Raw genomic sequence first — 144,179 nt, 5'->3', positions numbered from 1 at the left:
ACAACACCCACTGAAAATGTGTTTGACTTTGTGCAGAGAATGTGGACATAGGTCTCTCTTTGATTATAATGGGACCGGATGGCTCATCACAACAGCCTTGGTACCCAATACTTCCACAGGGATATGGGTGAGTCTACCCCTGTGCCTCCAAACTCCTCCATGATGCTTAGGTTCAGGAGTTCAGACTGTTCTTTCCACTGCTCGACAATATCCCCAGTTCTCCTTCCCTTCTGAACATAGCATGAAATGACATTCAGGCCTTTAGCACTGTCATGACAAAACTGACTAAACTGATGAAGTAAATGTTATCCCTAAGCAGCACCATCCCATCCAGAGAAAGGTACAGGTTTTTTTCACTTCTTTAATATAAAAAGCATTTCGGACTCTGTGTGTAATTGGTTGGTGATTAAGATTTAGTTGGTAGGTGACATCATTTTAAAATTTAATATCTGGCTGCAGACAAGGTATTACGCACAATATAATGTTTGTCCTCACCAAGGCAAACCTAAAGTTACAGCTATTGTAAGCCAGTTGTAACACAAGTTGTATTATCATTAGTATTTACAAACCAATGCTGGTTTGGAATGTACTGACGACCCGTTTGTCAGTACCCACAAGGACTTGTTGGTCAAAAAGGCACTATGCCAGCCTTGTGGTGTTAATCCCAAGGGTCACCTGAGACCAGCCAACAACAACAAACAGCAATAGACAGCTTTTTGGTGGATCTAAACTGCATTGAACATTCAGTTCCAATGTTTGTGCTTGCTGCTGCAAAAGGTATGAGTAACATTCATTTCCCTCTCTTATATTTCTTCACTTTTTGACTGTTTTTTTGGTTCAGTGTCTGTCTGTGTTTGTGCATTTGGCATGAAACAGCCATGACTCACAAGACCCAAGATGTGAAGTCCTGAGGTACCCACTGTGGTAGCTGTCAAACTTCAGTCTCTCTCTTTCACTCATACACACTTTCACACCATTGGGGACTTCTTGCTGTGGGGTAGTGGAGTGTAGACTTGTAAAATATTCAACAGGTTTTGATAACTCCCCTCCCTCCATCCATCCATCCCTGTGCATGGAAAAAGACATCTCACATACTATTTGATTGACTTCACTCTGTCTTCACTGGGAAAAAACTATGTTGCTTGGATTGGGCCTTGCAGCACACACACACAAACACATACACACAAATACACACAAACACACACACACGCAAACATTTATATGGAATGAGGCATGCAGCCTGGAAGACATGAAGTATTGTTGTCGAAGCTTTCAACATACAGTGTTATAGATGTGCATTTCACACTCTGGTTTGTGAGCTCCATTTACATGGTTGAGGTGTTATGTGATGTTCATGGTCTCTGTAGCACATGGGGGGGGGGGGGGGTTGTGTGAGAGAGTGTGTATGTGTGTCTACAGAGATATTAAACCCTCTTCTTAAATACCCCCAAAAGGACTGTGTCATTGATTTTATGTATGAAACCATCACTGCAGATGAAAAGCCATTTAGTGTGACAACAGTGTGTGTGATGGCAAGACAGAGACACAGAGTAAAAGAGGGAACAGAGTGAGTGAGAGAGAGAGAGACAAAGAATGAGAATAAGAGAGAGAGGGAGAGAGACCTTTGCTAGGTGTTCAGATGATCCCTCAGGGGAACATCATAATGAGTCCCCTGTTTAACACAGACTACATGTCTAGCATATGCCTCGTGTGGTGGTATAAACATGGCCTGGCTTCTACGCTTACACTTACATACTTTGCACTGTCTGTGTTGTTACTGTTGTTGTGCAGTGCATGCCTACATATTCATATGTATGCATGCACTGCACTGTACTGCACTGTGATGTATTATCTTTGTGTACTTAATTTGTGAATGGGATTTGAATGAATGAATAAATAAAATAAATAGCCAAACAACTTTTCATTTATTAGTGGCTCCAAAACATATCTGTACAATCACTATCTGATTTGCCATCTTTATTATTAAAGTTCTGTAATGGTAGGGTTAGGGAAAAGATTGTGGTCATGGGTTCTAAGGTTCGGATTTCTAACAATTCTTCCAGAATGTTGCTGATTTTCCTATTGTTCACATCATTGTCCTGGCGACATAAAGCAGGACAGCTCTTGGTTTTTTGCTTGTCTACAGATTAACAGTTTGTGGCAGTTGTGCACCAATAAAATTAGAGATGCACTAGCAAAAAGCGAGGAAGAAGACAACTGCTAACCGATGTAAATAGATGCACACAATGCAGATTTCAAAGTGAAAGCTGACTCTGCAAATGCTTCATTAGGAAGGAAATGCATTCAACATGTTTATTAGGCCAGACAAATACATAAACCAGTATCCACTGGTGAGAAACAAAGCGTGTTAACACACTTTGTTTGTTTACAAGAAAACTCCATAGAGTAACTTTAATTGAGATCTAATGACACAGCAAAATTACTGAGTGCAGTAGGGCAATAGAATGAGTGGTCAAACGTTCTCAAGGGTTGTAAACCAAACCCCACTTCAACCATATTATCTAAACCATTTACAATATATGGACATGAAAGCCAAAGTGAACCCATCCAGCATGTGACCATCACTACAGTAAGTTGAGTAGGTCAGAGTGGAAACAGGAAGAGGTTCTACAAAATGTAGTTTGGTTAGTAATGTAAATATTGAATGTTTTCTTCTTTTTTTTTAGTGCTGGCAGTTTACATCACCACAGTGGTCTGTGGTGACAACAAGAATTACAATGAGTTCATTAGATGGAAGATATAAACGGATACACCACTTTGGTACAGTAGCTATTATAATATCTGCTACACTGTTTGGAGGAACTGAGCGTATGTGAGTCTGTTTGTCTCAGCTCTGCTTGTGTCATCTGAACTCGAGTGCAGTATGGATCCAAACCTTATTTTATTAAAACCTGGCAATACAGCCATTCAAGGATGCATATAGATTATAATATCCGCTGTGGAAACCTTCAGGTTTCTGGGATCCATTATCTCCCAGGACCTAAGGTAGACTTTAGACATAGTCTCAGACATCACGAAGGGGTAACGGAGGATGTACCTCCTTTTTTAAGCTCAGGAAGTTCAAGCTGTCTCAACAGCTGCTAGTCCAGTTCTACACAGGAATAATCCAGTCTGCTCTCTGTGTGAAAGAAAATGTTGCATTTGGTCTACTCTTGCCCACCTAAGAAAGGCTGTCTGGAGACTTCCATGTCTTAATGCAGGAGGCTTTATTGATGCTCTGCCACGGAGAACCAAGAAATTCTCAACTCAGTGTGCCACCTCGATTCTGCGGGATGCTTGCTATGATCAGTCCTAGCTGTGAGCGCTAGATCTGGTTCATGCCTAATTATGGTCATTCTTTCGGCACTAAGATTATGTGCGATCAATTGGTTGGCTCTCCATACCTAAAGCATGGAACAACGCTCGTCCACGTTCTCCAGCTCACGTTACAAGCATTTTCAGGTCACCATCAACACATTCCTCTAACAGGAAACAGTCTGCCCCACAATGTCTAGAGGACAGTACATACCCTATGCCTATGCCCTTGGTCGCCTCAGCAACAGAGCTTCTCTCCCAATCCAAAGGGCGCCAGTCTCCCTTGATCGTGTCACACGAGTGGCAGCTTGTTACAACAGCTCCGACCACTTTTCTTTGTTTTTGTATTTTCCTGTGTTTTTCTCGTGTTTCTTACCATCAATAGTCTCGGTTGATTGTGCGTACTTACAGATGTACAACTGGTAAGACTGGTGATTTGCTTTTTACTCTTTTCTAGAGGTTTGAAAACAACTTCAGAAGATTCATTCAGCCACGACTCCATTGTTTACACCCAGGATCAGCTGTTAGCGATGTGCAACATGGGTGTACTTCCAGCAGAAAGACCGGAGATCCCAGCGGAGATAAGGAGACAGAGAAGGGGATGCAGAGCACCAGAGACATAGAGCTGCTAGCTGTTAGCATTCGGCCAACCTCTCGAGGGAGTTCTTGCATGTCATCCCAATAATAGGACACTGTAGTCTCACAGTTGCACACATCATATCCCCAGGCCCTCCTCCTCATCTTTGAAGAGATGGGCTGATCTGACCACAACCTGGTTCATAAATAACAGCCAACCAGGAGAGCTGGCTCTGTCCTGGACTGTCCTCCGGACAACATTGAGGACGTAGGTGAAAGGAGGATGTTAGTCAAGCATCTATCATTGACAACCCCTCTCACCCTTCATGCAGGGGATGAGAGGGGTTGCCAATGATAGATGTGTGGTGGCCCTCAGGAGCTCCTTAAGCAACAGACTGCTGCATCCACTCCATAAGAAGGAACGCTATCGCAGGTCCTTCATTCCAACAGTTGTCAGGTTATTCAACTCAGGCATTGTATAATGTAGCACACTGTCCACACACATACTGTTTTTTCTCTGCACTATTGTAAAACATCCATACATATAACCATCCATTATCTCGTACACGTTATAACCTGTGCAATATTACATTTCTTTTTCCTTAAATACTACACTTATGCATAATTACTTTTATTTTATTTCCACTGTGACACGTATTTATATTTATCTACTGTACAATAGAGCAAATACTGCAACTAACTTAACTTATCCATAACAACCATGTGCAATTTTCTATATTTCTCAGTACTTTCCATTTGCAATATAGTTTTTAAATTCTTTTGAATAAAATGTACAAATATATAGTTAACTTCTTATTTTGTATTTTCCATTGCCTTTGCTGTTGCTATTTCTACTGATGCTGCCTATAACACCAAATTTCCCCAGCTGGGGATTAATAAAGATAATCTTATCTCATCTTATCTTAAACAACCCAACAGCTTCATTGTACTCCAGCAGAGCAAAACAGACCTCTCCATTCACCTGGATCCTGAGAAAATCATTGATACCACACCTCCAGACTGAGGAAATGGCCATGAAGCATCACTACAGATATCCTGGACATAACCTGTTCAAACTTCTCCCCTCTGCTAGGTACTACAGTTCATTCAATGCCAAAACAACCAGACACAAAAACAGTTTCTTCCTACAAGCTGTCAACCTGACATACAGTGTTACTAACCCTGACTGGCCATTCGTCATCCAATAATGCATTTTTACATGTACATTCATAATACGAATAAATCCCTGCACATCATTTAATTGTATACATTATTATTATTATTATTATTATTATTATTATTATTATTATTATTATTATTTTATTTTATATTTTTGCGGTACTTAACTTATTGGGCAGTCTTTTGTGTGTTTGTTTTTTGTCTTTTTCATCCTTGTTGAGCTGTATGTATTTTTTCCTGTGTAAGTACATTGAGTGCAATGTTTAAACCAGAGTCAAATTGCAAACACATTTGGCCAATAAAGCAAATTCTGATTCTGATTTGCAAACAAACTGTGTTTACCTGCAATGGTTTAGTGAAGGGTCTCTAAGCCCATGCAGTAATATCCTTTATACAATCATGTTTCCTATCTAACAACTGAGTCTTTTGAGGACGCTCCTTCCATCATGAGCTCCTGTTACCAATTAACACAAGTGTTTTTCACAAGTCTTTTGTTGCCCCTGTCCTCAATTGTTTAAAATGTGTTTCTCACATCAAATTTAGAACAAGCATATGTTCACAAAAATCAATGAACCTGAGAAAGTAAGATGAAAAAAATATAGTTTTTGTTCTGTTTTCAATTGAGTACATGTCAAATAGGATTGGCAAATTATTACATTGTGTTTTATTTATGTTTTGCAGAGCATCACAACCTTTTTGGGATTCTAATTGTAACCCAGTTGTTGAGCTTGAATGATAGCTTTATCTCACGATGAGTCTCATTTTGTAATCACTAGCAATCTTGTCATAGCTTTTAATATTAAAAGTCTAATTTTAACTGCTACGTAAAATGGAATGTGCAGATGTAAGTGGTTCTCTAATGTTTTAAAATGAAAAGTTTAATTTGTTAAACAGTTTTTGCTGTCCTTCAAGCTAACGAAAATGTCAGCTAGACTCCCTTTAACCCTCATAGTGTCTAGTAGGAGAGTGGATGACTTCCCTGGGCCCCCTCTCCCTCCTCTTTGCTATGTGCAAGCAGGGCTGGCAGAAAAGAGAAAATCAATGCTTGGCGTCTCAATGAATGTGGTGAGTGCTGGATTGATCGCAAGTCTAAATCGGGTCAACAGGATTGTCTATTTAAAGGGCAAGACCCCTTAATCATCGTTTTAGCTGAGATAGACTCTCAGGCACGCACTGTTCCATCACTAACACACCGTTATCTCCACTGCAACATATTAAGACCCACAAAGCACACCTGACATGCAGGACTGTGTGCTTGCCTGCAGGATATTTACAGTTACTAGGTGTTCACACTCTGATAACACATTCCAACATTTATACAACACCTACAGCATTCTTGACATTTAGAGATCATCGGCAATGGGAAAACATTAACTTAGTGTCTTTGAAGTGACACATGCAGTATGTTTCTGATATGGTATTGTGCTAACTTCCCACAGCCATCATGTCAGTTATTTGCTTGGTCAGCACAGTGCAGTGCCAGATGACGTTGTACTGCCTTAAATCAAAAATTGAGCCAGGTTCAGCTTCTATGTCTAGAGCCCTGCTGTGCCAGCCTAGTGGTTTCATGGAAATTGTCAGGAAGCAGCATTTTTTGATGCACTGATTAGTGCAGTGGTTAGGAAAGGCCTTTCCACATAGGCTTCCAGTTAGTAACATTACCACTGCAACATATACACTACCGTTCAAAAGTTTGGGGTCACCCAGATAATTTTGTGTTTTCCATGAAAAGTCACACTTATTTACCACCATGAGTTGTAAAATGAATAGAAAATATAGTTAAGACATTGACAAAGTTAGAAATAATGATTTGTATTTGAAATAATATTTTTTTCCCTCAAACTTTGCTTTCGTCAAAGAATCCTCCATGTGCAGCAATTACAGCATTGCAGACCTTTGGCATTCTAGCTGTTAATTTGTTGAGGTAATCTGGAGAAATTTCACCCTAGGCTTCTAGAAGCCCCTCCAACAAGTTGGATTGGCTGGATGGGCACTTCTTGCATACCATACGGTCAAGCTGCTCCCACAACAGCTCAATGGGGTTTAGATCTGGTGACTGCGCTGGCCACTCCATTCCAGATAGAATACCAGCTGCCTGCTTCTTCTCTAAATAGTTCTTGCACAATTTGGAGGTGTGCTTTGGGTCATTGTCCTGTTGTAGGATGAAATTACCTCCAATCAAGCATTGTCCACAGGGTATGGCATGGCGTTGCAAAATGCAGTGATAGCCTTCCTTCCTTCCTTCCTTCAAAATGCCTTTTACCCTGAACAAATCCCCCACCTTACCAGCACCAAAGCAACCCCAGACCATCGCGTTACCCCCACCATGCTTGACAGATGGCGTCAGGCACTCTTCCAGCATCTTTTCAGTTGTTCTGCGTCTCACAAATGTTCTTCTGTGTGATCCAAACAACTCAAAATTCGATTTGTCCGTCAATAACACTTTTTCTTCTTCCTCTGTCCAATGTCTGTGTTCTTTTGCCCATATTAATCTTTTTCTTTTATTGGCCAGTCTCAGATATGGCTTTTTCTTTGCCACTCTGCCCTGAAGGCCGGCATCCTGGAGTTGCCTCTTCACTGTAGATGTTGACACTGGCGTTTTGCAGGTACTATTTAATGATGCTGCCAGTTGAGGATCTGCGAGGCGTCTATTTCTCAAACTAGAGACTCTAATGTACTTGTCTTCTTGCTCAGTTGTGCAGTGGGGCCTCCCACTTCTCTTTCTACTCTGGTTAAAGCCTGTTTGTGTTGTTCTCTGAAGGGAGTAGTACACGCCGTTGTAGGAAATCTTCAGTTTCTTGGCAATTTCTCGCATGGAATAGCCTTCATTTCTAAGAACAAGAATAGACTGTCGAGTTTCCAGCTACTCAACCTGCTCAAAGGAAGGTCAGTTTTATAGCTTCTCTAACCAGCTAAATTGTTTTCAGCTGTGCTAACATGATTGCACAAGGGTTTTCTAATCATCCATTAGCCTTCTGGCGCAATGAGCAAACACATTGTACCATTAGAACATTGGAGTGATAGTTGCTGGAAATGGGCCTCTATACACCTGCGTAGATATTGCACCAAAAACCAGACATTTGCAGCTAGAATAGTCATTTACCACATTAGCAATGTGTAGAGTGTATTTCTGATTAGTTTAAAGTTATCTTCATTGACAAAAACAGTGCTTTTCTTTCGAAAATAAGGAAATTTCTAAGTGACCCCAAACTTTTGAACGGTAGTGTAAGTAACCTAAGTACTGTTGTTAGTAGTACTTGCAGTAGTTAAGGTTTACAAGACTGCTTATACAACACATTCAATCTGGTACCTCACTTGATTCTGGGTTTCAATTTTGAATTTGGTGTCCTTATTCCTAACTGACAATATTGACACAAAGCATTTGCAGTGAATACATTTTGTATATAATTATCAGTCTTCTTCTTCAAAACCCAGCATATTCATTGATCAATTTCACGACAGTAATTATGGTTGTGTTTTGATGATCACTTGATAAACTGATCCGCCCGTACTTCCTTTTCCCAGGTGATACAGAGATGTGTAGTAACCTTTCCATCATGAAATCATATTGTAATGAAAACATAATGTGTAGTAGTAAAATACAGCATCATAATACCCAGATGTTTGAGTAATAATTTTTTGAAACTAGGGTTTCTCTAAGGGCCCTTCAAGTGTTCAGAGAATATTGGGGGGGGCAATGGAGTTGATATTTTTGAAAGGGCAGCATTACAGTACGGTGCTGTGCTGCCTTCACACGAATTGTACGTCATCTATACAATTTCACCAGCACTGTGGCTACTCAGGAAAATGGATGCTCCCTTCCTTGGTTTTTCCTATGGAGGAAATTAAGAGTTTCTGCCTCTTGAAAGCATTCATTTCTCCTGAGCATACACTGTGAATGCTGTGTTACTGCTTCGGTAACAAATTTACAAGAGGGATATTCCACTGTCTTCTGTCTTCCACTGTGTAGACTTCCCAGTGAAAGCAACTTAGCCTGTTGAATCCAGACACACACAATAACACAATATAAGTCTGTGAATGAAAGGAAATGTAAAACGCCAAAATATTTGATATATAGATTGATAAATAGATGTACTTTATTAATCCCTTATTGGGAAATTCTTATGATACAGCAGCAGGTTATTTATGCATTGCATGCGAACAGTAAATATATAGTAAATATACATATCAACACTAGAAGAAAAAAAAAAATAAACACATATAACAAAATAGAATACAACCTTGTTTCTGAAAAAGTCTGGACCCAATGTGATGATTTGCAAAACACTAAAATCCCATATTTAATTAAAAAAAGCCCACAGACGCACGCAGTGACGTCCACGACAGACTCATGTCTGTTTTCAATGTGGTGCGTTTGAGGGCCCAGAGATCATGGCATTCAATATTGGTTTCCGGCATTACAGAGATTGTATATAGATGAGTACAGAGATTTCTTTCTATAGAGATTCTCAATTTTATTTTTTTTTAAGATATTTTACGCTGTAGACAATGAAATCCCGAAAAATCTTTGTAATTTTATTTTGAGGAACATTATTCTTAGATTGTTACACTATTTGCCAGTGCAGTGTGTCCTTCCCAATCTTTACTTCAGAAAAACTCAGCCTCCCTTAGATGCTCTCTTTATACCTAGCCATGTTGCTAACCAGCTAGTAAACCTGATTGATTGTGAGATGTTCCACTAGGTGTTTTCTTTTAGCATTTCACTTTTGTTGCCACTGTCCCAACTTTTCTGAAGTGCGTTACTGGTATCAAATTCTAAATGAGGGCATGATTTTCAAAAAACAATGAAATTTCTCAGTTTCAGCATTCAATACGTTTATTCTATTATTCTATTCTATTTAGTCTATTTTCAATTAAATCTGTGATTTCAATGTTTTGCAAATCATCACATTCTGTTTCTACATTTGACACAGCATCCCAACTTTTTTGGAAGCAGGGTTGTAGAATAATATAATAACGATATAATATACTAGGATACACTGTAAATATATATAAAAAAGAATAATAGGCTACTGTAGTATTTACATTAGACTAGATTTTGTTTTTGTTGTTTTTGTTTCTTTAATGCAGTGAGGTAGAATACAAGGTTTAATTTGCATTAAAATAGCAGAATGTCAGACCAAGCTCCCTTAAAAAAATCTGCTAAATTAATTCTGCCCTATTCAATGCCAAAAGCTACATGCTGTATAGCATCTCCCTGCTGATAGCCAAATGTGGATAGCCATTCATAATCAGAGAGAAGTCAGTGCTCCCCGCCATTAAAGACGTTAATTCAACCATGATAGAGTACAATCCCACACAGGTGCTGAAATCCATCCCACTCAGCAAAGACACCATGCCATGCAGGATAAATGAAATGGATGCCGATATAGGGGAGCAGGTAAGTGCCATGGTGTGGAATTCTTCATTCAGCCTTCAACTGGATGAAAGGAAACCCATCTCTGACAACAACACTCCTCCAACAGTGCCAGCAATTACCAACATCCTTGCATGGCCCCTCCATGGTCGACTAGTACCGTGGTCTGATGTAGGAGCAGGTCCCACACATCCTCACAGTCAACCGTGTCTTGCACTGCTACAACCTTGTGGCCAAATCTGTCCACCTCTGCATGAGTCTGTCAATGTTGCAGTCAACGCAATAAATAAAATAACAGCCCGGGCCCTGAATGGCTATTCCAACAGCTGTGTTAGGAAAACACTGGGACCTTTAAGCATCTTAGAGTCACTGGAGGAGCTTGTTGCAACTCTCTGGGAGAAGGTGTCTTCCAGCTGCTGCACCATTATGTACTCTTCAGATTTTTTTTTTTTTACAAAAGATAAAGGAAGTCACGGTAAAGCTCCAGGGAAATGGGGTTATTTACGTCCAGTGCAAGGCTGTCCTTAGCCTCACCTCTATGGCTGAATCTGCATATACAGAGGTTGGGTGTGAGGCAGTTTGCTCTTTTGGTGATCTAGTATTGCTCAGACACAATTCTAAATAGATACAATAGTCCTGCGTTATTTAAATTAGTATAGTTTAACCCTATGAATACATTATGTTGTAAAGTTTATTATATTGATCTTATCTGAAAATATAAGGGCCAATATATGTATTATACTTATAAAGAAACATTTTTTGTAGACTAAATAACAATAAAATGACCAGTTCAAAACCAGATTGAGTCAACATCTGCACAGATAATAATTTGCAGGTTATACTCATTCCAGATGTCCTCCTTCTCATTTACACCAACCACATGAGGATGGTTCAGGCCGCTAAAGGGACCTCCTGAAGTTTGATGTTCCGATCAGGGTGGTACAACCCTTTCAGGTGGATGTGACTGAAGGCAAGCCTGCTGTCCAGGGGCATCTTGCTCACCCAACAACATATCTCGAGCAGGAATTCGGGTCCTCCTTATGTAGTCTAAATACTGCAAATGCTTGGACTTCAGACGAAATGTACTGCTCTCTGACCTGCAGTGAAGAAATTGGCAAAGAACCACCAAGTGCAGGTCTCACACTAGCTTTCAAAGGAATTTTATTTCCCTCGTAAGCTACTTTTTTATTCTTGGTATCGTTGCAACAATTAATAAGAATGCTTCTTGTTTGCTGAATGGCTGCTGTTTGTAAATGGATTGTATTTAAATAGCACTTTTCCAGTCTGACAACCACTCAAAGCGCTTTTACAACACAAGCCTGCATTCACACAATGGTAGCTACATGTACTCTGCTGAGGCCAGGGATTGAACCACCAATAGTCTGATAAGTGTATTCTTGTTTAACATCTAACGTCTATTTTACAAGGGTTTTTTTTGTTCCAGCTGTCCAGTTCACATCAGTTATTTGGCATACTTTTTCATTACATAACACATAATAATGATAATAATAACAACTACAAAATTCCCTCTGGGAAATTTTGAAAGGGACACGGGGGGCTACTGCCGGGGGAACCATCTCTGTCAATATACAAATGATCATCTTTCACTGAGCAATGATTGAGGAGCTGTAATCACATTAAGTCTTCTGTGTGTGTGTATCTCTGTAATGGCCCCTCCACTGGCCCCTACTGCTATGAAATAGCTGCAGGGTCCAGTGACTCTGATTTTTTTGAGAAACTTTATGGTCTTGAGATGGTCATAGCTCGAAAACCGTAAGAGATATCAAAAAATGTGCCGAGGTTCATTTTGTGTGTATCTCTGTAATCAAGTTACCTGTACATGCATGCATGTGATGTGTGTGTGTGTATTGTGTGTGTGTCTATGTATGTTCCAGTTCCTACATGGAGATGTGTCTGGTATATGTGTGTCTGAATGTGTGTGTGTATCTCTGTAATCAAGTTAGCTGTATGTGCGTGCATGTGTGTGTGTGTGTTTGAGCCGACAAAATTATCTACGTTTTAAAGTTTGAATGAAGTCTCTAGGAGAAAGTATGGCGAAGCAGCGGACAATTGAAAGAGGCTGAAATTTGAGGAAACAGCAGATAATTACCTCTCTACCTCTCCCACTTTTTTCCCCCATTTTCAACCCTCTCAGTGCCAGTGTTTCTGTGGCTTTCTCCTTGTCTGTCTCTGTTGATCACATCAGCTGTCTGTGTCTGCTTCTCTCCTCTGCTTCATGTCTCTGATAACATGAATTAATGAACTGAATCAATAAACATGAATGGAGCTAATGCTAACGGAGCTAACAGAGCTAACACTAACGGAGCTAACAGCTAACAGCACTAATACAGCTAACAGCACTAACGCTAAAAGAGCTAACGGTGCTAACAGAGCTAACAGAGCTAATAGAGCTAACGGCGTTAACAAGGGGGCAGGGGGATGGGGTTTTCATTATGCATTTGTCTGTGTGTGTGTGTTTATGTATCTGCTGTTGTGTGTGACTGCGTATGTGTGTGTCTTCGTCTGTTTGTGTGTGTGTTTCTGCTTGAACTACACATTTATCAAATTGTCCAAAGTATTTGGGACAAGCAGCCCAACCAGCTCCTACATGGAGATGTGTCTGGTATATGTGTGTCTGAATGTGTATGTGTGTGTGCGTGTGTAACTTCTGCCCCACCTGCTGATAATTACCTCTCTACCTCTCCCACTTTTTATCTGTTCCTGTTCAGTTTTGACGTGCTTGTTTTTAATCACTTTTTAGCTGTTGGTTAGCCCTGTTTGTGTGTGCGTTTGTGTGACTACTGTCTCAACCTTTTTGGCAAAGCGCTTTCTGAAGCTGAGTTTAACTGCTTGTTGGACGGATATTGTTTTCAAACAATGCCCTTGTTTTGACTGAGCTCGTTAAGATAGTCATTCTCAGGCTGGTTGTCCAGCAGATGTGTGTGTGTGGGTTATTGGCCGGTATGTGTGTAAATGACAGTTGCACCTGTTCAACTCTTCCCTTGAAAAGCAGCTTTTTCGCTGTTGGTTCGTTACGAACAACTTGCGATTGTGTCAAAACCGTAGCTGCTATCAAAAAACCGATTACACTGTGAGATGCGAACAAGTCTGGGCCAGATGTACGTGTGTTTTATGTCCTGATATGCTTTGGAAAAATGACTAAATGGTCAATTTAAAAAGACACTGTCCGGCAGGCTGCAACTCAGAGAACAGGAGTTTGTATTGTGTGCAGTGAGATTTGGGTTCGGCGAACCTCCTGAACTAAATCCTCTCGTGAGAGAACCGTACCTCCTATCAGAGTGTACTATAGATCATCGGACTCCCGAGAACTTCCTGAGTCCGACTATCTCCTCATTTTATTCCTGAGACAACAACTTTTCTTTTTATGCCGATCTAAAGACAGGAGGCATTTCTGCTTTTCTTCCAAAACAGCTCTGAATTTTTACATTGGAGTCAATGGAGAGCAGGAGGGAGCTGGCTGCACAAAAAGCCTCACTATTTAAATTCAGTAAGTCTCTCTGCTTTTTTGAGGACATCACATGAAAGAGGACAAGTTTGTCTACAAAAAGATCCAAAAATTATGTGTCTCCTATTCACCGTTTGGATTTTACGGCAATTTTAGAAACACATTTCAGGCGATTTCTCACTGGCTGTGTCACTCTAACTTATGACATCACCCACTCTAGGGGGAGAAAATCCGAGCATTTTTGTGAGAAACTTTATGGTCTTCAGATGGTCATAGCTCGAAAACCGTAAGAGATATCAAAAAATGTGCCGAGATTCATTTTGAGCCGACAAAATTATCTACGTTTTAAAGTTTGAATGAAGTCTCTAGGAGAAAGTATGGCGAAGCAGCGGACAATTGAAAAAGGCTGAAATTTGAGGAAATTCCCCAATCATTTCTTATGGGAAATTTATAAATTAGAGAAAAGTAATAGCACACCGATCCCGATCAAACCGCACGTTTTTATAGATAATTTGCGAGGGTTTTCTCAAAGCTGCGGGACGAGTTAAGGGACGAAAACTTGGAGGAAGATGAAAAATAAGAGGAAGAAACGCACAGGATAGTAATAAGTGACTCGGTGCGTGCCCCGTGTCCCTAATAATTAAGCCTACACCAGCTTACATGTTATTTGATGGGGCTGTAAGGGATCTGGATAATGGATAGGTGGCACTGGCCCAGTTGAGAATCACTGTCTTTAACCAAGTTTGAAGTTGTCGTAAGAGAAACCACACAAACATACTCTTCCCTCTGCTGTATTTGGAGCTGCCCCATGACCTTTCCCCTGTGATACACTGAAGGCCATTGACTGTAGAAATATGATTAGGCAGCAGAGGCCATTAACAGACCTGTTTGTTAAGTTTCCAAAATGGCTTTCCTTAACAGACCCCTGAGGGAGCAGAGAAGCAACTGTTTCAGCAACTTTTCCCCATTGCCCTCAGGTTCCACGTTTGTATGTGTATAAAGGGTTGCACTAAATGCGCGTGTGTGTGTGTGTTCAGAGGCTGTGGTAATGGGGTAAGCACCACATAGTAAGCAGAGCCACTAGTTTGCCTCTTCACACACACCTAACCCAGTGCTGACATCTTTTCTGCCACATCACAACTTCTGTCTTTTTCTTTTCCTCTATTTCCCCTCTATCCCTTTGCTGCATTAAAAAGGGGGGTTAAAAAAGGGAGTGTCATTCATCCCTGACTAATCTTAAACCACAGGAGCCAAATCTGTGTTATGGCAAATCATTTAATTGCAACATTCATTAACTGATAAGTCGATTAATGGGTGTGTTTTTCATGGGCAAGCTGACATATAATCAGAAGCTGGTTTTAACAAGAAACCACTACGGCTGCTGATTACTGCCTGATTCACTACACTATCTGCAAGAGGTCCAAGTGTGTGTGTGTGTGTGTGTGTGTGTGTATAGTAGTAGTCACGATGATAGTAGGATTCCTTGCTATATATTTTTAAATAGCACACAGGGTAGCACCACTTTGGTCCAGAATGAATATCCCAACAGACAGACATCAAAGACGGTACAGATATTCATGGTCCACAGAATACTACTGACATTGACTATGTTTAAATGCACACTAAAATACCACTATTAATTCGACCATGACAGTAATCCAAATTTCATATGGACCATCATCAGCACATTCGAAAAGATGTCTCAGTTTGGAATTTTACTGCAGACTGCAACACACAGCCTTTACGTTCAGCTCTGTACGTTGCGGGGTAGAGATGCCTGCACAAAAGACAAGCTCACATTACATGTTGGAAATCGAAACACACCCTAAAGCCTTAGATATTGGCAAGTTTTGGATACATGCGATTTTTGATTATAACGCCTTCCTTTTCAAGAAGGTGGTTAAATTAATGAAAGAGGAAAGATGTGTTTGTTAAGCCGGGTATGCATGGCTACATATGAACAGGCATATTAACAGAATTGTCTTTTTTAGAAAAGACAAAGGGACAAGGGACAGGACAGGAAGGAGAACACGGATAATACAGAGAATTGTACAAACTATTAGTGGGGAATTAAGATTGAGAGATTGTTTATATTTACCTCAGACTTGTTTGGACTGATTGAGTTGGATGCTGACCAGACTGCACAGGCCATAACAGATAGACTTGTGAATCTCTTCCATGATGTAGGCTTAGGTGACTAGACTATGTCATGGCGACCATGTGCACAGACAGGGCTGCTGTCAATGTCAGTATGTACACTGGTATTTTGTTCTGTGCTCTGCACACACCTTCAAGGACAATGCGAAATCATGCCACAAGGTTTCTTACTGTGAAACATTAAATAACTGTGATGTCAAGCTACTGCAATTTTATTTACAAAAATGTAAAGTAGAAAATGCTGCCATGCCAAACAAATTGTGTGAAGAGAATGGAATCTCTTTTGTGGAAATGGATGGGTTTCACAACCTCAGTGCTTTCTGGCCTACTTCCTTGACACTGGTAACATTTTGAAAAACCACACCCCACAGGTGTCAGAGGGAAAAGTTGACCATTAGAGAAGGTAAAAAGAAACTGACTGTAGTCATTGGACAGCTTACATTTCTGCTTGTTGGTGGGGGTCAAACCAGACTTGACTCCCTCAGGTCATGATTATTTTTAGTTTTTTAACCTTAAAGGAAACGCAAGAGCACCATTTTGGCAACACAATGATGTGCACCATTTTTTAAGAAAAATGAAGCCATCCTTCAACTTGAAAGATACTCCCCTCAGAGAAAATGTATCCATTTAAAGCAAGCAGGCGAATGCTTGGTAGCATCCCCTGTGTATGACTTGGTCCAAATAATACAAGCAATCCAGATTGCTATTCCAACATCAACAAGGTTGTTCAATTGTCTCTTACACTGGCTTTGAGCAATGCCGCATGTGTGAAGGGATTCTCACACCTCAACATGAACAAAGTACAGATCTCATCCTGGTCTCACAGCCAAGTCACCTGTTAAAGACAAACACAGAGACATTTGACCCAAACCCAGCTGTTGACCTGCAGATGAAGACAGCTAATCAGAGGCTCAACAAAGAAGTGAATATTCATCATATACCATGCAGGAGTTGAAAGCAGAGGACAGTGAAGGAGAGACCAAGTCGGACAGCAAAGAGGATTGTGTTTATTAAGACAACACTGTGTATGTAGTGAGTAGCAAACACCATCTCCTGGTACTCACCTGAGTACCTCACAGGATGCCCTAGCATATAGGGCAGCCTATATGGCACACCATCACATTTTAATCACTATAAGGGCACCCTAGAGGGCATTTTATCAAGTTTTCTTGCACATTGGGTCACTGTAGGGACAATTTATCATGTATCATCATTGGCATTGTTCATTAAAGCTTTGTGTAAGATGTCTATACTTCGAACTCTAAGCTGTGAGGATGCAAACTAATAAACTCTATCCTCTTTGCCCCATAAATCAGAGAGAGTTGTCAGCAATTGCAGTGAGGCTCCATAATACAACCTAAGACAAGGAGCACAGCACAGAGGCTGTGGGATGTGGAGGTTTGTTGTCTGATGATTGAATGACGCTGGTGTGCACACGCAAACACAAACACAAACACAAACACACACACACACACACACACACAGCTTTGAAGTGTGTGTGAGTCCAGAGCAGCAGGGCTAACAGTAGCTTGATTAGAGACAGATGAAGCCAATCACAGAGCTATCAGAGGGGAATAATGTGATGTATAGCAACACACACACACACACACACAGGCACATTAAAACTCCAAGGCACACAAGCAGCCCCAAGCAAATGCTGTAAAGCCTTCCAGTAAGAACACAGAGAAAACAAACATAAAAAACAAAACAAACATGACACGTGTTGAATGACATCCATTTGTGTGTGTGCACCCTGAAGGAATGGAAAAAGGAAAAACAACTGTTGATGGCCAATAATGTGTGACAACATTTATGGTAAAAAAAAAAAATCATGCATGAAGTTGTCTCAGTAAACTTGGTGGCTCTCTTCTATAGTCTTCTTGATGTCAACAAATCCCACGAAAAGATGAAAACTTTAATTTCCTAAAACAGATTGAGTTTTTGTAAGTATTTCTAGTAGCAGGACAGTGTATTTGGGATTTAGTCAAAACTGTAGCCATGGCCCAGATTGTTGCACGGATTTCATCAGCTGAATGAGATTTCTATATCTTTTTAAGCAGCTATGGAGAACAGATATTTAAAAAAAAAAAAAAACACTCATATCAATTCAAAGATAAATACAGACTTACAGAATACAGCTTTACAAACTGGGTGTGCCTTGCAATTACCGAACCGGGTCTCCAAGCATTTAAGCAAGGACTTTCTATGACTCTGTAGTTCATCTGCAGTCTTTTACGCAGTGGTCTGCTGGGGCTGTGGAAGCTCTGAGAGGGACAGAGAGAGACTCAATAAACTGGTCAGGAGAGCTGGCTCTGTCCCGGACTGCCCTCTGGACACCACTGAGGATGTAGGTGAGAGGAGGATGTTAGCTAAGCTGACATCAATCATGGACAACCCCTCCCACCCCCTGCATGACACAGTGGGGGACCTCAGCAGCTCCTTCAGCAACAGACTGCTGCATCCAGTGTGTAAGAAGGAACGCTACCACAGGTCCCTGATTCCATCAGATGTCAGATTATTCAACTCATCACTGAACATAAGACTGTGATGATGTTGTTTACCAAATAATCTGTTGTTTTTTTCTCCTCATTTATGCCAACATGCGCTCAGATGCCCAAATTTCCCCGGCTGGGGAAAAATAAAGTTTGATCTTATCTTATCGTATGAGACTGGCAGCAGATTGACACTGAAACAGAAACAGACATGGTTTTGAGATGTATTATCTCAACGCAAAGTCTGAGACCCAATTTGCAACAAAATACCAAAAACTTGCTTTGTGCTACCTGATCTGCATTAGCCGGTTTGTATCTTTCCTTCCACCTCTGCACCCTGCATTTTGCACTTGGTATCAATATACCAAACCATTGGAGGCTGCTTGCTGTGGCTGTCCTTGCATGTTCATGATACAGAAAGGATATGCCACCCAGTTCTCCTGGCTATTATTTGATTATTAGTGGAGAACCATTGATTGTGAGAGAAAAAATTTACCCTGAAAATATTAAAATAACAACTTCTCAATGTAAGTATATTCTGCATTTGAAATTAAATCTATATGCCACATTGAACACAAATTAATTTACAGAAATTACAGTTTACACATTTGACACATTTATACACACTGATCCCATACCTCATCAGAATAGGCAACAATTGAAAGTAGTGTCATCACCAGTAGTAGTGATGAGTATAATACTCATCAGCTTGACAACATTGATGGGGCAATATCAGATTTTTAATGAAATGCCTATAGTGGGAGACTTGTGTATTGAACACTACTTTGCAGACAAAGTAAACAAAGGGAATGTTAAGAGAACAGCTTCTTTGTGCAAATCTGCAGCCCAGTCTTCACTCTTCACACTGCCTGACACAGAGATGAATAGAACAAGATGCTGAAAGACAGATAGACAGATAGAAAGTCCTAAATCAAACTACACACACACATGAATGCAGGCACAACTCCACACACACACACACACACACATGCACACACACACCTACACACACACGCACACACACACATACCCATACACACACACGTTGACAGCTTGGCTGCTTGATAAAGAAAGTCCTTAACGCCCAGCGCATGGTGAAGCAATCAGAAACAAGTGACCATCACCATTGAGGCACAGAGAATATATTGAAAGGATTCAATTAAGGATGCGGAGTAGCGGCATGAAGATGGGGGGGCAGGTGGGTGGGTGAATGAATGGATGGATGGGTCGAGGTAGACTGCCAGTCAGACCAGCTCCAAAGCACACAGATGGAGAGATGGGTGTCAACTATTGGGACAGGTGAGCTGGTGGAACCAAGAGTTAAAAAGAAAAGGTGAACAACAGGGAGGAGGGTGAGGGGCACTATCAATCAGCCAATCAATCACTGAATCAAATGACCCTCATGGTGACATGGCACAGTCAGCTTTTGGAGACAAGGCAAAACTACCCCAGAGATGTCTGTGATAACACAACATGTAGCTCACCACAAAGATAATGGATGCTCTTCTATAATCTGTCAATAAAAATCGGGAAATTCAAACTGTATCATCTTACATATGAAAAAATATTAACTGTTATAGGACTGCAGTTCATGTCCACTGCCAATTCCAAGAAACTTGTGGAAGCAGTTCCATGTATCTACATTTTCTGCCACTTGAAAATAAACAGAAGCGCATTACCTCATGTCCTCTCTTGACATCCCACACACATTTTGATAATGTACACAATACTCTGAAAGTGTTCATCTTCAGTTCTGACAACCACCATGCTTGTAAAAGGAGCATTATTCTCTTTAGATTCAGCTATTATACAATATATTACACAACTCATCTGCTACTACAATATCAATTTACTTCAGTTATTCATATTTTGCAGCATTTCAGATAAGATAAGACAGACTTTATAAAGCCCAGCTGGGGAAATTTGGGTATTACAGGCAGCAGGTATTAGCAGTTGGAAAAAAAAATAGCAACAGCAATAGAGAAATTCAAAAAACTAAATGAATCACTCAGATGGTGGTGTCAAAACAGCCCCTCAGTGCCAAACTGGACTCCTCTGACCATGTCTTCACATACCTAATTGTTGGCTGTTGTTTAATCACCAAGGGTATGTAGGTAGATAGCAGATGAGGGGTGAAGAGCTGTTAGCATCCTTGGTGTTTGCATACAGTAAGTCCAGTGTTTTATTGTCTCTGGTGTGGCATCTGACATACATGGTTAAGCATGGTTAAACTTTCCAGAAATGAGGAGGAGGGCCTGGGTGCAATGTCTGCAGCTGTGAGACCACGGTGTGCAGCTATGACAAGCAGCTATGAGGTGGTGAATGACTAGGAGGTCATAGAAGCACAAGCCTTGCCACATGGAACTTCTGCACAGATGGTAGAAGTATATGCTCTAATCAGAGCCTGTGTTCTTGCTCGAGATAAAATCTACACTGACTCACACTATGCTTTTGGAGCTGCACACGATTTCAGGCAGCTGTGGAAGTCAAGAGGTTTTCTTACCTCATCAGACAAACCGTTAAAACATCATGTGCTGATCGCTGGTTTACAGGATGCCATTTTGCTACTAAACCAGGAAAAGGGGGGGATGAGTGAGGTGGTACGTTCACGGTGGTTTGCACTGAGTTTAACACAGGTGTCACGAACACTGGTTGAAGGATGCCTGACAGGCCAAAGAACCAGGAGAAAGAACAGTCCAAGAAAACATGATGATTTGGAGCCCCCGTGAGGGCCCTTTGTAAATCTCCAGATAGATTTTGAACACATGGCAAGGTCAGGGCTTCAAATACCTGTTAGGTTAGTAGACAGGTTCTCAACATGGGTAGAAGAGTACCCTACCAGGAAACATGATGCAAGAACTGTTGTAAAATGTTTGTTGAAGGTTTGGGGTACCACAAGGGATAGATAACATAGGTCCTGCTTTTGCGTCCAAAATAACCCAGAGTCTCTCTGAAATTTTAGGATTTCAATTACAGCTACATGTCCCTCATCATCCACAGAGCTCAGGTCAGGTTGAGAGGATGAACTTCACAATCTATGCTACAGACCAGAAATGTCCAGACGCATCGCCCATTGTGTTGTATTCTCTGAACTTAATGAGGCCTTTCTCAGTCAATGACAAAGTAGCACTGAAACAGTCTTCAGTCCAAAGTCAATGAGTGTCTCTTGAGCAGAAACCAAATGGGTCCTTCCTTTGTCTTCAATTGAGAAATTAAATATTGGTAAACAAAACAAACAAACAAACAAACAAAAATGTATACAGAGATCTCCATAGAAAAAAAATGCGAATGTGTGTATTTTGGTTGCAATACTCAAGAAGGTCCATGAGGTTGTACAGCAACTCTCCAGTAGTCACAGGTCACCAGCAGCAGACATTGTTTGTCAGTAGGCAACTAGCGCAAAGCTACAACATCCAAACCCTGCATTTTAGCTGAACAATGAACAGTACTGTTCTCTAGGTTTAATACAAAATACAAACTTTAACTCACTGTTTATTAAATGCAAGACATACATAACTCACTAAAGCAATCTAAAGCATAAACATATGTGAACCTTGTGAGTTCACATTCTGAACAGAGGTGACACACAAAATCCAAATCTGCCTAGCGTGGTGGCTAATTAGTGTTTATTTGCGATTGGTGATTAGCATGCTAATAAATATTTATTTGGTAACCACGAAACAGGCAAAACATTAATTATAACAGACAACTATATACATGTTAAATATGGATGCTCACCTAGCAGGAGAATATCACATAAACAAGTGATTTGAGGAAACTGGCTCTCATAGGCTGCCACATCTACAACCTAGCCTGCATTCCCACCTACCATTGTGTTTGCGTACAAACTGAACTTCATAAAACGGTCATAAAGTAGTAGTTGGATAAAAGTGACAATATGATGACACAAGCTGGCTACAGCTTGGTTACAGCAACAAATGGTTACACCACAAGTGACATCTAGAGTGAGTGAATCCTGTCCATCAATGGCAGCTGACCCCAAGTGTCCAGTGAGTTTACTGGAGAGGTGAACAGAAGCTGGGACAACCTCCAGAGGCTGACAGAACCATGACAATACCCTGGACATTTGTTTAAATGTAAACTGTCATATGTACCTCGTAGTTAAGTACCTTGAAAATGTCCAATGTTTTTATTGTTCAGTAGGTCATGTACAGGGAAAAAAGTACGCCAAACTTCCTTTAAAAAATCACACACATTAACTCCACATTAATTCCTTATATGTCTGCAAATATACTTTACCCCGGAAACACAAGAACAAGGCTTAATTCTGTTGACAGTCTTCTTGTCAATTTGGCATCAATATAATCCATACAGATAAACTGTATTTCTGTCCAAACTTTAAATACCTTTAATTACAATTTTGTCTTGTTCCCTTTCCATTTCACACTTTCCTTCCTTCAGATCATCGTTGCCAGCTAACACTGTGCAGTAATATCCTGGTAAACTTTATTAGTACTTACACTAGTGTTCAATTGCTTGTGCTTATCACACAATGTTGATCATTAGCTAGAAGGTTAGCTGTTAATGCTCACGGAGTGGGAGAAATTTTTGATTTATTGATCTGATGATGGAGACACTGGGAAAGGTGATTTTGTTTATTTGCTGCATTGCATGCAGGTTTTAATGAGGAATTTCAGACCTTTTTTGTAAGGGCACAAAAGTCAACTCAAAACTGGGGATGCCAAACTGGTTGTGTGGCTGAACGGGCATTATGGCCACACTCCGGGGCATCCACAGCACTGGCCGTTTGGTTGTGGTACAATTCTTGCCTTGCTGGGATTTGTGCTTATGTTTGGCTGCAACTATCTGAGACTCGACTTGTTACATTGTTGTCTTGAGAAGAATGTTTTTCCTCCACTAGGACATAGGAATGCACTCTATATATTTGCAACTATGCCATACATTTGCATGTGTACACTTCATTTATTTTACAGTGTACCTATTTTTTTTTTTTTTCTTTTTCCCAAGAAGAGCAAGCTAGATACAGTATAAACTGTACAGGAAAGTTTGGACAGTCATGAGTTTCAGACAGGGACCAGACAAAAATGAGTTTCCTTCGCAGCGTATCTGGGTTCACCTTGGGTGACAGGGTGAGGAACACTGCTCTTCACAGGACACCTCCCTGTTTAGAGGCATTCCAGTTGAATCCAACTGGGAAAAGACCACAGGGCAGACCCAGAACAAACTGAAGTGGGTTAGATATCCCATTTGGCCTTGGAACAATTTGGGATCCTGCAGTTACAGGAATATGTTGTTGGGAGGAGGGAAGTCTGGGCCACCTCACTTAGCCTGCTACTATCTCATTACAACTCATGTATAACTCATTTATCACATTGATTATAATGCTTTTAGAATCAATTGCCAAATTCAAATGTGAACCCTCTTTGATGCAACAGCATTACAAAAGAAAAAACATATTATAAAGTAAAACCATAAAAAAAATCATTATTCTCCATAGACAACTGATGCTTCTTATTTGATGAAGAAATGTAACCAAAAGACTAGTGAGACTAAAGACTATTGCAGAACGATTGCAGTATATCTATGACACTGCAACAGTACATGTGTAATTCAATATACTACTACTGTGAAAATTCAATACCATGTCTTGTAATTCTTGAAGCAACACCTCTAGGTTGTTGTTGGCTGTTGACTGCAAGGGTTAGAATATTTAACATTTTCTAAGAATACACTTTCTTTAGTTAGGAAGCACAGCTCACTCTTTTGCTGTGACTATATGCTCCTGATCCCTGTGAATCCCTTTATGTACAGTGTCTGCCAGCCTGAGACAGAGATGGCACAAATCTGAAATAGTTCAGGAAAATGGAGGGCCTAATCTCTGAGCATAGACAACCATGTGGAGTGCGGCGCTCTGCCTGCTAAAAACCCACATCCTGCGGGTTACACATGTTTTGGAGTAATCATAAACGTTCATGAGAGCTATGCAGCCCATCTACTCATGCAGGCTATGATTGGATCGTAGGAGTCCACACGCACTCAGAATGAAATGCAAATTAAGTCAGAAAACATAAATGCTGCCAAGCTTGAGGAAAGGAGAGCAACAAAAGACAAAAGGAAGACTAATTAAAAAGAGAGAGTAGGATCAGAGTGAGCAGAATGATTTGAATATATCAAATATAAGAAGCACTGATTTATTCGCTCTGTGTCCAAATAAGCTGCTGTTTAAAATGGAATTCCTTCTAATTCAAGTTCCGTTTCCTCGCCTGGACTCAAATACAGAGCATTGCCACTCCAATCCCCCATGGGACTCCAAAAGGAATCTAATTAACTAAGATCAATATTAACACCATCCCTCTCTCCCACTCTGTTCTCCCCTATATTTTTCCATACCTGCATTTGAACAGGAGGGAGATTTCATTTCTCCAGTGCAGCGATAGCAGCACAAAGGAGAAGGAAAACAGGGTGATACGGATCACTAAACATAGGGAATGAGCAGGGTGAGATAGAAACAAAGGAAAATGGGGTAAGAAACGTGATGATCAAATAACAAATGAAAAGACAAATTACAAGAAATTATAAGAACAAACAACAGAGAACTGAAAGAGAAAGGCTGCAGACAGAAGCAGTGATAGGAATCAATAAGCATTAAGGGCTTGGTCTGTAAATGTCTCTTTTCTATTGTTTCACCAAATGCAGATGGCTTCAATATACAAAAGCAAATGCCGGTAACTGAATCAACAGATTGGTGGTGTTTGAGGGCAAACAGGCTGTAGGCATAATGCCAGACATGGAGTGATGGGCTATTCTGCAGCAGCGTGCCTATTCACATATTCACCACTGGAATTGGACTTGTCTTTTGATGGCTTGAGTTCATCTGAGTTCAAAATCTGCTTTGTGGAGATGAAGATGAAGTAGAATAGTGTCTTGATTTTAGTCATTCAGTGCCTAAAGAATGGCTGTGATGAATGTCTAAATGTGTATTATCGAAGCTTAGCACACTGCGATTAACACAATTCTGGGGAGAAAAGGAAAAAAAAAAACTTTTTTCATTTCAATTTATTGCATTGTTAGGATGTCAGCCAGCCCTCACTTTAGTCAACAGCAATACATTTTCACCAACTACAGCCCTGATGCCCATAAAATTTGGATATAGTTTAAATCAAAATTTTCCAATCTTTATCAAATGTGACCCCATAACACAAAGCCATGTCACCATGTCTGACTTCTGAGCAGTTCAGCATGATATTCCCTTCTCATAATTGTTCATGTCATTATTTCTTTTCAGGCCTGAATAGGTAAAACTATAGCTACAGTATTTCACAAGGGGTAAAAATCTGAACAATTAACAAAATTTTGTGTAGCACAAGATATATATAGCACTTCACTCTTTCCACACACCATAACTCCCCATTATGACAACATGAAAAAACTGTTTGTGAAATGTTAGCAAATATATTTAAAATAAAAATCTAAGAAATCACATGTACATACGTATTCACAGCCTTTGTCATGAAGCTCAAAATTGAGCTCAGGTACATCCTGTTTCCACTGATCATCCTTGAAATGTTCCTACAGCTTAATTAAAGTCCACTTGTAGTAAATTCAGTTGATGGGGCATGATTTGGAAAGACACACCTGTCTATATAAGGTCCCACACTTGATAGCACATGCCAGACAGGATTGTCTCGAGGCACAGATCTGGAGAAGGGTACAGAAAAATGTCTGCTGCTTAGAAGGTTCCAGTGAGCACAGTGGCCTCCATCATCTGTAAATGAAAGAAGTTCAGAACCACCAGGACTCTTTAGAGCTGGCTGGCCGTCTAAACTGAGCGATCGGGAGAGAAAGGCCCTTGTCAGGGAGGTGACCGCTAATTACCAGGTCAATACCATCCCTACAGTGAAGCATGGTGGTGGCAGCATGCTGTGGGGATGTTTTACAGTGTCAGGAACTGGGAGACTAGAGATGAATGCAGCGATGTACAGAATCATCCTGAATGAAAACCTGCTCCAGAGCACTCTTGACCTCAGACTGGAGCGATGGTTCATCCTTCATCAGGAGAACGACCCTAAGCACACAACCAGAATATCATAGGAGTGTCTTCAGGACAACTCTGAATGTCCTTGAGTGGCCCAGCCAGAGCCCAGACTTGAATATGACTGAACATCTCTGGAGAGATCTGAAAATGGCTGTACACCAACACGTCTCATCCAACCTGATGGAGCTTGAGAGGTGCTGCAAAGAGGAATGGGCGAAACTGCCCAAAGATAGGTGTGCCAAGCTCGTGGCATCGTATTCCAAAAGACTTGAGGCTGTAATTGCTGCCAAAGGTGCATCAACAATATTGAGCAAAGACTGTGAAAACTTATGTACATGTGATTTCTTAGTTTTTTTAATTATTTTTATTATAAATTTGGTAATGTTTCAAAAACACTTTTTTCACATTGTCATAATGAGGTGTTGGGTGTACAATTTTGAGAGGTAAAAAATGAAATTTTTCCATTTTGGAAAAATGCTGTAACATAACAAAATATGGAACAAGTGAAGCACTGTGAATACTTTCCAGATGTACTGTATCAATTTATAAAATTATGTACATAAAGTATAATGTACATACATTATGTGATACCCCAGTATTCATCTTGTGGATCCTCAGATTCATCTTCCGATGTACTAACCTGGGGTCAGGTTGGAAACTGCTAGTTTAGATATTCATGGTCCTCAGAGCATACATGAACAGATTTTGTCTCTCTATCCTTTCCTGTGGTACCACTGGCAGGTCAATATTTACTCCTAAACTACTTGTCAGTCCCTGACAAGGCACCTAAAAGTGTCCAGGACTGGCAAGTCAGACCTTGCATGGAAATGCTGTAAATTCTGTCAATATTTATGGCTCGCATAAGGTGTTTTTTGAATTGCTATCCACATGTTCAATACAAAATCTGCAATTCTTCACAAACCTATATCAGTTGAATTTGAAAGCATCTAAAAGGCAAAAAGTGAGAGAACAGTGACGAGTAGCTGAGAACAAGAAGAATGAAGATGCACGGAGAAAGTAGAATAGAGGTGGATGGAGAGGATGAAAGAAAGATGAGGGCGGCAGATATTCAGAGAGAGGAAGAGATAGAAAAGAGGAGTTGAGGGAATGGGTGATGGAGGAGTGGTGGAGGTAGAGAGGGTGGAGTGGGAGCTGCAGTATGCAAGCCCTGCAGTCCTCCTTCTCCCCTCATTAGCCACAATGGTGAGCTGGAAGAGTGATCAAAGGCGGGTATGATCAGGCCGGCACACAGCTGTCACAGTGTCCCCACCAAGAGGAGGCCAAGAGACACTGACACAGACAGAGTCACAGAAAGAGAAAGAGACCGAGAGAGAGAGATGAGGCTGATGGTTTTGTGGTAGGATTGAGTTTATAATAGAAAGGAAAGGGAAAGTACAATCAGAAATCAGAGAGGAGACAAGATGGAATGTTGCAAAAAGGAGAGGAAAGAAGGGCTCAGGGGAAAAGGGGTGACAAGATAGAATGAGAGGGGGAAAGACAGATGAAAGCAGAGACAAAAAAGGGTAAAAGAGATGTGAAAAGATAAGACAGAAGAAGAAGGAGATGAAATGAAAAGAAGAGGCAAGGAGAGACAAGGATAAAAAGATGCAGGTTTAGAAATAGAAGAGAGATGAAGAGAAATTGAAATAAAACATGGAAAAAGGGAAAAGAGGAGAGCAAAGGCAAAGGAAAAATGGTAAGGAAAAAATGAAAGAAAAGAAGAGAGTTCAATTCCCCTTCTCTCTCAATGTGTCTGTCTGCTCTCCACTGTTAATGCTGCTAATCACTCAACCAGAGACCAACAGAGCACATCTCCATTCTGAAACACATTGGTCTCTCTCTCTTGCCAATCTTTGTCCCACTTCTCCTCCTTTGTCCCTATCCTAATAACTTCATCCTCCACCTGGAGGAGAGTTGTGATAGGAGGAGGAGGTGTGGGCTACCCTTGTGCCTGCTTGCGATAGGGGAGGAAGCTCTGATGGAACAGAAGGAAGGGCAGGAGCTCATTCTCATTCAGTGACTCACTGGGAGAAGTAATCTGCTGAGCTCCATGGCAGGAAGGCTGTCAGTGGAACACAGCAGAACAGAAGGGAGACAAAGAGGAAGAGAGCAGGTTCCAGCTGTGATCTTATGAAACTGCATTCAAAATTTAATTTCACTCAAGACATTCTCTTTTGCAATGGTCTGAAGTTCTTTGCTGGATGTGGCCATCAGGATGTTGTAAGTTATCAATATTTTGACTATATTGTTCATCTTTGACAAAATCTTCTCGCTGTTGTACTAAGATAGGAAACTGAAACTGAAACCCAATCGATAACAAGATAAAAACAAGGATGAATGCGAATGGTGTGAGTCTGTAACTACATGTTACAAGTATCCTTGGGAAGATACTGAACCCCAAGTTGCTCCCAATGCAACCTACCATAAATTGAAGTTTGGTCTGTACCTGCTCTATATGTAAAGTGTCCTGAGACAACCTTGGTTGTGATTTGGCACGATATAAATAACATTGAATTGAAGTGAATTGGTTTAAAACATAGTCGGTAAGACCAACCAGGTCTTCAAGATGATTGATCTGTCGTATCAAACACTTTATTGCACAGAATTTAGTCTGAGGTCTCTGATTATTTCAAGAGTTGTTTCAGTGCTGTAGTCTGTTCTAAAGCCTGGTTGAAATTCTTCCAGGACATCATTTAAGAAACAAGTTAATTTGCACTGAAACTATCTTTCCAAGTATCATAGTGATGAATGAAAGTTGGATATCAGCCTGTAGTTGGTTGGCGCATTGCCATCCAGTTGGGTTTCTTTAGTAAGGGCTTTACAACAGCTGTTTTGAAAGCATCTGGGAAGATGTCTGTTTCTGGAGTGGTATTTATAGTCTTCAGGACATGAATTGAAAAACTGTGGAAAACATGCTTTATAAATGCTGTAAGTGCAGGGCACACATGAGGTGGAGGAGTTACACTCAGTGACAGTATTGCAGAGCTCAGTTAGTGCAATACAGGTGAATTTCCCAATGGTTATATCAGAGTTTGCTGAGGTCATCTGTGTTTACATCTTCAGTAATGCAGGCTGCAATTAAACTTATTTTGTTAGTGAAGAGCAACACTTGTTCTTCACAATTGCTGAGAACTGTGGACAGTTGGTGAAGATCACTAGTGGAGAAAAAAATTCTTGACTTTCCAGTGTTATTTGTAACTGTAACCGGCTGAATCTTGGAAAAGTAATCTTTTTTTGCCAGATACATAACCATGGGGAGATTCAGTTGACCTCCTTCAGGGGAACAAAAGTATTTCAAGCAGACAAGGGATTGTTAAAATTTGCAACCATGTCATTTAAAGAGCAGGCATAGCTGTGTATACGAGCAGTTGGGTTCCAGAACCCAACTCCTCTCTCTCCTCCCAAGAGTGCGGAGTGGCTGGGATGAGAATCAGCACCTCCAAGTCCGAGGCCATGGTTCTCAACTGGAAAAAAGTGGCTTGCACCCTCTGGGTTGGAGGAGAGCTCCTACCTCAAGTGGAGGATTTCAAGTATCTTGGGTGGAGGATGGGTGGAGCGTGAGATTGACAAGTGGATCGATGCGGCAGCTGCAGTAATGCGGTCATTGTACCAGTCTGTTGTGGTGAAGAAGGAGCTCAACAGAAAGGCAAAGCTCTCGATTTACCAGTCAATCTACGTTCCTACCCTCACCTATGGTCATGAACTTTGGGTCATGACCGAAAGAACGAGATCTCGGATACAAGCGGCTGAAATGAGTTTCCTCCGCAGGGTGGCGGGGCTCTCCCTTAGAGATAGGGTGAGGAGCTCTGTCACTCGGGAGGAGCTCAGAGTAGAGCCGCTGCTCCTTCACGTCGAGAGGAGCCAGCTGAGGTGGCTCAGCCATCTATATTGGATGCCTCCCGGACACCTTCCTGGGAGAGTGTTCCGGGCATGCCCCACCGGGAAGAGGCCCCGGGGAAGACCCAGGACACGCTGGAGAGTCGCTAGGCTGGCCTGGGGAGAGGGAAGTCTGGGCATCCCGTGACCCGTGACCCGGCCCCACAGATAAGCGGAAGAAGATGGTATGGTATGGTATGGTATGGTATGGCATAGTTGTGTGACTTAAATTATCTCATAATATTACAGAACGTTTCAGCTGTGGCATCTTGGAATCTCTTAATTAATGGAGTGATTTAAATATCATAGTCAGTTGCACAAGACCTTATTTTCCAACCAAAAATTCCCTTTTATTCTTTGTTAAGATTAGGTTGGCATCGAAAACACACAGTGATGGTCACAAATAGGTAATTCTAACACTAAAAAATATTTTAGAAAAGCTTTCTAAAATATTTTTTAGTGATGGTCACAAATAGGTAATTCTAACACTAAAAAATATTTTAGAAAAGCTTCCTTGGAACGCAGTCATGTGCACATATGGCTGCTTGTGTGTGTCAGCCAAATCGTCTGACTAGATGCTCCACTGTTTATGTAATCCTGTGAATAAAAGTATGTCTGTTTACAGCACCTTGTACAGTAGCTGCTACAGCATCAAATAATTGCTTATTCTCACATATTTGGCACAGTGTTCCAATCTTCTTTTCAAGTTGAAAGTTATAATAAATATGGTAGCCGTATGTGTCTTTCAGTCATACTCACAAAGTATCCAGGATCACTTTATATCAGACTGGTGAATCTTAGTGTTGAACTGAACTTTACAATCTTACACACGCGTGATCAAATTCATAACATCAGTGCCTTTGACACTCCAACTCACTTTGATCTTCTTTCAATATAAAAAAAAATGTGGATTTTCAGTTGACATCCAATATTTGCCAATTTGACCATTCTGGTTCCTGTGGATGAAGTAAGAAAAGAGCAGTGGACAGTGGAGAAACAAAGCAAAGAGAGAGAGTCTTTTGCTCTTTTCCCCTCACTATTAATTATGACTTAGAGGCCAATTACCATAAATCAAAGAATAATAAGCCCATCAAAGTCTCTCCTGTCCTATCACACAGCTTCATCATGCTTTATGTTCACTATTTCACATGGCAGAGTGGCAGCAAAGGGGTTGAAGACCTTACTTTCAGTTCAGCTTTCTTTTTTTCTTTCTTTCAGTATTTCTGTTGTTATTTCTTTCCCATGGGTATTGACTGGATATGACATTTTGGTAGACTCATGATGTTATAGCCTGAATACAAATTTGATCCTGTAGTTTTTATCATGACAACAATGAGCAAAATTGAATCAGAAAAAAATTCTAAAACACCCATTTAATATAAAAGAAGAAAACCATTCAGTGCTCATGTTTTTTCAAAGCTACAATAACAGTTTGGTGACCTACATTGAATAATTCAGCACAATGATACATAGACTATCCTGTTACTAGCTGTTAGGACCTCATCACATGCAAGAGACCCACATGTAAAAACAAAAGCCTGAACAATGAAATGGCACCAAAACTCTGTTAGGCCTTGCAAATCTAACCTGAGCGATGTTAGATTGATGTCAGTTGCTGCAGGAGGTGTCCTTTTGCTTATCAAATATTTGTACTTTAGCTAGGGTGGGCAACAACCCCCCAACTCGCTTGACAAGTAACAGACTGTGTTGGGTTGACTTAACAATTTTGTATCCTGAGAAAGACCACCTAGGCACCCACAGTCTCACTTTGCCTGCAGGAAGAAGATACAGATCACATGTTTTCTTCAAGAAAAAGAAAGGTAACTGGTAGGCCCTGCTCTCTTTCAATTAACTTGTCTTTTGCTGTCAAAGTGGGACAATGGCCTCATAATTGTCTGAAGGAAGAAACTCCACTGGACATACCAGACTGACTAAGCACACTTTTATCGCTCCCCAAAGCGATCTCTGTAGTCTGGGCAGAGACGAGTTCATAATAGTGAGTTACTTTTAGCTTTATTGTTGTAGCTGTACTACATTGTTGTGAAATTAACAGCCTGCTGAGTCCTCTTGTCGCTGTTAGAAATACATCTTTGTGCTTGCTGCTTTTTTCTGTGTTCCTGATATGTTACATTGATTGAGTTGTGCCAAGCCATTGGGCTTTGCTTCGCGTGTAAAGCCAGCAAGTTGCACTTACACTGGTTTAAAGACCAGTGGTGGCGGTTGTCAACCATCACAAATAAATGCCCAACCCTAACCTAAACCTAATTCTAACCCAACCTGTAAATAGCCCTTTGAAGTTGTGATGACTGGCCAAACTGTCCTCTCTTCCTAAAAATATCCCCACTCTGTTGGTTAAAAGCTTGGCTGATTAAAAACCTGGCTGCAGCCCTGACCATGACCTGGACAGGGCTACAGCCAGAAGGGACCATCCAGAAAGATGTGTTGTTTTATCTTATTTTCTTTACCTTAATTATCTTACGGTTTTTGAATTTGTTAATTGTCGTGCGGACTGGATACAATGGTCTCACAGGCTGCATATGGGCCAGAGGCCAGATGTTCACCCGCCCAACAGAAGCCAGGTTTTTCAAGAGACAGACATACATCACTGTGTGATAGCGCATTCAGTGTGATATCACTGTTCCCAACATCATATTTTTGTGAGCTGGCTTTTTCACCCTGGTGTAGAAGAAAAAAAGGATAAGAACCTGTCAGTTGCAACTAAACATATGGATTGCGCTCTGTCTATCTCCCCACATCAAGAGACAACGTGAGTAACAACAGGCTCTCACCCATTAAAATGCCTGCAACTTATTTTAGTTTAACTTATTTTGTTTTTCATTGAAGGGGTACCTTTGTCTAAAAACTTTATTACAATTCTGTTACTGTTACAGAGACATGCAGCAAGAGCATGAGGCAGAACAAAACACGGCTGTATATCCCAATGCTCAAATTCAATCAACAGGTGGAAATACTTTATCAGAGCAGACATAAATTTCTTTGAACAATAATTTTCCCATTATGCCATGGTAAATGAACAGAACTTAAGATATTAAGAGAGGATAGACTCCACTGTCCCTGCAAGAAAGCAGTTGCTTTGTTACTGCAGTCAAACAGTATCTCCTGCTCCTACAGGCTTGCTGAGGGTTTGCGAAATATGGTATCTCCTGCAATTGATCAACTACTTTTTGGGAGAACTTGATGAGGACTAAAATGCTGTCCTGAAAGCCCTAGTATATATATTTGGCATCAAAGCCTGGCCTGCCTTTGCTTCTTGCAACATGCTAGATCTGATGCTGGAATGATGGCATTTTTGGTAATTTTGAATATCTCTCTTTTGATACTTACACAACTGTAACACAACTGTAACATAAAGCAGAGCTCACTGTTCCCCACACTGTACTTTGAGTTGTTGTTCTTTCTGTCAGCCAGAGCCCGCCCCGCCTCAACACTCTTCAAACACTGCTGATTGTATTGGGCCATAGACTTTCTATTAAAACCTCTTGCATAACCATGAAAGTGTTGCATGGAAGACTAGATGTTGAGCAAATAGTCAATATGACCTTTTCCAAAGGCCTGTATACCAATAAATACTAATTTCCTGTTGATCTAATTAGTGCCTGGAGGAATTTGTCTTCATCAATTATTGAGTAAAAACAGGAGGCACTATGGTCTGCCATTAAGATGGATTTATTATGGTTTTGGGGGTGGGGTGTGAGTTTGTGCTTGTGCTGGTGCTGGTGGTGGTGGTGTGTGTGTGTGTGTGTGGGGGGGGGGGGTATTATTTATTAAACAGTTCTTTAAGTGTGTTGAAATCACCAGCTGACATGTGCAAGACCAAAGAAGTGGGATATAGCCATGTTACAGTGGCGTGGCACATTTTCCCCATAAGCTACAGAGAGCACCAGACTGAACATGCGTTGGCTCAGTGGAGACCCCAGAGAACACACCTGTTTAAGTGAACACAAACCATGTTCATCTGTGTTACTGCGTACTACATGCCCTATTTTCAGGCTATTTTTAACTCTGCACCTATTATGATATTTGACTTATTCCCATGGATATCTGACTGAATGGGGCTTTTGTGTTGTTCTAAAGGAGAACATAATCCACCAATCTAAAATATTAGCATTGATACATTTGGAATTTTATATATATTTTTTATATGAGATGATATGATGATTAAGATTTTTGTAGTTTATTTTTTCTCAAAAATCCATACAATCCATCCAACATCAACAGCAGTAGACACAACTGACATGTTGCATTAATGAAATACACTGAACATCACTGATCATAGCCTAATTGTAAAATCACTACAAAGAAACAGTTTGAAAAAACTGAAACTTTACATTTCCATGGATCTCTGTATCACTCTCTAAATCAAGTTTCCATGTTTCATGTTACACTTACTTCTAAAAAATGTCCTGCTTTGTTAAGATGACCTTTGCATGAAAGCAGAGTAAAGCATTGTACAGTAGAGTAATTTGCTGCTCTCTTAGTGATGCCTCATTCGTTAATAGAAGGGTAAATGTCCAGGGCCCTATAGGGAGGGGCCCTTCATTGTATTGTTTGCATTTAACATGTAAAACAAGCACATTGGCTGGTAGTTACCTTCAAGAAAAGACTAATACAATTTGCTTTGTTCAGGCATCACATTATGATCCTTCCACAAACCCCACTACCCAATGCCAGCTCTGCAGGTATGATTGCCTCTAGGCCAGTATACTGGTCTTAAAGGATAACTTTTGTTTTTACAACCTGGACCTTATTTGTAGCATTAAATACGACCATTTACTCACCAAGACAACTTTGGTGGCATTTGGAGTCGTTTTGGAGATATTAGCCCCAGAGGAGTGGCGCGTATATCCGTATAATGCGAGTACTCGGGGCATCCATGCGCAGCCTCTATATAACGCATAATCTGCGGCAAAACTCGTTCATATTCCAATATTTAGTTATGATATGCTGGTGCTATTCCCCTGCTATTATCCTTTAAGGCACTTAAAACAACAATTCTGATATCAGCTTGTTGTTATTGTCATAAGTATTATTAGATTTTTACAAACAATTGACACTGGGTTTAACACTGCCTGGTGGTTTTTCTCTTGTTAAAGCATAATCTCTGTGTCCTTTTGAATGCACAGAACAGCAACTAAGCCACAAGTAACCTGTGGAAGTTAGAAGATAAAAACAAACTCTCTGCACAGAGAAAGTACTGACAGATGTTCAGGATAGACATTTACAGAATCTGAAACATGATGCTTCACTAATGTTGAATAAAAAGCCACAAAGCGGGTAGTGATCAGCAATCATGTGTTGTGCCTGTGTGTTTAACATTTTTTCTTTTCAGTTTTACAGTTTTGATTGCGTCAGCAGCAGCTGAGCTTGTTGCCAGCTTAAATATCCTTGATCACAAGGATCATATCTTTCCTGCTGTACTAATATTTGTATTGAGGTCCCGCCACTGACAAAAGGTTCTCATGCAAAGGTGAAAATATGTCATCTTACTTGAATTAAATAACTAATGCCAATTAATGGCAATGGACATTTGTACCTACAGTGCGAGGCGAACAGAGCACAAAGTCACACAGAGGAAATGAAACAGTGCAAACTGTCACCTCCACACACACACGTGTACACACTAGCTTTGCACACATACACACACTACAGTAGAGTACAGTAGGGACTACTGTGTAAGTGATGAAGCAGCAGAAGCATGCTGTCGTCGATAAGGATCCAGCCTGACATTTATTAAAGCTCATTTCTTCTCATGCTGCAACATTTGGACTTCCAAATGGAGCCAGCGGATGAGGCATAATTAAAGAGATAATGGTGCTGCCAGTGGCCTGGCTGGCATGGCTCAAGGGCTGCCCACTGCTATCGGGGCAGCCAGAAATGAGAGGCAATCCATTTCAGCCCATCCACCCACAGTCCCTCTTTACTGGCCAAAAGCATAATAATACGCACAACTTTTCACAGCATTTGAGTGGACCAGAGATGAGCAAGAAGGTGGGAGTCACAGATAGGGCATTATCTTGCAATTTGAAATTTGTTGTCGTCCCTCTGCTAAGTTCCCCCAACTTTGCTTCAATCTTTAATGAAGATTAAGGAATCCCAACCCCCCAAGGGGTAGCCTTTACACACACATCACACAGACACACACACACACGCACACACACACACACACACACACAAACACACACACACACATATAATCCTATTACCAACCTGGACGATACACTATGGGCTGGTGCTATCCACCTACTGTAATATCATCATGCAGTTAAACAGAACGGTTCGTGGCTGTGGGTTTTGTAGTTCAATAAGACCAGCAGAGTGGTGAGCCTTTTTCTGCTAAATCAAGCTTGCAGTTCAGTTTCAGTAGACTACAATAAGACCTACACATCTCTGCATATCAATAATTAGAAAAAAAAAACAAGCTGCTATGTTTTCATGTGGCACATACAGACACACACAGAGTCATGTCTAAGAGGTCCTCCTAGAGAGGGAAAGAACGAGGAAGGGCACTATCAAAGGCTCATCACTTCAACAAACTCTGAGAAGAGCAAAGACATTGGCAGATACAACATGCAAGTTGGCTGAAGACCTTGTGGCTGTATGTAGAGTCAGATATTCTGTTGAAAAAAAACGTTACATCTGTTTCTGTCAGTCAAGCATTGTAAACAAGGAGGGCCGATGTCCAACCATGAGAGTAACCTCTGTCAGAGCATCTTACCCAGTCTGTTTTCATTGACAGAACATTGACGGTTTGACAACATGCATCACCGACTACATCAGCGTCTGTGTGGACAACACTGTGCCTACCAGGAATGTGCAGTGTTTCCAAAACAAATAACCCTGAACTGGAAACCCTATTGAATGACAAGAAGAGAGTTTTTAAGTCTGGGGGCAGGAGGAAGCTGGAGGGGAACAACGCCAGAGAGGTTTGGACGGGCCTGAAAACTCATGCCACAGCAGTGACAACGCAGGGGCCAGAATCTGGAGATTGGTAATGGGCAAATGAGCTGAACCTGTTTTTCAACAGGTTTGATTCTACCCCCGTTCCCTCCCCCATCCACCAGAGCCCAGACCAGACAGCGTTACTTCTCTGCTTCCCCTCCCTCCCCCCAGTGCATCCTTGACAACAGCAACTCCTTCCTCATACCACTTTACCGCCCTGCACTCCACATTATAGACCACTGACCCCTCCCACCACCTCACTAAACAGGAGCCACCACACAGTCCCCCATAACAGTGGATCAGATGAGGAAGGAGCTTGGGAAGATGAAGGCAAGGAAGGCTACTGGCTCTGATGGCATCAGCTCCAGACTGCTCAGGGACTGTGCAGATCAGCTCTGCAGGGTCGTTCTGCATATATTCAACATGAGCCTCAATCTGGAGAGAGTTCCTGACCTGTGGAAAACTTCCTGTGTGGTTCCAGTGCCAGAGACTGCATCCCAGGGAGCCCAACCACTTCTCACCTGATGAAGCCCCTGGAGAGGATTGTACTCAACCACCTCCGTCACCTGGGAAGCAGTGAACTGGACCCCCTACCGATAGCATATCGACTGGCCATTGGTGTGGAAGATGCTATCATCTACCTGCTGCACAGATCTCTGTCCCAACTGGAGAGCACTGGAACCACATGTTTTTTTGACTTCTCCAGTGCTTTCAACACAATCCAACCATCACTGTTGAGGGGGAAGCTAGAGGGAGCCCGAGTTGACTGCCACCTGGCTGCCTGGACCATTGACTACAGAACCGACAGACAACAGTATATGCGGCTTTGGGGTGTGTAGCTTCTGACACATCTGACTTCAGACATTACACTGACAGCTGCCCAGAAGTTCTCCAGTGATACAGCCAGTGTTTAGCGTGTATCACATGGGAACGAGCTGAAATACAGGGAAGTCATCACCAAGTTTGTCGACTGATGTGGACTGAACCACCTGCACATCAATGCCGGCAAGACCAAGGAGATGGTGATAGGCTTCCGCAGGAAGGGGTCACAGATCAAAGCAGTGAGTGTCCAGGGTTTGGACATTGACATTGTGGGGGAGTACAAATACCTGGACCACCAATACAGGTGACCTGTATAGAAAGGGCCAAAGTCATCTCCATCTGGTGAGGAGTATGTAGGACACTGTCCTACTTAATTTGTCCATAACCAGTGCAATTTTTCAATTTCTATAGTACCTTCCATGTACATGTACTGTATATAGTCAACTCCCTATTTTTTATTTTTTATTTTCCATTGCCTTTACTATTTGCTATTTTTATTTATGCTGCCTGTTACACCAAATTTCCCCAGCTGGGGATTAATAAAGTTCATCTTATCTAATCTTATCTTTTTGTATCTTATCTTCTAAAAGATTAGATCTCAGCAAATCGGAGGAGAGACGACCCAAATTGATATCCTGGATTCAGTCCTAATCCCATGACACAAACCTGCCTCCACTAAACTCAGGGAGACACTCCATCAGATATGAGGCACTGTCATTATTGCATACTATCACATACAAAGGCATGCATGTATGAGTATGCATATGCATGCAACCACACAATGAATAGGGAGCAAAGGCTTCCATATCAAAATTATAATGGAAGTTGTGTGTGGCTTATTGATATCAGAGGAGGCAAAGAGCAAAATGGGCATTTGTGTGTTTAAAAGTGTTTTTTTTTCTCTCTTTTAAACACACACACGTACGTACACACATATGTAAGTCTTCCCCTTAAGACAGGAGCAGCATTCACACCAAATTAGGCTTAAGTGCATGTGACATATGGGGAGATGGAAAAACATGCTTTTTTTATGTGTGTAACACTGTGTGCGTGTGTGTGTGTGTGTGTGTCTGTGTGTCTGTGTGTGTGCATGCAATGCGTGTGTGTGTTTTAACACTCCACCATCCTCTGCTTCTGTGTGATATGAGTTGTGGATGATAGTATACTCAAAATTGCTTCTGCACAAACAAAGCTACGTGTGTGTGTGTGTGTGTAACCATGTATTTCTAACGTTGTGGGGACATAAATCTGTTTACACAGTCACATTGTCGGGACTTGCCTTCCTTATGGGGACAAAACACAAGTCCCTGTAAAGTAAATCATTAAATTTTAAATTTTAGGGTAAGGACTTGGGTTAAGGTAAGGGTTAGAGTTAGGCATGTGGTGTTTATGGTTATGGTTAGGGTAAGTCTCCAGGAAATGAATGTCTATGGAATGTCCCCAAAAATGATAAAAACATGACTGTGTGTACCATCAATTGTTCTCTCTATATGTCAATGAATGAGAGTCCATTCACCAACTGGCGACTGCATCTGCAGCCAAATGCCATACAGGCTCTCATATGTAAAGCGCTTTCCTGTGGATATTTGCAGCCTCCCCTCCTTTCCTTTTCTTCTGTCTGTCTCTTCCTTGTCTCAATTCGCTTAATTGTTGTTTCCTCAAAGTTTTCCTGGTCCACCGTCTTGCAGGCTGTGAGGAGGAGATAGGATCAAGGAGGGATCGAGGAGGAGCCATGAGCAAGGATACATGAGTGCATCCTTCCCAGAAGTCTTTCAACTGAATGGTATAAAGACTCTGCCCCCGCATCTGGCACATTTGAACGAGATAGAGAAACTGTTTGAGTGCAAGTATCCTGCAATAAATGACTGTAATTCAGACATGCCTAAATTAAAGTTATGTTCTCCAAAGAGCAATAAGACAAGAATATGGGGATCTGTCATGTTTCAATTCAATTTATTTCATCCACAACCTGTTTTGTTATGTTGTAAATCTCACTAACAGCAGTCTCCGAGCAAGTGTGTAACATATTTGATCATATAGATGACAGCCCTCTGTTATTTATTAAACTTCACATGTCGGAAGCTTTTATGCAGCAGATCCAGCTGTGCCGCCATCATCAGAAACAAACGTCACTTCACGTGACACTTCAGAGAAAGTGTGGCTTCCTCCTCAGGAAAAGACATGCATCTCAGTTCTCTTAATTGTTGTTTCCTCGCTCCTCGCTCCTAGCTCGAACCGTACATACTTGTGGTCCGCCATCTTGCTGGCCGTCCCAAAGCTCTTCTTTCTGCTCTAAGGATCAAGGAGCAAAGAGGGATCTCAGAGGAGCCATGAGTGCTTCCTTCCCGGAAGTCTTTCAACTGAATGGTTTGAAGACTCCGCCCACACAGCTGGCACATTTGAATGAGGTGGAGAAACTGTTTAAATGTAAGTATCCTGTAGGAAATGGCTGTAATTCAGACATGCCTAACTTAAAGTTACATACTCCAAAGGACAATAATACAAAAACATTAAATATTAATTACATTGTTTTAATCCACAACCTGTTTAGTTATGTCATAAATCTCACTAACAGCAGCCTCCAAGCACGTGTGGAACATATTTGATCATATAGACAACAGCACTCTTATTATTTTATTATTTATCAAACTTCACGTGTCGGAAATTTAAACGTTATGATTACAAGCCTTCACGTGGCCACATTATGTTTACAGAACTGTCACTGATATATAAACCAAACACATCAGCCTCTTGCCACTTGCTCTGCGTGTTATCTGAGTGAAATAATGTGTTTCATGGCTTGTAGGTTTGCCTTCACTGACAGCTCTGAAATGTGACACATTGAACAGGACAGAAGACACAGCGAGGCTGATAGTGAAGTTCAGGTCAGAAAATGACCACCTGTTTACCAGGAAGAGGCATCCAGCCAAGAATGAACTCATTAATTCTGGTATCATCAGAAACAGACGTTGAGACATCCTGGATGTCTCATTTCTCTAAAAACATATTTCCTCGTTTCTTCTCTCCTTGCGTGGTTTCCTTGCATCTCTCATGAGGGACTAAGACGCAAGTGAGGGAAACGTGGATGCAATTTAAGAGAACTGGGTTGTACCCGTGAATGCAATTTAAGAGACTTGGGGTGTACCCACTGTCACTGCAGGGCATGGTCGACAGCTTGGGCCCAGCCTTCTCTTCTCCTGACTGCAGCTGCACTCAATCAAGCAATCAAGCCTGGCATTTTGGGTCCTAATATAACTCTGAGAAAATGTCACATTTTCACTGAGAAGAAATTACTCCCATATCCTTCATACATGCACACACGCATACACACATATCATACACAATCACATACACATATCTAGATGGCCAAGTGGGATGAGGAAGGGAGAGAGAGACAGCGAACAGCTGACTGAAACATTTTTCTCCAGTTCACTAAAGTAGCTGCTCTGTTGTCTACGTGATGGATGAAATCATAAAAAGAGAGAGAGTTGTAGAAAGGTAAGAGAGAGAGGGAGGTTGAGGAGGAACAAGTTTTAGAAGAAGGGTAGAGATAGAAATGTCTAACATGAAGATGTGACAGCAGCTGTTTAACGTCGTCAAAAAAAATAATTTTTTCATTGTCACATTGTGGGGACTAGCCTTTCTTCAAGTCCCCATATACACTTTGAAGTGTGTGTTTTGTGTGTGTGTGTGTGTGTGTGTGTGTGTGTGCTTGCATGTATAAAGGCAAACACACCCAAGCCCACACGCACGCACACACACACACACACATTTATGACCCCATGCTAATGCTGGTCATGAAATAGGTGAGAACTGACTGTAACTAGCAACCTCAGCATTTAAGTACGATGGACTGAAAAGCTGCTTGTTCGGCATACAGGTTGGAGTGAGTGTGTGTCAGTGCATAATGAACTGAAAAATATAACGCTAGAAAGGCCACATCCTGTCAAATGATTGAAACTGATTAAATGTTGGATCAAAATATGGATTAAAAATAACTAAACATAACTAAATCATTAAAACACTGAAGTGAAGTGAAGTGCATCTCATTGTTTCATTCATAAACAAATGCACATTCACATTTGGAAAGGTTTAATTCTACTGCATGTGCAAGATATGCTTTTTAATCTCAAAACTTCATTCTACTTCAGAGTGTGTGTGTTTGTGTGTGTGTGTGTGTGTGTGTGTGGTGTGTGTGTTTGTGTGTGTGTCTGTGTGTGTGTCTCTCTGTGTGTGTGTGTGTGTGGAGCTAGATTTGGCGCTTCAAAGTAGTGAGTTTTACTCACCAGGTTAATTACTGTGACCTGAGGTAACAGTGATATCACTAGGCAGAAATCTGGAACATCAAATAAAACAAATCATACAGATTACATGGGCAGTAAACAAACCTTCAGTTTTATCATACTTGTTCATTAAACTTTGCAGAGCAACTTTGCTGTTGAACTTTGACCTTCTGTCCTTATAGTAGCCCTCCAACCCCAATTTCCCAATTAGTGGTTTGGATAATTGGGATAAACTGGGGGTTTGTTCAAATCCTGCGTGACTGAACAGCTGTGTTGCTGCCATCCTGGACTGTATTCCATTGATGTCAATGTCTCAATGGGAGGCAATGGAAAATAAAAAAAAATACAAAATACGAAATATATATAAGTTCACTATATATATGTACATTTTATACAAAAGACTATAAAAAATGTATTGCGAATGGGAAGTATTGAGAAATAGGAAAATGAATGTTGCACAGGTTATAGCATGTATGAGATAGAACGATGTGTTACAGTAGTGCAAAAAAAACAAAACAAAAAACAAACAGTGTGTGTGTGAACAACACAATGAAGGACCTGCGGTAGCGTTCCTTCTTTCAGGGTGGATGCAGCAGTCTGTTACTGAAGGAGCTGCTGAGGGCCACCACAGTGTCATGCAGGGGGTGGGAGGGGTTGTCAATGATAGATGTCAGCTTGGTTAACATCCTCGCCTATGTTCTCAATGATGTCCAGAGGGCAGTCCTGCCTGCATGCCCATTATCTTCAGATTTAACACCTAGTTACTCCTGTAGGTGGTAAGCTAGTTATGCTAACATTTGTGTCTTGCAGATAATATAAAGTTAAAAGATGATCAATTCCTCACACCTTTGCTCTTTTGTTTTAGATTTCTGAATGATCATAAAAATCATGCCACCCTCCAAATTCTTGAGATAACAAGTATTGCTTTCCGTAGAGTATCATCATCAGCACACAGGATTAAGTTGTTGTTTATTCTTTAAAAAATGAATAAACAACAAATGCAATTGCAGTAAATAAGCTATGACTGGACACTTGCCCTTCAGAGGAGGGGGGTCAACTGTGAAAAGGAACATCTTTTTCTCTGTAGATCTCTGCCCAACACCGAAAGACTCAGAGACAATAATCATTCACAACCAGAGTGAATGGCAAGCTGCTAAGGCTTAAACAGGAGGCAGTCTGCAGTAATTTCCGTGAACAGAACCAGAAATAACACCTGCCTGCTCTGACATATTTTCAACACAGCATTTTTTAAAAATCTTTTGATACCCTTCAAAGTGTGAGAAAGCAGTGCAATGAAAGACAAAAAAGACAAGAAAGTTACATATCTGGTACCACCTGCTGGTCAGAGTCAGCGGAGATGTAACACCAACACATCTGCACACTGTCAACATTTTTTTTTGTGTTTAATGCCTGTAAACTCAGGAGAGAAAAATACGAAACTGACCTGAGAAAGATTTGAAATGATGCATTGAAAAACACTGCTGAGCTTATTTGAGTGTGCTTTTGAGGTGTAAAGGGAGAGTTTTATTCATGATGATATTTGAAATTAACTGCCTGAGCGTTCTCCAGCCTATTATAACCCGTAAAACAACATGAATATTAAATTTGAAATTCCCCTCTCCTCTGGAAGGCCCCAAGGACTCGCTGGCTGATTGTGATCCATAGCAGCTGACAATCGGCCCAATGCAGAGGGCCATAACGTGGTGCTTGTGTGCTGATGACAGTATGAGGCACCGGTCTCAAACGGAGCAGTAATTGGACATTACTCTTGCGTAGAGAGGCTGAAAGCATCCCCGCCACTCTTTTTGCTGACATCCCTCTTTTACTCTCATCACACTCTTCTCCATTTCCCTTCGCTCTGGCCAGCGCTCCTTTAATTGTAATGGCCTTTCTGGGAGTGTTAAAAGCAGCTCAGAGACACTGGACATCACTTTAACAAATACAAAGAGAATCTTTGTCATTTACTCTCCTGTCTGCATGTTTGTGCGTCTTTACAATGAAAGCCACTGAATCCACACTAATTTCATTTTGTGTCCACAGCGTCGTTTCACCCTTTTGTGCCCATGAGCACATGCAACTGAACTGAAGATATTTGTAGTCAGTGTTTGGAAAGTGACTCTCAACATGTATTATACTACATAATACTTGTTACTCTCTTTTGAAATAAGTTACATTATACATTATTACTGGCTGTGTGAAGTAATTTGTTACTGATTACACTACTTTTGCATTACAATCACCAAAATAACTGGAAAAGTATGACTAGTTTCATATTTTACGGTTATTTTACAGAAGATGGTGGTCTCTATTGGTAGTTGTTATTTTTGTGCTGGTTTATAGTTTGGTGGCTGGCACATTTCTTGATGCCAGCTCTGTTGATCTGCATCTTTATGGGTTCTTGTTCCCACTGTTGAATGTTATAAAAGGGTTGGCATTGTTGTTAGCTGCTGAATGCTTAATAGCCAGTTTTAAAGTGTTACAACAATTAAGAGTTAATTGTAATAATACTGAAATGTTTTAAGCAACACATTATCTTACTTTGTTACCAGGGAAAGGTAACACTAATATATTACTATAATGTGTTACTTTCGGAATACTGTACTCCCAACATTTATTGTAGCGTATGATTGTGTGTGTGTGTGTTTGCGTGTGTGTGAGAGAGAGAGAGAGTGTGTGTGTACTGGTTAAATCATCATAACAGTGATCTTTCCTCTTTAGCCCCAGATCTGTGTTAATAATGTAAGTGTGGCATTAGCAGCCTGCTGGTTGTTTTGTGTTATCACCATTAAGGCCAAGATTTAAATTTTAATGAGGAGGAAAGAAACTCTTCCGGCTTCACAACATTAACAAATGGCTATGGGGCCAAAGCCCACCAAACAGCCCACCAACAAAGCATCAGTGTCATAGGTATGGTTTGGATTAGTTTGTTTATCCAGGGATCAGTCAATACTCATTGCATTGAATGTCTCTCTGGTTGGATCAAGCCACTGTTTTGTCTAGTCCATGTTTAATTTACCACTGATCGCAAATGTGTGACAAATGTAAAATGAACTTTCAATTAACATCTGTTTAGGATTCAGACAGGGTAGGGAAGAAACTTCCATTTATATCTGTTCATATTTATTGCAAAAGCTTTGTCTAGAACACAACAGTTACAGTTACTGAACAGAAAACAACTTTCTGGTCACTCATTGTAGACTGTCAACATGCTTTCTGTCAACATTCAGTACTTGCAGAAAAAGACTGCAAAGATATGGCAGCGTTCACCATCCCCACACAGAGAGTTAGCAGAGACTAAAGATATCGTGAATGGGGAGCTGGCCATTCCAGTAAGTGAAAGGGGAAAATGTAGTTTTGGTCATTATTTTGATTAATTATTCCTTTTATTTATGCATTTCTTCATGGCAGCATTTTACTTCCAACCAAATCAGCGTTTTGGTTCATTTGGTTTAACATTAACTTGATTCAAAACCTGGCAGATGTTTTTATGTTGTGACTCTATGAAAACTCACAAAGCTTTGGTTTACAGTGTCACCATATGTCTGCAATAAAACTACTGAGTAAAATGATAAAAATGCAAATGAAAAATAAACACAATAACTGGTAGAGATGATAGACAAATCTGTGAAATAGATAGATAGAGATCAAAACACAGGTTCTATAAAAACAACAAAGAACAAAAATTAGGCTTTTCTTGTGAGTAACATTTAATAAAAGGCCAATATCAACCAATATAGTGGTACACATCAAACACAATTTTTGTAGTAACAGTTCTTGTAACATATCACCAACACACATTTCATCATGGAGCTTCAAAGGAGCCACAACTCCCTCCAACAATGATCTTCTCTCTGAGCCAAGCACGACTTTCCAATTAGCTGCCATGTCAGTGTGATTGGGCTGCAGAACCTTGATTGGGCCTGAAGGCCTGCTGATGAACACTGATAGACGCTAAACCAGGCCAAGCTGTAATTGATATTATGGAGAGAGAGGAGGAACTCTGTGTGTGTGCGTGTGTGTGTGTGTGTGTGTGTGTGTGTGTGTGTGTGCGTGTGTGTGTGTGTACTCCAGTTTATTATGTGTATTATAAATTCCTGTCACTCCCTCGTGGCATACATTGATTCAACTGATTTTTACTATAAAATATTCTGAGGGTGCTATATTCCTCTAAAATGTCTAGATTATAGTCTGTTCTAAGAATAATGTTATAAATGTATATACTGTCCAAATATATCCACTATACGGTTTCCTTATCCTCATTCCTTTTGTCTATGTTGTATTATAAAGCACCCATTGTCAAGCACTCTGAGGAATATATACCATGGACGAAGAGATTATACACATTGGAGAGGTGTGAGGGCTGCAGAGGAACCACATGGCCTGAGTACTGTGTATGTCCACAGAGCTAAGCTGGTTGTGATTGATCTTTCCTCCTGCTATTGGATTGGTATTGATGTTCCAATGGCCACACATACAGCCAGGGTCACACTTCAGGCCCTCAAATGTAACCTAAATCATCATACTATTTTTATGATGAAGCTACACAGAGGTTTGGAAGCGAGCGCCGAGTTGCAGGAAGTGTATGGGGTAACAAAAGGACTCAGCATTTACAAGCAGCATTTATGAGTTTGCACTAAAACACACCATGCATGCAGTGGAAACTGGGAAACATAACGGCAAAACACTGTATTAAAGATCCAACAGCTACCACATTTATATAAGGCTTGGTCTTAACCAACAGTCTATTTAAGTGTATTAAAATGTTTGAGAATTTGAGAATTCAGTTAGCTCTGCTTTTAAAATGTTTAACAACTGCTACTACATGGTCATCTGAAAGGAATCTAGAATTCTCCATCTGCAAACACACCAGAACTTTCTCATCCTTTCTCCCTGTCAACAACTTTGTAGCCTTTCTTAATCCAACCTTCTTCTAATCTATGATAAAAACACAGTGAGGAGGAGCATCTGCAGGCCCACATTTCAGATGAAAAGGCCAATCTGACGCGCTGTAAATAAGAGTTCACCAATGCTAGTCAATAAAAGCACATTCTTCACTGTGAATATTTTCACCCCAAAAGGCCTTGAGGAGCTGAAGGACCCTTTTTTCTTTATCTTAATTAATCCAGAGGAAGGGAGAAAGAGCGAAAGAGGGGAAGAGGTAAGGAAGAGAAGAGAAAACAAGAAAAAGAAGAAAGGTGGATGGATAGATAGCTAGATAAAGAGAAAGAGGGTGTGCAGCAGTGTGGCAGAGGCAGGCAGAATTAAAGAGGCTTTTTTGTGGCGTTTAATATCCATTCATTGGCTGGACTGCTGACACAGTGAGAGCGCTGCGCTCAGGATTTATAGCCACTTCTAATGGGCATGCCCAGAACCAAAGTACTGCAGTCAGCACATTCTCCCTTTCCGCACACACACTCACAAAATCAGTACTGAACACACACACACACGCACATGGGTAGCTGTGCTGTAGATGTCTGAGCAGTAAACCCACTGGATGTGGAAGATTCAAATGTGGTGCACACAAACACACACACACATACACTGACCTGCCCAACTGGGGGTCTCCATGTACAGCCTACTGTTCAGAGGAACCTTGTGCTGCCCTGTTAGACAAGAAGAGAACAGTGAGAAAAAGGTTAGGCATCACAGACATTTTAACATCAAACAAAGGTTGAACCATCTAGAGGTAAATGAAAGAGACACCTGATCCACAAATGAAAAGCCTGATGTTTTAACCAACCAAAGATTTGTGCATATATGTTCATGCCTCTCATCGATAGAGAACACAGTTCAATATGTGTGTGAGTGTAGCTGCAGTAAAACATCACCCTGCAGTTTTCAATGTTGGCATGTGAGAATATAATAATTCACACAAACAGACTATTATACACTCAATTGCCAGTTTATTAGTTACACATAATTAAAACTAAACACCCTGCAAAAATTGAAAAAAAGCATGCTTTCCCATCATGTTGTGTTTACTGACAAGTGTTTTTACTATTTTGTCCACCATGCCCACACCAATGAGAGCAAACTAAATTAGAATCACGCCTCATCATAGACCAGTGCTGGTGCGATGCCGGGGGGGGCGTGTGTGACCATGCTTTTTTTGCCGTACAAAAATAAAGTGGAATTGCACATCTACTACAGTAGGCGGCAGTAGAGCTCTCATTGTGAGTGAGACAATCGAAAGTCACCAGAAAGCTAAGACGAGGAAATATGACGAAGTGTCTGTAGCGCTTGGCTTCACTGTGGCTACGGTGCGAGACGAGGAAAGACAGAGTGTTCCCTGCGTCAAAAAGTGTTGGCAGTGGACAGCATGAACCCAAATAAATAAGGCATCACTTAAAGACATCATATTGTAATCAGCTGAAAAAACGCTTGAGTTTCTTATAGAGTGGGGCGAAATGTTTTCTTCTTCCTGGGGGGGCGTAGCAAAAAAATAAGCACTGTCATAGGCCAATACATTTAATCAGCAGCACAAACTTCATCCTCGAGAATTATCACCACCTCTCTAAAACAGTCTCATCATAAACTCAACATTGTGACCTTCATGAAGGTAGCATTTCTTATAGGGCTACTTCATGAGCCAACCTTAGCTTCAGCTAGGTGTAGATAATAAACTACCACTGAGCGTATGTTACAACTATAGTTGCAAATAATGGTTAGTCTATAAAATAAATAGTCTTTTCCAGTTTCCCCAAGCACAGGGTGACAATCAAGCTTTGTCTAACCCACAGTTCATTTTAGAAGTGGGAAATGTTTGCAAGTTTGCTGAACTTAAACAATTTAGCCATTTTAACAAAATGTTGATAATTGTCTGTCATTCGACTTCCCAGTGCATCCAGCAATTGTGTTAGCCAAGTCACACAAAAGAAGACCTCGAGATTGTGGTTGAAAACCTTTGCGGGCTTGTATTCCTTGCCTTTTTTTCCAGTCTTTAGTCATGCTACTTAAAATTTTTGTATTTGTCAATTTCTTCATATTGTGTGTTTTTGAAAATTTGATTACTTAACACTGGAGGGTTTTTATGACCAGATGATCACAGCACACATGCATCATCTTATGTCCTATGCACACACAAACAACTGGCTTTAGAGAACAAGAAATCCAATTCACAGCAGAAAAGCAACCTGTAAACTAACTGTTGGTGGTGGCAACAGAATCTTCATTGGTATGTATTGGACCTCTGATCTGAGAGACATTCACACACTCAAGGAGGAGCCCCCAGGATGATATGACTGACGAATGGACTTCAAGCAACTATTTCTATTTATTTTATATTGTATTGCATTTGCTGTGTGTGTTTTTCTTCTTTTCCTTAATTGTAATCATGCTAACAGGTCTCTGCCAGAGCGGCAACTTACAGTCAAGAACATTACAGCTACTAGACTACATTCAGAACTTTAAAAAATCTAATTATTCATTCTGTTTGGGTAAAAATTTTCTAAACTAATGTGGATTTTTCATTTGGATGGAAATTCAAATAGCCTTGTCTGGAGAAAACATCGTATTACTTTTAATGATATATCTCCAACCACAGTGGTATGAGTTAATAATTCAAAGACAAAACTGTGTTATTAAAGGGAAATAACAATCCATCCAGCCCATCAGTGATTACAGTGGTATGCTGAATTTGGCTTCAGTCCACTAACTAACTAGCTGCAGCAGATATATCTACACAGAGTTGTATTCTCAAGACACAGCAGAAACAACAGAAGGAACAGAATGAGCTCCTATATCCACACAGCCATTGGGATGAGCAGTGCTTGTTGTTAGTGGGACAAGCTAGTCAAAGAGAGGCAGGGGCGGGGGCTATTCTGTAAAAATACCTTTTTGTTCTGTGACCGGGGTCTGTGCTTCTGTGCATGCATTATGTGCGTCTGGCCATGTTCCAGCCTTGATTGGGGTGGTTAACACAAATTCATGAGTAGAGCACGAAAAAGAAAAAAAAAGAAAAAAAAGAGATAAAATTAAGAAAAAAACAATGCCAATAAAAAAAATACAAAGGAGAGTAGGACAAATTGCAAATGAAGGTGAAAATGCAGAATAAAAGAGGTTAAAAAATGGGAAAAGAAAAGAAAATGTAGATGAGTTAGATGGGTTCAGATGCGGAACAGGCAAGTGTGAAACAGCAATTTATCTATTTACAATATTGATAGAGCTCATTCAGCAAATAATAGCAAACAGATAATTAGCTGCCAGGAGAATATTTAATATACTTTTCATCCCGCCCCAACTTGGAGCAATAGCAGATGTATCAGCATGTAAATGTTGTTTGGACCTGACTGTGTGGGTGCCTCACGTGTAAAAATAAAAGCCTGAACAGTGCCAAAATCCCATCAGGCCTTGCAAATCGAAATTGAGATTCACATACACTCACACACATAGACACACAAACACACACAAGCATGGACGCCACAAGCCTGCTCGGTGCTTTTATGTTTGTTATTGTAGTTGCTCATGCTTACAGCTGCTTGTTATTTTAGGATACAGTATAACAGAGTTTTTAAATCTGAAGTCTGACGATTTTCTGATGTTTTTTATCTCAATCAGCAAAGAATGGTTTGCCAGAACGCAAGGCGGGGGCACTTGTACAGAGTCGGCTACAGCAATGAGGAGTATTGCAAAGACTTCATTGTGATAGGCATGTCGACAGTGTTTGTGTAAGACAAATGTTTACGGTTACATAATCTTCCACAAAAAAAGCATGACAAAACATTGAACGTTTTCTACCGTTTCTATGGTTGAAACTGCAGCCAGCACACAAGATTTAGATCAGTTAAAGTCAAAGATGCAAAAAATAAGCACAACAAAGATATAATATTCTGAATGACTAATTTATGCATGGTAATACTAAATCTTGCCATGGGTTAAACACACACATCTGCAACAGACAGGTATCTCCTGGGGCTGGTTCAAAATTAGGCAAGTGTAAAAACCCTCTCTTTGCTTTAAAGTGTGCAGGTTTGCGGGCTGTAGTTATTGGGATGTTTATGTTGTGCGCATGAACACATTTGCTATGGGGGGCTGCTTTGTATATGTGTATAGGCATGACATCTTACGTGCACATGCTTATTTATGTTCAGGATAAACTGAGAGATGTACATTTTATATAGCTAAATGTGAAACATACAGGGATGATTTTATTCATCATCACAATTATCCATACATCTGCAGTTAAATACCAACTTGGTGCCATTAATATAATTAATGTAGAATTTTGTATGTGGTCTAGTTTTTTAAAAGTTTTATTCAGTTTACATCCAAAAATAATTGCTAAAAAACTGGGGGAAAAAAATCTTAATTTAGTTTTACGTAATTTGTGTAATGATTTACAAATAAACTGAGATTTTAAAAATAACACCTACCATTGTTTATCAGTTATTAACAGCAAGTCAGATGTAAGTGGTGCACAGTTTTCACTGTGTTAATGTGCCTGTTGATTTTGAGTAGAAACTGTGTCGAAGGATTAATCAAAATGACAAATCTGATGTGCACTCGAGCACTGTGGCTTCTGGGGTTATTTTGCAACAGTCTGGTGCATATTGCACAAAATTCAACCAGTGGAGTTAGGATGCCTGCTGCCCTTAGCTATAAGTGTTGACAAAAGTCTGGCTAAAGCTGCACAATATTGGAAAAAACTCCAGCCCCTGCCAGTATTCATGGTTCACTTCACCAGACCACCTATAATATAAACAATATTCTAGCTATCTATCTTTATTTACATATCACACAGATTCTCATCCAAACACTATGTCCAAGATGAAGACTGGCCAAAAGATGTTCATGTGGATTACATTTTTAACCATGTATGAACTATTAAAAGGAAGCGTCATCATCAGCAAAGAAGACACTGTCCCAGCCTCACCCTCAGATTCCATCGGGCACATCTCTGTGATGCTGTGTATGCAACATGTTTTTGTTCCATCCTCCATGTGGCTGCAAACCCCAATGGGCACGTTTCAGAAGAAGAAGTGGAGCATTTTGTCTGCCTGATTTTGTTGACTTGCTCAGATTTTGCTGACTTGATCATTTTTTCTTTAAAATTGTGCTTCTACCATTGGTTAGTAGGCTTTGTAGTTGAATTGTTTTTATCTGTTTTAATTCCCTTTATTGTTGATGTATGATCAGGAGTCTGCACAGGGGTGATTTACTTTGAAAACTTCCCAGAATCTCTGTGTCTGACTTCCTGTGGCACGATCTACTCTGTGCAGATTTATGCATCATTGGTCAAAACTAGACTTGCAGCGTATTCTCTGTGGAGCAGAGCAGAGAGGCGCTTCTGGGATGCTTCTGAAGCGGAGACGGAAAGCACCCAGCGGATTACACACATACTCTGCAATGGCAGCGATCAGCGCTGTCGGACCGGAAGTGACATGCCTGTAGGACAGGTACAATTAATTATGATTTTTAAATTACATCATCTTCGTCCTGTTTTGCTAGCTATATTAAATTTTTTTTTCCTATTTCTTTAGATGATTGTATCGGTATATTTGATACATTATACCCTGATTTTTTCAATTACTCTCTAATATATTCTATTACTCTCTAATATATTCTATAATATTCTGAATGACTACTTTATGCATGATAATCACTTTTAGAGTGACCTATCTGACATTTTACTTCTCTGTTTAGCCTGCCTAGTGGAGGAACATCGTGGAGACACTGTGGAGATCAATGATTTGATTTGCAGAAGTTGGCAGTATAAGCATGACTATAAAAAAAGAGATCAGCCAGTTAAAAGGAAGTTTTCCTCACCACTGTCACCAAGTGTTTGCCCAGGAGGGAATTGTTGGGTCTCTGTAATAAAGAGTTTGGTCTGTACCTGCTCTATATCGACAGTGTCCTGAGACAACTTCAGCTCTCACTTGGCACTATACAGATAAAATTGAAATTAAATGTTGAAAAACTGGAAACAACACGAGTCACCTTCGCCAAAATAGAGAGAGAGGTCTGCAGGACTTTGTTTTGTTTGGGCAAGTTGTAATTGTTCTTTCCTGTCAGCTCATATTGGCCATGCTTCATGCTGTCTGAAGACGAAGAGCATTAGGGGAATATCTGGGAAGACAACAACAATGGAAACAGCTTCTTCGTCTTCTTTGAGTTTTGAAGTAGAAACAGCTGTTCAGTCACATGAGTTATGTTATCAGAACTAATATATACAGTACATCAGAACTTATTCAGCAAAGGTGTTACTCTCCTTTTTACATTAAAACTTTTTAAAAAAAGCAAAATCCACCTCAAGCAAGCGAAAATGCTTTTTTGCAAAACTGAGGTGATTTCTTAATTATTTTGCCATTTCCATTAAGCTTTTCGAATGTGATCTTTCAAAATGTGCATACAAACACCTCAATGGAAACACAGTTAATGACAAGGTATTCCACAGAAAAAAACAAAACAAAACATTTTTTCTGTGGAATACCCGGGCTGGTGCTTTGTTTAAAATCCTTTTTTCTCTGCTTTCATTCATGCATTGGCAGGATGGGTGGAGCACTAAAATCATGCCTGTGCATCAAAAGTTTGCCTGTCAATGGCGGTCTGAAATGGTCTGTTATGTCTCAGATGCCTGACAGTCTATGATGTCTCCATCACTCCACAGGAAAGGACTGGTTATGGACTGGGTGGCTAATTGTACCTTTCAAGTACATGTCCCAATTTCGCATCGGAGCAAAAATCCGTGTAGTTTATCTTTGCTCCTCATGGAGCTGTAGGTGGTTGAGGTGTGGACAGATGCCCATGAGCAGATCTTGGCACTTATGAGTCAGTAGGTGTTTATTTAAGTGGTAGACCAATTAATCAGGCAACTTAATGGTAAATGGACACTCAAAGCACTCTAACAACACAAGTCTACATTCACAAACATATTCATACGATGGTGGCTAGGCCATCTGCTCACTATGAGCTTTTCAACCATTCACACACACTCACTGATGCCACTGCATTGGGAGCAATCTGGGGTTCAGTATAAGTATCAAGCAAGGATACTTCGACATGTAGACAGGGATCGAACCACTGACCTTCTGATGAGTGGACGGCCACTCTACCTCTTGAGCCACAGCTGCCGCTGACCTGTCTGGCTGATCTGACATCTGACAATTTGCATTGTCGGATCATGAGGCCAATTTGACAAAAAATGTCTGCAAACGCTTTTTTTGTTTTGAATATTTTTCTGTGTTTAGTGTTGATTAAAAAAAAATGTTTAGGACAAGGCGACTCTGGCCTTTGTCAATAATTGATAATTACATATTATGAAGACAGAACCGTATACAATCAACAATTATGAGTCAGTGAATTAAAACTACAAACTGTAACCTGAATATTTGACTTTTCCACAAAATGCTGTCTGACTGATAACAAGTTTTCACATCCATGCAACTTCGCATTTTAGTTTGGGATCATAAGAGCAGTCACATGGCTTAAAAAATGGTCTTTACACATTAAACATTAAACATACTGATGAGAAACTCAAGGCCAGATCATAGTTTTTTGTCACTATATACACAGCAGACACACAGTGGCTGAGAGAAAGATTATACAGAGAAATATTATCTGTCTCTGGGTGAATAAATGTTAGTGTTACTTTTAAAATGGAGGCTAAACAAGGGCAATGAGAATGCTGAGCTTTCACGTTTCATCAGGAGCCATTAATGACATCATGAAGTGCATCTATTGAGGAAAAACACACACAGAATAGGAACCATTTACTGCGTACTGCCATTAGAGACTGAGTACAATTGATTGATAATTAGCCCGATCAGCCACTGTCAGTAATCAATACAAACACACATCATCAGACTAACTGTAGTGAATGTCTGACAACCTTATCATACTTTAGCAGTTACCTAGTGTTTCTGTGGTGGTGTCTAAATGTTAAAATGTGTATATACAGTATTTGAATATCACAGAAGCTCCCTGTAACTGTTAAAATGTGACATTTTAACAGTTACTTATGCATCTGTAAAAACATATTATGCTAGAAACACAAGCTAAAAGGCATCATATGTCGACAGTCTTCTTGTCAGTTCAGCATCAATATAATCCCATAAAGACAAACTGTATTTCCATACAAACTGTAGATTTTTGGTTTTGTTGCCTCAGTTCCCTACCAGCCTCATTGGTTAGCCGTAGTTGGAGGTGTGGGAATGACAGTTTCAAACAGTTTCAAAGAGTATTTTTGCCAACATAATAATTTAATAATTCAAACTCATAACATTGTTAATTCAGTGTGTAGCATCAGGTAAAAATGAGGTGCACCCCCTGATTGTGAGTTGAGAGTCATTCCGCCAGTCATGCCTGAAGGGAGCAAAGCGGTATTGCAGGTTGTCACCTCCAGACTCCTTAGCTGGCCTGACTACAAGCAAGTTCTCCCTATACTGCCCATGAATGCTCAGGTTGTCTTCATCAAGGCAGCATGAGGAGAAATGTGGCAGCAGCTATACAGTGGATTGGTTCCTGGTCGAAAGCTTTCCTCTCCTGGTCTGTGGCATGTCCCTACAATTCCCACATGTGCACCATGGTACCCCAGGCAGCCCAGCAGGTAATATAGAACTACTCCGGTGTGCATCAAACACTAGTCCTGGCTCCCTGGAAAAAAGCTCTCTTCCAATCTCCCTGTATTCCTCAAGGGCCAGTGATTGAAGAAGCTTTTGAGAAAGCAGATGGCACAGGAGACAAGTCTTTCAATACAAATAATTACATTGCCTTCAAGGCACAAGCAGAACCTATGGACACAATGAAATTATTGTATTTTTTGTGCAGAGTATTAAAGCCTGTGTCTTGGTCAATTGTGACTGTATTCCTTAATACTGGAATATGAATGAGACAGTCCAGAAACTGACTTTATACAAAACTGGGTCTCTGCCATTTCCTCCACCACCTTTTTTCCCTCCTTCTGTGGTCCTGTATTCCCTGCCTTTCTCTCCTCTTCCCCTATCTGCTATGTCTCTATATCCTTGGATTCCAATAGATAGCATGATATGAATCTTGAAACACCACCACAGAAAGCAACATTTTAAGAGATTTTCACCAAAGTTTTGGTTCACCACTTAGTATGTATGGAAGGTAGCTGGCTGGGACAAGGAGGCCTACTCGCTACTATGTTAACACACTATTAAATTGCAAAAACAAGATCTTCAGGTTTTACAAGAACTTATTCTTGGGACTGTTTTGTCCTGACAAAGTAAAGTGGCATTGACAGAACTACAGCTAAAAATCAATAATAATCTGGCTGTTTTGGCAAGGACCTTGTACTTTGCAGCGCCTCTTCTTAATTTAGAGTTGCTGTTTTTATATAGCTGCAACATTCCTCATTTGAGCAGTGCTTGCTTGTGCTATTCTGTTTATTTTTGGAACGTATTTGCTTTTGGTAATACTGTCATTGAGTTACTTTTATTGTAACCTCTTTTGGTGTTGTTTAAGTGTGGTTCTTCATAATCAGTTGCCATTATGAATTCTCACTCCTGTACACCTGTATGGCGCCTCTGCAGCCTGAGGACGGTCATGACCTTTGCTCCTCATGTCTTGGCTTCAAGCACCCGAGGAAAGAGGACCACTGCATGAACTGCAGCTTCATGCCCCGGGCAGTGAGGGCTGCAAGACTGGCTGAGGAGGAACAACTTTTTAGTGGTGTCCCCTCACCAGAAGTCCTAACTGACACTCGCAGGCTGTCCCTAGCCCGACCTAGCCGGCCAAAGCGTCAGGCTCCGGACACTGAAGGTGCTTCCTCCAGAAAGAAGGCTAAAAAGTGTGAGCTTGCTTCCAGAGTGGACCTCCTGACAGCTGAGCTTAATCAGATGAAATCCATCTTTTTACTGGTGGGGACTGGTGCAGGGAGTGCTCTGCGTCTGTTCCTCCGGTGACTTTGTCAGGTCCAGAGGATGACATCCTCTCAACAGCAGCTACGGCCACTGAGTTTGGGGAATATGGGACAGGCACTGTCTCTCATGACACCGTTTCCCATCCCTCACAAGCAGGCTCTCGTTCCTCAACCCATAGTTCAGGTGGCTGCTCAGAGGGTAGCTCCATGGGGGCCATCATCCATATGGCCTTGGTTCGCCTGCAGCTAGATGCACCGCAGGCCCAGTCGGCTGCGGCGATTCTAAGGCTCTTTCTCATGCAACGTCTGATGGCGGCCACTAGCAGCCATGCAGGATGCAGCCAAGGCCAGACTCAAGCCCATGGTAGCCTCACTCACAGTCTCTTCTGATGAGGCACTGAGGCTGAATGCGAGGTGCTTACTTTCATGTTCCCATCATACCTCACCACAGGCAATTCCTTCAGTTTCCCTTTCAAGGCCGCCATTTTCAGTTTAGGGTGCTACCCTAAACCCTCCCTCTCCACGTGGGTGTTCACCCACTGTGTGGCAGCAGCCCTCTCTCCCCTGCAACCGCGGGGCATAAAGATCCTTCCATATCTAGACGACTGGTCAGCAAGAGCTGTCTGACCCCTTCCCAGAGTATCACCTTCCTCGGTGTGGCTCTGGACTCTGCAACCATGAAGGCTTGTCCATCACTTCGGTGGGTGGACGACATCCTCCGCCTCCTTCCCCTCTTCCAGCAGGGCAAGTGGTTGCCCTGCAGTATCTACGCCTCCTGGGCAAGTTGACAGCTGCCGCAACCATTGTTCCTTTGGGCTTTCTTTCACTTCGCCCTCTTCAATGGTGGCTGAACAGCTTTCACTTGGATGCCAAGTGGCACAGGCACAGGAGAATCAAGGCATCATGGCGCTGCCTCCTTGCTCTTTCTCCATGGAGGAAAAGGGCCTTCATGTTACAGGGCATGCCAATGGGGTCTCTTCCGACCCGTCGGGAGACCGTCACAACGAATGCTTCCCTCTCAGGGTGGGGTGCAGTGTGGCAGAACAGAACAGCTCAGGGGCAGTGGTCTGCTCAGGCTCGCACAGAACATGTCAATGTACTAGAGCTGCGGGCTGTGCACCTGGCCGCTCAAACATTTTCTCCCACACTCGTGGGGGAAGCATGTGCTGGTATGGTCGGACAACATTTCGACTGTTTCTCAAATAAATCACCAAGGGAGTACCAGGTCAATGCGGTTGCTGCAGGTGACCTGGGGCCTCCTGACTTGGACAGCCCCCCGCCTAGCCAGCCTCAGGGCAATGTATCTACCAGGGAAGTGGAAGGACGTAATGGACTTTCTTTCCAAGCAGCTTAACCTGGAGGTGGCGCTCCACATCTGGTGCCTCTTTGGCAGGGCAGAGGTGGATCTCTTTGCCTCGGAAGAGACTACCCATTGCCCTCTCTGGTTCTCCTGGATGGAGGAGTCCAGCACTCTGGGGCAGGATGCCCTGGCACACGAGTGGCCAGAGGGTCTTCTGTACGCATTCCCGCCAGTCCCTCTGATTATGGCAATGCTGTAGACGGTTCTTCAGGGGGGGCACAGACTGCTGCTGGCCCCCTTCTGGCTGGGACGGACGTGGTTTCCTCTCCTGCACAGCTCACCATGGCACCTCCCTGACAGGAAGGACCTCCTGTCTCAGCTGGGGGGCCGGGTGTGGCATCCCAACCCTCGCTTCAGCTTTGGGTTTGGCCTCTGCAAGGCCCGATCCACTGCTGAATGAGTGTACAGGCACTGTCCGGAATGCTGTTCTGAACGTCAGGGCACTGTCTACCTGCCAGGGGGCGGCTGTTCTCTGGTTGGTGTTCAGGAAGGCATGAGGACCCTGTGCACAGCTCTGTGACTATTATTTTGGAGTTTTTGCAGTCCCTCCTGGATAGCGGTCAACCACCCTCTACCCTGAAGGTGTACGTGGCCGCCATTTCATCCCGACACATTCCAGTGGATAACAACACGGTGGGATGCCACAGGTTGGTGGCCCTCTTCTTGAAGGGGGCTCTGAGACTACGTCCCCCAGCATGGGACCTGCCCTTGGTGCTGGATGCTCTATTTTCGCCACCCTTTGTGCCCCTGGCACAGGCAGGTGGTGCCTGCGGTGGTTGTCAGTGAAAACTGCCTTCCTCCTTGCTATCACCTCGGCGAAATGTTTTAGCAAGCTTCATGCCCTGTCAATCAGCAGGTGTCACCTTATGGCCAAATCATGCATTCTTGCCTAAGGTTTTGTCAAACTCGCACCTTAATCAGCCTATCCAGCTGGCTCAGTTTGACCCGCCAGTAGGGGAAGGGGACGAGAAGTCGGTGCTGTTGTGTCCTGTGTGGGCTTTGAGAACCTATGTGGACAGTACTGTGGGTATACGCCAGTCGGACCAGCTTTTTGTGTGCTTTGGCGGTCTGAAGAAAGGTTGTCCTCTCTCCAAACAGCGTCTGGCTCACTGGATCGTGGAAGCCATTTGTCACGCATATAAGACGGGTGGTCGTCCCCTGCCATTTGGCATGAGATGCTACTCTGTGAGAAGCGTCTCCACATCATGGGCTGCACTGAGAAGAGTGCCTCTGGAGGCAATATGTGCCGCAGCCTGGTAGGTGTCACCAAGCAAGGTTCTATCGAGTAAACATTGCCTCTCCTCACCCACTGGGTGTGGTCCTCCTACCAAGTTCTTCTGCTTCCAGTCAATGAGGTCTGTATTTTGGATTCCTCGTGATTTTGTTGGTATTGGTCTTCCAGTGCTTAAAGCACCGCCTCTGGCGGTCAGGAAGGATGAAATAGAATGATAGTTACGCATGTAACTACGGTTCTATGAATCCTGGATGACCACCTTGTGGCTTTGTGAGAAGATTCTGCAGGAACAGATCCTCTGGCGACGCTATAAGTTATAGCCTGTCTGAAGTCGTCAGGGGGCCACTCACAGGTGACTTTGTTGGTATTACTTCTCGACCTGTGCATGCGCGAGACGGAGTCATTCAGTGCTTAAAGCATCGCCTCTGGTGGTCATCCAGGATTCATAGAACTGTAGTTACATGCCTAACTATTGTTTTATCATCACAGAGCCAGCAGCTTTCCAGTAATTGTGCACTTATTTCTTCCCCCATCATTTGATTTGAACAAAACTCTGTATGTTCAGGAGTTATCATGGGATGTCTCCAATGAGTTTAATCAGGATTGCTCAAAGGCATCTTGAGTTATGAGCAAATATTTTATAGGCCACTACCTCATGCACCAGTCAACATGGCACTTCGGATTTTGGTTAATACTTGTCCCCGGAGCATGTACACCTAATAGGTGTGATTCTGAGCACTAGGTTTTGAGATACACATTTTTGGTATTAGTGGGGCCCACTATGGGTCAGGTTCACAATGCTTCAATTGGCCTATTCCCAAACACGGCCTGAAGATATTTTCCAAACTGTGTGGACACACAGTTTGGAGTTTTATTTTTCATGGCAATATTTTTTATAGTCATTTTGTGGTCATATATATTTTTCTTTTATATTTCTTTTTGTTCTTGTATAAAATGTACATTTTTTCTATTCCCACTGCTGTTGCCTGCTCCCTGCAACATTCAAATTTCCCTGGCTGGGGATGAATAAAGTCTTATCTGTGATAATAATAATAAGTGGCACAAACACAACAGGGTCCTGCTCCTTGAACCCTAACAATACTAATGCATCCGGCTGAAATTTGATTTTGAATAGCAAATGTCAGACAGATGTAGTGGCTAACACTAGTTCCCACGCTGTCTGCTCAACATAATCTCATCTGTTATCAGTGTAATTAAATGTGCATCGTCGCCTGTTGTTGCCGCTGCTGGCTCTAAAGAACAGCAGGAGAATAAATAACAGGTTTAGGACATGCTAGGTTGGAAGGAATTAAACCACCAGTTACTGACCAACCATGATGTCGACAGGAAATTTTGTCAGATATCACTGAGTAAAGGGATATGATGTCAGGATCCACCAGCTTTTACAGCATCTCCACTTTGTCTGCTAATTTTGAAATAGCACGTGATTGGCCAAAGGAAATGGAATGCATTTAAACGTGTGTCTGTGATCCTCTGGTGCGTGTCAGGGATGAGTGCCTCGACTAGGGCCCCTGGCAGGTGACTGGTCCTAATTCCATTAAGCAGCCAGTAATTTGGCCCACGCTTAATCAAATCAAGTTTAATACCTCCAATCAAATTACAGCAGTCTCCTGTGTCCCATCACACTGAGCCAGAGAAAAAGAGATTGAGGCAGAGATGGGGGGAAGGAGGGAAACAGGTAAATGGAGACAGGGAACACAGAGTAGAGCAAAAGAACTCAAAAACAGGTACTGATTAACCTGCTGGGACATCTGGAAGCCATCCTTTGAGGAGGGGGACTTTTTTGGCTTCAGCCGTTTCCCAGGTTTTTCCTGAGTGTGTCCGTATAGTTTCCCCTTCCCTGTGTCTCCTGTCCTCCTGTGTGTCTCTTGCTGTGTCTATGAGTCTGTGGTGTGGGTGTTGCAATCCCGCTCTCTCTCTCCTGGCTTCTGCATCCCTGCTGATGAGATACACCTGCTTAACCTGCCCACCTGCTGTCCATCAGCTCATTATCTTGGCAGTATATCAATCTTGGCTCAACTCCCACTCGTTGCTGGATCATTGTTTCAACCACAGTGCCTGCCTGCCTGCTCCCCTGCCCGCCTGCCTGCCTGCCTGCCTGCCCGCCCGCCCGCCCGCCTGCCCGCCTGCTTGCTAGCTTGCTGCTTGTGTTCTTTCCCTCCCTCCCTCCTCCCTCCCATCCTTCCTTGACCATTCCCTTGTACCTTACTATAAATCTTAACTACTCCTTACTTCTGTGTCCTGCATTCCACATAGTGCCTACACTACTGCTAATCACAACAGAGTACTGAGAGAATCCTGGGGCATTCTCCATAAACATTCTGAGATTCCTCTCAGAAAGGTCCTACCCTTGCCTTATACATTATAGAAGGGAGTCCAAGTTGTTGGAAAATGATAGGAAAATTCAACTCTGAGCAAGGAAGGGACAGAAACTTTGTCTTTGTGAGGAGGTGTGGTTGACCCCTTTCTAGGGGGCTGTGATTGGTTGATTAAAAGACATGCTATTCTTAGTGGTAATGGACAGTGTAATCGATAGGCTTAATCATAGTATTTAGTATCCATTAAGACACTGTGTAATTTGGTGTATTTTATGTAAGAACACCTCTGTTGAATAAATTTTAAGCGATACTTTAAAAGTAGCCCTCAAAAAGTTTGAAAACACAGGCCTACTTGCAAATTAATCTGTTCACATGCTTAAAATTTTACGACATGATCTATTTGATAGGCCATTAATGGGGGGGCAATGGCTCAGCTTTCATGAATGCTCATGATTGTTGGCCAGCTTATATAAATAGCTGTGTTAATTGATATAACTCTACTATAAATATAGCTCTCCCATCAATTAGACCAACAACACAGGGGAAGCCTGCAATGACCATGAATGCCTTTTTGTGAGTCTGTAAGGTGCAGACATCAAGCGGAAATTAGATGAGCTGCGCCAGAATATGAGGCTGTGAAAGCGCTGTATTTTTTTTGTGTGATCACTCTGCTGGTGGAAGGTTGTGACAGACCCAAGTCATCACTGCTGCACTGCTGCATTTTCCAGTTGCCAAATATCTTAGTGTTATGATAACTTTAATTTTTTGGTGTTATAGCATTATTTTTTTGGGTGGGAGATGTGAGTGAATCTCGAATAACTCGAAAAACTACAAACATTATCCCTGGACGATCTACTCTGTAGTGTTTCATCACCTCACTGTCATTCAGTGTTTGGAGAATATTCTCCTTCTCTCTTAAGGGCTAAGATGCTTAGTGAAAAACTTTCATCTTTTCCAGGATCTAGTCTTAACTGTGGGGGGAAATTCTTAGAAATCATAATTTCTTCTATTCCTAGAAGATAGATACTTTATTAATCTCCAAAGCAAAATACAAATTAGAATTTCGTCATCAAGAGCAACTCTTTGGACTAGGAATATTTATGAATGCAGCCCCTGGTAACTGTGAGTTTAAAAACAAATATCATTATAATGTCCATCATGCAAAATCTCATAAAACAAAGCCACAGGCCTGGGTGAGCAATCATGATGTCTCAGCATGCATATGGAGTGTGATTTGAGAAGTTAAGAATTTAGTATACACTACTGACTCATTTGCTCTGCATTTCAATGCAGATGATGTTAATTATTTTACCAGCTGTGTCAAGTTGAGTATAGACAAAGGTGGGTAGAGAGAAAGAACATTTTTAGTAGTAAAAGTAATAGGTGTGGCTGTTCGCCTGCGACTGCCTCTAATAATGGCTGAGGTTGTCAAAGATAATGCAGAGAGGTATATTATGATAAAAGAGATGCTGTTTTGGTAAAGGTTTCCCATTTAATCATATGTGCTCCACCTGGTTGTACAACCCGATAGTAATATTTCACTCACCTATCCCCCCCACTGAGGTTGCAGGTGACATGTTGTATAAAGCCTTAGCTATGTATAGATCAGATTCCACATTATAATCAGTCAGATCACAAAATTGGTCTTACTGACAACTGGTGCAGTATTAAAAAAGACAATTATCACAATTATGACATTTTCTAAGATTTTCCTGTTTCAGTTAAGACTAGATCCTGGTAAAGATAAAAAATTCATTCAAAAAGCATCTTAGCCCTTTAGAGAGTTCAGGTGAAAAGACTGTAGGGAGAAGGACTTTTAAGAGGATTAAAAGTAAACAGAGGAGAAAATGGCAGAAAGACAAAGAGGCTGATCCAGTGAGTGCCATGGGAAACGATCAGCCGATCAGCACCATGGGCAGGACTAACACCCTTGTCATGCTGTTGTCATGCATTCTTAAGCTGTGTGCCAGAACCAAGGAGGAGTAATATCAACAATTGTGACCGCTATAGACAAGATAGATGCTACTATGTAGACTGCCCCTCCCCTGAAATTGTGTTTTGCTTTTAATTCGCCCTGCTCTTCTCTTAAAGCCCCACCAAAATCAGTATATTGGTATGGCTAGACATCAGTGTCAACGTAAAATGATGTTAGGTTCAGGTGGAGATGTTATCATCTCATGACTGGTTAGGGAAAATCAAATCCCCCTCCTCCGTGGAAATCACTTAGAGGCAATATCAGACTGAAAATGAAAAATGTAATGTATCAAGTTCACAATCCTGTCTCATATCAAGCAAATTGTTTTTTAAATGGTTGGTAGGTTGTTGCAAGGTGGCTGTTAGGTTGGGTTACTAAATACAAAGCATGAGTGGGGTATATCAACTCTAGACTAAATAAAACTATTGGGGTTCTGTGAATGGGGATAGTGGCTTTTACATATGAATGGTCAAAGATGGAAAAGTGGTAAAAAAAGTGGTGTCCTGGTAAGGTGCTGAGCCTGGCACCTCTTCCCCTCCAACGTCCCTTATCCAGTCTTATCTGAAACCCAGTATACCATATTTTCCTCCTCAAGTTAAACCTCATAAATCCTCCTTTTCTCACTACCATTCCAACACAGTTTTTGAAACAGTTCTCCCAGCAAGTGTTTGTGAACCACAGCCCTGCAAACTCTCCTGGTGGGGCAAGATGGATAGTTGCAGCACCTAAATGTATCTCAGCCCCATTTTTACTGAACCACATGTAGCAAATGTTAATGAGGGCTCCCAAATGCCAGGACACAGAGGAGACAAGCCTGTTTAACACACAGTCACTGATGAATAACAGCAAGTGCAGCTATGAGACACTATGAGATCACTGGCACTAACAGAAAGTGAAGGATGAGGGGCAAGAAGGACATAAAGGAAGAAAGACAGCAAGCTCAAACTATAGGGCTGCATGTTCATAAGACAATAAACAACAAAAACAATGAAGGGAAATATGAAAATCAGGATGCACATGCTCCTCACTGGATCTCCATCCCCTCCACCACCACCACCAAATGCACAAACACACACATGCAAATTAAAACGGGGGAAACTGGGGCCAGATTGATGGGAAGGACATAAAAATGAAAAACGACTAACTCTAAACTTTCCATACACATGCTACCACAATCAACAAAACCATGCATTAATAGTCACAAAGAGCACAATGCTTTACATCCAATGTGTGTTGTTTTAAGAAAATGCAAGAAGTCATAAAAGGTGACAAAAATGTAAAAGCCATATCATACAAAATCCATCAAGTCATACGCAAAATCATTCTTGCTCTGGGATTCACGGTGTACTTTGCTCTTTGTTTAGGGATGGATTGTTGTCATTTTTCCGTAGAGGCGTCACTGTTTGGTTCGTGGGAAGAAATGCTGAGAAAGTTCTCGATGGCTGGTTGGTTGGGGATAGGTGTCGGGAAGCCATGAGGTCTGGATTGTACGGTTATGATGGGAGCTGAGCTGAGAGGATGTCGGCTGTTAATGCTGGAAACCCACCTTCCTCACCAGCAGTAATCATATAGATTTCATCTTGTGTACTTGGTAGCTCTTTTGCTAGCAGTAATGCCCTTTTTATTTTCAGATGTGCACATGCTCCTGGGTGATCCAGGCTACTGATGAGATCTACTCAGCAGGAAATGTCCGACCTCCAGGCTGTGTGCAGCCTACAAGACCGTTTGATCCAGTCGGCAAGGCAGTTCATAAATACAAAACAAACAAATCAGAAATAATAATAAAAAAAGAATCTCTAGACATTAGTTACTTTTTTTCTGTGATAAAAGAATGGAAGAAAATAGTAGACTAGATCATCTAGGTGGTCCCTGAACACAACATGCACTTAGCAGCTTACAGTTGCCATGACATGACACGATTTTATTTATTTATTTATTTTTTAAGTAAACAGCAAGCCACTGTGTGTAAGTTAGTTTGTGAAGACATGCTCGCAGTGATGACAAGAAGCAATCTTGTCATCGAACTTGCCGGCCTCCTGCCAGATCTCCAGTGCCATTCCACTCTTCTGTTCAGTTTCCTGTCCCTCCATTATCCAGCCTCAGGCCATTCACTTGAAGCTCTCTGCTCCACCCTTTTTTTTTTTTCTTGTTTGTTTGTTTGTTTTGGGGGTGGGTGTGTACTTTTATGATTTTGGATATTTAGCTTTTTTATTTCTTGTTTTATTTTATAAGTTTTCCTCATGTGTTGCCTGTTGCAATACCCTTGAACGAATGCGTCAAGATTTCCTGTCTGTTTCTGTGGATTATCTACCTGTGTGGACTTTCACATTGTTTTCTCCTGGACTTTGCTTGCTTTTGGATTTTTGAACTCCACTCCCTTTTCATTGGATTTTTGTTTAGCCTAATGGACTCCTTGTTTTTGTTTCGACCCTCACAATACTTCTTATCACTACTGTTTGCTACTTTTGTTATATATTTTAGTATTATTTTTATTATTATGTATATAATTTTTTTTACTGCTTGCTATTTTGCTATTTTATTCTTTATAGTTTGTTCTTTGTAGTCCTATTTCACAAATTTTCACTTTTTTCACTGTGTATGCTTACAGTCACGGTACACTTTATTTTCTACACACCGCCATTTGCTGTAGATATTCATTTTTGGGCAATATTTTTCAGTACTACTGTTTACTATTTAGCCATTTTATTATTATGTATATAATTTTTTACTGCTCGCTCTTTTGATATTTTATTCTGTATAGTTTGTTCTTTATAGTCTTATTTCACAATTTTTCACTTATTTCACTGTGTGTAATGCTGCTGTTGCACTGCAATTTCCCAGCTTAGGATAAATAAAGTCTGTCTGTCTGTCTGTCTGTCTGTCTATCTATCTATCTATCTATCTATCTATCTATCTACACTCGCATAAGTCTTTGGTGTGCCTTTTTGTAATTAATTTGAACTGCAGCAGTCCCTCGTCAAGTCTGCATTTTGGGTTTGATTTGTGTTATGACGATACATCTTGTGTGTCAATAGCTCAAAACATACTATGATGCTTAAATTATTCTTTTTACCTGTCCTGATTTACATGTCTCATTGAAACCAAAACAAATCGCAGTCATGTTTGATGTGACTAAGTGTGAACAGAAATTGTACTAAATTGTATCTGGATTTTATCATGATATCAGACTCTTGAAATGGGAAGTGTGACTGGGTTCTGAGAGATTCAAGTCTTACACAAATATATTACTAATATCATTGTGGCCTACTTAATACACTCTGGTGGCTCAGGCTGGGCCTGATAAAGCTGCAGCCAGCGTTTCCAAGACAAATGGAATCTCTTCAGTAAACTGCTTTTCCACTCTTCCACTCGTCTTCAGGTCCTTCTCAAAAGCAAGTCCAATTAGATAAGCTTTTCAGAGGTGGGACAGGTTTCTTTAGTGCTCAATAAATATTTTTTAAAAGTGGAAAGAGTTCTCTCAGCCTTTTTACTGTAAATTTTAAATCTGATGCGTAAACTGTCTACAAGGGAAGTACGTAACATCACCATTCACTACCATGCCTTGGCAAAAGTGCATTTCTTCCTTGAGAAGAGCTGAAGTGGAATCAAGGCATCAAAGTCAAAGCTAGTACCCATTTCATTATTAAAATCTACAAAACTGTTACAACTGATTTTTGTGGTGTTGCAGCACCTGCTGAGGGACCATTAGGTGAGCATTTCTTTTTTACTTGGTACTTTTTGTCTAACCAAAACCCAGGTAAACAGCCCCAAAACCACTGCGAGGAGAGAGAGAAGAGAACAAGAGAATTAGCCAATTCCCCATCTGATAACCTGAAGGCCAGAGGAAATACTGGTAACCCTTCACCTCTAACACATCTATCAGGAAGCTGAACAGGAAAGACAGCACATACAGGCAGACAGCCTGTATCTCACCTCCCAAATCCTTGGTTAATGATTTAATGACAATCGAAAACAATTTACTTTCATTGTTTTAGTTGAGACCTGGTTAACCACTACTGGTGGGTTAAAGCTGATGCAGACTTGTCCTCCAAATTGTCATTTTATAACAAAACAGGAGAGAAGGAGGAATTGCAGGCATTTTATGTTTGTCTGCAGTGACACTGACTTGGACCTGGGTGAATGCAATTCATTTAAACATCATGCTTTTGAGCTCTAATCAGAATTATCAGTGTCCATCATTACATTGTTTCAGCCACCAAGATATTAACGGCTGTTAATGCTGGAATTCTCAGAGCTGATCATTCTGGATATCACTTGTTATGATAGATTAATCCTGAATGACAACTTTAATGTTAACATCACATTCACAAGAATGACTCCAAAGCTATGGAGCTTGTGACCACCCAACATTTAAATTAAGCCATATATGTGTGTGTGTGTGTGTGTGTGTGTGTGTGTGTGTGTGTGTGTGAATATATATATGTATAAATACATGTGTACAAGAATCAGAGGAATGTTCCAAACTGGTATTTTGTCTCTACTTGAGAAATAAACATAAACTAATAACAAACAATTTTGTCGATGAAGTAAAACAACAAATATATTCTCTTTGTAGTTGTTTATGCCAAAAATGACTCGCAATTTATCACATCATGTTTACTTATGCTTTACACAGCGTCTCAACATTTTTGGAATCAGGATTGTTGGTGGTTTCTGAGAAAGAAAGAAAACTGCTTTAGGACAGGAAAGCATTCTGTGCATTGGGGTATCTTTTTTTGAAACCTTTTTCTGGTTGATTTTCATAGACCCACATATCTCCATCTTTATGGCTGACTGTCCTTACTTTTTGAAGACCCGCAGTATGCAGAATGGCCGTTTCAGTTCTCGCTCTCGTTTATTGTGCCAGGTCCACATAAAAGCTTGATTGTAGCCATATCCTGCAGTATGCTTGGCTGTGTGTTATGGCCACTGATCTTTATGTCTCTGCACAGGAGGAAGACCCCATCCTCAGCAAAACATTGGATACATAGGCATTCTTTTCTGGTGTGTGTGTGTGTGTGTATGTGTGTGTGTGTGCGTGTGTGTGTGTGCGTGCATGCCTGTGTGCCTGTGTGCTTGTGTGTGTGTGTGTGTGTGTGTGTGTGTGATGGAGCTATACACCACCACTACTAGTCCATCTGCATACATTTTCCCAGGAGATGCATACAATAGGAACACTTAAATGAGGCATGCATAAATGGATGAAGCCTTTCTCGCATCATACGCAAGTCCCCATGTGTTTTCCTGGTTGCATGTGTTTTATTCTCCCTTCTACATAACTGGTGGTGGCAGTTTTGTAATTGAAAGTGAAACGGAGAAAAATAAAGAAAACAAGGGTGGGGATATGAAGATGGAGCAGGATGAAGAGGGAGGGTGAAGTTGTAGGCGTCAGACACAATTAACCCCAGGAATAATTCAGGGATCAGATGTGCTGTGAACACCTGAAATGGAAAAAGAGGAGGCAGGGAATGGGTGAGGAGTGAAAGGGGTGAGATGAAAGGGTGTAGCGTGATAATGTAAGTCCCACTGTGGTGGGTATGTGAACGAAAGCATGTGCTGCATTAGGTCTATCACTCTGTGTGTGTGTGTGTGCGCGCGAGCATCTGTGGATTTCTGTTGCATTTAATGATATCCCTCTCTCTTTGTCGTCATGGGAACTCCACATCCGATTAACAAGTGGTAAGGTCTCTGGGTAGCTGAAATCTATTTCACTGGTTAGTGCTACAGCCAACAAGACAGCATCAATCACACTTCATGAATCAGAGTGACCGCACAGTCTCCATCTCACAGATATTCAATCTTCACTTCAATTTTAGCCGCACAATCTCCATCAAAGCCACCACTCCAGGCAACGAGCGGAACTTCTCCAAACAACAACCCAAGCCCGATGAAGCTTTCCTGGGAAAGATGACCACAGCACCATTGGTCTCCCCAGAAGGCCAGAACCTACTCTGTCTGTCTGGACATTCCACTGCCCTAAAGACTTGCATGAACACAGAGGGCAGAATGAATGGAAGCTCTTGCTGGGGTGGGTATTGTCTCTTCATATCCTTTGGGCACTGCTCAAGGATCTTACCTCACCAATATCACTGATGCTTTGGGGGACCAATGATGTTGTGGGTGGGTCACTTGCTGCACAGCGCTCCTGTCCTGGGTGTGCACACCCCATGACAATTTGCAGTGTTACAGTCAGGATGCTTTCTGCTGCTTGGCATGGGAAATTTGTTTTCTTACGTTTCCTTAAGAAACACAACTTTTTCTGAATTTCCTTTACTGAGGTGGAGATCATGTAGATATGCATTAAGCCTTGGAGGAAGATATTCAGTCCATAGAGGCAAACACACAAACACCTTCACTGCTTTCCACACTTCTTCGAGTAGTGCTAAAGTTGCTGAGCTGAGAATAATCTAAGATAGCATTTTCAGCTTGTGTCAGCGGCGGAAGGAAACAATGCAAGACTAATCAGCAGGTGGTAGAATGAGTGCGTGTGTGCCCATGTTTGTGTGCATGTGTGAATGTGCATGCATGTGAGGATGCATGCATCGTTGTGTGCTTGTGCATTTGTATTCACAGCAGTGGTTGTTACCTTAATGCTAACTCTGTCTAATGTATTCAGTACACCTTAAATTAATGCACCTTGGGAGGGGCTCGAGGTGGAGCTTCTGCTAACTCAGGTTAAGGTGCGAGCATGCTAGCATATGGCAGGCAATAAAGGGAGATTGCTGTTCGGTGAATGTAAAATTCATAGGGACAGATCCCCGAAAGGCAAGTCACTTGACAATTCTTCTTATATCCAAAGACTCCAGCCATTGTATCACTTTAACATCCGTATTAATCATCCTTATTATGATGGGCCCCTCTGTCCTGTAAAGAGACACAGACCCAGGAGAGAGGAGGGACATAACCTGAGAGTTTTGTTCTGTACCGTGTCAAGTTCGCATAATTCAATATTCATGCAGTCATGATGAATTTCTTTTAGTGGCACAGCTTGTGGACTAAGGTAAAATGCTACTGATATTCAAAGCACATCTGAAATTATATTTTGTTTTTATCTGCTACAACATACAGGTCTGCGCTGCAAATTGAATATCCTGAGGTCTCTTTTAAAAAGATTCTTTGTCTGTTGTTTAATCTTGTTAAGTGAAACAAGACATAACAGACAAGACGGAACGTAATATGTTGGGTGATACAATGGTAAAGAAAGGAAAAGGTTTGGTCTTATGGTGTGGGGTGTGTGTATTCTCCAAGATTCCCCTCCAAGATTTATCTTTTATATTTATTATTTCAAAATGGTGGCCCCAGAGGCATTGGACAAGAGAGTTGCGACACTCCCACAGACTTATGTTAGAATTGGATAATGCAGAAGTAAAGCATGTCATGGGGTAACCACATTCCAAACCCAGAATAGGGTCATTCATTTTCAGTGTTTCCCAAGCACACTCCCTGCAGTTTTTTGCATCTTGATGCATTAGGTGACCTCTCATGGATTTTGTCAACAGTGGTATTTTATGTAGCAAGCTTTAGTAAAATTTTAATTGTGAGATAATGATTAGTTAGAGTATAATTGCAGAAATAAGAGAAATATCTCATTCTGGTGATTCCAACTTTCTCTCAAACGAGCACATGTATACTGCTGCTTAAGTGGCATTTTGAATGTTCAAAGTGTAGCCTAAGAAAGATGTAATCAACATTGTGAGAATTTTCTCTCTTCCATCAGCCCTTGTGTGTAAAGAACTGTATACAGTAATCCCTCGCTATATCGCGCTTCACTTATCGCGGCTTCGCTGCTTCGCGGATTTTTTTTACAGTGTTTTTTTTTTTACAGCGCTTTGAAGGTGACATGTCCGTTTATAAAAATCTTCTTGCTCAGAAAAAGAAAGAGTGCCGACAACTACCCATAACTATGTTCTTCTCTCGGGCAAAGACTCCTGCGCAGCCTTCAGTAGAAAAAGACGTAGCGTCTTTTTCTACTGAAGGCTGCGGAGTCAGGACGAAGAGGCACAGCTGGATGGACTGTGAAATACGCGAGTGACAATATTTCCTGTTTTGTATCATAGTTTTTGTTAAAAAAAAAACGTTAATATTTGCATTTATTAAACGCATTTTAGGCGTGAAAAGAAGTTTTGGCGTTTTGTTTCATTCTATAGTACAATATTGCATTGTAAAATAATAGTAAAAATGAAGATATATCTACTTCTCGGATTTCACTTATCGCGGGTTATTTATGGAACGTAACCCCCGCGATAAACGAGGGATTACTGTACACCTGGAACTACAATATCTTGTAGACAATTGTTCTGTGGAGTTGTAATTGCAGCCCAGCTTTGATTAGACTGATGAAACAGTTATGTGTACACAAAGATTTTGTGAGGTCATAGTTAAAGGTGGTGTTGTACTGAACTACATTATGATGAGAGGTATTTCTAATGTGTTGTCCTCCCTCTTTGCATACATGAGGAGGGCAGAATACTAGAAACACCTCTGAACAGAATACAGCTCAGTACAACAGTACAACTGACTCACTACAACTATGACCTTGATGCTAAAGCATCTCATTGAATTAACACCTCCATGACAAAAAATAATAACAACTGAAAATTAGACGCAGCTTAAAAGCAGGATTTATGGCTGAGCTGGTGCATTGATAACTGATTGATGCTGAAATGGTGCCAGGCCTGATTTCTGCTGGTGGGTAACACACCCCATTTCCACAATGTCTGAACCCTTGTAAACAGAAGGAAAGTTCTAGGTGTTGGGCTAACCTGCAGGTGTAAGATCGGTTTGGGATTTATACAGATGGGTCAATATGTATCTGGACAATGACATAATTTTTGGTTATTTTGCCTCTGTCCTTCAGCACATTGGAGTATAATATCAGTATGTGGTTAAATACAGCATTGTACTTTGATTGTAGCTTGATTAGCAATATGGCACAATGAATGCAGAAAGTTTTGCTAATGTCATAAATGTTTATTGTCCAAAACCATACAATCACAATTTGAATAGTATAAAACTTTCCTTTTGGATAAAGCCTATAGTTAGGGCTGGCTCAGGCTCGCCTTGGCCTTGCCATGTGTATATACTATGCCATATGTACTTCATATTGCTATAAATCTATTAAAGCTGTCACTGTTACTGTGATTTCTGTCCATCCCCGAACCTCTCTCTCACTCTCTCTCTGCTCAAGGTTTCTGCCTCCGAAAACGAAGTTTTTCCTCGCCACTGTCGCCGAGTGCTTGCTCATAATTGTTGGGTCTCTGTAGCTAAAGAGTTTCGTCTGTACCTGCTCCACATGGAAATTGTCCTGAGATAACTTCGGTTGTGATTTGGCACTATATATATATATATATATATATATATATATATATACATATTGAATTGATGGTGAACAGGCGCTGTTAAATTTGACATAAGATGTTATAGTATTATCGACCTATGAAGGGCTTCTCTGTCACTGCACTGTGTGATGAATTATAGTGAAGGTCAAAGCCTGCTTCATTATCATGTTTATTACCTGACACAAGAGACTTTTAGGCATTACTGAGGTCTTCTGCAATTTGGCATCATGTTTAACTCATGTGGAACTCCACATGAAATGAGCAGTTATAAAAAGGTGTAAAGTGTGTTGTTAAGGCATTATCCTGAAAACATCATGTCTGTTCACTTTACATGGAGCTAAAAAAGAACTTTGAACACTTTTTAGTCCCAAAAGGGAATTAACATATATAAAAGAGTGCAAATAACAGATATGCAGGTTGCAAAAATCAGAAATGGGTAGCCAGTGTCCAGTTGCTTCAAAACATGCCTTTGCAAACCAGGCAGCAAATTAAAGGATTTGGGTTATAGAAGGGACAATGTTGTGAATGGAATCACTTTGGATGGACATTCTAAATAGTTTGCTCAGTGAAGTAATCAAATCCAGCAGATGGTATGGAACACTTACAGATGCTAACCACCAAAAAAACCCAACAGAAGAGCAAGACAGCAGCAATTGTCATTGGTCATCAATACACATCAATGTCCAAAAGAAACAACAGCCATTGAGTGGCTACTTTGGCGCACCGCCACCTAGAAAGAAATGTCAAGCCAAATCCAGAAGAAAATAATTTACTTTGATAGATAGATAGATAGATAGATAGATAGATAGACTTTATTTATCCCAAGCTGGGAAATTGCAGTGCAGCAGCAGCATTACACACAGTGAAATAAGTGAAAGTAAGACTATAAAGAACAAACTATACATAATAAAAATATAAGAATAGCGAGCAGTAAAAAGATTATATACATAACAAAATAATAAAATAGCCAAATAGTAAACAGTAGTAAAAGTATTGCACAAAAAGAATATCAAATGCAAATGGCAGTGAAAATTAAGTGTACCGGGACTGTAAGAAAGATTTCCTGTATCTGTCCCTTCGACAGCGGAGCTGTAGCAGCCTGTGGGAGAAGGTGCTCCGCTGTCTGTCCACTGTGTGATGGAGAGGGTGCTGATCATTGTCCATGATGGATAGCAGTTTATTCAGCGTCCTCCTCTCCACCACAATCTCAAAAGACTCAAGTCTGAGTCCGAGTACAGAGCCAGCCTCCTTGATGATCTTATCAAGTCTGTTGGTGTCGCTGGCTCTGATGCTGCTGCCCCAACAAACAACAGCAAAGAAGATGGCGCTGGCAACAACAGACTGGTAGAAGATCTCCAACATTTTGCTGCACACGTTGAAGGATCTCAGTTTCCTCAGGAAGTAGAGTCTGCTCATCCCCTTCTTGTACAAAGTCTCTGTGTTGGATTTCCAGTCCAGTCTGTTGTCGATCACCACACCAAGGTATTTGTAGTCCTCCACCACCTCCCCTTTGATCCGTAGTGGCTGTGAAGGCGTCTTCTTCACCATCACCATCTCTCTGGTCTTGCTGATGTTCAGCCTCAGGTGGTTCTGTTCGGACCACTCGACAAAGTTGTCTATCAGTGTCCTGTACTCCCCCTCCTCTTCCTCTCTTATACACCCAACAACAGCTGAGTCATCAGAGAACTTCTGCAGGTGACATGACTCAGAGTTGTACTTAAAGTCAGTGGTGTATAAGGTGAAGAGGAAGGGAGAAAGCACAGTCCCCTGCGGAGCTCCTGTATCACTGACCACCACATCAGACAGCCCGCTGCCCAGACGGACAAACTGTGGCCGGCCTGTCAAGTAGTCAGTAATCCAGGAGATCACTGCGTCGTTAACACCCATCCCCCGCAGCTTCTCCCCCAATAGCAGAGGTTGAATGGTGTTGAAGGCACTGGAGAAATCAAAGAATGTGATTCTTACAGTGCCTCCTCCACCATCAAGATGCACATGGGCTCGTTGCAGCAGGTAAATGACAGCATCATCGACTCCTAAATGGGGCTGATAGGCAAACTGCAGGGGGTCAAGGAATGTCTTCACCTGTGGACTCAGCTGGGCTAGGACCAATCTCTCCAGGACTTTCATCACATGGGATGTGAGGGCGACTGGTCTGTAGTCAGCTGGGTCAGATGGCCTCGGCTTCTTGGGGACTGGAACCAAGCAGGACGTCTTCCACAGCCTCGGGACTTTCTCCTGACTCAGGCTCAGGTTGAACAGATGTTCAAGTACAGGAGACAGCTGGCTAGCACAGGTCTTCAGGATCCTGGGTGTGATGCCATCAGGGCCTGCTGCCTTTCGCTGGTTGAGTCTTTCCAGCTGCCTCTTTACCTGGCCTGAAGTCACCGTTGGGTGGTTAATGCTGGTGTCCTCAGTGGGGGAAGGGGAGGAGAAGGGGGAGGAGGAGGGGGGGCAGATGGAGAGGTGATGTGCGGGAGAATGCTGGGGGGTGGTGCGAGCCATTTGGGACAGTGTGGGTGTGTGGGAGGCAGGGGGCGTCTGAGAGGTGGCAGGAGGTGAGCTAAACCTGTTAAAAAACTGGTTGAACTGATTTGATCTGTCCAGGCTCCCTGATGTCTGCCTGTCCTTCCCCTTCATCCCTGTGATGTGCTTCATTCCTGTCCACACATCTCTCACACTGTTCTGTTGGAGTTTGGCTTCCAGCTTCCTCCTGTAGTCGTCCTTCCTCAGCATGTCTCGGAGTCTGTGCTGCACTCTCCTCTGCTCCTCTCTGTCTCCAGACCTGAAAGCCCTCTTCTTTTCGTTCAGCAGTGCCTTCAAGTCGCTGGTGATCCAGGGCTTGTTATTGGAGAAGCAGCATACAGTCCGGGCTGGCATGGTGGTGTCCTCACAGAATCTGATGTACTCTGTGATGCAGTCGGTCATGTTGTCAATGTCCTCCCCATGTGGCTCACAGAGTACATCCCAGTCCGTCGACTCAAAGCAGTCCTGCAGTGCTTCAGTGGCATCATGTGTCCACCTCCTTACTGTCCTGGTGTGCTTGGGTTGTCTTTTCACCAGGGGGACATACCTTGGAGTCATCCTGACCAGCTTGTGGTCTGACCTGCCAAGGGGGGGGGGGGGGGGGGGGGGGGGGGGGGGGGGGGTTTATTGTCTCTGGTGGGGCAGTCGATGTACTGATGAAAGTTATTTAAGGTGTTGTTCAGTGAAGCATGATTAAAATCACCTGTAATAACCATGAATGAACCATGTTCAGTCAGTAGTTTAGCGGCGGTGGAGCTGATGACGTCACAGGCTACCGCTGCATCAGTTGACGGGGGGATGTAAACAGCGATAGCAATGGTGGACGTGAACTCCCTCTGTAAATAATACGGGCGCATTCCCACAGCCAGCAGTTCAATGTCGGGGGTGCAGAGACGTTCCTTCACGCTAACATGTCCGGGGTTGCACCACCTCTCACTGACATAAAGTGCAAGTCCGCCACCCTTCTTCTTCAAACTTTTGGAAAAGTCTCTGTCTCCCCGTACCAAACTGTATCCTGGGACCTCAACACTGCTGTCCGGGATGTGCGAGTGCAGCCATGTTTCACTGAAGCAAAATAAGCTACACTCACGTTATTCCCTCTGGGTCTTCACCAGCGCTGCCAGCTCGTCCGTTTTATTCCCCAAAGACCTCACGTTCCCCGTTATAATCGCTGGGACCGCTGGTTTGTGTCTTCTCCTTTTTTCCCTCCTTTTTACTCCAGACCTGCAGCCCCGGCTTCTCCTCCGTAACTCCTGCGGGACCACAGGTCTGTCTCCGGGCAGCAGCACGGGTCTACGGAGCGCAATCAGCTGTTCGCGCATGTAAACAATGCTGCCACCGCTGCCGTCGGCATAGTTCCCAGTTACAAAAAGTAGGGAAAGTAGAAGAAAAACACGGAGAAGGGTAGCAAACTTAAGTCCAGACATTGTCACAACTCTAACGAACAGGTTGTGATTGATCAGAAAACAGAAAAAAAGAACGAACGGACAAATAAACGAAAACTTAAAAAACACGACGGGAGCTGCTGCTACAGGCTGCCACATGGGACGGCGCCAAAAGCTACATTACTGACAAGTGGCTCCAAGAAATGCATGGCTTGAAACTAATGATGAGTGCACTGAGGTGTTGTGAAAGATATGATGTTCACATCCACATCTAGCAGACAACACAGGTGCATTTTTCACAGACTGAATGAGCTTCATCCATTCTTTGAAAAACCGAAACAAGCAAGGACCACGCAAATGTTGCACAAGGTTTTGCTAACAAAGAAGATAGTCAACCTGAAAAGTCCAGTCACCCACTTGCTAAATTGTGAAACAAGTTGAATACACAGAGCTTGCTGCTGTTTTTTAATGTTTTTACTCCATTTCATAAGGCCTAGGTCCTTCTATGCTGAGGATTTTGCTGTATTAAGGTGGCTAGGAGTGCATATTGAAGTGAAGGAGCAGCGTGGATAATGCAGAAAGTACAGTTGCAGGCCGCTTAATTTTGTCGGGTGATCTTTGATGGATTGGAGGGAATCACAAAAACCACTTTGCAACCTAAGACTCCACCGTGAGAGAATGGATAAGCTTAAATAAATCAGGAAAACGCTTGGCAGTGTCTTCTCTTCATGACTTGGTCCAAATAGTAAAAAGGAGCAATCCAAAATTTTGCCACAGTATCAAAAAGGTGGTTAATTGCAGACTACAGACACAGTTTTTGTTTGGCAGGCATTTGTTATTCTACCCAAGGACAGGAAGAGAGAGTGAGACAATGAGGAGATGCATGACTAGATTACTCTGTTTGCCACTGTTAGTATAGAATTCAATCTGCAGTGTAACTCAGAAACTTAAGACCAGAGAATTGTACTGTAACATTGTGCTTCGAAAGTTTGTATATTACGTCTACAATTCTGTCCGTAATCGCTCTCTTGTTTTACTGTTCATGCAGTTGTTGCTGTGTTGTTTGGGGAAACAGTGGTGGAGGAGCTTCCTTTGTTTTATGGAAGTGGCAGCTGCTGGCATGGCTAGTCAGCATGGTAAGGCTTCATCTTATATGGCCTCAACCGAAAGTCAACCGAGCCATCACAAACTGAGTTAAAAGGAAATACTGGTGACTCTGCAACGAGAGTGGCAGAGTGAGTCTTGTGTGATGAAGAAGCCATGATTGATGATGAAGTTTCCAACATGTCAATCAAAATAAAAAATACAGAAGTATACAGTATACAAGTTACAAAAGTATTGAAGATAAACAGGAGGTGTTCTTCCTGTCAGTCAGAGAGCAGTAGTAAACATGCAGGAAAGTGAAGCTGGAAAACACAGGGGTGGATGTGGGGAGTGTTTACTTCACCAGATTCCAGTTGTTACAAAACACAAAAGACATGACACCAGTTAAAGTTGAGGATTTTTTTCTTGGATTTAAACCTTCTTGACTAAATTAAACTTTTCATGAAAATCATACCCTGCACTGGCCAGCCAACCTTTACTGAACAAGAGAGCAGCACTTAGGGATTCCAACTGCCGCAGAACTCAACAGAAGAAGAAGATGGTGGCAACCGTCATGTTAAAAAACAAAAAAGACATTAGGACCCTACTTTGGCATTCTGCCACATAAAAAGAAACATCAAACCGAACTGGAGCAGAAGAAAAGTGGCCCCAAGATGTACCATGACTCGAAGCTAACAATGAGCACATGGAAATGTGGTCCAAAATATGTTGTTTGCATCCACATCTGGCAGACAAAATAGATGTTTTATATACGCTCAAATATATCTCATATAAATATCTCATCTCAGCATAATGCAACATAGTACAGATCTCATCTGTCACATTCTCTTCTCTTAGCCCTGATGCACATTCACCTGTCAAAGATGACCATTGAGATAACTGACCCAAAGCCAGCAGACCTGGATGGAAACAGCTAATCAGAGGCTCAACCAGGGACTGGTAGGTTCATCTTCATCATTTTACCTGCAGTAAGCTGAAGTGAGGACAGTGAGGGAGACACCAAGGACACAGAGGAAGGTTTCAAACATCTTCTGGTACTGACCTGAGTACCTGTTATAAACCTTTTGTGCAACTCATATACATGTTATTGAATCAGTCAACATACATAATTGATGTTTACCTTCACAGAAGCTGCAGGATAGTGTGTCCTCAGATGTCTTTTCAAGTTGGTTGTGTCTTTTCTACACATGATACATCCATGACATGCAGGAAAAAAGAAAAAATCCAATCACATAAATGCCTGGAGACAGCAAGAATTTGTACTTTAACATACAGTTAAATAATTGGTTAAAAAGGAAACCAAAATTAACACTGTCACTTTCTGATGTACATAGCGAAGTGCACTTCAACCAACCCCATCAACACACAAGGACATTCATATCGGACAGTTCTGAAAAAACAAAATTACTTGTTTTTATTCAAAATTTCTGTTTTTTTCTTCTTTAGGTCTGTTGGACAGAATAAAGTGAATTTCTCGAGAAAAAGACAATGAACAACAATTGCAATGATCACTGTAGACATATTCGTGGCTCCAATCCAAAAATGTCAATGTCAGTTTAATACAAACGGCCTGTCACACACACAGACAAACACACACACGTGTGTGTACATCAGTGATACATAGCTATTTACAGCATGTTACATGTATTGTATATGTTTAACTTTCTTGTTCACTGCACTGTATCACCAAGTCAAATTCCTGTGTACATTGTAAATTTGCAGATTAAAGTGATTATGATTCCGGGTAAAAAACTGAGAACTTACAGGTTCTCTGTTGTAAACATGGAGCACTCCCAATGCAAGCATTACCACAAAAATAAGCGTGCACACACCAGCATTTACTTCAAGTGTAAATCAATCTTAAATGGTCATTGTGTGTTTGTGTGTGCATATGGGCTGCATGTGTGAATGCTCTGGAATGATGGCATGTGTTGTGCTTGATGGCAAACAACAAAGAGGTCGAGCAAGTGAGTAGAGTGAGGCAGAAAAGAGGCTTATGTCAGTCTGCATGTGTGTGTGTGTGTGTGTGTGCGTGCGTGTGTGTGGTGAGACAGACACAAAGCAACAGGGAACAAATAACCCATTAGGTGGTCATGCTCGACTCTCAGGGGCAGTAATGTGTGTGTGTGTTTGCTGTGTGTGTGTGTGAGTGTAAGTTTATCAGAGATGAGAGCGGGCTCTCTCTGTGTGACATGATTGGTACGCATAAAAAGCTCCATTCTGCTGACAGTTGCAGAAAGACACAGAATAGTGACTTACACACACACTTTCACACCCCTCCTCCACTTGCTCGTCCTGCTGCCATCACTTTATTGATTCTTAATGACACCAGAGTCACTGTCATGGATCTGCTGTGATCACTCTGCTGGCTTTGTTTCATTATACGTGGAGAGAAAGAGGCAAGGACCACAGAGAGAAAGGGAGGAAAGGGGCATGTGTGAGTCTGTGTATGTGTCAGACTGCCTACAGAAACACAGACACCCCTGTAAGCTCCCTTATTGTCAAATCTCACCATCTTAATAACTCTAAGATAAAAATTAATTTAGGATGACATATTCCTCTCAAACTGTGAACCCCTCTCCAGAGTTTTCTGGGTGAAAAATCTGTTTGTTGCTCAGCGGATCAGTGATGACTGAATTCATCTGTTCCCAAACTGAGAGCTCTCGCTGCTAAATTGTTCACACATAGCAGACTTTTAGCTAAATGATGAATGTAATTTGGTTTATCATAATTACATTCTCCACGCTGGCCGTATGAGCAACAGTGTTGGTCTGTCAGCTCAGCTAGCCCACACACTCATTATACAGAGAGTTTTGACTGTACTGCCAGACAATGAATCCACTCCACAAACGTATTGCTGTCAATTCTGGACGGATAGACTAAAATGCGTGATCTATTTTTGTGCTTTATTTAGATAATGACGGATAGAGGGATGGGAAAAGCAGGGGAGAAAGAAGTAATAATACATAGCAAAGGGCCCTGGCTGGAACCGAACCTAGGTCACTGCAGTAAGTATTCAGCTTTAATATCTGGTATGCGCACTACCAAGTGAGCACTTTACAAGCATTTTTAGTCATTCATACACATTCACACATTAATGTCACAGCATCAGTGGCAAGTTGGGGTTAAGCATCTTGCCCAAGGACACTTTGATATGTGGACTGCCGGTCTCCCGTGCTGCCCCTGTCCAGCCCCAAGGCTGCCTGCCTAAGGTTGCCAGCTTCGCCCCTGTCCAGCCCTCTATTTTTCAGATCCCAGGCCATTTAGTCGCTTGTGATTTGTGTGATGATAAGTGTAATCATTTTTTGTTTAAAAGATAACTTTAGTTTTTTACAACCTGGACCTTATTTGTAGCATTAAATATGCCCATTTACTCACCCAGACAACTTTGGTGGCATCTGGAGTCGTTTTGAAGAAATTAGCCCCAGAGGAGCGGCACGTATATCCGTATAATGCGAGTACTCGGGGCATCCATGCACAAGCCTCTATATAACGCATAATCTGCGGCGAAACTCGTTCATATTCCAATATTTTGTTATGATATGCTGGTGCTATTCCCCTCTGAGCCCGTGGTGGCATGTTATCGATATCCGGCGTCTCTAGGCAACTACCTCTGATGTGGATGATGTCATTTCCGAACTCCGTGCGCTGCGAGCAGTCAGCCACAACACGGCTGACTCTGCAGCTGTCGGCTAGTTTAGCTGTAGTTTGCAACTGTTATTTTTTACAACAGCGTTTTTCAAAACGACTCCAAATGCCACCAAAGTTGTCTGGGTGAGTATATGGGCGTATTTAATGCTAGAAATAAGGTCCAGGTTGTAAAAAACGAACGTTATCCTTTAATGCAGTGGACTCTCTCCTCATGTCGTGTTTTGTTTTACTTCACACCTTTGTCTCTTTCCTTCATCAGAGCTATTGCACAGCTTGTGGTCTGTGACTGCAGAGCCTCAATTAGCTCAAAATGTTTGAGGAGTGCAGTGGGACAGAGAGGTTGAGAGGATTGATTATGGCTATGAACTGAGAATGGTCAACAAAGCAAATAAGTTGAACCAAGAGGAAATTATTGAGGACACCATGATCTGTAACACCAGCAGCACCCTCACACCACTTAACCCCCCCTTACTCAGAAGGATCAGGTCTGTGGGTTCATTCTAAACATCTTTAACCTCAGCCTCAGTCTGGAGGGAGCTTCACCCCTGTAGAAAACTTCCTGTGTGGTTCCAATGTGAAAGACCAGACCTGTTGAAGACCATGAAAAGGATCTTACTCAAACACTGCGGTCACCTGGTGAGCAGCAGGGTCATGTTTTTTTACTTCTCCTGTGCTTTCAACCCAATCCAGCCATCACTGCGAGGTATATGATCAGATCAACCAAATATCAAATATATGTCAGATTAAGCATGATCAGGGATAAACTGATGTTTGGAATGGAGGCCACTTTAAGTTGTGGCATGTGAGGCCATGTAGGGTCAGATCAGGAAAAGATAAACCAGAGGTGGTAATGTTTGAGGGGCTACTAGGACTACATTCTCTATAGATGTAGACATAGATTGTGACAAAGGAGAACATTCCTCAGTGGGACAATGCCCAGAGCATGATCTGGTCTTTGAGATAGGAAAGATTTGGGTGGGGTTAGTCAAAACACCATGCTATATATTGTGTTGTTTGTATGTTAAGGGCAGAGTCTTCTGATCTGACCCTGAAGCTCTCTCGGATGGCCGGCATCTGATCTGATACTGCTTGTTAATAAAGGTCTCTTCAACTCAAGCTTGTATCAGTGGAGCTCTTCCTACATCATCATCATACCACTGCTTGGTAGGAACTGGCTGATAAACTTCAACTGCTCAAGGGGAACCTCGGGGGGGGGGGGGGGGGGGGGGGGGGGTGTGAGATGCACCTCTACCGGAATTGTGAAGTTGGAAGCTGGAAAAAAAAGCATCTGTTTTTTGACCATGATGCGAAGATGACAGAGCAAAATCCAGAACAAGAGGCAGCTTCCAGCAACAATCTGTGACCACATCTGGCCACACTTTTTATACTAAAATCTATAAAAGACAAATGTATCATGTTCAAGTCCTTGTGTGCCTGGAAAACTCTGAGAGAGTAATTTATTAACAGGTTTGTTTCTACTTTTGAGTGGGGGACTCAATTGTTAATTTTGACTTTTACTTGAGTGATTGTTTATGGGAGTAATTGTACTTTTACTTTACTGGAATATCATTATGAAAAATAATACTTGGAGAAACATTTCACTTGTCTGTCATGTGTCTATTATATAAGTGGAAGTCACCTACTTCCACGGATATTCTGTATCATAGCAACTAAAGTGTCTGCGCTGAAAAAACACTGCACCTACAAATTGCTCTCAAATGTTCACAGCTGGATGTTTTTAAACCAGCGCCTGGCCTCTTCTGCTGGTTGACACAGCCCCTACCTGCAGATTAGGGTACAGCCCTCGCACATAGAATCAGGAGTAACGGTACGTAACCAATGTTTTAATTCATAGTGGCTTCTGTCTATTGCTACCCACAAGCACAAACACACCCACTTCACAAGAAATCAATAACCAGTCCATACCTCAGCAGTGCATCAAAGTGCAATAGCACATCACAGTGCATATATATGCACAGATAGCATTGACAGTACAATGCTTGATATTCATAATGAGGGAACGAAACTGAAAAACAACATAAAACCTACTGCTGTGAAAAACGGAGCTGACGGTTACACACTGTAATAGTCCAGCAGAGTAGTGGAGAAAACAGCTATCCATGTGCCCAGAGGCATGAGACAGAGGACACAGTTAGAGCATCCCAAATAATGAGGAAGTCTGACGAAACACTGAATACAGAGTGAATCACATAAAACCAAGACACACCCTGCAAAGAGAAATTAAAGGAGTGGGGAGACTTAAAAGATAATTAGAATAGTAACAATTACAATAAGTTCTCTTTCAAATCAAGCATTTTAAGATATGAGTGGAACTGCAAATATACTGTTTTCTTACTATACTCATGCAAAGCGTAACCATGTCATGTCATGTCAAAATTGCAATTACAACAACAACAACACTGAAAATTTTCTCTCTTATCCCTAACAGTGTAGGGAGGGAGGGATTGCTTCACAATCAGTGTAGGCAAGCAGGATGAATGCTCTTAGTGTATATACGTATACACCATGAAAGTACTGTATGAGCATGGACTTGAAAAATTGGGACAATTTCTTGATGTTAGATGAATTTGCCTTGTTTTCTTTTTTTAATGGATTTGGGAGGTATCAAATTAGGAGCTATGGTCATGTGAAGGTGCATTCGGTGGAAGTATTACTTGTGTAGTTAATACTGACGACTAAGACAGACACACACACACACCCTGGCTGGAAGGTATTGCTTGCTTATTGTAAATAAAACATAAAGTCCCTGTTTCCCAGGAGAAGCCTACATTACTGTTTCTGCAGAGGACAGCAATGTTTGCAGCTACTCTAGATATGTCTCTCCATGGCGCTCTCTCTCTCAGTCTCATTCTCTTTCTCTCAATTTACTTTGATTCAATTCAATGTGATTTACAGAAATGAATGTAAAGAACAATACCGCCACTACATCAAGAAAAAAGTTCAACCTTTTTAGATTAAATTACTCTTCTGTCACGTGTTTGTGTGTAACTGGACAATGACTGGTGGATGTGTTTTTCAACAATACACAGTGGAAATCAGTAGTGTAATACTCATCCACAGCAGTCACAGAAGAGCCTTTATTATGATGATTCTGAACGTTAACATTGACAAGATCAAGATCAAGATCGTCTTTATTATCACTGAGCATAGCATTGCAACCCCCATGTTAGAAACAATAAGAAATATAAGAAAGTAATAATAAAATAAAATAAAGATACTAGAATAAACTAAACTAACATGCAGATAAAAATGTGTGTAAATGCAATAAAAATATACCAGAAATGAAAATATACTAAGGCAATAAGAATATACTAGAACAATAAACAGTAAAATATACCACACATTAGAATAAAACAGTGGCATAAAATATACTAACAGCATAAAATATACATATAATATGACAGTAAGGATATGAGTGAATACATTATTTTTGTCACCCCAAATCAGCTGATTTACTACCAAGAAAACATTGTTCTCCAGTCCCTCATTTACAAATTCTCATTCTTCCCAATTTTTGTAAAAAAATTCTTTTAAATGTTTCTATTTTCACGATACTATAACAGGCAAAACCACAAGGCATCAATTTATTTGTCACATACACAAGTTTAAGGCAAAGTTATACACTCGATGACCATGTAGCCACAGGGGTCTGGTGACACCAAGCAAATCTCAAGTCCTGTGGTGGCCATGAAAATGATTGTTTGGAAGTATATTAGGGAAATTAGAAAATAGCACTCATTCAACCAACTAACCAATAGTGTGATGACACAATGTTAAATAATCACTTAACAAATGAGATAGAGTCAGATAGGAGATTCCTGGGGGTGGCTGTCAACATACCAAAGTATCCTTGAGCAAGATACTGAACCCGAAGTTGCTCCCGATGCCAATTGTTCCAAGATGGCGCCGTATGAGTGGCAGCCTGTTGTAGCAGCTCCAACCGTTTTTCTCTGTTTAAGTGTTTTCTTGTGTGTTCCTTGTCTTTTTTCCGTCAGTAGTCTTGGTCGATCATTTGTGCTTACGGATGTACAACTGGTGAGACGAGTGCTTTTTGCTTTTTACTCTTTTGTGGACTTTTAAAAACGACCACCTGTAGCTCTGTGCAGCACCCTCGTACTCCCAGCAGAAGCCCAGCAGAGACCCAGCTCCCCTCCTCACCCAACAGGAGCTACCCCCTGTCCCCCACCCAGCCTCTACATAACAGCAGATCAGGTGAGGAAGGAGCTCAAGAGGACGAAGATGAGGAAGGCTACTGGCCCTGATGGCATCAGGTCCAGACTGATCAGGGACTGTGCAGATCATCTTCAACATGAGCCTCGGCCTGGAGAGAGTTCCTGCTCTTTGGAAAACTTCCTGTGTGGTTCCAGTGCCAAAGACTGTGCATGCCAGGGAGCCCAACCACTTCAGGCCTGTAGCCTTAACTTCCTACCTGATGAAGACACTGGAGAGGATTATACTTAACCATTTTCGTCACCTGATGAGCAGCGAGCTGGACAACCTACAGTTTGCATATCGACCAGGCATTGGTGTGGAAGACTCTATCATCTACCTGCTCCATCGCTCTCTTTTCCACCTGGAGAGCACTGGTAACACAGTGAGGATCGTGTTTTTTGACTTCTCCGGTGCTTCAACATGATCCAGCCATCACTGCTGAGGGGGAAGCTGGAAGGAGCCGGAGTAGACTGTCACCTGGCTGCCTGGACCATCAACTACCTCACCAACAGACCACAGTATGTGAGGCTTCACGACTGTGTGTCTGATGTGGCAGTTTGCAGCACCGGGGCTCTGCAGCGTCCACTTCCATTTCCACTTCACTCTCTACACATCTTACTTCAGACACAACACAACCAGCTGCCACCTCCAGAGGTTCTCAGACGATACAACCATTGTTGGATTTGTATCGCAGGGGAACGATTTGGAATACAGGGAAGTCATTGATTGATTGATTGATTCCTTTATTTCGAACATGTAAAAAAAACAAAGAAAGACAGAGCAAACAGACAAAAGTGATAATAATAAAGAAGAAAAGAAAGAGAAAAAAATCACCTTCTTCAGTGCATGCTGATCTCAGATTACATGAGCGACTGGTCATCACTAACTTTGTCGACTGGTGTGGACTGAACCACCTGCACATCAACGCCAGCAAGACTAAGGAGATGGTGATAGACTTCCGCAGGAAAGCACCAGGGTTTTGACACAAAGATCGTGGAGGAGTGCAGATACCTGGGTGTACACCTCAACAATAGACTGGACTGATCCATGAACACTGATGCCCTGTATTGAAAGGGCCAAAGTCGTCTCCATCTGCTGAGAAGACTGAGGTCCTTTGGAGTGTTTAGGACATTACTGAGGACTTTCTATGACTCTGTGGTTGCATCTGCAGTCTTTTACTCAGTGATCTGCTGGGGCTGTAGAAGCTCTGAGAGGGACAGAAAGAGACTCAATAACCTAGTCAGATGTCAGATTATTCAACTCCTGCATCACTTAACATAAGACTGTGTTGATGTTGTTTGCCAAATAATCTGTTGTTTTTCTCTCGTCATTTATGCCAACATATGCTCATATCCTTACATTTTGTGCAATATTACATATAATTTACTGTTTTGTATATTTTATTCTTCTGTGCAATAGTAGTATCACTATTTTTTGTCATTTTTAATCTGAAGGCACCATACATTTCTTTTCCACATTTTTTTTATATAGCTAAATTTCTTTCTTTTTTTTTTTTTTGTATAATATGTACAATCTCTGCTGCTATTTTTCTTCCCACTGCTATTATATGCTGCTGTAATGCCCAAATTTCCCCGGCTGGGGATGAATAAAGTTTTATCTTATCATAATGAGCAGGTGGCCTAGCTACCATGTGTAAATGGGTGAATGCAGGCTCGTGTTGTAAAGAGCTTTGGGTGGTCACAAGACTAGCAAAGTGCTGTATTAATACAGTCCATTTACCATCCCTGACTTCCTTAATTCAAGAGATATGAACGTAGTAACATATGGCTGTAGATGTTGAACTGAAATGCAAGCTTTTGATGCTCAATTGTGAAGAACGCTGCTGAGCAGACAAGGGTGGTGGGGGAAAGAAATTCATAATAATAATTGTGATTGGGGTTTGTGTCCTGTGTGGAACTTCCTGTTATATTGGCGGTTGTTAGACCTTGTTCACTTATTATTTCCAGTTTCTTATTTGTTTTCTGTTGTATGCTGTCGTGGTTATGTTTGGTTTATGGTTTAGGCAACAAAGCTACTTGCTTAGGTCTTGCAAAAGATCAAGGTTTGGACTAAAATAGACAAAACAATAGATAAAATAACCCCGTGTTTGAAAGGCTTACTTCTCCAATGTGCTTATTTTTCTGGTCTTTTTCGCAAAGCATTGACATCAGAACAGTGTGACTAGTCAGTTTCAATGATGTTCCTGGAGCAAAATTGCTATGTTGCTGTAGGAAGGATTAGCATGTCGGAAATATGGACTGATGCCAACCCCATACATGCTTTCTTTTCTTTTTTTTAATCATTAAAATTTGAAATATATTTGAAAACTGGATGAGACTGGGGTTATATGCATTCTCTCTCTCTCTCTCTCTCTCTCTCTCTCTCTCTCTCTCAGTCTGGACTGAACTGGATAAACCTCTAAAGCCAAAGGACTATCAATACATTCTTTATTGTGGCTTCCGACAAAGCCCTTTTGAGTGCTTTATGTCGGCACTCGGTGAGCCTGCCATAAGTAGCCATAATCATTCATAAAGAGTTATGGCTAGTGGCTGCAACGCTGCAGAGGGATGAAGGAAAAGACTAGGGAGCAAAATAAAGAGAAGAGGTGGAGAGAAATGGAAGCAGAATAAAACCCAGTATGGATGGAGGGGTAGATGATGAAAACCGCACAAATAAAGTAGAAACTAAAAGGCACACCACTTTGTTCTCTCGCGGGATGGGATGTAATGTTTGTCTGTGCTGTCCAGAATATTGGATAAACCACTGTCTCAGCAGGAAGTGCCACTTGAAAGTCCAAATCGGGCACTGAAGCCAGGAGAAATAAGCTTGTAGATGGCCCAGGAATTGTACTTTAGCGGCCTCACCTACTACTGTCAGTGTGCTTCCAAGTTTATGACTGGTTGTAATGGCCAGAATACGTCACTTGTGAGTGTTGCAGTCCTTCCTGTTAATCTTTCTCAGCTTGTATGCAAATGTTGTATATTGTTTATATCTACATTTATCAGATGAACAGTGAAGGGTTGAATCCAAGCACTGAATACATAATAATCACAGACAACTACTCTTTAAATGTAACATAGCATTTGTTTAACTTTAGCGATACTGATTGACAACGAATGATGCTTCAATCAAAAGACATCTTTTTCCTGCTGTCACAGAGAAGCAGAAAAGATCGTAATTGCTGCAGAAAGACACAACAGCTGTCTCTTTATCAAACAGAAACATGGCATTTGTCGGCCGCATCACTGGTTGTTTACTTGATTACGTGCAACTTGTTGGTTTAAGCGCAGTGTTAGAAAACAAACACAAAACAAAACAAACCCTAACACACAATCACTGTAACAGGCAAAGCACACAGAAACAAGCAGCAAATTCAATGCTTGAGGTGTTTCAAACAGCAGGAACGGGACTCCGTGGTCCATTTATTTCACAACAATACAGTAAAACTCATAACATACAATGAAGCTTACAGTAACACGCTATCATCAACTCTCTGCCCAGACAAAAGCCTCTTAATTGAGATCACTTTTAGCATGATTAATGTGTGTTTCAGTCCATCCAGTACATCCAGCATTTCTTTTTGCTCAGACAGTGACTGGGCTGCTGTGTGCTTTGTTGCCAGTTTAATGGCAGGCTGGTCCTTGTAGGCAGTGAAAGAAACATGGAGAGTCAACTTAATTGAGAGAGAGTGGGCCGTAGTTATAATTTTCTTTTTGAAGAAACAGTTAACCCATATTCTCCTTCTGCAGTCAATGTAAAATCACTGGCTACTCCAACACCTTACCCTTATGAGGAGAACACCTCCTGTACCAACTTCACAACCTGCTTTCTTGCTGAATATTTTCAAAATAAAGATAAAAACATATCTCTTCACTTTAGCCTTTAACCAGCTATTGCAGTTTGCTTGTTGCCCCTTGCAGAACAAAAAAACAGCTTTGCGCTTAACTGAGTCTTTAAGTCCCCTTGTTTCAAAGGAAAAAAAAAAGAAATGTCAGTTTTTAACTTGAACACAGAACACATGACAAAAGTTTATGTAGAAGTTTAAGGGGGTGGAGTAGAAAAGACTTGAGATGAAAGCCCCATTTCGATAGCTAGCTAGCTAGCTAGCTAGCTAGATATACTTTATTTATCCCAAGCTGGGAAATTGCACAATTTGACCTGTTCCACTTCACTGAACCATTTCACATGCAACATCAGCCTACACCTGGGGTCTCAACCACGATGCGCTTGCCTTCTATGAAACCAAATGGGCCCCTGAAACCCGCAGCCTTGCCTTCCTTCCTAGCCTTCTCAATTTTTGTCCACATTGCCTGTCTAGACAGAATGATGATCTGTCGATGCTTGTTCTCTGTCGCTCGACCGCTTCGTCCATCTTTGTCTTCATGTCGGGAGCAATTCTACCCAGAAGCTCCACCACTTCTGCTCTGATATTTTTATTCACTTACTCCGTTTTCCCTTTAATGTGAAGGCTCCATCGCCTTTTGTATCTTTCTTGATTTAATAGACGACCTTTAATGTCATCATTATCTTTTGTGAGAGATTCAATCTGTTTTTTCATGTGTTTAATTTCCATTTTACACTCATCCAGCTCCTCTGAGTTCAGCTGCACTAATTTGTTGTACAGGTCTTATGCACTGCTGCACTCCTTTTAAAAATGTTGTATTTAACTTGATTGTATGCATCCTATGTAATCTATTTTTACCGGTATTTTATTGTTATATTATGTGGTGAATTGAATTGGCAGAAAACTTTATGTTGCATACAAATAATAGGCCAGCGTCTTTGCCAACTCTTGCATTGCACCAGTTAGGAGCAAAAAAAGAGGAGGTTTTAACAATAATTATTCACTTACAGTTCACAGTCACCTTTCCTACGGTTTTTAAAACTGCTTTAATTAAACCACTGCTTAAAAAAGACAATTTGGATTATCCAACCTGCCTTTTCTGAGTAAGATTTTAGAGAAAAAAAATTAAACAGCAGAGTGATTTCCTCTGCAAAAACAATGTGTTTGAAAAATTGCAATTTGTTTTTAGGGTCCAGCAAAGTACAGAAACAGCTCTAGTCAAAGTTATGACTGACCTATGAGTGATTTGAAAAAGCTGTCTGTGCTGGTTCTGTTAGATCTCAGTGCTGCATTTGATACTGTAGATCAGGGGTCCCCAAACCAAATAATAATAACCAAACAACCCTCTCTGGGATCTTCGCAGATAAAAAGCCTGTGGAACATTAACTTTCTGTTGGGCCGTGCACAATCTTAACAGGTAAAAGTTCTGCTTTGTTGTCAGAGCAGAATCTATAATTAAATGACTCATATGAGCAGTCTCTCAAAGTTCTTGTGTTCCTTCCTTATAATCCTTTTGTAGGGTCCAGTAGGCTTGTAGACACCGCTGTTTGCAGCTCTCTCTCATCAACGTCCCTGTGAAAACCACAAAGCAAGCAGGCTGAGAAACCGAACTAAGTGATACAGCACCTACACAGCACAATACATTTCACTGCCAGTATGGATTTCACCCCAGTAGATTTTATTATGATTATATTTGTTTATACTCAGAATGACTCATTCAAGTCAGAAAAGAGAGCTTACCTATGTGTGCTCATCAGTGTGAACTGTGGGCCTGCATCTGGCTGGTGAGAAGTTGAATGTCGGGCTCCATGCTTGTCACAGCCAGTCTCAAACACTGGAGCAGATGTTCATCTGTCAGTCTTGATCTCATCGGAGTTTTCAGGATTTTTCATGTGTGAAAAGGCTTGCTCGCAGATATACGTGCTGCCAAAAAGTGTGGACATCTTCTTTGCATGTTTTTTTATGTTAGGGTAAATGTCGTGTGGGAGGGCGCCTGGAAGTCAATGAGACTGACTTGATACTTGAGACTTGATGTTTCAAAGCATCACAGTTCTGTAACCCGGGCAACTCAAACTGATAAGAAGACTCAGCTTCATCGATGTCGGCAACAAAGGGGTTCTGGAAAAGACAGATTTCTTTTGCATTAACATGTATTCACGGAATCGCACACCGAACTCAGCCTTCAGCATTTCCAGTGCTTCCACACACTTTTCAGCTGGGAACGGGACCACTGGGTTCTCTGCATAAAGGTTTTTGGTAGCAGGGAGATGGATGAAGTTGCGCTTTTTCACTTGTGCCAAAACCAGCACTAGTTTCACCTCAAATGCTTTTATGTGGGAATACTTGTCGCAAATGAGTTTCCCCTGGCCTTGTAGCTGCAAGTTAAGGCTGTTCAGCATTTCTGTCACGTCTGTTAAAAATGCAAGGTGCCATTTCCATTCTGGATCGATCAGCTCTGGGACCGTTTTGTCTTTTGAATGAAGAAATGTGTTAATTTCGGGTAGCAGCTCGTAAAAATGCCTCAAAACTCTGCACCGGCTCAACCATCGGACCTCTGTGTAATACAGCACTTCGCCGTGCGCAGACTCCAGTTCAGACAGGAATTGTTGGAACTGCCTGTGTTTAAGTCCCGTTGATCTGATTAAGTTTATGCATGACACCACAACCTTCATGACAGAATCCCACTTTAACACTTTGCAGCACAGTGCTTGCTGGTGAATTAGGCAGTGGACTGGTAGTCGGGTGGTGAGACCCCGTTCTTCCATCTCCCGAGACGCGCCCACCAGTCCAGGTCCAACTCTTTCATGGTTTGACATACTTTGCCGTAAATATCCTCCCCCGTCGTAGTCCCTTTGAGACTTTGAAGGGCTGCCAGCTCCTCGCACGTCTCAAAGTTTGCGCTAACTCCACAAATAAAAATGATCCTGCAAAGTCCGTGCTCTCATCCAGTGCTAACAAAAAAAAGTCAAATTCTTCCGTCTTCTTCTGCAGCTGGGCATATACATTACCCCGAGTTCTTCAGTGCGTCTGGTGATTGTACTCGCCGGCAGACTCACAGTATTAAAGATAGCCTCCTTCTCAGGACACACCTCCTTCATGACTGCAAACCGCAAAACGTCTTATCTAACCAGTCCACAGTTCTATGTCCATCTATCCATTTTCTTCCACTTATCCGGGGCCGGGTTGTGGGTACAGCAGTCTAAGCAGGGAAGCCCAGACTTCCCTCTCCCCAGACACCTTCTCCAGCTCTTCCCCGAGGCGTTCCCAGGCCAGCCGAGCAACATAGTCCTTCTACGGTATCCTGGGTCTTCCCCGGGCCCTCTTCCCGGTGGGGCATGCCAGGAACACCCTCCCAGGAAGGCGTCCAGGAGGCATCCAATAAAGATGCCCGAGCCACCTCAGCTGGCTCCTCTCGACGTGGAGGAGCAGCGGCTCTACTCTGAGCTCCTCCCGAGTGACTCACCCTATCTCTAAGGGAGCGCCCCGCCACCCTGCGGAGGAAACTCATTTCAGCCGCTTGTATTCGAGATCTCATTCTTTCGGTCATGACCCAAAGTTCATGACCATAGGTGAGGGTAGGAACGTAGATTGACTGGTAAATCGAGAGCTTTACCTTTCGGCTCTGCTCCTTTTTCACCACAATGGTGCTGCCGTTGCACCGATCCATCTGTCAATGTCATGCTCCATCCTTCCCTCACTTCTGAACAAGATACTTGAACTTCTCCACTTGAGGCAGGAGCTCTCCTCCAACCCAGAGGGGACTTGGAGGTGCTGATTCTCATCACAGCCGCATCGCACTCAGCTGCAAACCACCCCAACACATGCTGGAGGTCCTGGTTCGAAGAAGCCAATAGGACAACATCATCCATCAATCAACAGCTCCCCACCTCCTCTGTAAACAGTATTGGCAGGGTACTGCTTCCCCCTTCTGAGCCGCAGGACGGTTTGCCAGAATATCTTTGTGGCCGACCGATACTCCTTCTCATGGCCTCTCCGAACTTTTCCCATACCCGAGTTTTTGCTTCCACAACCGCACACTTGCCCTGCCAGTTCCCGTCAGCTGTCTCATGAGTCCCACGAACCAACCATGCTCGATAGGAATCCTTCTTCATCTTGATGGCATCCCTTACTTCCGGTGTCCACCACCAGGTTCAGGGGTTTGTCACTACGACCAATCTGCCTTATTATTAGAAATCATCAACAATTTCCTATAATAACATAGACGACACCCACTTATATACAGTTTATATGTCTGTAAACTCAAATAAGTACAGCTGTATCAGCAGTTTAATTTCATGCATCTCTGACATCAGCTTGTAGATGACTCAGAACTGCATACAGCTTAACCAAGACAAAAATGAGATCCTTGTTATTGGAGCAAAAGCAGAGAGAAAGAAACTGTCTGAACACCTAAATGTACTTACATTAAACACCAAAGAACAGGTCAAAAACCAGTCACTGACTCCGACCTAAATTTTGAACATCACATGAGCCAACATCACTCCAATCTTAAAATCTTTACATTGGTTTTGCGTTTGTCACAGAACTAATTTTAAAATGATGTTATTAGTTGTAAATCACTGAATGGCTTTCAGTCCATCCAATCTGTGGTGGTACATGGTTAAGACATATGTGCCTGCTAGGTCGTTTCGATCCTCGGACTCAAAACTCTTGATTGTTCCTGAGGCTAGAGCTAAAAGGCGCGGAGAGGCAGCCTTTGTTAATTATCCCTCTGAAATTCTGGAACCGCCTCCCTTCCACATCTTTTAACATCGCTTTCTTCCTTTTGGCTGCCTTTTCTTCTGGCTGTTTTGATGGCTGTTTTATCTTGTCTTATGCTGTTGTTTTAGTTCTATTTTGTGTTTTATTGTTTCATCCCATAGGTTATTATTTGCTTTTATGTTAATCAATTTGTGCATGAAATGTGCTATATAAATTATTACTATTATTATTATTATTATTTGGAAACTGAGTAAACGAGAGAAAGAGGAAAAGCAAGAGAAAATAACGAGGAGTGGATGAAAAGAAAGAGTGATAAGAAAGAAGGAAAGGGATATACAGGGATGTGTAAACGATGAAAGGACATAGAAAGAAATGGAAGGAGAGAGACAGGGTGGGAAGGGGGACACAAAGAGGCAGGGCTTCTTAGACTAATGAGATATTGATTTGGGAGGGACACACCTCCTCAGGGCTTCTGGTTGACTCTCAGATAAATGGGCAGCCATTCATTATCCAGAGAGAGAGACATAACATGTGTGCATGGAGAGAGAGTGAAAGCGAGAGAGAGAGAACTAGTCATTAATGTAGAAAACAATCTGTGGAGGACTGGGGGGTTAAAAATACCTGAAATACACATATATGATACGGAATAAAGGTATGAACTGCAGGAAAAAAGTTGTACACCAAGAAGGTGTTGTGAAGAAGTTTTGTCTGCATTTGAAGTTGGAGCTCTTTTAGAATCATGCAGCATCTGGTCGGAACAGAGGGCTGGGGGGAGCAAACGCTGGGTTCACTGGGCCAATACAGGGAATTCTTTGCTGTATATGGAGTGCATATGTTTTTTTTTTTTGTTTTTTTTTGCCTGTCCTTGAGAGACAATTTTCCTTCCAGTTTAAGACATGTGCTGGCAGAGCTACATAAAAAGATATGGAATGATTAACCAATTCTGTGTTTAATTAATCTTTAGCTCTGCCTGCATACAAAATTAAAAAAAGAAGTTTGTTTCTGTTTTGTAGAAAATATTATTCCTGTTCAACTCCAGCATTGTAGCACTGTCATTATGAGCAGGTGCACAATATTATGCGTAGCATAATAATTGTCACATAGAGTGATGCGCTTGTCTAATCTGTACAGAATAGCAGAAACTTTAAATATCTGTGAAGATTCTGTCATCCAGGTCATGATTATCCAAGGAGGGTTGAATCGTCGTTGGAGAGAAAGCAGAGTATTCACAGTAACACACTGATAACACCATTGGCACACTCCGCCTGGCGAAGCCCAGCAAAATCTGGAGATTCAATTCAGACAAGATCTAACATACACAACTGCATTGTTATCAACAGCTACCTCTACCTAACCAGTAGTTCATTACCATTTAACTCCAACTAACCAGTAGTTCATTACATAGAAGGTCTACTGTGTCTACATGTCTGCCCATGGATCTGAAGTGACCTCACTACTGAGAGATGACTGCAGGTTTTAAAATTGAGCCACTGCTCTGAGCAATAGCCTGCTTCTTTCATTCAGCATTAGACATACAGATACATGCATCCACCACCGTGCACACACAAATACATACACACAAACACGCACACGCACACACACACCACCACCACCAACAACAACAACACAGTCACATCAGCATGTGGGGCCATAAAAAAGATACTTAGGGTACACTTTGTTCCCTCAGAAATGCAACAGAAGCAAACAGTGTTGCACCAACCAAGCATTTTCTCATTGCTTTACGATCTAATTTCACTATCCAGTGAAACAGATGACCACATTAGCAATCTCTATTGTATTCTCACACTGCTTAAATGCGTTATGTGTGTTTTTAGTGCAATTAGCTGTGTTTAGGTATTGTTCCTGAGAGTGTGCTTGCATTTGCCTATACGACTTCTTAAGTGGGCTTGCAGTGGAAATACATTTACGCACACGGACATATAATAATTATAATGAACTGACAAACAAAGCAAAAAGTTTGGATGAGAAAAAGGCAAATAAGAAAAGCTTTTTTTTCTTGGTGGAAACAGCAGAGTTTGCTTACATCTGGATCTCTGGTTGATTAAAAAAGGACTATGAATAATGCATGTGTTGAGTATCAAATTACACTATTATAGCTTTAAGATAATTTGTGTTTTGAGAGCTGAATATAATTGTTTTGAGACTATAATTTTCCCTTTGCCTTCAAGAAACCTAATTGAACTAAGTGCAAAGGAGCTGCTGGTAAAGAATGAATGTGTTCCTTTCAAACAGTGGGTGTACAGGTACAAGGATCAATTGAGGGTTTTTGGCTTACGTTCCGACATTATCTGTGTTCACGTATGCCATCCTGGTGTTTGATGGCTCTGCTAATTTAACAAATAGATAATAAAAGTTACAGAACAAGGAGGATGAACAGATGCACTGCAGGGAGAGAGGAGCAAATAAGATTGAAGGAAAGAATAAAAGAGCAAGAGAGAAGCTGCTGATATTTGATTTTCCAATTACAAGAACAGTATAAGAGGAAGCAGTTGTGACATTTTGTCCAACACAAAACAGTTCTTACAACAGGCTTACAAATCCATATACCCCATATCCATATGGGTTTTAAACTAGGATACATAATAACTGTATTTAATAACTGCAGTTGCAACTATTTTTGGTCAACATTAACGCATCATTTGTGTTGATTACGATGTGTCATTGACTACACTTACATTCAATATAATATTTTTTATGGTTTTCTTGAGTAAAGTACATTTACTCAAGTGCTGTACTTAGGTACAGTTTTGACATACTTGCACTTTACTTGAGTATTTCCATTTTCTGCTACTTTCTTCTTTTCACTCCACTATATTTATTTGATAACTAAAATTACCTTACAGATTCAGATTAAACATACAAAATATAATCAACAAACAAATTATGATGTAATATTAGGGATAAGATAAAATGATCCCCAGGGTGAAATTCACAAGTTACCCAGCAGTATATGTAGTAAAAATTATCTCCACTTACAGTATATCAGCTGCAACATTAAAGAGATAAGTACAATTCAATATTATAATATACAGTCTTCTGAAATGGGCTATTCTACATGTGAATATTTACTTTTTTGACATTAAGGATATTTTTTCTGATGCTATTTCCACGACTGTATGTATGCATTACAATTTTCCCTGTCCTTCCATGGTCATAATTACTCATGTCCAAATGTAATCTTATGTTGAGACATTCATCTAAACATGTGTAACAAGTGATTATCAATGAATGCGAGCAACTGCTCAATTTAAACCAAGAAAGATTGGTCAATGTTTCAAATTATACAAGGCAACCAGTTACATTCAATAAAACATTTTGTTATATAATATAACCAGGGAGAGGGTAGATGGGCCATCTTCAAAAAAACAAATTCAACCTCCTACAGGGAGAGAAATATGGCAGAAAGCTGTCCAGGAAAAGCATAGAAGTGTTTAATTAGCTATTGCTTTCATCAATAGCAACAGTAGGAAGAAAAGAAGAGCTGTTCACCTGAGTGCTCAGTAAACTTCACTGGATGGTCACTGCTCAAAACATCTCCAGACACACATGTAAAAATCAGTGTCAAATGCTTATTCATACAGTGATCACAAAAACATTCACTCCACGCCACAAATAGTGCTACAGGTACAGGTACAGGTACTACTGCTTTGGTGAAAAAAGACGGCCCATGTTTTAGACTCCAGAGGAGACCGGGTCTTGTGTGGAGTATAGCCTATCGCAACTGGAGAGAACTGGGAGAGATTAAGAAAGATGAAACAGTGCAAAGATTACTACTTGGAGGATGTTGTTTGAAGAATGTTGATGTTTTCCACATATTTTCACAAGGTTGGGATTCCAGACAAAACACCTACAGTTAGGTTCAGCCATATTTGGACATTGATATTATTTCTGTTATTTTCTCACTGGGGCTGCACGGTGGCACGGTGTGCAGCGTGGGTTTTCACTGGGTTCCTGGCTTTAATTGATAATTCTAAATTGTCCATAGGTGTGAATGCGTGGTGTGCATGGTTGTCTGTCTATATGTGTAGCCCTGTGGTAGGCTGGCGACCTGCCCAGGGTGTCCCCTGCCTTCGCCCGAGAGACGGCTGGGATAGGCTCCAGCCCCCCCGTGACCCTGCAAAGGATTCAGCGGTGTATAGATAATGGATGGATGGATTTTCTCACTGCAGTCCAGTACAGAATCTGAAATTAGATAGTGACAATAAAGCAGACTCTCATCTTAAATTCGTGGTTATTTTTCAGATGTATCAAGTAAACCATGTAGTAATTATTGCTATTTGACAGACTGCCAATTTCAGAGAACAAAATGTTATTGGATAAGTTCCTGTAAAATTTTAAAAAGTAAAATTGTCATATTAGTTTATCATTGCAGATTCTTTGAATTTGATGACCAGATAATAAACAACCTCAAGTCAGCACTTTAAACTTCAAATCATTGGTGCAGAAGGACAAAGCCAAAATAACCAAAAATGTGTCGTTGCCCGTATAAATCCCAAACCAACCTTAACCCAACACCTGAACTTCTCCTTCCTCCAATGATAAGGGTTTGGACCTATTGTGGCTGCAATCTTTATTTACACATATTACTGTTTCATCAGTCTAATCAAAGTTGGGCTACAATTCCAGCCACTGTCCGCCACTGTCTAACAAATGATTTGTTATGACTGAATTAACCAAGGAACAACCTTGCTACATACAAGCTAGCCTTGTACTCTAGTTGAGCAAGCTACCATTCATTGTAATCAAATGTATTGATACAATATGAGTAGCTGAAGATACTCCACCCTGTTTAGAAAGGAGGAGGAGTCAGAAAGAGAGAAACAAAGACCTGCTGAAACTGATGGGGTGGGGCCATGACAGACAATGACTGTGGTGGTTCACTCATTTAGAAACTTTTGGCATAGTAGTTGGCCTGTTATTGCAATTCCACATCTAAATGACTCTACTATTGACCATGTGCTGATTTTTTTAGCTGGTAGAAGAGGGCCATTGACCCAGGAGGGCCATCTTACAATAGGCTACAACAAACAAGGTCCATGAAAAAAGCCACAGCGATAAGTGTCCTCTCCAGAGACCAAATAGGTAATCAAGAGCGAAACAGATGTGGAGAGAGAACATAAGAGAGAGAGAGAGCAGGAGAGACAGAGAGAGAGCAGGAGATAGAGAGAGAGAGAGAGAGACAGAGAGAGAGAAAGACAGAGAGAGAGAGAGAAAGAGAGAGAGAGAGTGAGAGAGAGAGAGAGAGAAAGAGAGAGAGAGAGAGAGAAGGTGGTGGTGGGGGTATAGGAGAGAGAGGGGATAAGAGTTATAAATGTGTCAATCAATAAGCAAAAATGACCTGAGAGCTGGGAGCCAGAGCTATTAGGACTCTCTAGCTGCTTACATAGGTTAATGATATTGGATTATACAACATTAAGATGTATGTGTTTGTGTGCATGTGTGTGTGTAGGTGTGTGTGTTTTATTAATTAGTGCACAGAGCCCTCGTCCCAGATCTAACAAAGTCAACAATTTGTGGTCAAATTTCTGTTTGTATTTGTATGCTCTGCATTGCATTGTGTTTTGTGTGTGCATGTGTCAGTGTGAGTGTGCGCATACTCTTCAAACTGTACTCTAGTACTTTCATTCCGCTTTCACTGCATACAAGTAGGTGACAAAGGGCAAACAAACATGCACTGTTTGGATAAGGTGTTGTTCTGCCTTTCAAGCAGCATCAGTGTTCCTTTGCACAGATTATGGGTCAGTCAATAGCTCAGAGGTAAGGTTTGACCATCCACTCTGCAAAAAAGAAAGCTACCGCAGGTCCTTCATACCAACAGCTGTCAGAGTGTTCAACTCCAGCATTGATTAGTGTCGCACTGGGTCAATATTCAAACCGGTTTTGCACTAATGTGTCATTTATGGTTACTTCAGCCTTGTGCAATATTACATTTTCATTCTCTTCAAGTACTCAAACTATGTATATATTTTTATTCTACACATATATATTTATTACTGTGCAATAGGACAAACACTGTACCCACCATGTGCAATTTCAATCCATGTGCAATTTCTCTACAACTTTTCAGCAGTATATATTTTTTATGGCATGATTTTTATAGTTCTTTTGTGGCTATATATATATAGTTATTTTGTTTAAAATGTACATATAGATAGTCAACTTTTATTTTGTATTTTTTACTTTTTATTCTGTTGCTATTCTTACTACTATTGCCTGCTGAGTGCAAAACCTGAATTTCACCTGCTGGGGATTAATTAAGTTTTATCTTATTTTATCTTATAGGGGTCTGGTCATGGCTGCCCCTTTGCTGGGGACTGGTCTGGAGCCCCTTGAGTTGGTTGTTGCGAGAAGGATGCTGCACAAACTGCTCAACACTTCACATCCCCTGTATGACCTACTACAGTGTTTTCAGTTGGAGGCTTCTTCAACTCTGCTGTTGTAATAAAGGCACTCCTTCCCACTGCAATAATGCTGTACAATGACTCCGCTCTGTGCAAGGAGAGGAAACTTATCTTCTGTGGGACTTGCACATTGAACTTTATTTTCCTGAGTAACTTTGCATATTCAACTTTAATTTGCACTGTGAGAGCTGTATCTTGTCTGAATTCTCATCTATTTTTTGCTTTCTCCTGAAGGAACACAAGCTCAGTGTTGTACAAGTTGAGCTTTAGATGGGGGTTGATGTGTGCCTCCACCTGAATGCTGGATGGGGTGAATGACAACAAGAGCTTCGTTGTCAACATAGCAGTGGTTGAAAAACTCATTTGAGTGTATGACAGCTCCATGCATCCTTGTGTAGAACAATTGGAGGGTGTGTCCCAGGACACAGCCGTGCCGAACTCCTGCCGCGAGGTTTTGTGTTTTCCATGCCATCTGATAGGAGTGACATGGCAAAAAAAGACTGCAGTCAAACACACCCAACCATCACCCTCACTTGTTTGAAGATGTGACCCAAGGGCAGTAGGGTAAACACAAAACAAAACAACAGGGTGGACCAAGTACTGATCCCTGTGGAACACCGTACTTTACCTTAGAGCAGAAAGACATAATATTTTTGCATGCAATGCTTTGTGTTTTTTTACTCATGTGACCATTGCAATTAAATTAGAGTGTCTGGGTCTGAAAGTGGACAGATCAAGAAGGTCATTACTGGATATATAGGCAGTAAGTTGGCTGACAACCACCTTTTTTAATGGTTAGGACAGGGAGGGGAGATCCGATATCAGCTTATATTTGTTAGGTGTTTGTCAGTCATGGTTGGGTCTTTTTAATGATAGTGTAACCAGAGCTGATCACACCTGAGCTCAATCAGTCGGTCAAGCCTCATCAACCGCCACAGTATATAAGCACCGGTCTCCCCACCAGTATTTGTCGAATTTTCTGCTCATCTATGTGGTAACACTGATCGGCAAAGTGAACCTGTTGCTCTTTATTTGTCTGTCTGCCTGCCTCTCTGACTTGTCTTGTCCTCTGTGCTCAGGTGCCTGCCACGTGCTCCAGCCTACACCCTGCCTGTCTGCCTCGTGAGTTAAAGCTTGGATTTCCTCTCCCCTGGCCTGCTCGTCAGCACAAAGACTGGATTTCCCTTTGGATTTGATACCTCCGAACTGCTTGTCTCCTCTATGGATTGATTGTCTTACATTGACTGTGATAAGCTAAGGAAAATACTATTAAACTGTTTAAACTTGTCCTTTCTCCCACTTGTCTGAGTCACAGATATACACTTGCCCAAATCATAACAGCTCGAGGATTAGATCATGAATTGGAGCCAAATGTCTAATGTTAATAAAGCCAATTTTGAAACAGGTATTGCTCTTATAACCAGGTTTCAGATATACAGGATTCAAATTTAGCATGTTCTGTTGGTTTCTGTTTGGATGATGATAGGGATGTAGAATATTTCATTACCGTGATTCATAGAGAAACTATTTGGAACAAAATCCAGAAGCCTAGAAAAACAGATGCTCCTGGTGTGTATTGCCCTTTACACCATGACTCAACAGAGACAAAGAATGACTTTCAAAATATACATTCAAAATATGTTTTACAATATGCTGATGCATCCTTGTCTGAATTCTCACTGCCTACAGTGGAATTACATTCCTGTTTCTGTTGGTCAGGTCTTCTCTTTAACTTTGTGAACACAGGCAAAACATGAAGACAGTCTATTAGGACACTGATCATCACATAAATGAAAACTTATTGTTTAAGTAATAATGTGCACACGCTTTTATGGAATCAGAGGCTGGTCCTATAAAATTCATTTTGATGAATCCTTATTTTTCATTTACGTCCAACAAGGAAACTTTTTACCAACTAACAAGCAATATATTAACTGAAATCCTTCTCCAGAGGGTCATTCAGGGGGAGAAGCTGGGTTTAGCCCAGAATAACTCTCGGGCAAAATGTACATGCATTACAGTACATGTGCTTCTGTGGGCACATGCCTGTGCATATGTACAGTACATAAACAGTATACATTGATGCATACCTAAATAGATATACACATAAATATATGCAGATACACACTCTGTTGCACACACACACACACAAAGAAGCACAAAAAAATATACTAATCTTGCCTTTCTTAAGGGGCCCTGTGCCACCAGAACAATAGTTTTGCCCTGCAGAATGCCTGCATGAAATATAACCTCATCCCCTAGCCAGGACCCTGTGGTTTTGTGATAAATCACTCTCTGAGCTACTATACAAGAGGAAAACATGCATAACCAAGACCTGGGTAAAGGATGCACCTCTGCTGCTTAAAACTTGCACTGCATCAAAACAAAGTCAGGGCTTGAAGTGCTGTGATCTGTGTTTCAAGCAGTTTTATCTGGACAAGGTTTAGAAAACTCCAAGACGGTGCCGAGTCTCCATACAGACAAGAGATTGAACAGCCTTTCCTCTGGTGCAAGAAGAACAACCTGGAGCTGAACTTCAGAAACAGCCTCAGCCTCAATCATTAGAAGGTACAACAGAGGATGTAATTCCAGCATCAGCTCAGGAAGTTTAACCTGCCTTAATATCTGCTCATCCAGTTCTACACGGGAATAATCCAGTCTGTTAAGCAGACTGACTGTTTGTCAGTCTATGCACTTCCATCATCGTCTGGTTTGACACCAAACAGGACAAGAACAGACTGCAACAGACTATAAGGACTGCTGAGAAAATCATTTGCAACAACCTGCCCTCCATTCAGGACTTACACACCTCCAGACTGAGGAAATGGGCAGAAAGCATCACTGCAGACTCCTCACATCCTGGACACAACCTGTTCCAACTTCTCACCTCTGGTAGGTGCTACAGACCACTGAATGTCAAAACAATTGATTCTGATTTTGATAACCTGGAAGTTTTACTCTACTTTACATAGAGAGGCACTGAACAGGAAAATTGACATACAGATGTCAGAACAGAAGTAAATGACAGATCTGGTTGATTTTCATTGCCTTCCAAACTGACAAATGTAATGTGATGTTTTCTCATCTGATGCCCCAATTAGCAGGAAGACATTAGTGCCTTCCAAAACCATGTAAATGACTATTATGAAGTCATTATGCAAAACATTGTGGTCATGGTTATAAGACACGAGTCCTCACTGTTAGGTTGCAAATATCAGTCTGCAATGTCAGCTGTTCATTTTTTTCACACCACCATCTACCCTGAGACCCTCTCCTGACAGATAACAATCTTTGTGCATACAGCTACAGGTGGCTTGTTAGGAAAGCAAAAACAAGGGTGATTTTCAGTGATTGAACAAATGAGCAATGTTGTAGACTCTGCAGTGAGGACAGTCTCCAGACATTGATTTGTTAGCAGTCAAAAATGTAGAGCTCTCAAGAATGCACCAGTGCAGCAGTGTGTATTTCTTCACATCCGTCATTTTTCCCTTCTCCATGATATCAAACCGCACTCTCTTCGAATGCCATCATTCCATTTTTTTTTGCTGAAATTTCTGCTGTGTAAAATGTCTCGGTGTTCTGCCGCCCCTGTCCATTGTCATAGTTCGACACTTGGCTAGTTTCAGTCAAGATGTAATCATCTTGAGCTTGTGGGACATTGTGTTTGTGAAAAGCCACTAAAAGCAGAGATGTTATACCAACAATGATATTACATAAATCAACATCCAGTTCATTCAATTTAGGGAAATTGAATGAACTGGATGACAAACTATTAAGCAAGGTTATGTTGTAGGATTGAAAATTTGCATAATTAAGAATTTGACTTCAATTTTCAATCAATTAGATTTTTTAACTTCTGGAACAGAATTTGGAGATTCTCATTTAACTTCAGCCATCTATACTCTAAAATCTCAGTTTGTTCTGATGTGCTGATGAGAAGCAATTTTTTGTGTCTCACATTTGGTTAAAGTTATGAACCAGAAGCAATCGGCATAGTATGAAATTTTAAGAAATAAAATACAACTCATACCTATCAAGTCTTTAGTGTCTTTGTGAGCGACTGTTGTAGTTATATCAGATAGTAACCCTTCAGATTAACATAATTAGTCACAAATATGTCTCGGAAGCATCTGAACAATCAAACAATTGCTTTCTCCTCTGTTAGTGACATTTTCTTCTCTGCAGCCCTTTGTCTTTTTATGGAGCCATCTTTTGAATGTCCCCACTATTCCCAGTGGTCAAACAAACATGACAAACAAACCAGTGCTGTGGGGGAAGTCACAGTGCAACAGCAGCTTGGTATGGACATATTATAAATTGAATTTCTATCCTTGAGAGACTGATGTTTTCATTAATTTGTCCTCACTGCTACACTCACTTCTTAAATCCTCCTTTGTGTCCTTTTTTGTTGTTTGAAAACTTTAATACCAAACCATATTAATTAATGGATGCTTTCTCAGAAGTGTGTATCCAGGGGATAGCATAGTTGCTTCTGGAAATACCAGATCAGGGATCTCTTTGGCACGAACAATTTAACTCTCTGGGCGGCTATTTAAGATACTGTTACAACACTGGCCTGCTTCCTCCTTTTTTCCTCTGTCCCTATTCCAGTTTTCATCTTCCTGTATTAGTCTATCTGTACTTTCTCTTGTTTCATTTGGTTTTCTGTCCTCATCTCTCTCCAGAGAAACCTGATAAAAAGACAGTCCCAATCTTAAAAGTTAAATTTACTATCTGGAGGAAGGAATCAACTTCTGTTGTACAATACCATACAGATCTTATCCTGCTCTAATCCAGTTCAACAGGTTTGTGCAATGAAGCTTTTCTCTGTTTAATTCTTTGTCAGAGAACCATGGGAAGTTGCCTGATCAAACCAGTTTGGGTTTGGTGCAAAGGGTGAGTCTGGGTGCCCTCAAAATGAAATAGTAATTGTAATGGGCAACACACATGCTCATTTACTTTAGACTTAGTGAAGAATACTGATGGTAATAATGTAGCCAATGATTTCTATTATTGCTGTTACCACATCTGCAGCACAGTGCTCCTGCTTTTATTATCAGTTGTTGTTGTTGTTTTTTTGTTTTTTTTTTTTGCTTAGTCACAAGGCCGCGCCTTTCTACACGTTAAACAGAAACAGAGCAGCCAAAGCAGGAGCAGTGAGCATGACCAGATGAAATACAGGAGTAGTTAATGTGGCCACATGTTGTGTACTTGGCCAGTGTCTTACTATGTATGTAAACATTGACTGGCTCACTGAAAGTGTGTCAACACTGTTTTAAAATGTCATTTTCCTGTGAAAATAACTTGATTCCACATTAGCATTTCCAGGCAGAGACCTCTTTCCACAGTGAAACACCTGAACAACATAAAAACTGCAAAATCTCTTTGTCCTCACACTGTTTTCAGTTGAAAAAGCACAAAAATGAGCATCACAGCCAACATCTGGCAAGGGAAGGCACAAACAGCCTCGATGACCTAGTCATTATTTTACGGTTGCAACACTGTCTAATAAAATCACCATAAAAATAGGTTACTGAATAGTCATAGATGTGCTGTATCATTAGCTATATCAATGCGTGATCACAGTGAAAGTGGACTATAAGACTATAGAAAGCACAGCCTATGATTGAACAACTACAGGCACAGCCACTACTCTGCCAATTGACAACTTGTTCCTCAGTTCCTCTGAACCTCTGTTCAGTCACCTGCTGTCTGAACCACAATGGTGCAGTTGGGCACTAAATATTTTGGGAATCTGTTTTTCTTTGAGCTTTCTGCAGTCTACTCAATGCTTAGACTGTATACTGTCTGTTTAAATTGTGATTTGTCAGTCTGCTTTTCATGATCCGTGTTAAACCGTAACTCAATGTTGAGTTTTTTTTTTTTTTTTTTAGCTATTTAACGTTCCTAAGTTATGTAATATAACAGTAATTTTCTTAACCCAAACCATGATAGTTTCTGAAACCTACCCAAAAAGTTCTTGTGCCTAAACCTAACCAGTAGTGTTGGCACCTAAACCAAAGAAACAGTGACCATTTCACATGAACTATGTGGCGGCAAAGGTCCAGTACGCCGCTAGCGCCGTAGCTGCGGAAACTCTCAACAGTCATATATGTCGTTTTGGGACTCATGAGCAATGTAACAGAGGCCTAATTTATTACCATTGTGTACTCACAGTAACATGCATCAATCAATCAATCAATCAGACTTTATGTGTATAGCACCTTTCATACACAGCAATGTAACACGAAATGCTTTACATAATAGAAACAACCCCACCCTGACCCCCAACACATCAATTCCACGCACATCACCCTAGTCCTGTGGTGTGTGGGTATGTGAGGCTGGGGGTTGGGTTTTGTGTGTGCTCTCTCTGACAGTATCGGTGTGGCTTGTGGGTTGGAGGAGGAGCTGGCTGCACACACCTGTGCCTGATCTTCATCAGGAGCTTACATAAGGCGGGCCCACTGCCAGATTGCCACTGCTTTGTGGTAGATTGTTTGCTAGTGCCTCCAAGAATTGCCATTTGTGTTTTCTTCTACTTACCCATGTTCTCTATATTCAGGATCCAGCTCGTTACCCTCAAGCCACCCAGCACCTGTGCCAGCCAGCTCAAGCCACCGCTGCGCCACACGGCCTACCTTCTTCGCCACCTGCTTGCTTGCCTCCCCTGCCTTCCCTGTGTCTGGAGACACCACCTCAACCGACCCCTAAATAAACTTTCACCTAGCCACCTTTCCCACGTCTGTTTGTCTGCATTTTGGGCCCTGCTCCCTCGTTCGTCACAGATCCATGTAAAAACATTACATGACTATATTAAAAATACAGACTCAATAAAAACAGCTGACGCTAACATATTTTTTCATGAATCTGCAATGAGGACACAGTGGAGGGAGGATAAATATTTGGAAATTTGTATCAACCAAATAAAATACAATAAAATAAATTAAAAGACTGATGAAATATAATAGATAAAGAATAAATTAAGTCACTAAAAATAATGTCAGTAAAACCGGAAGTGTAAAGTGTGATACGAAAAGGAAAACAAAGATAAAAATAATGTGAGAATAAACTAGTAAAACCACCAAGAGGATATGTGACAAAAACCAGACATAAAAAAATAGCTTACGACAAGGGAAACAATCAAGAAAATAAAAAATAGAATAAAAAGGATAGACCAAGTAAAACAGACAAATGTGAAAAATGAATAAAGGAAAGGTAAATAAATGAAGTAGATAAGGTTCAATGAAAAGTATGCATGGCACCTCCCATGGAAATGTTGAGAAACAAACTTGTTGGGACTGCTGACTTGCTGCTGCCCCATTTGAGCTCTCATTTAATAATAATAATAATACATGTTATTTGGAAGCGCCTTTCAGAACACAGGAAATATACAAGCACAATAAAAACACCAATACACAGGATAAATACAAGCACAATAAATAAAACCCAACAAGTAAAAACAGGAGAAGTGGAGTTATAAAGAGAAGGCAGTCCGGAACAGATGAGTTTTCAGTTTGGATTTGAAAGTGGGGAGAGAATCAATGTTTCTGATGTCGGGCGGTAGTGAATTCCTGAGTTGGGGAGCAGAGCGACTGAAAGCTTTGCTCCCCATAGTGCTGAGACGGGCGGAGGGCACAGAGAGGTGGAAAGAGGAGGATGATCTGAGGGAACGAGAGGGGGTGGCTATGGAGAGGTCGGAGAGATATGGGGGGGCGAGGCTGTGGATAGCCTTAAATGTATACAGTAAGATTTTGTAAGAGATTCTGTATTTAACCGGGAGCCAATGGAGCTGCTGAAGGACGGGAGTAATATGGTGAGAGGAGGGGGTCTTGGTGATGATGTGGGCTGCAGAGTTTTGAACCAGTTGAAGTTTATGGAGGGACTTGTGAGGGACACCGAAAAGGAGTGAATTACAATAATCAAGACGGGAAGTGACGAGGCTGTGGACCAGGATAGCAGTGGTGTGATGGGTGAGAGAGGGACGGAGACGGTTGATGTTGCGTAAATGAAAATAGGCAGACCGGGTAATGTTATTGATGTGAGAGTGGAAAGATAGTGAGCTATCAAGATGACACCCAGACTCTTAATCTGAGGGGAGGGGGACACTGTGGAGCTGTCAAAATCGAGGTGAAAACTGTCAGTTTTGGATAGTGATGCTTTGTACCAACCAGAAGAAGTTCTGTTTTGTTACTGTTAAGTTTGAGGAAGTTAGAGGTGAACCAAGATTTTATCTCAGAGAGGCAGAGGGTGAGGGACGAGGGTGGGAGAGCAGTGGTTGGTTTACAGGAAATATAGAGCTGGGTGTCATCCGCGAAGCAGTGGAAATGGATATTAAATTTGCGGAAGATATTGCCGAGAGGGAGAAGGTAAATGATGAAGAGGAGGGGCCCCAGGACAGAGCCCTGGGGCACACCAGAAGAGACAGGGGAGGGCTGGGAGGTGAAGGATTTAAGTTGGATGAACTGAGTGCGGCCTGTGAGGTAGGAGTGAAACTAGTGCAGGGGGGTGTCGGTGATGCCTATAGAGGAGAGTCTGTTGAGGAGAGTGGGGTGAGAGACAGTGTCGAAGGCCGCACTCAGATCGAGGAGGATGAGAATAGAGGTTAAACCAGAGTCAGATGCCATGAGGAGGTCATTGATGATTTTTATGAGGGCTGTTTCTGTGCTGTGACGGGGACGGAAACCAGACTGGAATCGCTCATACAGACTATTGTTGGTGAGATGGGTGTGAAGTTGAGAAGCAACAATTTTTTCTAAAATTTTGGAGATGAAAGGAAGGTGAGAAATGGGGCGGAGGTTATTGAAGTCGTTGGGGTCTGATCCAGGTTTCTTGAGAATGGGACTCACAGCTGCAGATTTGAACAGAGTGGGGACAATTCCAGATGAGAGTGATGAATGGATAATGACAGAAATGAGGGGGAGTAGAGAGGGGAGGCAAGATTTGACCAGAGCTGTGGGGATGGGATCGAGCACACATGATGATGGTTTAGACTTGGTGATGAGGGCAGAGATTTCAGAGGGATGAGGGAGGGCAAAAGTGGACAATGGTTGACAGGGAGGGAGAGGTTCAGAGGAAGGAGCGGGTGAGGTGGAGGAGCCTAGATGCTGGTGGATGTTGATGATCTTATCGTTGAAGAAAAGGAGGAGAGAATTACAGAAGTCAGTGGAGTAAAAGTGGTGGTGGTGGGGGGGGGGGAGTCAGGGGGTTGAATGATGCTATTGAATACAGAAAAGAGAGACTTGTGGTTGCCCGCATTAGAGCAGATGAGTCCAGAGTAATAATCAGATTTAGCGAGAGAGATGGAGTCCTTATAAAGAGAGAGTTGAGCTGTGTACATGTCTTTGTGGATAGTGAGAGCAGATTTCCTGTAGAGTCTTTCAAGCTGTCGGTGAGAGAGTGGAGAGGTGTGTGAGGAGGGCGGAGAGCTCATTTAAAAAGTCTTTGTGCAGTTTGGGGTGGCGGTAGACTGTGGCTATGATTGTGGGGGTGGGTCCAGGTATCTGACAGGCAAGACATTCCAGCGAGGTGAGGGGAGGGACAGAAAGTGGAAGGACCTTCCACTTCTTGCTGTGAAGTATCGCGAGACCATCTCCGTGACCTGAATCACGTGGTTTGCAGATGTAAACAAACCCCGGAGGTGTAGAGTCATTCAACTGAGAGAAGTCGCCAGAAAGTTGCCAAGTTTCAGATAAACAAAGGAAGTCAAGCTTACGGTCTGTGAGGATATCCTGGATGAGATGTCCTTTGCTCGTGAGGGAGTGGATGTTCAGGTGACCGAAGTTGACGCCAGAGATGTTGTTGCTGAGAGGGGCGTTAGCCGACCTAGCCAGGCTGGCTAACACCCCGTGATTCACAGACCGGCCGGTGTTTCTGGGTGGGCGGCGAGTAGAGGACCAAAAGGAGATGATCCCATCGGAGCTCCCGACGCGGAACCCCCGCCGAGACCCCCGGTGGATATATCTCCGGCAGGCAGGAAGGAGATGTCTGGGTGGAGGTCCAGAGCTGATGGAGGGGGTCCAGGCCCGTGAAAGCGAAGCCGGAGGAGCTCCGCGGCCAAATACTGAATAAGTCCCTCCACGGGTGGGTGAAGGAGCGACAGGATAGTCCAGACCAGCACGGACAATTCAAGGATCCTGCCGGCTGACATCGTAATGCGCAGTGGTGAAGTGGCGATGACACACACACAAAGCCAAGCAGCGAGCCAAGCAGGTAGGCAAACGAAGGCCAGTAGTCACCACAGAACGATGGCAGCACAATCGGAGGTCATCAGGCGAATAAGAGAGAGTTAATCTCCCAGTTAGATAAGAAATACGGTCATCAAGTGCGTGGATAACCGTAAAAACATGTTAAAAGTTGCCGGTGAGCAGCGGCAGCAAGAAGCGCCAGCATTCACTCAACCGGAAGCAAAACCCATAGCTCACTTGAAAATCCCACTCTTATAGACTCTTGCTCATTTGAAAACCACACATTTTTGGTTGCTGTCTGAAAACTCACACTGTACCATGTGCCATTTAAAACTCTATCATTTGTTCTTTCTCTAAATGTAGCAGGTGAAGCAGGTCAGCATATTTCAGGAAGTTGGTGTACTTGCCTCATTCTTGAAATTTCTGCATTGTATTTACATGAGCTTAATAAATGTAATGTAATGTCGTACACGTCTGATCACTTTGTGGCCGTAAAGGGAAACTTTGCCGTACACTGTTTTTGTCTTTTGTGTGCACATTAATCTTTTGGTATCGATCCTACACGTTTTACAAATGAGCCCGAAGTCTTTACAAGGCTCCAAAGTCCCAAGTCACTAAAAGAGTGTACTAATATTTTTTTTTTTCATTCAATGTTAAAGTAAAGTCAAAATAAGTACTGAAATAAATAGTCCAAACATATAGAAGATCAAATCTGAAAGTAATGAGCTTGAAATTGAAAATCTAAAAATGTGGACTATTAGCTTTCTGTTTTCAAAGATTTAACTGTCCTTTAGAGGGCCGCATACAGGTAGACAGTTGTCTGATCTGAAGACCCTATTGTTAGGAAGACACCATTGTGCCTCCCCCCTCTTCCTCAGCAAATTCTGTTTAATTGCATGTCATAATGAAATCTAATTTGACCGGGAACAGTCCAGTACTGCCTAATCAAATTATCCTTTGATTTTCAATTATCTCCCCTCCAGGCTCTAGCTAGCTTTATTTTTTATCCTCCATTGGCCACCAGCCACAGGCAAGAGATGGATGAACGGTCCACAGACACACATACACCACTATAGTCCAGCTCCATCTTGACATCCACGTGTTCATACGTTTCTCCTTATTTCACTCTCTTTCCCCTTACACTGTTTTCCTATGCCCATTTTGACTCTTGCTTTTTGTTTCCTCTAGCATGAAGTCTACTTGCACCAAACATATGCCTTTTGCCTGTAGCATCAAACATACTGCTCATTCTGCACACAATTTTAGTTTTTACTGTTCACTGAAACATGTAGAGTACATTAGATTTGAGGTTAAAAAGTTAAGATTTGTATTGAGAGAAAATGCAACTGAGGCCTCATTGCATATGCACAAAATGGGTTTTGGAACATGCACATGCCACTTTCTATGGAAATGTTGGAATTTACAAAAACAAACTTGACTGGAGGATGTGTGCACTACAGCGCTGCTATTCCTTTTTGCGATGTCTTGACTGCCTTGCTGTCTTTTCCAATTTCTTACAAAAACACTTCAGCACTCAATCTTCGTTAAACTTTCTACATATCTCCACCAGAGCAATCTTCTTGACCCCCACCAGTCTGGTTTCAAGGCAGCCCACTCAACTACGACTGCCCCCCTCGCTCCACATCCAACCTCAAGGACTTACATTGTAACTTGGAGAGAATCTGTGGCAGAACCTTATCGCCTCACTACTTGGGCCCCTCAGGATTTTGCTCTGGGTCCCCTCTTCTTTTTACACCAAGTCATTCACTCACATGGCTTTTCCTACACACTGAAACTCAGGTGGCCCACAAGGAGGACAGTAAAGGCAAGACATTTTGGAGGCAAGAAGAGACGGAGAAAACAGGGTTTATTTTGTGCACCGTTTTAAACTGAACAACTAAGAGTGGGCTGGTCGGCTGCACCAACACCAAGACAGTGATTTGGCGGTGAGTTAACCACACGCACACACACACACACACACACACACACACACACACACACATCTCAGATACATCACACCACATCATCATGAGTTCTACCAGGGAAGTTTAGGTCACACTTTCACATGTAATGCAACAGTAAAGGACAGGCACTTGGTTAGATTTGGATTTAAGCTTTATCATGATCATAAATTAACATAGCAATGTAGGTTTTATAGGGTTTTATATATGTCAGTTACATGCTACTTTATAAAAAATATATTTATATATATATATAAATATATATATATATTTTTTTTCCCAGAGTGAACAGCTGATAATGTAATCTCTTTGGGTGTCATGTCCTCAGGCCTGTCTTGGATACGGGCCACAGCTATTGTTGCAGGTCAAGCAATGGACATGCAGTAACATGAAACACTGTTAATAATCCTCGAAACATTGAGAAAGCTAACAAATGGCGACATAGTGAAGAATGTATAGGTTATTTGAGACCAGGCCCAGGTACTTCCCCTGTGTTAAGAACACATAAAGGCGCTCTGCCCGTGTGTTGCACTCAACAGCCGAGGAGATGCATGGCTTTTATTAGCCCCTGACAATAACTGTCAGCCAGCATTTCATATTCAAAGTAATGTGTATAATTACAGTTTTACGAGCAGGCTCTGAATACATTTAGACAGCGATTTTATTTCTGAATGTGATGCTGTTCCACAGATTATCAATAGTTAATGTGCTCTTTGTCTTCCTCTGGATACTCAGAGAGGGCAAGCAAGTGAGAGAGAAGGAGGGAGAGGGAGTAACTCAACAGGAGAACTTTATTTTCTCCATTAGGTATATGGTCAGCAACTTATTCTGCCTGTATTTACCGGTTCAAGGTATAATCCTTATCATTTCCATTATGTCAAACCAGTTTTTGATACTATTTTGTACCAGTATTTTTCAGCAACAGCCATTCATTGTGTTTACGTTCTGTAATGGCTGGGCTATATAGTAGCACATCAAAGGTGGAGTCTGATTTTCTTGTCTGGCATCTAAATTCACAATCACAACAGGAATTCACAGGAAATTATTCAATAATATGGGCGGGAGGTGAAACACAAATAAATGAGCCCCACTGTTGCACCGGGCAACATGTCATTTCGTTACCATGAACACACATACTGTAACTTATTTGGACTCAGTCCCACATGCGACGTCTTGCTACCTAAAATACTCACCAGAGTCCCAAATGTGCATTATCCTGTCCTCAACAAATGTATTATTTCCTCCTGTAATGTTTGGTTGAAACTACAGTCTTCAGCTGTTTCAGGAAATTACCGGGCTTTAAAAAAATGAACTATTTATTTGTAAAATGTTTTTAAAGAATTTTGTCTTCTGCAGGAGCCAGTGGGCTTGAATGAGCTGAAAGCCACAAACAGAGTAGGGAAGACAGTAGTGAGAGACGGACTAACACATTGTTGTTTTTTGTCATTGAATTTGTTGACAACCAGAGAAATGATTTTTAGAGACCATGATACAAAATGTTGATGCATAAAAAGTTGCTGTGATTCCAGAGAACAAAAGAGCCATCTGTCGATGTCAGTCTTTGTGTGTGTGTGTGTGTGTGTGTTGTGTTGCTGCGTTTGAGGTTTTAGGCTGGAAAATGCAATATCAGTCATCCTTGTTTGTCATGGATGGGATACTGTGGGAGATGCAGCTGTCTCTGCGTGCACTAATACACGCATGCACGTGCATGCACACACACGTGCGCACGCACACACACACACACACACACACACAAAGTCATCATACATAAACTGCATACACAAAGCCTGGTTTCATGGACTTCATCATAGTCCTGTTTGCATCTGCTCCAGCTTGTTTTCCATCGTTTATTTACATGCTTAGGGAAGCAAAACGTCATTTCTAGAAAGGGCCGGTGCAGCAAACACAGTTTGAGATATTCACTCTCCTCCTTGCTTACATTTAACTCATTACTTTTCCTTAATGCATGCAGATTTGCTTTCTGCCTGACTGAGGGAACAAATTCAACAAAAAAACAAATGGATTTTTTCCACTCTTGCTGTCTCTCCGTGGTGTGTTTCCCTTTATACCATTCATCCTAAATTTGAATAATGTTGAGATAATAACAGTTGAATGTGGGCCCTCTTCCCAACCGTGTGTGTTTGTTCTGTGTATATGCGTATGTGTGTGTGTGTGTGCATGTGTGTGTTTGTGGATACAAAGGAAACCATCTTTCATTTACCATTCATCATGGTCGTGACAGCTCTTTGTAGAGGATGCCCTACCTCCTCATATCTAGCAGTGGGAGAGGGTAATCATAGGTGTCATTCAATCATTGTGAATGGCTCTGCTGAAACACACACACACACACACACACACACACACACACACACACACACACACACACAAGCAGCCCTTTAATCTAATTACAAACCTGACCTTTAGTTGAAATGATTGCTGGCATAACTGCTCATCCACAGACACACACACACACACACACACACACACTGAGTACCATACACATATGCATTTGTTTTTCTCTCACATATTAACACCCTCCAACCCTGTTACATGCAAACACACAAGATATTTCAAAACATGTACACACAGCCACACACATACCCACACACACAGATCTCTGCTCCACAGATCTTCACTGCTCTGCCCTGACTCTTTTTGGCGCATGATATGGCAAACTGACTGTCCTGCCACATTATCATGGTAAAACGTGCTGTATTCATAGGCTTAAAGATTTCCCACCATCCCAAGGGCAAGAATGCATTTGTGATCCAAACAAAGAAACATTAACTTTGTGAATTATAGGACATGGAAATGTATCCAGCACCACAACTTCAGAACAAAAGCTGTTAATTGCTGTAACAAAAAAGCTGTAAAGGATGGAAGGTTGAGTTTGACATCATCATCTGTCAAATGAACACATGGGAATGGAATATGGTTCTAAAAAGAAGCAGCTTTCACCACTGAATATGTTTTAAATTTACAACAAAAGGGACCCAGCAACAACTTTTTGCAGCTTTTGTCTGCTGGATATTAATGCAAACAACATATCTTGCACCACAGGCCACAGCATGACTTGGAGCCACATTTCAGATGAAGGTCTTTTATTCTGCTCGGGGTTGATTTCACGTTTCTGTGTAGGTGGTCTTTCTGATTGTAGGTGACTTCATTGGGTCAAATAAGAAACTCGTGTACACAATAAATGCATTGATGACCATCTTCTTCTTCTGCTCTGTGGTGGTTGGCCTCCATAAGTGCTGCATCACAATCAGCTGAATTGTAACAACTTCACAGTGCAAACTATTTACTGTTCACAAGATGTCCATTCTAAAAACCAAGACCCAATTTAGTTGCTTAATGGTTTGCAAACGCATGTTTTGAAAAATTACACATTTTTGTCACACATGCTTACCTGTGTACCAGTTATGTGCTCACCACACTATGGAGAAGGAGCCATAGCTTCAGCCTCAGACCAAAATACATACAGCACCAAGGTATGAAATATCTTCTTCAACACAGGCACTTTTATCCAGGAAATATATGACTTTTTCCAAAATGACCCAGTTTGCTGATCCTGTGGAATGGTGTATACAGAAACCAAATTGCATGGGATGCAGAGGGGTATAGACTTAATTAGATGTCCAGTCAGTGGGCTTTGTTATTCATTTCTCTGCAACCTTTCATATAACTGGGAGGATGCTGATTCCCAATAGTTAGCCATATCTGTTGTTGACTGAGATTTGAAGATTGGTTAACCATTTGTAATGACTTTAAACCAATGGGTTGTGATTCTTTCAGGTTGATCGGTGAACAACAAATGTATTCTCGTTTTTGAATGATCTAGTAAACTGTTCTATTTGGTGTGTAGTATTGAATTGACCAATTAGCGGTTTGAGATTTTTTCTTTCCTTCTTGCGTTTTCTAAAAACATTGTTTCCATGCATGGTTATTACAGCCTCTGGAAAGGTGTGGGTCAACCAAGTTTCTATCAAACCTAAAAAGTCAATGTTAGAATTACCAAGTAGATGCTCCAGTCATTCATGTCATTCTCTGGAATTTAAGATGTTAATCCTGTCTCTTTGCATCATGAATCCCAGACAATTTTAGCCTGATTCATGGTTTGGAAGAATTTTGTGGTCTGGTGCCTGTTCCTGGATTCCTAGGTTTGGTAAATGTGGTTGGTTGTGCATTTTGCTAGTCCAACACTCACCACCTGAAGTTTCTGCAATTTGTAAACTTGCTTGTGAGGTTGCTTGTAGGAAATTGCACTGGCTCTGGCTGGATCAGTATGAAAACAGCAGTACACTGCGGCTAGCTGGCAGTCTCGGGAGTGTCACTGTAGCTGGACAATCGCACACTCACCACTGGAAACAGAACAAAGCAAGGCAGGTGCTGAGAGCCTGGGAAACAACACAATGGTCAATCAACTGTATCATCACTGCAGGGAATGAGGTGTTTACCTCGGCAACACAAATGGTGAAAAAAACATAGCCTGGTTGATGAGCCAACTATCACGAAGCGTTGCACCCTGAGCGCCATTGAGTGATCGCACCACAGGTGGTTGTGGTTGTGTAGTGCTTGGGTTAGTAAAACCTGTTAGCTTAGGACCAGGATTAGTTGTACTTGAAATCTCTTCTTCAGTTTTTACCTTCTTCTGTATAAAGAACCAGATATTTTCCAGCACAGATATTGAGACACAGATTTCATCCTGATGATGCCAGGAGAGTTTGGTGTAGGTCACCTAACAACACTATGCAGAAAAAAAGGAAAATGAGTTTTACTTCATAAATTATGGAAACCTGAAAAAAAAAAACTCTTAAAACTCTGATAACAATGTTTTAGAGAGGCACATAGGTACAGAGCAAAAACAGAGAGAATTCTGATACTAATCATAGGTGGATAAGGTGGAATCAAAGTAAAAAAAAAAGGTAGAGCAGAGCAAAAGGACCAAGGAATATGAGGAGCTAACAGGAAGATGGGCTGAGCGAGCAGAATGGAAAATGATGGAGAGAGAGAATTAAAGAGAAAGAGGGAGGAAAGAGTGTGAGCTCAGAGGAATATGATGCTGATGAGAGGCTCGACAGCCAGTGTAATAAAGCATGCTAGGTGCAAGCCACCAGATTTACAGGGCCTTTATACCACAGCTGAATGTGCCATCATTTTCCCTTCCAAAACGTTAATGTCGCACAGGGCTGCCATAAATACATCACCATGCTAATTTAAGGGTCTGCACTGGAGAAACCCCTCTATTGTTCTCTCCTGGGGCTCAAAAATGCCCTGGAATAATGGGAATTTTTATGAACATGAGGGAAGATGGTGATGGTGTTCTCATGTCTCTGCTGCCCAGCTCCTACAATGGCAGCCAGATGTAAACCACACAACAAACAAATGAGTGTGGGAAAATAGGCTTTTCCTCTGATCTGTCATTTCAGTAGCTCTTCATAACAAGCAGGGACAGTCAGCCTTTGTCTATTAATGGCAGGGAAATGCATATTATTATGCATATCTATTCACACTTACAGAAATATGTTTGTGTTTCCTTGCTACGGTTATTGGTGTCTCGTGCTGGCATTCCCACTTTTCTTCATCTGCAGCACTGCACCAACACACAGCTAAGCCATGAAACCGTGCAGATTAAAAAAAAAAACAGTGTCTAAAACTCATCCAAAACCCCTGCAAATGAACTAAACTTTCATTGTTTGAAGTCACCAGGAAGACCAAGCAAGTTAAGGAAAACTGGTCTTATTTGTTCATTTAAAAGAAAGAAGAAAAAGGCCACCATTAAAACTTCCAAACCTCACAGAGTGAGTCAACAATGCTGGCAAGCAAATGGTGTGAGAAATGAAACAGACAGGTTTTTAACTTCTGCCTGGATGCTGGCAGAGGCCTTTCACACAGGTAATACATGGCAACAATTACACAGCGTCACATAATGAGAGGTGTAAGGGAAGACAATGGCTAATAAGTGAGAGAGGGCCATTCTACACTTCCCAGGGAGCTAATGAAAGCTTTAATTAAGTGTCAAACAGTCGCGAGGTTGGGGAGGCAGAGGAGAGTGCTGCTGAGGCCCCATACTGGGTGCTTCTTCAAATTCATCTAGAGACTGGAGCCTAAGCTGACAGCTAGACTGCTGAGCTGAGGCAAGAAAACCCTTTCACTATGCACGCACACATACACATGCACACGCACACACACACACACACACACACACACACACACACTGTATACACAACACACACAAAAGGAATTAAAAATTTACCATGTTTTGTAGCCTTTGTTTTTCTTTTGCGGGCCAGAATAAAGATCAGGTCACTTACTGTAGTCAGCCTTTCCTGTTTTCTCAGCACTGCTACACAAGCTGCACTGATGTGGTGGTGGAAATGTACAAGAGATAGAGCAAGGAGTTTACAGACACAAATAGAAGGATTTCTACAGCACATTTCATTCTATAGGAGCTACAATGTGGTGCACAGTCTATTTGTTTATTTTTTTTATGTTCAACTTATACAGGAGATGTAAAGTTATGTTATAAAATGTTAAATATGCAGAAAGGTACCAATTCCATCACCTAAACTAATGCAGTCTTATCCAGTATCCCTGCAATAAACCCTTCCTGCAAGAGTCTAAAATTTAGGTAAATGCACTGAAAATATAATTCAAATGCAAACACATTCAATGAATATTGCTTTAAAAATGAAAGTGAGATATTCCTAAAGTGTCCAGTTTACAAAATCATACATATGCATTGATGGCACTCTTCTATCTTAAGCTATGTTGGTGATCTGCCTAGTACTTTACAGTGTGTGAGTTTTTCCCAGGAAAACCTGTCAGACAGCAGGTGTCTAAAACAGAAGGACTTTTATTTTGGAGAGCAGTAAAACGATGCCAGAAACTTTCTAACCAACTCATTCAATCATTCTCTCATCTTCTCTCTCCATCTTTCTGTTTCTCTAATCCCTCTTCTCCATCTTTCACCTCTCTCTGTGGTCCTCCACCTCACACCTGTTTTTCTTCCTCATCCCTCTTTGTTGCTTATCATTTTGTTCTCTTCCAACCCCCCCACCCCCTCACCCCCCACCAGGAGGAGACAGCAGTAATGACTACAATTAATAATAGAAATAAATGCAGCATTTTAAAACTCGCTGGGATTTCACTCTTATTGAGTCTTATTTCTCCTGTACAGCTGTGCTTTTGTGCATGAGCTGATTGGAGAGCGCAAGCACACACACACACACACACACACACACACACACACACACACACACACACACAAAGAGAGAGAGACACACACACAGAGAGACACGCACACATGCACAGATGCACACACACACACACACAAACTCACACACTCACACACAGTATCATAGTATCACATCACGTTTGGCTGGTTGATAAATATTTTCTTAAAAGGTTTCATAAACAAGACAGTCATCAAAAAAATCATGAATATTTAAATCATATATTTACACCAGCATAGTCAATAACATGTGCAGTCTAACACTGTTAAATATATTATGTACATAGAATGTATTAGATTACTCAAAACAATCACACACTACTAATTACTGCACTGATCTTCAGCGGGAAGATACACTCTGTCCAGGGCTCACATGCAGTAAGATGATTTGTGTGCTTTGTACTGTTATTAAATATTGGCTAATCCAATTGCGGTAACACTGCAATAAACAAGTTGTACAACATTTCTGTTTGTGTTCTTATTCAACATATATAATTGCATTGTGATGGGATGAAAGGATTATTACTCTTCTTCACCTGTGACTGAACCCTGGTCATCCTTACTCTCATTTGTACAACCAGTCTGTTAACCCTGAATAGACAAACTTACATCCATAAAGATTGTGTCTATACTGTAAAAAAAGACCACTGGTCAGTGGAACAGTATTTATGTGAGAGTAGGTCTGATGCTAACAGTACTGCAGTTTTACACTGCCATCTGTTGGGAGCTCAAACACTCCGCTGCTAAATACACACACTAAAACGCACACGATCATCTTCAATGTAAAGATGGCATAGTTTAATTTTCTCTGTTGACTAAACCAAATGATGTGAATGTGAAGTCTGTACAAATATTGATGGTTACATAGGAACAGATTAGAACTTTAAATGGGGAAAGGAAAATAAAATAAACCGAAAATTATATAAGAACAAAAACCAACAAATAACAATAATACTAGAGAACATCAAACATCACTTAGAACAATATTGTATGAATGAATATGAATAAAGACAATCAATTAGAGAAAATACATAGTGTGTTAACATGAAAACAAAGCAGAGACAAAGCAACTAATGGAAATGTATTTTATTTAGGATGATAAATTCAGTTTAATCAAATCTAGTTCTGATGGAAGTGAAAATCTAATGTATGAAATAATCCATTATGCTTTTGTAAGATAACTGGCACAACAGAAAAGAGTTCATCCATACTTGTAGTGAGGCAGTCTAGCCACTAGATGGTGGGACCAGTGCAGAAATAGTAAGGGTACTTGACCCCTTTCCTCTTCAGTATTTCTATGGAGAAAATGTCACTAGCCATTGCAAACATCTGTTCATACGCACATCATTTTGTACATATGGATTGTTTGTTGTTTTTGCGGAGGTGGGTGGCTTATTCATCTTTGACCACACTTACAGTAAAGATTCCTTATGAGTGCAGAAAATATTGCATACATATAGTTTAACAGTTTTAGGAACTCAAGCCATTTTTTTTGCCTTTTTTCACTTAAATCCAAATTCTTTGTTACATTTTCCTCTTTCCCACGTCTTCCCCCCTGCGCTAGATTGATATTTCCATCGCTTTCAAATATCAGAGTGGTGTGCGGGTTGGCTGAGGAGAGTGGGGATTGATATGATGAAAAGATGAGGACACGAAGAAAACAGCAGAGAGAGAGTGTGAAAAGGCTGCAAAGCAATGCGGTTCAGAGCTGAGCCTCCCATACTCAGAGGAAAACGAACTACAGCAATTAACAATAAACTGAATTTGTGATGAGCAAACACTATCTGCAGCTGGAGTACAGGGACACAGATAGTGACAGAAAGAGAATGAAGAGACAAAGAGGTGATCCTATATAGCCTCTGTTTGTCTTTGGCCTCAGGCTAAAGCTGTAGCTGCAGTATACCTTTCATCACCCCCAAACATTTACATTCAACCTGATCAGCTTCCACAGATAAACAATAACCACTCATCCGCAGCAAGGCAACATGCTTCCCCTGCTAATCCCCACCTTTCTCCCTGAGCTAATACCACACTGCATTCCACTTTTCTAAACTCTTCTTAATAACTTACCATGGGGGCGCTTTGTGGAGCATAACCAGATATGACCAACAGAAGTTGAGGTTGAAGTTGTTGAAGTTGACTCACTCATATATCAGAACTAGATTATAGAGGAGGGTAAAAGTTCAAGTTCCAGCTCTCAGTGTTCTCATATCTTTAGAGCAACCAATCAGATCAGATCAAGCAGACATATGTGTTGCTTACATTCCCCAGGCATTGGGTAGCATCACCTTTGAAGATACTTTTAGTTATATATTCATTGTGAATGTGCAGACTCAAAGCCTGCTTATCTGAGTTTGACAGATTACTGGCATAACCAATATTGCATGATTTTAGCTTTGACATATCAGGTTCAGTATGTATGTCAACTGATTGGTAACAAGAAATGTCAGATATTGATGTCATTTAGAAACATCGCGACATATGGATGCTTGATTAGCACCCTTTTAGCATACTTTTTCATCATGCCAGGCTCTGCAGTCAAATTAGCAATCATAAATATACAACATCTGCTTAGCAATGTCCATTTAGACTTTCACAATAAAGCTTACAAAGAGCAATGATAGTACAAATCCATTCTATACAAGACTTTTAGACTATTAAACACTATTAAACAATGTTTTCCTGAAAGTCATGGAAGATTTGTTGAGCCACAAAACATGTTACCTATGTGTAACATCCACCTTCTTTGTCATTAGACAAGTATTAGGACTAATATGTCATTTTGTGCTGTTATTCCTCATCCTGCCAGGGTCAGGTCCCCTTCACTTCAGTCTCATAAACCCAGGTAGTTTATTACTGCCTCCTGTACAGTCAGCTACTGCCTCATGTCTGGAATTTATAGTCTCAGTTATACACACTTAGGTTTAAACGAGACGCTGTCAAGGCCACAATGCCTCCAGTTATTCCTTGTGTTTCATGTGCTCCTGTTTGGTTCTCTATGTCGGTACATCCCAAGTCTCATAATTGTGTCCACACTTCCCTCACTTGTGTCTTTTCCTTGCATCTTAGTACCTCCCAATGAGAATGAATGGAGAGATGCAAGAAAACCATGCAAGGACAGAAGGAAAAAGGAAACAATTACAATGCATGATTGTGTTTCTTGCTGACTGACAGAATCTCCTAATCTCTCTGATTTTAATTGTATCCATAATAAAAGTCAATGGAGATCATGACAAGAAAAATAGCTCACCTCCACACACAGTCTGGGTTCAGGTGACTGGTGTGGGCTTGCTTATAGCTCCCCACCTTAGCCTCCATGTGTTGGAGTTTTCCCCGGTGAACGAGAGGGTTGCTGCCCTTCGACTTCGGGTTGGGGACAGGTGCCTCACTGTTGTTTCGGCCTACGGGCCGAACAACAGTGTAGAGTACCCACCCTTCTTGGAGTCTGTGGGAGGGGTGCTGGAAAGTGCTCCAACTGGGGCTCTGTCGTTCTACTGGGGACTTCAACGTTCATGTGGGCAGCGACAGTGTAACCTGGAGGGGCGTGATTGGGAGGAACGGCCTCCCCGATCTGAACCCGAGCGGTGTTCTGTTATTGGACTTCTGTCTAGTCACAGTTTGTCCATAAGAACACCATGATCAAGCATAAGAGTGTCCATCAGTGCACGTGGCACCAGGACACTCTAGGCCGGAGGTCAATGATCGTTCGTGGTCGTGTCATCTGACCGTGAAGAGAGGGGCTGAGCTGTCAATGCTCTGAAAGAACGCTTGAATCTGTTATCTGTCTTTACTCTGGTATGAAACTGCAGTGATCTTGGGATGTATCAGATCAGTCTGACCAGCTGCATTGTGCAATCCATAACCGTTCTACCTCCTGAGCCATAGTTGCCCTAACTCATTCCTCCTTAGAGACTGCCCCTTGCTCTGCAACAAGACGGGCTGCAAGATGGGACACCAGAAGAACTTCCACTCTAGGCAAGGGTGAGGAAATATCAAATAAGTGACTTTGAATGTACTTTGTCTGTGCTGTTGGCATGGCACTCCTCTGCACCTGGTTTCCTGATCAATCACGGTTTTGAGCCACTCGTCGTAATTAAACCAAATGCTCCGTGTTTGACCAACAAAAACCTGGCTTGCGCACACACTACAGACGATCTGCGCACGGCTTACCTTTGTTGTTTTGCGGTCAAAAGTTACATCCCAGCTCTGAAAGAACGCTGCTACTTAGCTGCTACCAGCTAGTTAGTCTGAAATGCATTGTGAAGGTCCTGGTTGTTTATAGAGTTAAGTATGCACTCTTTTTTTTACCACTATCGTTGGGGTGACTTCCTTCTGGAACATCAGCCATCAGCCGTGTTTCTCACTTCACGCATGGAGCTGGGCTCATTCACATATGATTACCATCAGTGGATAATAATAATAATACACTAATAATAATCACTCCACCACCTCTATTGACGTGTAGGAGTCAGGGTAGAGGAGCACAGGGAGTGAGAGGGGATAGACCTCTACTGGAAAGGTGAGTAGGAGAGAAATGATTAGAAAGTGCACACACATATATATACATATATATACACAACCTCCTTGACTCAGACATGTTTCCCTCTCTGAAGGCTACCATCCAAGTTGCCCTAACAGTGCCTGTAAGCAGCTGCTCATGTGAAAGGTCCTTTAGTGCACTGTGTCGGCTGCATTCCTGGCTGCGTCAAACAATGGGTCAGAAAAGACTTCACAGTCTTGCAGTCATGTCAATTGAAAGACGAGCATCAGCATCTGAGTCACAACAGAGTGATAGACCAATTTGCCACCCTTAAAAACAGACAACCTTCTTTGATGCTTCCATCCACCAAGTAACTCGCAAGTGTAGCCATTTTTTCGTCAGTGATGCAAACACACTGTTTACTGTACTTGTGCACTACATTCACTCACATCCTGTGCATCTCTTGGGGGCTAAGCCCCCCTTGTTCTTAAAACCTAGTGACGCCCCTGATAAAACATATTTTGTTCTGTTGTTGTAAACTCCTCCTCCATCTTCTCTCACATGGAAGGTTCATTTATCATTCTACAACATAGGGTTGTATAACAAAATGCTATTCCCTTTATACTACTCATGAAAACAAAATTATATAAATGGATGAATAAATCAATCCTAAAAATAAAGTTACTTTTATAGTGAAGTGCAGAGGATGAGTGCAGAGGAGTCTCACAGCCTGAGGAAACAAGTTGCTCTGTGCTTGGGTGTTACGGAAGCAGATTCTTCTACAGTATATTGCTTGCCAAACGGCAGCAGGATGAACAGGCTGTGGTGGGATGGCTTTTAGCATCCTTTGCACTCTGCACAGGCTCCTCACCTCATCAATATCACTGGGGCTTGGTAGGCAGGTACAATAATAATAGTAAACTTTATTTATATGGCACAATTCATGCATAAACTGCAACACACATGTGTGCAACATAAAAGCAAATAATTATGTGTAATTAAACAAGACAAACAAGGAAGTAAAATTAAAACAACCATCAGGTAAAAAGGCTCCCTATGTGTGCCTTTAGGTCCAAGAGGTCTGAGTCAGAGAATCTAACCTACCCAGCAAGCACATATGCCTTAACCATGCTGGACAATTCTTTTATAACCAATAAAATAATTTTAAAATTAATTGTGTGACAGACAGGTAACCAATGTAAAGATTTTAAGATTTTATTAATTGGAGTAATGGGGGGGGGGTATCTGTTTGTTTTTTTTGTCAGAACACGTGCTGCTATGTTCTGTACAAGCTGTAAATGACCAATACTTAGACACACCAGACAGTTGAGTGTTACAGTTGGGATACAGCCTGCAGTAGAAACGGTCTGACTCTGGCAATATTTCTTAAATGAGAGAAGGACATTTTACATTTAGACTTTAGGTCGGAGTCAATAATAACACCAAAGTTTTTTATCTGTTTCCTTGTGTTAAGACCTAAAAGTAGTTTTAGGTGGTCAGACGGTTTCTCTCTCTCAACTTTTGCTCCGATAACTAGAATCTCAGCTTTGTCTTGATATAGCTGTAAGAAATTCTGCGTCATCCACAAGCTGATGTCTGAGACGCATGTTCATGAAGTTCTTGATAGAAATGAAATAATTTGGGTTTACAGACATATATAGCTGAGTATTGTCTGTACCTATGGAAATTGATGTAACCATTTCTAATAACATGGCCAAGTCATAACATATATACAGACTGAAAAGAACTGGAAAATAGAGCCCTGTGGGCTACCACATGTCCGGTCAGAACTGTCAACCAATTTTATAAGACCTGAACCATTTTTACCAAATTTAGATTCCCATGAATCGATTAATACAAATTACTTTAAGATAGAATAACTACATGAGCTACAATACACAAAAGCAACTCACCGATCGATAATACGATCCACTGCAGTAAAGATATTTAGTTTAAAACAAGATAATGATCCACAGAAAGATGTCTATGTCTATGTGCCCCTATTCCACTTCTCTTTTGTGTTTTCCCCATTTCAACGTGGAACTGGAAAATAGAAAACAAGTTGAGAAAAAGTGGTGGGGATGGGATCAAGGCTACAGGTAGAAAATGCTACCTCACACAAAATATGGTCAATAACTCTGATCTACTAGATCAGATGATGGGAAAGTTGACAAAGACTCAGGCCTATTGACAGCAAACACAATTAAGTAATGATCAGACAGAACCACATCCCTGACTAATGAAATGCCAACAGAAAGTTCCCGTGTAATGATAAGGTCCAAGGTATGACTACAGCTATGAGGTGGTTCATTAATGTGTTGCATGAAGCTCAAATCTTCCAATAGATTTACAAAGTCAATGGCCTTCATGTCTGTGTTATTCTCAATAATGATTATATTGTCCTAATTAGACCTGATAATACATAAAAGTTCACAGAAATCAGCAAGAAATTTGGGAAATGCTTTGGTGGTCTATAAACAATAACTGCAAGAATGGATACCTGATATTTCAGTATGACAGCATGATCCTTGGATGAACTGTTTTTAGTTTAAAAGAAATATGCCTTGGGCTCCAAGCATCAGTACTACTGTGGCTGTCCCTCCACTCCTCCTCCTTCCCTTGTCTAATGGAGTAGGAGAAATTATAATTTTGTCGGGCAGTGTCAATAAGAGCAGCAGGTGCATCTGCGTTTAACCAGGTTTCAGTTAAGAAACGGCAGTCAAACTGACTTGAAAAAATGAGATGATTAATTGAGTAAGTTTTATCGACAAGGAACCTAATATTTAAAAGTGCCATTTACAGATTTACTGTCTCGCTTTGTGGTTGCATTGGATGCAGGGATGCCAATAAAGTAGTTAAAATTTACTTTAGGAGGAGACTTTATCCAGTTTAGTTTTAAAAAATTGCAGGAGAAGTTTACAGTTCCAGAACTAACTGTTGACCTGTTATAAAAAGAGGTGTCAGCTGTAGGGGGATTAGAGTTGTAAGAGGGTCCTGGCTCTACATGAGCTATGGAAAAAGCAAGGAATCAGTTTGACTGGTGCTAGGACCCCAAGGACATGCTTGGGACTGGTCCGAAGGAGTGGCCATCAAGGAGATGTTTTGGCTGTCCAGGAAAAGAGCTCACAGGTGGGCAACACAGTAGATGTTTGAGGAAAGTACTTTGCCCCCAGCCATTTAGGATGTATTCCATCATGTTCCTTGAAGCGTTTTAAGTTATCAGTGTAAGAGACACTGTGTGCAGTGCAGGCAGATGAGAGCCAGGAGAGACAGGAGCCTGCTGAAACACCAAACTCTGTGGCTGCAGGAGGCAGTGGGACCACACATGTATGTGCCTCACTGATCTCTTTACTCATATTTATATATATATACACGCTATGCCTTGTCACTCCCCAGGGCTTACAACAACTGTCTTGATAGGAGCTTTCTACACTCTGCTGTAACAGCATGGAGGAGCCTCCCCCCTGCTGCTGTCAGAGACATCACATCAAGCATGTTCATGCCCTCAAGAAGAGACTGAATAAACAGTCCGACAGCATGAGATTGCAATCCTAAAGATTAAGGACTTCCAACATGCACAAATTAGCTTCCTATACATGTTCCTGAGGAGCTGCAGGTCATTGATAAGCTCTATGAATGGTATTCATGAAGCTTGGATCTGCCCACATAATAATTATAATAATAATTAAACATATTGCTACAATTTGTTTGGTACAGTAATGGCTGCCTGTGTGTGTGTGCGCGTGCGTGTTTGTGAGTGTTGAGGGCCGCCATCACTGTCCCCAGCAAATTGCCTGCCCCAGCTCTCTAAATCTAAATGTGTTTACGAAAGGGGCCCATCTCAGACACAGATGAGCACACACACACACACACGTATACACACATTTCCATCACTTTTGGGGACAATACTTAGATTAATTTCTTGGACCTTACCCTAATCATAACTCAAACCTTCATCCTAAAATGTAATGATTTACATTATGGGGACTTGTGTTTTGTCCCTATAAGGAAGAGTTCCCACTGTGTAAACGATTTATGTTCCAACAATGGACGTCTACACACACATACACACACACACACACACACACACACACACACACACACACACACACAAATATGAAGAGGCTGTCCACTATTTTTTATTTGATTTGTATTTGAAAAAAATATTCAATTCTTTTCTCTGCTAGGCTTAAATCCCTCCCCTGGGCCATAAGATAGTGCAGGGAAAGCTTCTGCAGCCAGGCAAATAAGAAGTGAATTGCTAAAACACCACCACTGTTGGCTTTATTCATGAAATGAGAAAGAAAGAGACAGAGAGAGACTTCGAGTGGGGAGGGGGTCCTCAGGATTTTCGAAGGTCGCCACATGAAACAAAGAAAGTAATTTAAATCCCTGAAGGTTTCACTCAGTGAATATCAATGGAGAACATTACGCTATTTTTATTCAGCACCTTCACAAAATGAGTAAGGATGGAGAGAGGGACAGAGATCGAGAATGTAAGAGCTAAAAAGGAAAAAAAGAAGGTTGATCAGCAAGCAGTCTCCACCCTCTGTGGTCCTATTTATATGATCGCCATCTGATTGTTGGTAAAGCAGCTGGCACAACTTATTTTAATGGCTAGTGATATTGTCACCCATGTGCCACCTTAGCAGGTAGCATACAAGATGGGACCACCACATGCCAGAAGCTAATATTTGCAGTCGATCACAGCATCTCCAGGAAAACATGCCAATCTCTGGATGGAGTAGAGTGGCACCACATGGAAATGCAGCAGAGCTAACATGCAAGCCAAAATTCTGGGGCCATTACAATTAGACCAGGGGCATGGCGTTAACTCCCCAGAAAAAAAGAAAATAATGACGCAAAATAAATAAAAATAAACTTCACTACATCAATTTTTGAACAGACTTTTCACTTTCACACGTTTGAAAAAAGGATGGATGCCACTCACCATCTGATTAATACACCATTAAGCTGTAGCCTTCATTTCCTCAAGCACTAATGTGCAACAGAGTGGTGTGTGCATGTGCAGCTGCTGTTGTGAACCGATTTCATCCTGCAACTGTCGGAAGAAACCAATACCATAAGTAAAGGGGATGGGCATGATCTATGACATAATTAGAAAAAGACGTTTGACTCATGATGTAAAATGATCATGACTACATATTATAAAAATAATAATTCATACATCAAAAATATGCTCCCCCCACCCACAGCTTGAATGAGCATGACCCATCTGACACACAAATAAAATGTTTTGGGTTTTTTTGTGTAGATAATTAGCACAGTGGTGATAGTTTGAAATAACTGCATATGCATTTCTGAATTCTGTCATGTGAGTAATCTATACATTGCAATGTTGTACCATGTATCTCATATTACCTTCACAGAGTAGCAATATCATAAATCAGTCCTTGATTTTACATTAAATTATCATTTTTATGCAAAGTAAATTCCATCCATTAAATAAACCTGCACTAAAGGTTGTAGTTGAGACAGAGTATATGTGACTAAGATGCCTGTGAATAAAATTAATGTGTATTGTGGCTTGTCTGGAGTTTGCTGGATCTAGCCAACTATTTTGACTGATGACCAACAACTGTAGTCATGACAAATAGTGACTTAAATGAAGTTAGCTTGAACAGGTACACTTTGTTATGGGAACCTGATGCATGTAAGAACAATGCTTTTAGGTTATATTCAGAACAGAATCACTTTTGGATTTCACGCGGTTGAATAGCTTTATGAAAAGTAACTCTTCCGCACATTAGTCAGAACACTGTGCACGTCTCTCAAGAACCCTCAACTGTGAAAGCCACAAATGCAAATACAAACCCAGGGGTCTGTTGGGACCTCACCATGTGGATGAACAAAGGGAGGCTTCCATGTAAGTAAGTCAAGTTGCTATAATAAACTAGCTATAGCTAACTACTAACTACAGAGTTGTGTCAGCACATCAACTGCTGCGATCTTGTTCCTTGCCATAGCCACTGATGTGGTCACATCCACCATCCTCACCAGACACACACATGGAAAGGACTGACAGACTGATGTAATGGGTGGTGGTGCATGATGTTCTTCTTTGTTGTTGTCCAGTTAACTCTGACAATGAACAAGACTTCAGCATTTTAACTAGTGACGTGTCCCTGTATCGTCAGTCACTATCCTCTTAGATGGACAATGGACATGTGATTGAGCAATAGCAGCTGTGTGATGCTCTTAGATGTCCTGGGCTGCACACAGAGTGGACCATGGTGTGTCTACCTTTCACCAACAGGCATGAGTGACCCGCTGAACCCCACTAAGGATAGGGATTGGGGTGAAAAGCTTGCACTGATTAAGTCCCTGATCTTTGTACACACCACCGGCCACTACCACCAATTGGATGGTTTAGTGAGGTGGGATCCAGGAGTGTGCGTGCATATGTGTGTTTGTGTGAACCTCTCTGTGTACTGCTGCTTAAGTTTTGATTAAATGAAAAGGTGTACTGGGATAAATGAAGTGAGGAGTTGGTTTGAACAGAGCTGACATATATTAATGACCCTGGGTAGCATGAAGAGACACTGGTAATATCCCGTTCAATACTGCCTAACAGTGGAAAGAGCAGAGGAACAATAGAGGAGAGGGGAAAGGAGAGCAGACCAGTTGGAGGCTCCTCTAATATTTCCCTCTGATGATTACAACATGGACAGAGGGAGAGAACAATTGCTTTATGAGCTCAGAGTGACTGACTCCACTGGAAACTGTTGACACTGAGGCCTCTGAGCAGCAGCCTGACAGCAAGAAGAAACATTCCACACTCAACTCTGTGATCTACCATAAGCCAAAAATACATTCATGTTTGTGCACATACAGTAGCCCACTTGTTAAGTGGGAAGTCGATATACAGTACAAAAGTACACATGTATGAGTGCTGAGGTACAATAATGTAGTTTGAATGTAATTTCATTCATTTCACTAATTATAATGGTTAAGGGAAAGAAAAAAAACATTACAAAATACAAATAACAGAAATTATGGGCAAATAATGAATAAATGAATCCCTGTGTTTTACAAGTAATTAACTTTAAATAAACTGAACAATAGAGATATCTAGATAAAGACATCTTTGAACTTGAACTTGGTTGGACCTTTTTTCAGTTTCAGACTTCTCTAACAAAATGTGGTGTATGCCATTCAATTATTACAGACACAATATACAACACAAAGTAATGCATAGAGGCTGTATGAATGCTAAAAAACTTCATGAACAAGTCTGGTCTTTTTATATTTTTCTTAATGCGAACAAATCCTGTGACGATGAATGTATCATAACTGTTGTAAGTACTGGACTGTAGTATTGTGTCTGAATCCAAAGCTTATTCCTGTGTGCCATAGAGCTCTTTTGTGGTCTAAAAACAATTAAAAGCGCACGAATAAGCCGTACTGTTCTACTGGGTGATTTGTAATTTGTCTTTTCATTACCATTAACACACACACTGTAGTTCATTTTAATTCAATCCCACATACACCATCCTGCTGCCAGAAATACTCAATAGAGCACCAAATATGAATTAATCCATACCTGGAAGTAGTCCAAAACATCTGAGTAACATAGCTAGTTGTGAGGGTTTTCTTTAAGGGAAATTTGTCAGAGAAAGACAGCCTTTTTGCTGCCGTCTCTGGTTGAAAGTGTGTTTAGTCAAGCGTGTGACCTTGGTGATTTGACTACTGACCACACGCTGGAGTACAGTGCTAGATCACAACAGGACGGTGGGAAGTTAAACTACTGGAGGTCAGCAAAAACAAGATATTCAGCTTCTGGTAGGTTGTTCCTCAGTCCTGATTTGTTTTATATTGTTTGGCCTCTACAGTGCAGTGCAACAATCTGGAAATACAACTTTTATTTCTTTGAACAAAGTTGATATTGCTAACATTTCAACAAACAGTTGTCTATTTACACATCCAGCAGACACAGGGCAACAATACCATTCTGTTTGAGTAATGTTTGTGTCCAGCTGATAAATATAAGTCCAATATTCTCTTTATTATTATAGATGTACATGTACAAGCCTGAGTTCAATAACCTGGCATTAACTGTGGTAGCGTTCCGTCTTACGTAGTGGATGCAGCAGTCTGTTGCTGAAGGAGCTGCTGAGGGCCACCACTGTGTCATGCAGGGAGTGAGAAGGGTTGTCAATGGTAGATGTCAGCTTGACTAACATCCTCCTCTCACCCACATCCTCAGTGGTGTCCAGAGGGCAGTCCAGGAGAAAGCCAGCTGTGCCAACCAGTTTATTTAGTCTCTTTCTGTCCCTCTCAGAGCTTCCACAGCTCCAGCAGACCACTGTGTAAAAGATTGCAGATGCAACTAACCCAAAATTTTTTTAACAGTGTCCGACATACCCCCAAGGACCTCCGTCTTCTTAGCAGATGGACAGGACTTTGGCCCTTTCTGTACAGGGAATCTGTATTGGTGGTCCATTCCAGTTGTTGAGGTTGACATCCATGTATTTGTACTCCCCTCCCTGTATGCTGTCAATGTCCAAATCCTGGATGCTCACCCATGTGATCTGTGACACCTTCCTGCAGAAGTCTATCACCATCTCCGTGGTCTTGCTGGCGTTGATGTGCAGGTGGTTCAGTCCACACCGACAAAGTCGGTGATGACTTCCCTGTGTTCCAGCTTGTTCCCATGTGACACACGTCCAACAAAGGCTGTATCATCTGAGAACTTCTGGAGGTGGCAGCTGGTTGTGTTGTGTCTGAAGTCTGATGTGTAGAGGGTGAAGAGAAAAGGAGAGAGCACAGTACCCTGCACAGCCCCAGTGCTGCAAACTACCAAATTCGACACACAGTCCTGAAGCCTCACATACTGCAGTCTGGTGGTCGATGGTCCATGCAGCCAGGTGACAGTCTACTCTGGCTCGTTCCAGCTTCCAGTTTGCTGAGGGCAGCAGTGTTGGTTGGATTATGTTGAAACCACTGGAGAAGTCAAAAAACATGACCCTTACAGTTCTCCCAGTGCTCTCCAGGTGGGAAAGAGATCGATGGAGCAGGTAGATGACCGTGTCTTCCACACCAATGGTTGATATGCAAACTGTAGGGGGTCCAGTGTGCTGCTCACTGGGTGATGGAGGTGGTTGAGTATAATCCTCTCCAGGGTCTTCATTAGGTGGGAAGTTTCTTCTGGGGTCTATGATGTGGAGTGGAGTTGGGTGAAGGGGTCTGACGAGGGAGCTGCCCTCTTTTGTCCAGTTATTCAGGGCTGTCTACTTGCTCTGATGCAGGTGAGTCTCTTAAAAAACCAGAGGCCAAACTTGCATGTACTCACTTAGATCTGACACTGATTCAAGGTGGGGAGCAGAGACTGAAACATAGTGAGCATGGATACATCTCAGTAAAGACTCAGCCACCTTCTGCTGTTGTCTGATCTATGCCATTGTTATCATTTCGGTAGCAAAAGCCGTGCCACATGGCAGGTGTATGACTACAACTGATTAAGATGTGTATGTGGGTCTGAAGTATGTGTTGCCATGAGCTAGGTGGAAAACCTGTGCAAAACTGAGCAGGTCACCATAAAAATACATGTTTACACAAAAGCAAACACTCACACTCACACACACACACACACACACACACACACCCTTCTCTAGTGGCTGCTATCCATCCAGGACCTTTCAGCCTTAGGGTGTTTAATGTAAACACTGTGATAACACAATCAGTCACAGACCTCTCCATCCTCCTCTCTATCTCTCTCCTCCTGCTCCCTCCTCTCCTTTGCTCCTGGGCCAGATAATGAAATACATAAATGCAACATAGTTTTTTTTTAAGACAGTGGGCTGTTTTCCTCCCCTCTCCCATTTTGCCTTTGATGTCAATGTGTGTTTCACTCCAGAACAAAATGCACAACAGCCAATGAATAATGGAGCCAAGTATGGCACAGCTACCTTCTAATCTCAGCAGGCCTGCAGCCCAGCGCTTCAAAGCTTCACCAGCTCCTGAAGCCACGGCAACAACACGACAATTATCATACACAATCACCACAGCAGCTTCGTAATGCTTAAGCAATGTAACAACTGCATTACGGTGCTACATTACCATCACAAGAACAGAATTAGAATTCCAGAATGCTACGACATCACAGTAACACCAGGCCTATCATGATATAACAGCACAGATGCAACATCATAATGATGATGCAAAACAATGGTATCAAGAGGCACAGATTGCATTGTGAAGATACAACAATGCTATACCATTAAATTACACACTTCATAAATGTAGAACAAGACAATAACACACTTGATATTGCAAATACCCCTAGCAATGACATCATTCTGATAAAAAATGAAAAGAAAAAGAAATACAGTGGCAACAGCATTGTGGTCCAGGGAAAGCTTTAGCTTTTCAAAAAAAAACAAAAAAAAAAACACAAATAATTGGTATGCTTTAGGAAGAAGCAGTGTCTATCAAATGAAGTTAGTTCTCTTTCTAGCCCTAGTTTGGTCTCCACCATCTCTGCAGAAAAAAATATCGGCCACCCTAGCTGCTAAATGCTAAGCAGGTAGGATCCATTGGGTTCATCTGAGGTTCTTCACTGAAAGTTTGCTGCTGCTGGAAACAATGTTAATTAGAGTGAAGTTTATACGTCGAAAAGGATACAATCCTTTGAGAATTGTTCAACTGTTTAAAAATGCAGCAAAAGCAAAAAAATAATAAAAATAATAAAAAAAAAATAAGCATGTGGCTGAGGATATTAGACAGTTGCACTTTGGGTAGGTTTAAGCAGCAAGAATACTTGGTTAGGTTTAGATGACAAAGCCATGTGGTAAGGTTTAGGAAAAAATCGTGGCTTGGCTTAAAATAAGTATGTTAGTGTATAGTTATGTACATACATTCATAAGGTATATTACTTCACTTGCAAAAGAAAATAACCTTCACTTTTGGTTTTCCCCTTTTGGTTTCTCCTGGGTAAAGTCTTGTGGCTGACCAGTCCAATCACCCCAGCTGAATCCACTGGTGGAACATAATATTGTGAAGAATGAACAGTTAATTTAATTTTGTAGCAAGAACCATGAATGTGACACAGTGCTTTTACAAGATAAAATCCACTCTCAATGGTGATACAAAATCAACCCAGTTTTTCCAGAAACTGGTAAATAAACAATTTAACAATTCCCAACTCTAGCTCCTCCATACTGACATTTTTTTTATAATTTGCTCCATATAATGCCCCATTTGAAGATATCTGTAAAAATCTTGATCTTTTAAGCCATACTGATTCTTTAAATCCTGAAAACTTTTAATAATCTTCTTCTTAAAAAGCTCCCAAAATATTGTTGGACCCCATCTACCAAGGCCCTTATCTGCTCTATTTGAAATAAAATCTGAACCATGTGCAATCCATCGCAATGTCCTACTCTGCTCTATCAGGCTATTCTTTGATATAATCTCAAACCATATGTTAAGAAATAAACCCAGCCATGGATTTAGCTCCTCTTTCAGATGTTTTCTCATCTTATTATCATTTATTATGGCCTGTATTAGAATAGTGGTTGATGTACGGCACTCTTTCCATCTCGCCCTATATGAGGGATTGCACCAAGTTTTTAATTATGCAGCATGATAATAACTCTTAAGGCAGAGTAGGGCTAATCCCCCTTTAACTCTGGGTAACTGTAGGGTTCTAAATCTAATCCCTGTTTTTTCCCTTGCCAGATGTACCTTGAGATGAGTTGATCCCAGTCTATGAAATCTTCATCTGTTACCTCGACTGGCACAGTTTGAAATACATATAACAACCTTGGAAGGACATTCATTTTAATTGCTTCTACTCTTGAAACGCTGTGAATGGGATTAAATTCAATCTATCAGATTTTATTCTTGAAATTAATGGATTGCCAATGACTCCCAAAACAAAATACATCACCTTTGGAGACTAGCAGCGACACAACACAACAAAGGAAGGCAGGTCTTCATTGTAACAGCTGATAAAGGCATGGGAAGCTCTCTTGGTTGAAGTTTGCCTAGGATAGAATGAACTGATTCTCAATGTGTATGGAAATACATCAGCTTATCAATGAGGCTCATGGCTGTGCTGTACCCATTAAACTTAAGTAGCGTATACAGATGGCATTCAATTAAAGCAGGGGTGGGTAATTTTTTTTCAAAGCAATCATCACCCTTATCATTGAATCAGTGATAATCCCCTCATATTGAAACAAGCAAAGGAGCAAGACGCCTGTGAGTAGGATCTTCTATTAGGCTAATCATGCACAGTGCCACTCTTCCAGACATTATTTTATTACACCACACTGTGTTCAACACCTGTGTTTGCATAAACTCCACAGAGGGATATCTGATTGGCAGAGTTGAAATGATAGGCGTCAGTTCATTTGAGCTTGGCTGTTTGTTTAAAGGAACACAGCTGTCTGTCTTTCTCTTTGAGTCTGTTTATCTTGTGCCTCAATTCCCTCCAAGCTTCCCCCTCCTGCCAACTATAAAAGATGGAAAGGATAATGACAATATAACAATAAAATTTATTTAATTCAAGAAATGTAAATGCAAACTTAAACAAATAGTAGTGTAAGTGCCAAGAAGTGCCTGTGAATTACACTGCTTAATACTAAAAAACAAACATGTATAACTAAAATTAAAACATTGCAAACATTATATTACCAACTATATACACGCCACGTTGCATACAAAAAGATGTTTATAGAGTCAAAGTCACTCACTGTGTTGGTCCAGAGATTCCTCCTGATCGCCTCCATAAGAGGCATTGTGCCAACGTAGGAAGGTCACACAACGTTCGGTTTTGCGTTTGGGAGAACAGCAATTTCTCTAATAACTCTCTCATAAAAATTTGTTTTAAGCATTTCAACAAACAACACGTCTCAGACTATTTACTGGTAGAATTAACATTCAAAGAGGCTTGCAGCAATACCGACTGTCATTCATAAACACTCATGTGACAATGGACATAATTGTTCACAGACTGTATTAAAGTCAGAGGACATAGTACAACTTGTTCCTTTTAACCTCCACTTTGTTCTTTTTACATTGCATGGGCAGTGCAGACATGATTATAATCCAACTTTCATGAGAAATTAATAAAAAAAAAGACATAGTTGTTTGTTTCATAGCAGCAGGAGAGAAAAAAAAAACATGCGTACCATACGGTTGAGTTGACTATTGATGGTATAGCTTACCTTACTTACTTACTTACACTCTTAAATACTCAATTCTGATTGGTCAATCAACAAAATTCAGCAGCATTTATAGACGCTCAGAAATTCCTAACAGTCATTGGCTAAAGGGGCAATCCGTTAATGTACCAAACTCGAAACAAATTGGCAGCTGATTTGAGAGGCAAAATATGGAGCATTGGAGAGAATCAAACACTTGACGAGTGGCTGGAGAATGACATGTCCCCAACAACACAAGAAAGGAAAAGTAAAGAACAGCGCTGGACCGACAGGAGAAGCGATATTAAATCACAAACGACTTGAGGACACAGAGACTGACCAGATTGAAGCTGACAGGCACAAAAAAAACACCATGAAAAACACAGCATGAGCAATCATCCTGCTAAAAGACTGCTTAGTGGAGACAGATTTTTAATGTATGACGCCGAAAGCAGAAATCAGCTGACTTTTATCCATCAAATTATATCAGTAAACCAAACTCTGTGGCCAGGTCTCTCTCAGGTCTTGGATATCCCGTCACTTCCCCACATTTGACATGATTAAAAGCCCCTCTTTCACATCCAGCAGCCTCGACCATGGTTTAAGAAGAGCAATTCTGACTGTGGAAATGGGAAACACATTTGTCTTTGCTACAATTCTGCTGCCTTCACATCTAATGGCAAGCTAAAGCTGGGGATCGTGCTTTGTAGAATTTTGGTTGAATTTAGCACCTATGGTACAATGTTTTGTTCCTGACTGCAATGCCAGTGTACTATGAATATGCTACAGCTATGAACTGGCATGTCTGGCTGACATCTACTTTACAACAGCTGGTGAGGCTCAGAGATGTTGTAGCATTTGAATACATTTGCCATTCTGAACAAAAACAAGTCTGAAACAGTTATAACAGATGATAACTTGTCAGATGAGTGTTCCAACTGTTCAGAATATCAGTCTAGACAGCGTTGAACATACACATGGGGTTTAGTCTTAACTTAAAATATATGTTGATCAAGGCTCATGGGAACCACAAACTTGTGGAGGCGTTAAGTTCACAGTGACCTCCAGTAAACACAGCTCACAGCTGAAGTCTGCTGCTAGGAGTGCCACTCATGTTTTCATTTTCCTACATATTTTCAGACCATTTACCATATTTTGGTAATAACACCCCATCCTCCATTTGCGTCCCTCCACATCTTCCAAAAATAAACCATAATTAGCTGCTGTATTGATTCATGTGCAAGCATTAAAAAAAGAAAAAGAGAAAAAAACAACATTTGGAAATTGACTGTTAATTATGGCTGCCAACTCCTTAAAATGCATTTGGTTCACAGGGAAATATGTAGATCATCAGTTAGAGGCAGTCACATCTTATTAAATATGGAAAGCTGGGAAAACAGACCTTGGCAGGCTTAACAAACACACACACATTATCTATCTGTCTCTCCCTCACATACACATACACATACACACACCTACATACTGGCAAATGGTATGCATTCACAAAGTGTAGAAGATATCACCATGCACACACACACCAACACACACACACATGCACACGCATGCATGCACACACACACACACACACACACACACACACACACACAATTACAATACTTTACCCATAGACAGGCAGACACACATGTATGTATATGAGACTCCTCCTGCCCCTCTCTTCTCCTCGGTATCATCAGTAACAGAGTTTACACTCATTAGCTCATGCTAAGCAGCATGGCCTTGCATTGATTACTGTAGTATGAATACTCAGACATCTTCATTTAATACATGCACACACACACAGGTTATTGGCTCAATAGATCTTCTGTGAAGAATCATCCATGCTCTGCAACCTGTTTATTACTTGAAGGAGTATCAACTAACCTACCTACTCACCGGCCGGCATAGAGTTATAAACCCATTCACATCTTCCTAATTACGTTATCAAGAGGTCTTCTTTTTTCCAATCATGTTGGGTTTTTTTTGTTGTTGTCTCAAAGATGGAATTTTGGGGGGCAATATTGCAGCCACAGTAATAGCTAGGGCATTAGGTTGAGAGGAGAAATATTTGGAAATTCATTTTCTTCAGCTCGACCTGCCCAGGGTGTCCCCTGCCTTCGCCCGAGAGACGGCTGGGATGGGCTCCAGCCCCCCCCGTGACCCTGCAAAGGATTCAGCGGTGTATAGATAATGGATGGATTTTCTTCAGCTTTGAGGCTTCCACTAAAATGTAGGACCAGTGGTTAAGAATACTGAATATACAATTTGTTGCTAATTCAGTATGTAAACCTAGCTAGATTTAACCCAGTCTGATACAAAAGCATGCAATAGGTGCTACCTTAGGGAAGGTTATAATGTTCAGTTTTCCCAAGGCTGTAGTTTGTGGTGCTGTTGAGTTGTAATGCATTATACTGAGCGTTTCTAATATGATATCCAACATAACAGTGAGAATACAAACTACATTCCCCAAAATGTTTAGAAAGTTGAATCCACCTCTTTAAAACAGTTTCGACTATAATGTCTCAAATAAATGTAGCTGCATCGAGTGAACACCGGTCTTGAGGTGGTTGCGTTCTTGTCTGGCCAAGAGAGTACATGCCAAGTCAGAGCTTGGCCATAAGTTGGAACTTGTGTAAAATAGTGTCACACCGTGGTGAGGTTTGTCTCGTCTTGGGTTTTTTGTCTTGTCATTTCCTGTTTCATTTTGAAAGCCTAACTCTCCTCTCGTTTCAGAACACTTGCCCTCCCTCATGTGTCACCGGTGCGTCAGCCTGATTACCGGCCTGACAAATAAAAGTTATTTAGTTAACATTAGGCACATTTACGTGAAGGGTGTACTACAAAACAAGCTGGAAAAAGCCGGGATTTCTTTGCATTAGCTGAATTGACTAAACCTAAAACTCCAATCAGGGATAATGGGCAGTGTTGGGCGAGCTACTTGCAAAGTGTAGTGAGCTAAGCTTCAGCAAAATGGCAAAATAGTTTACTACATGTCTTTTTTGTTTGTTTTTATATTAACAACTTCATTCCAAGCCAGTGCTTTCTCAGTGATCAATGAAACTGTCAGTCAGGAAGTCAGGCAAAAAATGTTAAGTTTGATTGCTGCACAAAAAAACATGTGCTCCACATAAAAGATAAAAAAAAAAAAAAAAAACAGTTGTCAAGAGAATGCCTGTGTTTGTCTGTACTGGCTGTGTGGTGGTGCCATCACATACTGATCCTTAGCAGCATCATTTCAGACTGCAGCAGAAAGCTTCAGAAATGCTTGGGAAAAGTAGCTGAGCTACTGAAAAGCTATTTGATTCAAAAACAGTGATGCCACCATCATGCATCTGAGAAATGTTAAAGTGTTAAATGATATAGTACTAACTTTAGCTGCATTCCTTCTGCCCAGTACCGATAATGTGCATCACAGTGGTTACAGACTTCGTTTTTTTTAACAATATCTTTTTTGGCTTTTGCCTTAATTTACAGAGAGGAGAATGACAGAGTGGAAAGGGAGGAGAGACATAGGGGACGAGATGCAGCAAAGTGCCACAGGTCGCAATCACCACAAAATTCAGCATCAAATGTTTGCAAAGGCCATCTAAACAAGCCTGATGCATTTTGGAAACATGTCCTGTGGACAGCTGAAGTTAAAATAGAACTTTTGGGCCACAATGTGCAAAGGTATGAAGAACACCTCTCAAACTGTTGAAGTACGGGGGATGATCGATCATGCTTTGGGCTTGTGTTACAGCCATTGACACAGGGAAAATTTCACTGGTAGAGGAAAGAATGGATAAATACCAGCAAATTCTGGAAGCACACTTCACACTGTCTGGAAAAAAAAGCTGAAGATGAAAAGAGGATGAAGTCTACAACAGGATGATCTGAACACAGCTCAAAATTCACAATGGTCTACCTCAAGAGGCACAAGCTGGCTTTGCAGTGGCCCTTACAGTACCACCCCCCACCCCCCCCCCCCCCCCCCCCCCCCCCCACCCCCCCAGCCTTTACGTGATATTTACCAAATGGGGTGTTGCTGACCCTGCTGGGTGGCCAAACTGTTGCTGTGAGCCTTTTTCTATTTTTCTTAGTTTAAAACTGTAGACAGAAATTAAAATAAATAAATAAATATTAAAGAAATGTATCATCTTTAACTTTATTCCATTTTGGAAATCACGTCATTTTTTAATCACTTAGCTATTCACAGTAGCAGAAATTTTGACCAGGGGTGCCCAAATTTTTCCTGGCTGTATCACGTATTTCCACTGCTGAGAATGTATATCACTTAGAGAGGATGTCATCGGAAGAAGATGAATTAGTGATAGGGATGGCACTTCTCATATCCGATTTAAATTTAATGACCTTCCATTTATAATGTCATTCTAACCTGTTAACCTAAGAGTTCAACTGTTGCAGAGGTTGGAGGGAATTACAAAGTGATTTCCCTGACTGTGTTAGCCAGTGTAGCCTGTAGGCCTACAGAGGTGAATTGAGAGGAGCTGAAACTGTTTATGAGCCCCCCCCCCCCTGTCCATTTTTATCCTTCTCTCTCTGGAGGAGAGAGCTTTAAAGCTTTAGGCCTCTGATCTCCTCATCACCAATGCCCTGTGGTGATGGAGTTGGATGGGGTTTGGGGTTGGGGGGTTGGTTGTGAATCTTCATCAACCCATTTCTCACATTCAGTTCACTTCCCTGATTCCCTCTCTCTTTTTCTCTCTTTCACACTGTATCCCTCCTCCACTCCTCTGTCTTCTAATTAGAACTGCTAAAAATGCACAAATAAGGTGAAGAAATAGGGTGGAGATCCAATTCCCTAGGTGGCATGCTGAGATTTTAGCATGGTTGGGATGACTTATTGTAGGTGAGTTTACTTTGTGGGAGCTGAAAAGTTGTGACAGAGGAAGAAAAGGAGGGAGGGATGGAAGAGGCTACAGAATAGAGCTCTTGACAGTGCACATATATAGGATGAATTTTCTGGCTTCATCTTTACTCATGAGAACCTGAAGCAAATGATGATCTTCTGCCTATGAGGTAATATATCACCTCGAAGAAAACAATGACCTTTTAAATGAGTTAAAATGCATATTCAAATTCCCATGACTCTTGAGGTGATATAGGCAACGTTCATTTCGTACAGTCCACAAAAGTATGTGGATTCTGTTGACCTCGTAGGACCTAAAGCCAAACACGGAGGAAACACGGTTGATGGCGAAAAGGGAGGTTGCATGCACAACGACTTGCTTGTCCTGGAAGGGTTAAATGTTTGTGAATGTATCCTGCAGCATCAACACTTGCACCACTGGCTTAGCCTCATTAGCATAAAGAAATGTTGCTACATAGCATCTGATGGCAAGGAGGGCGTGAGAAGAAAGGGAGGAAGAGTGAGGAGAGAGAGCGAGATTGTTATTTTGTGTTTGACCCATAGCCTGAATACTCTTTGCAACTGGATGTTTAGGAAACATGTAGTTAATATTGTGTATGAGAAGTTCAAGCAAAAATGTGGGTCATAAATGTAGTGATGTCTGATGTCTGCTGCTGACCTAACAGATGAAAACAGCTGACAGATGCAAGTAGTTATTTACAAATGTATATAATGTGTATGTGTGTGTGTGTGTGTCTCTGTGTGTGTGTGTGTCATTTTCTATGAACATATTGTTGTTAACATACCTGGCAAGTGACAGAAACGTTGGTA

This window comes from Chelmon rostratus, chromosome 21 (genome assembly GCF_017976325.1).
Source record: "Chelmon rostratus isolate fCheRos1 chromosome 21, fCheRos1.pri, whole genome shotgun sequence".
Lineage (NCBI taxonomy): Eukaryota > Metazoa > Chordata > Actinopteri > Chaetodontiformes > Chaetodontidae > Chelmon > Chelmon rostratus.
Note: the sequence above shows the minus strand (reverse complement) of the source record.